The 144,179-nt window shown below is 38.4% G+C and overlaps 2 protein-coding genes and 1 long non-coding RNA gene across 13 annotated transcripts in view; 2 read left to right on the top strand and 1 right to left on the bottom strand.

The window, feature by feature from the left end:
• Window positions 1-14,598, top strand: part of INPP4A (inositol polyphosphate-4-phosphatase type I A) — a 122,157-nt gene extending 107,559 nt beyond the window's left edge. For 7 of the 11 annotated variants that reach the window (XM_027674874.1, XM_027674873.1, XM_027674865.1 and 4 more), the window contains 3 exons: window positions 1,761-1,873; window positions 2,227-2,381; window positions 7,548-9,294. In XM_027674874.1, coding sequence (XP_027530675.1) covers window positions 1,761-1,873; window positions 2,227-2,381; window positions 7,548-7,728 — 449 coding nt within the window. In that variant the 3' untranslated portion in view covers window positions 7,729-9,294. Of the gene's footprint in view, window positions 1-1,760; window positions 1,874-2,226; window positions 2,382-7,547; window positions 9,295-11,605 lie in introns of those variants that run through there. The other 4 variants (XM_027674876.1, XM_027674872.1, XM_027674875.1 and 1 more) reach the window with 1 other exon arrangement.
• Window positions 14,599-24,835: 10,237 nt separating this feature from the next.
• On the bottom strand, window positions 24,836-117,312 carry TMEM131 (transmembrane protein 131). The gene is made up of 41 exons (XM_027674861.1): window positions 117,110-117,312; window positions 97,706-97,767; window positions 86,727-86,767; window positions 79,993-80,061; window positions 72,302-72,425; window positions 71,291-71,407; window positions 70,336-70,458; window positions 69,578-69,658; window positions 66,745-66,895; window positions 66,562-66,618; window positions 65,564-65,625; window positions 60,265-60,373; window positions 58,356-58,464; window positions 57,400-57,553; window positions 57,128-57,298; window positions 56,708-56,818; window positions 56,486-56,620; window positions 55,921-56,025; window positions 54,491-54,577; window positions 50,507-50,659; window positions 50,279-50,354; window positions 50,059-50,176; window positions 48,789-48,927; window positions 48,588-48,697; window positions 48,142-48,208; window positions 47,103-47,254; window positions 46,009-46,151; window positions 44,693-44,879; window positions 43,382-43,567; window positions 41,302-41,460; window positions 40,108-40,703; window positions 36,546-36,721; window positions 35,250-35,377; window positions 33,774-33,898; window positions 33,466-33,624; window positions 32,559-32,730; window positions 32,099-32,220; window positions 31,898-31,994; window positions 30,697-30,794; window positions 29,197-29,360; window positions 24,836-25,865 (listed from the first exon to the last, which is right to left on the bottom strand). The coding sequence occupies exons 1-41, from the start codon at window positions 117,273-117,275 to the stop codon at window positions 25,569-25,571; spliced, it is 5,658 nt and encodes a 1,885-aa protein (XP_027530662.1). The 5' UTR covers window positions 117,276-117,312; the 3' UTR covers window positions 24,836-25,568.
• Window positions 117,313-117,576: 264 nt separating this feature from the next.
• LOC113963591 lies at window positions 117,577-142,841 on the top strand. Its single transcript, XR_003532870.1, has 5 exons — window positions 117,577-118,304; window positions 118,692-120,501; window positions 124,811-131,363; window positions 132,598-133,029; window positions 141,997-142,841. It is a non-coding gene; the product is annotated as an uncharacterized LOC113963591 (long non-coding RNA).
• Window positions 142,842-144,179: the final 1,338 nt, after the last annotated feature.

Here is a 144,179-nt window from a genome sequence, read left to right as displayed (position 1 = left end):
CCTCCCCTTGCATAACCTGAGGCCGTTTCCTTCTGTCCTGTTACTAGTTACCTGGGAGAAGAGGCCAAACCCCACCTCACTACAACCTCATTTCACATGGTTGTACAGAGTGGTAAGGTCACCCCTGAGCCTCCTTTTCTCCAGGCTAAACAACCTCAGCTCCCTCAGCCAGTCCTCATAAGTCTTGTGTTCCAGACCCTTCACCATCTCCATTCCCCTTCTCTGGACATGCTCCAGCACCTCAACATCTTTCTTGTAGTGAGGAGGCCAGAAATGGGCACAGGATTTGAGGTGGAGCCTCACCAGTGCCAAGTACAGAGGGACAATCACTGTCATCATCCTGCTGACCACACTATTGCTGATCCAAGCCATGATGCCATTGGCCTTCTTGGCCACCTGGGTATTGCTGGCTCATGTTCAGCTGCTGTCAACCCAGGTACTTTTCCAACAGACCACTTTCCAGAAACTCTTCCTCAGGTCTGTAGCGCTCCATTGGGGTTGTTGTGACCCAAGTGCAGGATGCAGCACTTGGTCTTTTTGAACCCCATAGAGTTGGCCTCAGCCTGTTGATCCAGCATATCCAGATCCCTCTGCAGAGCCTTCCTGCCCTCCAGCAGATAAATATGCCTCCCAGCTTGTCAGTCATCTGCGACCAAGGGTGTACTTTATCTCCTTGTCCAGATCACTGAAAATGGTATTAAACAGGACTGTCTCCAATACTGAGCCCTGGGGAACCCCAGGAGTGACCGGCCACCAGCTGGATGTAACTTCATTCACCAACACTTTCTGGCCCGGCCATCCAGCTGTTTTTTTTTACCCAGTAAACAATGTGCCCTGCCAAGCCTTGAGCAGCCAGTGAGTCCAGGAGAATGATGTGGAAAACAGTGTCAGAGGCTTTACTAAAGTCCAGGCAAATGACATCCACAGCCTTCCCTCATCCACTCACCAGGTCACCTTGTCAATAGAAGATCAGGTTAGTCTAACATATTGTTTGTTGTGAGAAGATAAGTAGTCCAAAAATAAAACTTCGTATGTTACCCATGTAGGGTTCTTTTTCTCACATAATCATTTCTAACAGTGAATACCTCTTATTTATTCAACCACAGCTTTACTTGGTGTTTTCTATGGTTACCCCTTCAAAAAAAAAACAAAACACAATAACAAAGACAATCTGTTTAATACTTGTAGTTGATTTTCTTGAGAATCTTGCTACATTTGTAAGAGATCATGTGTAACACTTGAACATAGAAGATGAGGTACTCTGAAAAATTTCAACTGCTTTATTTCTGCTTAGTGAAATAATAATAAACAGATCATGACAATGCAGTGTCCTGTCAGAGTGTTTCTTGTAACTGACAGCTGACCAGCTTGCAAATTTAAAATTGAAAATGTGAGCAGAATAGAAAATAGCTTCAGAGTTTCTGTCGAGACACACGACTCCTGTCACCTCTGTGACACACAAGCCAATCTATACTATACCAATCTTGTTCCCTTTGTTCATTCTGTTATTATATTGCTATTAGATTCTAAGTCCCTGAAGTTTTAAATAACCTGAATTTATATTTCCAGTTGAGTTTAATTAAACTTGAATGTGTTTTTTGATGGTACTAAGTAATTAAGAACTCAATTAATTGTTGTAAGCTCTGTAAGTTTGAAGGAAACACAATTATGTTTGCAAAAGGCAAATAGGAACACTTATCTTTGTAAATGATCTGTTGAATACAGATAAATAAGTGGAATTGGTTTTGTTTGTTTTATAGGTCTACCTCGATCTCGTAGTCAGACGTGCCTGCCTGAACTGTTAAGATTTCTGGGACAAAATGTACATGCAAGGAAAAACAAGAATGTTGATATCCTTTGGCAAGCTGCTGAGGTATTTATTCATCTAAGCATCTCTGTATAGTTCAGCTGATTTTCTGTATGCATAGATGTTTTCTCTTTTTTATTACTGGTATGTTTGTATTTCTTCGTTTGCTTGTGTGTAGCTTGGAAATGCTGCCAGGTTAAACTTCCTCTAGAATGAAACATGGGGAGATAAAATATATTTTCCACATCAGAATTTTCCCTACAACTCACGCAATTAAGTTCTGCTCTCTCAAAGATGACAAATTTTAACATCAAAGTCCTACACAGCATTTGTGTCTCTCTAAGGAGAAGTACAGATATGTTCTCTGACAGAAAGTTATGTATATAGACAAAATGATGGATTGTATATCCTGTTTCTAGATATGCCGCAGACTAAATGGTGTTCGATTTACAAGCTGTAAAAGTGCCAAGGATAGGACTGCCATGTCGGTCACCCTGGAGCAGTGTTTGATCCTACAGCATGAACATGGAATGGCCCCACAGGTTTTCACCCAGGCTCTGGAGTGTATGAGGAGGTAAGAGTTTGACTGCATCACTTATTCCTGAATGAGGAACCATGCAAACTGCAGAGGAGTAGTGGTCTCTGTTTCTGTCAAAAGAAAAAGCAAAGTAAACTAAAAGTCAGAAAACTGCAGAACTGACTGCTAAAATTCATCCCTTTAGCATATGCTAAAGCTGGTTCTTACCAGTTTTGTATCAGATGGGCTTGACTTTTCAGTAGTAAACGAGTTTTCAGAGAAGCATGTAGAAACGTGTTTTCAGTTAATGCTGAGCTTATAGAACAGGAAACTGGTGCTTCTTTGGAAATTGTTTAATGATAACCTGAACTGTCACAGCACTGGCTTTCTTAGTTCTAGATCAGGCAGATTACTCAGGGATGGCCTGTCTTTTGTTCTTTGAAACACAGACACCTGCAGTTTGCACTGGTTTGCCACATGTATTCTTTAGCAGTGAAACACTGCTCACTGGGTGAAATGTATGAGTGTTTCACACTACAACAACCAGATTTCATCACAACGTGTCAGTGTGCTGTTGTCTTATCAATATAATGATGTTCTGTATTCTGAAGCAGCAGAGATGTTTGCAGAATTAAATACTGTACTTAAAGAAAAAATAAAATCTGTTTACTGTTGTTCAATGCCTTGTTTCAAGCACTGCTGGAAAACTCCGTAAGTCACATACCCAAAGAAAGGATAAGAAATCTAGCTTTAGTCTTTATCAATGTAGTTCAACAATGCTGTTCAGTCCTGTTTTTCAACATTCACTCTTACCGAATGTACTGTACTGTGTGTCTTTTCACCAAATTCTCTAGAGTGTTCAATTCTCTTATCCTTTCTGTATGTTTTTGCTGTTTGACCCTTTCCTACTCTTCAATTGCCTAGAAGAAAAATGTCTCATACAATATAACACTTCCAGCCTCTTACACTAGTAATTTGAGGGGTTATATCTACATCTAATTGGATGTCACTGGACTTCTTTATTTTCACTTTTTTTGTTGCCCTTTTTGCCGCATTGCTACAGAGTTATTAAAGTACATGAAAACTGCACTCAGAGACTAATTAAACCTTGATGCTAGAAACAAAATTTGAAACAATTTCATGAGGGAGAAATTATTAACTTAAAAAGGAACTAAGTAGCTCTCAAACATCTTTAAATTATGCAACTTGTCGACTTAGACGTCTGAAGCAAAAATAGTTTTGTTTCACAGTTTTGTATTTAATAAGAACAAAAACAACTAGGAAAAATACTGGGAATCTTGTTACTTTCTTCAAATTCATTACTGGGTCAGTTAAGTTCTTTTAATGCAGTCGTGGGCACAGTAGAGAGAGAGGTTAATAATAACACTGTTTTGGTCCTACCCATTTAATATAACACAGGATCAGATACAATATTGACCCAAGAAAAATATTGCTTTGTGTTGACCTACACAGGGATATTGAAAGAGGGCCAATTTAATCAAAACCTTTGGGTTGAGTGTTCTATCAGCATCAGGGACTTGTTCTGGCAGGTGAAAGACGTGACTTTCTCTTCTGTTACATCTTTGACTAAGAGAGATTGTGCAGAACAAATACTGACTAGTCTTGAGGGAAAACCAAGATTAGACCATTCTTCAAGCTCATCACTCTTTCTTCCTCATCTCATTGCTCTTTGGGATACATAGCTGTGTTTTTAAAATTACTTGTTGATTCTGCTCAGGAACAATGGCACAGAATTAACAAAGTTTAATGAGACAGGTTGGACTATGGAATAAATATGGAAGAGTCTAACTCCACCAAATCCCATTTCAGCCTGGACAGGTTAGCCTGGCCTAAATGACATACATAGGACATGAAAGGGCAAATTACTTCCAGGGCATTCAGAAAACTTGGATATTTTTCTTTTAGCTTGGCTCTTTTATTTGTGCAACTGTACTGGAAAAGGAAGGTTTGGTTCATTCTTGGAGACTTCTGAAGTTTCTGGGGTAGTTGGAAAGACAGGGAAGAGGTACTAATAAGTTGTGAGACTCAGAGAAAGTATTTAATCTCTAATGGTAACTTCCCAGAGAAGAAAAGCATCCTTACTCCATTCTTGAAAAACTTAAGAAAGCATCTCTTCTTCCATGTGATGTTGGTCTTCAGAGGTGTTAGTTCCCACTTGTCCTCAAGGACTTCCCTTCCTTCCTGGTCTTGTGATAATTACATTCAGTGAGCATGGACATCAGGGAGCGAACGTAGAGTGCTCATTGTAGATTCTTGTAGAAATTCACAGATACAAGGTTGTGGTTTTCACCTTAGAAACAAATATCCTATTAGAATAAGCTCACTTTTCTGTAAATAAGTTACAGCTTTTCCAGTCCTAAATTAAATATATGGTAACTCACAGCCTACAAGTAGTAAAATCTTGATGATATGTCTGGAAGTCCAAGCTGCAGAGGAAGTGGCTACCTGGCCAGTAAAGGCAGATCAAGAGTCAAAGTCCAGATGGATCATGTAGTCTCTTCCATCTGCAGCCAACACTCCCCATTAGACCTGTGACTCCCTGCTGTCCCTTCCCCTACCAGATTTCTGTACCGTCAGAAATGCCAGTGGAGCTCTTTGTGTGAATATGATCCAAGGCAGTTTCAGTCAAAATCATTGTAGCAAAATCCTTTATGTGTTTCAGGTAGCCTAGCTCATTTTCATTAAAACAATTAGGAAGTTGCAACACAAGCAGTTTAGCCAGCAGAGGAGAGCTGTCTTTGATAGGGACTCTTGAAAAGCAGCTGGAAAGGGGGTGAGGGAAATAATCTCTTCTAGCTGCCATGATGCTGTCTAAAAGGAATTACATAATAAAGTCCTGAGAGTCATGTTTGGATATGACTGCTCACTGCAATAAAACAGCCATGAAAAACTTGCTTGGATTTCTTCACTTATTGATCACTTTAAGAATAAAATTGTGTTGAATTGACCTTGACCACCTGCCAGGTGCGTGCCCAACTGCTCACTCACTGCCTCCCCTCAACAGGATAGGGGGAGAGAATATGTGAAAAAGCTCATAAAGACAGGGAGATCCCTTGCCAATTACTGGTACAGGCAAAACAGACTCAGCTAATAGAAAATTAATTTATTGCAAGTGGATTTGGGGTGTTAAGAAACAAAGACAAAAATTAAAAAACCTTGCCTTCCACAACCTCTTTTGTCCTAGGCCGAAGTACTCTGGTCCTCCATTCTCAGCTTCTCTGCCTCCTCCTCATGCTGAGCAGTGCGCAGAGGATGTGGAATGGGGATTTGCAGTCAGTCCGTAACAGCTCTTCTCTGCTGCTCCTTCCTCCTTGCACTCTTCCTCCACTCCAGCGTGGGTCCTTTCCATGGGCTGCAGTGCGCATAGTCATCTCCATGGCTGCAGGGGAAACTCTGCTTCAGTATGATGCTCACAGGGATGTTTCTTACATCTTTTCCCATTGTCCTTCACTGCCATGCAGTGTTTTGCCTTTTCTTACACAGGCTTTCCCTGAGGCACCAGCGTGGCTGAGGGGCTCAGCTGTGCCTGCAGTGGGTCCACTGAAGCTGGGTGGAACCAGCAGTGTCCAGCATGGGGCAGCCATGGGTGGATTCCCATATGCAAGCTGAATTAGCAGGGAATTTGCTTTGTCTCTTTACCCTAGTCCTCTCCTAGAGGTAGTCTGCTGATTAATGTTTTATTTAAGACACTGCACAGTTTGGTATATTTGACATATCCAAAAGGTGACTTTTCACCCCTCGGTTAGAAGCATCTACATGGGCCAACAGTGACAAGGAAAGCACTTTCCAGCTCTTGCTGCCATTCCCACCATATGTGTCTGTGCATATGTCTTTGTGTAAAATTGAGTAGCTTGATACTAATTTTTAATGGTGGAGATGTAGCATGTGATTTTGATAATGCCATCTTGTCATTTTGATCCTTCCTTCTTTCCCTCTCTCACTGTTTTACTTTTTATCTATACTCTAAAACACTACTTCCTCCAGGCTATTTTACTGAGCCTTTATCCACCACTTTCCAGTCAGCATTAGCTTTCCACTGACTGATTCTTCTGATCACACACACACATCCTCCTCTCCACCACTACAAAAATAATTGGGATTTGTAGGCATCACAGATGCAGTCTGCCCTTGTCCAGTGTAGGCACCAGGAAAACATATTTTGATCACTGATTTGGATCTGTTAATTCAGATCAGAAATACAGTTGGTTTCGTTTCCTGCCCACCTAACTCCATTTGACTTGAAGTGTCACCAGCTTCTGAATGCTGTTTTTCTCTTTCACCGCCTCCAGGGTCTATCTGTTTTCTTTCAAGACATTGTCCATTGGTTACCTAACCTTGCTATGCAACCAGCAAGGTTATGGATCAGTTTTTATGGATGGAGCGAGTGCACTAGTTCTAACAGGATCAGGCTCACGGGTTGCACTTAGTTGTTGCTTTGCAAACTAAAAATAGAGTTGCACTGCACAAGGTATAAGAGTGATCCAGTATGAAAGGCCACACTACAAAGCCTCAGGTTACCCGAAGAGGTGTTTGCCACTGTAAATCCTCCAGTGCTCAATGTAGGAAGTGGGGGCACAATGAGATGGGCTTTGCAGCATGTCTTGCCTTCGTGTGCATATATTGAGGCACTTCAGAAACATGCATTTTGATATACCCTTGAATTCACATCAAAGCAGAAAAACAAATGGGTGATTTGGGTTTTTTTGTTTACATGTTGAACAGGTAGTTAAGAGGTTAAATTAATGCACTGCCACCCACATGGAAAGATGTTTGAAAGGGTCAAATACTACAATGGTTATTCATGTTCAGCTTGCTTTTCAGAGCTCCACTTCTTTGCAGCATGCCAAAGCATGGCAGACCAGCATGGGGTATTATTGCTTGGTAATCTGAAAGAGTGAACATGGAAAACCATTTATGTTCAACCTACATGTGTTTATTTTCACTGGACTACAGTACTTCTTTCTTATTTTTCTCTTTTATTCTCTTTCCCTCTCCTTATTTCTACAATTGTACTGATACATATTTTTGAGACCTTTTTCCACTCTTTTTTTACTTCCATCTTCTGATTTTGTTGTGCATTCTTCCACGTTTTTTCATTTTCTTGACCACCTTGTGTTGCCATCTCTTTTTATGCATTCATTTGCATGTCCGTCTTCCTTTCTGTTTTATTTTCCCTCTTCCCAACCTTCTTCCTTTTCACAGCATTGGAACACGGGAGATAGTCACGCAGAAGAACTTGAGTGGCTTGGTGCCCATCCGAGATTTCAGACTAGATCCCAGCCTCCTCTACTCTATTCCTTTATTAGCTCTCAGCCCCAATTTACTGATTGTGTGGCTGTTTCTGAGCATAGCATACCTGGTGGCCAGATTACGTTGCAAGTGAAGATTAAGTTAAAAACAAAAGCAAAAGTGCTTGAATGTGTATTGCCACTTGGTACCTGCTGGACAAAGGAATGTGTCATAGCATTGTCTGCCAAGAATTATTATTATGCCTTACAATTTTACGTTTCTATTGTACTAAACTGTAAATATACATCAAATTATTTTATCAAAAAGAATTGTATTGAAACTTTAAATTATTGTTCTGCTTTCAGTGCTTGTAACATAGTCTGACATTGGCCTGTTACCTCGTTACTTTAGCTGGCCTGAAGATCTCTTACCAAATATAGTTTTATGTTACTTGTTTCATGTATTCCAGAGAAAGGAACTCTATCTGAAAAGAATTTGTACCTTTTTGTATATTTAAGGGGTATGCTGATCTTGCCTTTCATTTTTACAAGGTATGAAGAGAAAAATAAAAACACGGGTGGGGTTTATAAGAAATTGTAAGAAATTTATTTAAACAAATTTCTACCTTAATTTCAAAGCATAATATCCAAATTACTGGACAGTTTGTAGAACCATAGTCTTGTTCCTTTCTCATGGTTAAGTATGTTCTAATAGACTAGTGTACCCACTCAAAAACCAACTTGCCGTGTGCTGCATGCAGAATTATGTAATTCTATTTGTAGATCTGCATTTTGCAATGTATTAAAGACATAAAGAGAATAACTTGTGGTTAGGAAGGGGATGTCATTGGCATTAGCCTGCTAATGATCCATTATCTGTTTCAGGTGCTCTGTTATAGAACTTATTCTGAAATAGTCATTATCATCCTAGAAGATAAAGATATTGGTCTTTAATATTTCAGGCAAGAAGAGGGAGGTATCAGTTAGCTCCTGTAGTGAGTGGGTTTGAAGTTTTCCATTGGGCTTTATTTTAATTACATTAGACTAAATATTACTGTTACTTCCATTTTTAAGTGTTGGACAGCTTTAATAAATTATGATGCTGATAGTGACTTAGTGATAAACGAATGATGGTAAGTTAACATGTATTTAGGTGGTGAAACTAAAGCGGCTTACCTAGTTTAGTGATGCAGATAAATTTGATCATCATTTATATATAACATCAAACTGGGGGAGGCCTGTTTAAACTGAAAGGTTTTGTTGGTTCATTGGTCTGGCAGAGCTTGTCAATAGCAATAGCTGATTAAAAAAAACTAACCTCATTTAATGTAGTTTGATAAATACATAAAGGGATTTACTTCGCTTGGTGCCTGAGATGATTTTGGGCTTCTGAGGAGAACTAGTACTGTGATTTGTATTTTCTACTGTTATTAACTTGCTCAAAAACTATAGGTAGCTATAGCTTTTATTATCATTTTTAATGGAATTTGAAAGCTGCTGGAAGAGGTATGCTAAAAAAAACCAAAAAAGCACAGTTAGAATAAAAATTAAAATTAAATCCTAAATTTGGATTTAATTATTCTAACTAAAAAAAAAAGTGTGTGTTATATTTGTGTCTTCATGAAATCAGACTGTACAGTACACTATCTCCTGTTATTTTTCCTCACTATTCTTCCAATTTTGTTTTTAAAAGGCAAAAAAAACAAAACAAAAACAAAACACCAGAAAGACATATCTGGGTTTTTATATATATATACATATATATATATTTAAGCATGTATCCTATTTATTTTTAGTTGCTATGAATTTAGGTACATCCTTACTGGTGATGAGATTTAAAATCATGGTATGATGGTATTGGACATACCCATGTCCTCTGCTGATACCTGGTACCACTCTGTCTCCATAGTAATCATCTCTTCTTTCTGATTAACACTGGTTCATTTGCTATGGGGTGCCCGAGTCTACCTTTTTACAAAGCAAACAGTTGTCAGGTTGGCCTGTGGCCTTGTTCTTGCAACGCGATCAGTGTCCTAGGCTCAGTCTAACAAGATGTGGAAGTAACTTTAGTAGAATCACAGCATATCCTGAAAGGGACCCACAAGGGTCATTGAAGTCCAGCTTTTGGCCCAGCACAGGACCATCCCCAAGGGTCACACCATGTGCCTGGGAGCATTGCCCAAATGCTGCTTGAGCTCTGTCAGGCTTGGGGCCATGACCCTGGGGATCCTGGTCCAGTGTCTGACCACTCTCTGATAGTAGAGTGGCAGGCATGTCCACTGAACTCCCTGAAACTATTAATCTGTTTAAAGTATGAAGGCACTGCTCATGACTATCACCTAGAATTGCAGTAAGACCATACCTAAATTCATCTAGGCTTTTTGAAAACAAGATAGGTTTTTTCTTTTCTTCTTAAACTTAGTGGGGACAAGTTTTGGTTTTTTTCCTTTTTGAGCTTGGTCTGTGCTTTCATTTGGGCATTGAGATTTAAGATGCTATATTACTTACTGCTTACAGCAGAAGAAAGATGGCACATGAAATGGTGTGTGTAAAATACATTTTTGTCACCATCTCTGTGCCATAGAGGGGCACGTGCAACAACCAGATGCAGTGGAATGCATTGTGAACAGAGTGATTCACTTTGGAGTTAAAATGCTCATCCAGCATCCCATATTTGCTAGTTAAACTTACTGTTTTTATTAGTGCTTTGAAGTATAATTTGTGCAATTTTTTGATGAATCTATTTAGCTGCAACAGCCATTGGGGGAGTTCTATAACACAAAAACCAATGCCAGGAAAACCGTGTTCTATGTCTCTTCTATAAAAGGCAAGCACAGAATGTGCTCTGGAGACAAATTTCAAACTTCCTGTTTCTTAAAGCAAACAGTATGTAATGAAGTTAAAGTAGATGTTACATATAGAACACAGTTACAGCCAGTTTCATTGACCAAAATTAGAAGAACAGTGAAGTCAGTGAGAGTACAAGAGCTTTCAAACTGAACCAGAATCCAAACCCTCCTTTTGAATCAGATCACCACAGCTTACCTGGTAGATGCTGCAGCCATCTCCAAGACAGGACTAATGTGACATTTCCACCGTAAGATGCTGTACTGTACACTTTGCCATGAAGGTCTAGTGTTAATTGTTTAGGTTTCAGTCCTCAGTCAGGGAAAGACATTCTCCTGCAAGCCTAAATTGATTTATAATATATATTTAAAAGATAGTGCTTCCTCTTTGTATGTCTGTTTTTTGGATATAAGCAAAGGAACTCTGAATTAGAGTTACGAACGTAAAGAAGCCTTATAACCAGAGTAGTTTTCTATTGTAGCACAGAACCTCTTTGTAACGTGGGGGCAGTTGCACCAAAACATTGGGTGAAAAGTAAATTCTGCACAGCTTTGTTTCGTTGGGGTGATGACTGTCAACAGTCTTTTTTTGCACCTAAGCAAAGCTGCTATTTCATGATTAAGATTTTTTTTAGACTCTGTTGGTTTTCAATTCAATTTATGCATGCAGAGATAACTGGAAAGTCATTATTTTTGTATCAACTCTAATCTTTTAAGTAAGTACTGATAATACTGACATACAGGGAACAATAAAATTACTTTAAAGGTCTTATAGAGAGATCAGCAGTTTTTCTTTTTCAGCTTAATGTATTAATAAATTAGCAGAACTGCTTTTAAGCAATCCCTTGGGATCCCTTGTGCAATGAAGCAGCATGTGAACTCCTCAGCAGTGTACCCTGAAATACATGAAACCGTTGCGAAAGAACTTTTTCAGTAGAAGTGCTGCTGCTTTCCAGAAATGCAAAACTAGCAATCAGACATAGCATGTGTCCATTCTGTGTGCTTCTTACTGGCATTGTATGATGAGTCATCATTTTTAATATTTGCAGTGGCAAATTAATTAAACGCTCATTAAATATAACCAACTTTTTTTTAATGCTGTAAGATAACCAGTTCATTTCATCTAAGTCTTTTTTTTTTTTCCTTTTTACTGCTGTCATTTTTTGTGCTTGTTTTTTTTCCCCAGTGAGGGTTGTCGCCGAGAAAATACAATGAAGAATGTTGGATGTCGCAAGTATGCATTTAATTCCCTGCAACTGAAGGCTTTCCCAAAGTATTACAGGCCTCCAGAAGGAACTTATGGAAAAGTTGAAACATAAGCATACCATGTCCTTTAATTGCTGTTTCATTAAAATATGTGGATACACTCTAGACTAATACATGAGTTTGTCATCCAGAAGAGATAAATAACCTTTTTGTACGTTTTGCTAGGTTATACAGAGCATGTTACTTACAGAATTGGAATCTATAGTAACAATTATTCTGACACCTTAGCTTGAGAATAGTGTGATGACTCTCTGCCCGTTTAAATAGCCTTCAGTGTATGTAAGATGAGCAGATATTGTGATACTTAATAATTACCTATATGCAAATAGCTAGGTACCTCCTGGATGGGAAAGGACTCTAGGAATGGCATTTAGGCAGCTGTTTCACATAACATCTTTTTATACTGAGTTGACTTGAGATTGAGCTTTTCATAAACTTTTTAAAACTGAGAGTAAAACTCAGAGGTTGTAAATAAAAAGGGACTGGATCCTAGACAGTCTCGTAACTGTAGAATGTGTTGTTACAGTCAAGAAATGGGAGTTTAACTTAAAAAAATCAGCACAATAAAAGGCAGGAGACTAAATTGTTTTACTGTATATAGGATGCCATCTTCATATATGAAATTAACAATATGTAAAAGGCCAGACATATGAGGTCTGGTTTATAGTTCTGTTCAAATAAAACAAATTCCTGTTGTCTTCAACAGATAAGCCCTTGGGCACACAACTGATTTTAAAAAATGTTTCAGAAACATAATGATGCTTAAAAATTAATACTAGCAACAGTTCCCCCTGTCCCTCCCCACTCTAAGGCAAGTGCAACAAGCACGTTGCTCATGTTGCACGACGTGATCTGTTCCATGGTGTTGTACATTAATTAACACATTTTTACCCACGGCTTTTTATATCACTTCTGGATTGTAAGCATTAGTGTGTCGGGGCATCACATTGCTTTGATCAGTGTTTGATTTTTTTTCTATATCAATTTTGTATGTCAATACAAAGAGTGCTCAAAGTGCCCAATGCATCCCTGCTACTCCATAACCAAAACTGGTTTCTGTTTGCCTCTGCATTTTACCTGTTCAGAATCCTGGTGGGGGGAAGTGACTGATGTCAGGGTATTTCTGAGGAAGGCAGTGATGCCCCGTGTTGATAGAAAGGAACTGCTCATGTGCTACTGCTTGTGCCTGAGAACTGCAGGTGGGTTCTAGCTTAGGACAAAGGTGATCAGTTTGGTAGCATTTGGTAAAAAATGTTCAACAGATCTCAGAAATAATCTCCCAGAGAATGCCTTCAAAGCTAAGATAGCATTTTAAAAAGCAGCTAAATGTTATTTTCCAAATTTTAACAGGATCAAATAATTTCTAGCTAACTTTGTTCAGCACACCGTGTCCTTTCCTTCTTGGTTTCTAAGGATCTTAATTTTAGAATAGAAAAAATCTGCCCATTTATTTTGTGAGAGTAGCAACAGCCAGGTAAGTATATGGCTGTTTCCTGATTTCTTTCTTCCTCTCACTGATGTTTGTCTGTGCTGTCACTGCTCTATCAATCAGCCATGTTCATTCTGCTCCCATGTAGGTTTAGGGGTTACAGGTCCAGCAGTTTTTGCATTTTGCTTTTTGCAGTCTAACACTGAGCAGCATGTCACAAAGCCAGGTCAGAGAGTTCTGCTGAACTAGGCTTTAGCATTATTTCAGACTCTCTAGGATAACAAAACACAGAATTCTGTGCAAAAGCAATGTATTGTAGTACCTACTCCAGGTCTGAACAAATCATCTCAGTAGAACAGTCCCTTGGAAATGCTACAGACCCTGTTCACCAGTTAATAAATGTTGATTTTGTTTAATTTTTTGCTAATAAGTAAACAAATATATGGTGAAAAACTTTTCAATGGGATCTCTTTAGACATGTTACTTCATTAGTTCTGCTCAACTTTCAGCTCCTGGCCCATTATTAAATGTTACATTTATTTTTGTATAAACTATACTCTTTATATCCCTTAGTTTTTATGAGTTGATAATTTTATTTTGTATATTTTAAGCACGGTTAATTTTGTTTTAAGTCCTGTATTGTTACACTAAAAATCTTCCAATGTTCAGCTTCAGAAGAAAATAACAAGAGGTCTCTTGTAGCATTTAGCAGCGCCACTCACTTAGACTGTGACCAACAATCGTTAGACCTGCTCTAGAGCTTAGTGATCCTTTATTTATTTTGTACACCAATGTAATCAGAAAAAGTTGCTGAATTTCATATGTGTGTGGTGAAACAGCTGTCCCAAGTACTGCATTGTTTTGTTTAAAATACTCTGATTTCAGTAAGCTTACCTGTAAAATGCTGTTGTCCAGCTCACTTGTTCTGTACAAGGCATGGTCAGCACATGCACATCCACGGGCTCGTTTAAAGGGCGTCACAAACAGCAAGATCTCAAGCAGTTCATCAGAAAAAGAAAAACTGTGAAACTTGAAATCCACATAGGACGCTTCACAAGGGTGAAGTAAGCTTTTCTGTTGCACAGGAGAGGTGAATCTAAGGATTACTGTAAAATGAAATTCTGTCTAATGTTCTTTTTTTGAGTACATTTTTTAAATTATAAAACATACAAAGGTAAAAAAAGAAAACTGTTGCCAAGTATGTTCTGTGTATGTTCTGTGAAAGTACCTACAGCACAGTTGCCTTTTGTTTCATTTATACGTGTAAAATTAATGTATAATACGACACAGTTTTGTCCCAACACAACTGTATTTGCCAAGCTTTGTGCATTGAAATATTTTTATTTATTTGGTTTTGGGCAGTATTAATATATCATAAACATATAGCTACTGTTTTATATATTCTAGTTCATCCAATCCATGTATGCTGTAAATGTGCTAGTCTTTAGGATGACAACCAATAAAGAACTGACAAGAATAACAAATGGTGTCTTACTTTTAATGTGTTTGTGGTAAGTGAAAATAAACACTTTCAGGTTCCTTGGCTTGATACTCTTTTATCTGTTGCAGAATATATTAAGCCAAGTTTTGTGGGGAGACATTTTGCACAGATGTTCAAGTCAGGAAGTAGTTACTTACAGTTGCTATCAGTTTTCTGTAGTTAAGTCAGGCGCCAGTTTGTCCCAAATGCTATACATTCAGCAGTAACAGCTAAATAAAAGAGCAATATGAGGTATTTTTCTTTCTTAATTTTATATACTTTCTCTGTTAATCTTCTAAAAGGCCTTCCCGAGCTTTGTTCTCTGTTTTTTCCCTCTTCCTTCCATTAATAGAATTCCTCCTCTGCTGCTGCTTCCCCTTCAGCCAATTCATCCTTCCAGCAGCTTTAGCAGTTGGGCTGTTTTTCAGCAGGTATAGGTTGTCATTGATTGTCATTTTGACTTCAAGTTAAGTAAAATTTATGTAATAGTGTAACAGAATAATTCAGAGCACTGTGATTTCTGTAAAATGTGAAGAATGGAACATAAAAATGTAATTCTGTTGTCTCTGGGTGTTTGAGAACTGCCAAATACATGAATTAGTTTTTCTAGTTACACAGAAAGAAAAACAGTAGAAGATAAAAACCAGTGCTGCTTTCATTCAAAATGCAGAAGGAGAAGATGCTTGACAGGTAGGAATTCCTAAATTGCAAATAAAAAATACATCTGCATGTGTCTTCGTGTGTGTGTGTGTGTGTGTGTGTATATATATATATTCATGGCTGGGCTTCGCGAACGAAGATTTGGGAAGGGCTCTACCCACATTTGCCACAAGCGCACTGGTGGCTAAAGAGGCCAATGCGAGATAGACAAGTCCGGTTGCAAAAGGCACAGCAGAAGGACTCCTTAGGTGGTATCGACAAGACACAATTCTTTCTACGTTGTCTTTTCTCCTCAAGGGTGATCCTGCGTGCTTTCTCAAAAGAAGCAGCAGCATTATAGATAGTGTGTCTCCAGACCTCCCGATTGGAGGCCAGAGTAGACCAGTGATGATGATCAATATGGCCAAGGCTGAGATGTTGTTTCAGTCCTTGTATCTCCTCTTCGGGGCTCCTCTCTTGCAGCAGCCGGTGGCAAGTTCACCATAGAGCACGGTCTTAGGGAGGCGGTGGTCCTTCATCCTGGAGACGTGCCCTGCCCAACGCAGCTGTGTTCTCAGCAACATGGCCTCAATACTCGTAACTGCTGCCTGTTCAACAGCAGACTAATTGGTCACATAATCTGACCAGTGGATGTTTAGGATTGTACGGAGGCAGCGCTGATGGAAGCGTTGATGTATATGCATTTCAGAATTTTTTAATTGGTGTCAAAAAAGTGTCTACCAGTGATCTTTTTTAATTTAAAAAGGAGAGATGTTTAAAAAATGGTAGAAAGTTTAACATCTTTAAAAGGCATTCTGAGCTATTAGAGAAAATGTCATTTCCTTGAAGCTGATGAACATGTCTTCATAAAGATTTTTCCATTCAAAACCCAGTGTGAGCCTGTGGAACTGTGGGTGTATGAAGGTCATGTGCATGTCCATGGGTTGCAAATGAGCCAGAGCTCCATCTCTTTCCTGTGACTTTTGATGTAGGACAGCCTTCAGGCAGGAGTTAAAGCCCTGGCACAATGATAGGACATTTGTGACATCAGGTAAGACTTTCTGAAGGGCTGTCTTAGACTTTGAAACACGGACTCTAACAGAGGAAATCTTAATAAACAAAACATAAAAAATGTATGAGAGAATAGAAACCAAAGAAGGGTACCACAAAAAATAGCAAAAAAAAGAAGGAGTCCTCATCAGAAAAAGCTGTAGGTAATTTTGGTGACCAAGGTTAAGCTTTTTCAGCCTTTTTCAGTTTGTGAATTCTTAAACGTGTCTAAGACCCACTTCAGAAATTTTGGATCTATGTATTGTTGCCAACTGGATCTAGGTTTGTTTAAAATAGCTCTTCCTAATGAATGACAAGACTTTAGGCTATGAAGGGGAGAGCACAACTCAACAGCAACCTCTTTCTCACATTAAGTGTCAGGCAAACTTTCTGCTCCCAGCTCATGAAACATTTTCCCCGTTGCAACTCAGGATGGATGCGGTTTGTCAGTTTATTTGCAGCGTGATTAACCAGCAATCGCGTAAGTAACAAGGGTAAGTAATGAGAGGGATTTACATTGACACAATTATGCAGGACTGGATCAACCTTTCAAGCCACACCCCGGCTGTGCCTGCAGGCAGGAGGCCTGGTGGGTATTCCATACCTACCCAACACTAGGAGTGGCTGTAACACTGTTCATTGTAGGAAACTCCCAAGGGCCCACATGTGAGCAGGCACATGCAGGGGGTTTGGGAGCACAGTGACCCAGCCAGGGGCCTTCTACTCACCCCCTTCTATCTGCATCCACCCACATATTCCCACCTACAACATCCCTGCCCGGCTGGCCAGGCCAGGGCATCCCTCCCATGCGTCCAGAGCGGTCCCACAGCGGTGCCAGCCATTTTTTTGAGGGAAGTGCAAGTTTGAGAAGTTCTGAAGAGCAAGATTGAAATAACTTTCTTTTTTAGGTGATTAAATTGCCACCAACTAATGTTGGTATTGGGCAGATGATGGCACTGGCATCTAACACTGAAATCCTGGAGACTATGTGCTGCTATAGAAATGCTCTGAAAATGTTGGTGAAATGCCCTTCATGTTGTAGGTTTGTAACAAACGTGAGGTGATCTAGCCTGGGTGTTTTGAGAGACATCCACCAGGTCTGGAATAGCATTCATTAGCTACAATAGGATACAGTCCTTCTGATGGGATTTTCTGTATTTTTTTTTCTGACATCAGAACTTTCTCATTCAGTGCTATTCCTGCCCCATTTTTTTTCCTCTAACCATGATATTTTATTCCACGTTCTTCACATTGTGTTTTGACCAAATTTCCCATAAGCTTATCAGGACTTTCAATTAAAGCACATGAACTTACATTTTCAATCAAACTTTAAGTTGTATGAGTGAGTGTGTTCCTAAAAATGCTGTGGCCCTATCCACAACTTCAAAGTCCATAAGCAAATGGCTGAAGAGGAGTTTCTTTGACTTTTCTCAGTTTCTTGTTAGAGTATTTTCATGAAACTTCTAGTTCTTCAAAAAAAGTGAATCTCTGTATGAAAAATAAGGCTTTACAATACCTATGTGGGAGTAGTCTCTGGAAGTGGATAACTTTGTTAATACCTGTGAGACATGGCTGATGGCAGGAACTAGAATAAAACTTACTGAAAAATATCAGCCAGTAGAATGCTTAATTATTGAGTGGAAACATGGCAGTGCTGCTAAAAATTCATCTGGCTTGTGTTCCTCAGTCCCAGCTCATTTCCTCTGAGAAGGTTCATCAGCTCAGCAGTAATTCAGGGAATGCAGGCTTACTCCTCATCTCCTGGTGGTGCAGTGGCCACTACTGTGCTTGTGAGAGGTCAGTGGGCAGGAACTGCCTGAGATCACCAGCTCCTCAACTATGAGGGAATCTTCCACAAGGCTCCCGATGCAACCTGGAAGAGAGCAGGGCTGCGGCAGGGCTGCGACAGGGCTTTGGGATTGAAAGTAGTTAGTGGGACAGCACAAACAATAAGAACTGAAATACTCTAAGGGGAGAGGATGCTGAACCCTGGAAAAAAGCTCAGCAAAGACCTTTCACATGGATAAAGTGGATGGAAAGAGAGCAGGGGAGAGCCAATACATGTGTTTGGAGATTTGAACAAAAATACAAAATAACCACATAAAATTTCTCAAGTACAGGTGTAGAAATGAGTTGTAAAAATGTCCTTTGTGAATGGGAAGAGCTGAGTATCTTGAACATGTACAGAATATCACAGGTAAAGAGATTCAATATTGGAGAAGTAATTTTGTTACGGGAGCAGATACAGAAAAGGAGATACTGAACACATGCAGAAGAGTGGTTCATTTTAGATAGTTTGATGAAAGAAATATTAAAATAAATACAGGAATACCTAGTTTTATTGCATTAGGCTTGTCTGGCATGTTGTGAAACTATGCTTGAAGAGAAGTAAAAGCCTGGTATGACTAACTGTTCCCTGATTTGTGGACTTTCCCTATTGAACTGCAAGAACTTTCCAGTTCCTCTTGGTTTAGGACTTTTAGCACATTCCTGTTGAGCAATGGTAGCTGTATAGTCTCGAGGTGGGGAAAGGAGTGTTAATTTTCCCAAAGCACAACTTATTAAAGGAAAATGTTACTACTATAGCTGAGATTTTATTTTCTAGGTGTCAGGAAAAGCCGTAGCGGAAATCGTAAGGCCAACAGGCACTGCTGTGATGGCCAGAATGCTGTTCATAGCCACAGAGGGGTGCTGTTTATCCAAATAGTAGGAGACTCATTCTTCACTCTGCAAAGGGAAGAAATGGCATTACTCAAATTTATTGAGTTGGGGGAAGTGTTTTCCAGTGTGCCAATTTAATCAGAGTTCCTGAAAGCCCCACGAGTTAATATTGCTGTATAGACCAAATCAGTGACTTTTCACAAGGAGGCTCTGTTAAAGTACAAACCCAGGACAAATAACATCTATTTTCTGATGCTTTCTGGTGCTGAACCTGCTGACTTAAGCAATATGCAGTTTTTATTGTTCTAATAACTGCACCATATGGACTTTTGCATACAGTTGATGGATGTAAGGGCACTAAGTCAGCACATATTACAGCTCATTCTCATTCCATGTACCTGGAACCATGGGTTCAATTCACAGCCAGTGGCCAGCTCCCATATTTGCACATCTGAAATTGAACTCTGCATGATCATTAGATATTCAGTTGTGCTGATTGTTGTAGCATGGATGTTTTAGCTGTGATGAGTTATCCTTTTGGAGCATTTCTTTAAACTGCTGCATTCAGCTGCTTCAGAGAAAGGAATCATCTTTTATAGGAACGTAGAATCATAGAACCATTTAGGCCAGAAAAGATCATCAAGTCCAACTGTTGACCTAACTCTGCCAAGTCCACCACTAAACCATGCCCCCCAAGTGCTACATCTACATGTATTTTAAATACCTCCAGAGGTGGTGACACCACCACCTCCCTGAGCACCCTGTTCCAATACTTGACAACCCTTCACCCCTTGTGAAGAAATTTTTTCTAATAGCCAATCTAAACCTCTTCTTTCCACCCTCCCTTCCTCATATGTACACAAAATCTGAATTTGTCACTAACTTTCTAAAAATAACTGAATTGTTTTATTCCTTGTGTGCCTCCCCTCCTCTCCCTGCCCTGACTATTTCAAAATATTAAGATAAACTAAGCAAAGGCCATGGCAGAATAGAGTAACTGAAGCTTTAAGACATTACTGATGTGTTCTTAAGCTCTTAATTTTTACATCCTGTCCCTCCCTTGAATTGGAGATCAAATCTTCAGCCACAGAAAAGAATTTGACAGGTAGGCAAATGTGGGCAAGGTTTGACAGTTAGACCTGCATCAGAAGCTCATAGGAATAAGCTTCTCTGTTTCTGGTTTGGGATGAGACATAAGTGACTATTCCTTAAAATTAGTGTTGTCTGAAAAGATTTCTAGTTTATATAGCACAACAGGAATTTTCCTGTGAGCTGTAAGCTGAGTCATACCCATTTTAAAGAAGAATGTTGCATAGGTTTTAGGGACCTACTTCATTCTTTGTTGCCAGTCTCTTGCAGGTTGGCAGGATTTGTCTGGTAATTAATGTGACTGATAAGGACAAGGTACAGCAGGAGGATGGCAATATAAAGCTGAAGGGGCTGAAAGTTCTTTCCCCTTCCAGAAAGCCAGTGATAGCCGGTGAAGGAGAATTATAGTCTCCTGATTCCAACTTCTCTGTATTTCCCTTGAGAGGCAACAAGCTGTCCTCCCGAGCTTCTGTTGTCTTCTACAGTGCCGTAAAGCAGGTTAATGTCCTCTCTCAGGGAGTCTTGTCTTCCGTGACAGTAACTCCAGAATGTGCCACTGAGTGATCCTGGGAGAGGCAGAAGCTGCTCCAGGTGCTCCTTTCCCAGTGCACTTGCCTCCCAGCCAGTTCCTTGGAACTAAGCTAAAACAAGTGATGTCGTCCTGCCATGGACCCGTACTAAAAACACTCAGGAAACTTATCAGAATAGGTAATTGGTTCTGGTGGTTTTTGGGGTGCTTGCTTTTTTTTGTTTTGTTGTTTTTTGGTTGGTTGGTTTGGATTGTTCCCCCTCCCCCCTTGGGAATATTTTATTAGCCCCAGAATTATAAAATGGGCAGTCCGTACCTCTTTTCTAGAATTATCTCTCCACCCACCTCACCCCCTTCATGCCCTTCCCAGCTAGTATCTTTTGTCTCTTGTAGGATGACAGGCTCCAGATCCCATCTTGTTTAGGGCAAGGAATTGAACTGTGATTTTTCACAGCTTGCAAGAGTCCCATGTGAATCCCATTACTGCAGTGTTAGAACATCCCACTCGCTGCTGCCACTCAAGGACTACTTGAGTGTTACCCTGTAAAATTTCAGGAGAGAGTGAGTGTAACCCTTGAAGATCCCACAGTATTAATGACACTGACTCAAATATTTGCTTCACAATGGGCACATAGAGAGCAAAATCCAGTCTCAGATACAGGTCCTTCCTGAAGGACCACTTTTTGGAGATTCCGGCTTGACAGAAACACCTCAAGGGGATTTTATTAGGGGGCCATAAAATCTTTATTGGCATTTCCTTCTGCTTTCTGCACTTTTCTTAGTTAAAAAAAAAAAAAGAAAAAAAAGTTTTGTTTATGACAGGCCTTGTTTTTCAGCAAATATAGTGATATTAGGGTTTTCATTGCTTCTTAAGATGCCCGATTTTTATTAGTTTCCCTCAGTTTAGGCTAGTATTTCATTATATTTTCTCTGGCTCCCGCAGATGCTTGGGGCTTTGCTTTCTGGATATTTGGTTTTTTTCTTATATATATATATATATATATATATATATGTATACACACATTAAAAAAGTCATGCTCTGCTTGCTGCTAGATAACACAGCACACTAGCAGCAGTAAGCATGGTTAGCTGTTGTATTTGGAGGGCTGCTGAAGAGTGTGCTGATCCAGTCATCTTGAAGACTCCTTTAGTATTTATGTGACTAAAACACCAGTTGAGCATAAAGTCCATCCTTCAGTGGTGTTAAATATAAACAAGCACTGGGCAAAAGACTGAGTTTTGAAGCAGAACCTGTTTAACATGAAGTGACTGGACACTCTTCCAGCTGCACCAATCATGCAGTAGAAGCTGGGTTATTTTCAATCCCAGCGTGTGGCTCTCTTCTAATGAACTGACTCAGCTGAAGTTGTCATTGTTTCATGAGGCCAAAACACTGGAGCTCAGAAAACTTCCTCATAATTACAGTTTGGGGAAACAGACAAGGCCCAGTAAAAGCTGTACTTAGTGTGAAAACATCACTCCAGGTGAAATGGTTTCAGTGCCAGAGAGCTTCTTACTTTGAGCACTCTTAATTTTACTTCTCATTTAGTCAGGCACAGTTCATTGTCAGCTAAAGTGCAGTGGACAACTTCAGTACAATTTGACCATGATGCTCCAGTGGTGAGAATCTGCTGTTTACTCACATTCTGCATCCTAGATCCTCCTACAGTTTTCCCCAGTTTGGTGTTTCTCTTACAGGGCAGTGGCCAAGCTACATTATGTACCACTGCTGACAGAGCTGTGGCCAGGGCTGGACCCAGACCTGCTCATTGGTATATTGCTTCATTCCAAGTGTCTGCATCTGTGAAACACTAACTTTTCTTTGACTGGAATTTTATATCCCATTCTGATATAGTCTTACACTTTAACAAAATCTCTAATCCCTTTCAAGAGCTTCTGGAAATACAGCTCATTATAATTAAACTGATTTCACATGTTAGGGCCATACTTACCTACCTCAGGCTTCCTGGTTTTAGTAACAGGCCAGAAACTTTTCAGGCTTTTAAAGTCTATTTCTTAATGTTAGCAGAATAGAATTGCCCTTTGGAAGCACCAAAATAATTACCAAAATTAACAGTAATTGCTTCTCTTCCTCGCTGGGAACTTTGCACTCTCAGTAGCTTCCAGGTCTAGAAGAGTAGAGCTGACTCACGGCAGTTTGGCCCTGATTCTACTCTGAAGAAATGTTTTAAATTATCCTAAGGGCTGTTAGCTCCCTGGTTTCCAAGACAGTCTGTCTTCTGAGCACTCTGAGATGTTTTTTCCTCTATTTTTTTTACTCCAGATGGAACTTCTCTCATGTCTGAGCTTCAGTCTCGTTCATTCTGCCTGTGAGAACAGTCACCTTTGCTTTCAAGCTTTCGACCTTAGATCTCCCTGTATTCAGGTTATCCTCCCAGGATGCTGCAATGTTTTCAACCCCATCTAGATTTTTATGTTAGACTGCATATGCTTTGTCAAAAATATAATTTTCTTTTATTTTTACCCCATCATACGAGCTCTGTCCTATTATTCTGATTGTGGATGCTTCTGTCTCATTACCACCTCACCCCCTCTTAATATGAGTTTTCAACGCATGTAAAGAGTGACTATACCATAAAAGCTGGCGAGCACATACCTCAGGAGAAGGCAGCAAAAGCCATCTTTGACACATACTTACCATCTCAGAGGTTTCTTTAGTTATACCAAACTTTTGCCCAGATTTTATTTCACCTAAATTCTGTCAATGACAATTGTGACTTTAAGGCAGCTCTTTTGCTTTCTGTGACTAGGCATAAGAAAGTGAAGGTGCTTTCCAAAATAACCCTGGAGAAGGAAAATAGGACACTCAGGAAGTTTTTAGGCCTTGGATATTTTCTTTGGGAAAAAGACATGCTTTTTCCTCTCTTAGGAAACTGAAAAATGTGTGTCAAAGATCTTGATAGTTCAGGTGGTTTCACCCCAGAACTTAATGTTTAATTGGTGCTCAAGGGAAAGCTCTTCCAAAACAAGAACCAAGAATATTCTAATGGTAGATGAGGTTACTTGCAATAGGCAATGTCTCACAGTTTTTTCAGGGGGGAAGTCTAAATGACTTGTGTTTTGCCTTGTCTTGTTCAAAAGGAAATGTTTTTAAACCAGAATTTTTGTTTCCTGTCCTCCCTAATTAAACCACTGCAGACTGTTAGTATCTCAGAATCCATTTCTGCTTCTATCCTCCATGGAATCAATTCCAATGCAAACACCTGCTGGGAAAGAGGTGGCACATGACCTTAAGCAGCTCTTTTCACCTTGAAGTTACTGCTAGTTATCTTCCCAAGTTCCATTTACAGAGAAGCAGGCCTTGGCATGTCAGGAGCTTAACTACTAATTCTTTATTTTCCCTTTATTTTCATGCAGTAGGAGACTCAGTTACTCAGAAGGAAACTGCATACAAATCCAAGCTGAACATTTCATGACCTTGCATGGCTCTAGAAATACCCAAATTTTAAGAACAAAGGAGTCCCACCAGGTTCTTATTTGAGAGATCTTTATCTTCAAGCTTCTGCTGGTAGCAGCAAGAAGCCAGCAGTCTGACAGTTGTAGAGATTTTGTTTACATAATGCAAACTGGAAAAGGGCTCACTTGGTTAAATAAATAAGACACTCATTTTATTGCATACAAAACCTTTATGCTACAAGCAATATTAATTAAAATATACTGTTCTTACTCTTTTGAAGGATGGATTCTGATAAAAATCTGCTGCTGTAAATTTTAAGCAGTGCCACTGAGTCATAAGTAATTTTATGTTGCTAGTCTCTTAATTCTTTCTGGTAATAGAAGGGTTCATTTTTACTTGGCTTTAGCTCAGAGGAATACATGCAGTCACTGGGGCTTGTCCTACTGTTAATGAAAGGAAACAGGCACCTTAAAGGGACAGATAAATTATATCTAAGAATAGCAATGTTCTTGTTCAGACCTATGCAAGAACAGCGTTACAAAGGTATGGGCGTAACATAAACAGTAGCAGCTGCTATTATGCCTCATAATTGGAAACTCAAACAGTGCAGACATTTTTCCAGGTTTTTGCTATCCAGTGGATTTTCAAGAGGGTGGCACTGTGTAACCCTGAAGAGTTTCTATTCTCTGCTGTGATACAAACCCACCCTGCTGAGAAGCCAGGTCCCCTCTGCAGGGAAGTTTCTGGAAACGCAGGCCCTGTGTACAGTAGATTTTGGCCTGAAGGCAATGCCAAGTAAAGTCATGCACGCACAAGTCCAGAAAATATGTGAGGAACAGAGCTATAGCACACAAATCTTGAAAAAAGCAGTATTTATTTTAAAGTACAACCCAAAGTTGTATCTGTAAGAAATGCACAAGGTATCTTGTTTCTTCCACAAGTCTTGGCTGTGTGCATTTCAGTTCAACTTAAAAATGCATTCAGGTTTACAAATGTACAAACAGCACAAAGTGTATTACAGTCTCAACAGAATGCTCTTACATTCAGCCACTTTGCTCTTAAGGTTTTGTGTTGGATTTGTTGGTATTTTTTGTTGATTTTTTTCCTTTTTACATTCTTACAACCTGTGTTAACAAAGCCTTATTTTAAAAAAATACTCTGCATTTTAGCACAAAGTGCTTTTTGATTTTAAATTAGAACTTGGAGGATAACACTGGAAAAAATTTAAAAAACCAAACCAGTACTTTTCATAAAAGTATTGCATGCCAGGACCATTTTATAGTTCAAATTGTTTCCTAAATAAGGATGGCGGATGGTAAAATATGAAACCAGTGAAACTGTTCATATTTACAGGCTTCAGCTGTAGTTGGGATTTGTGACCTAACCCAGACTTTTTCAAGCTTATCTGCAATCTCACACTACCATATTGCAGGACAGACTTTAGAAAGGAGCAAATGATGAAAGCATGACTGACAGGGGGAGTGGGGGGGGAAGCAACGACCAGCAACGGCCTGAAAATGATGTTTCAAAAATTTGCATTCAGAATTGTATCGTGACCTGTATAAGAGTTCTTTCCTTTTACTTAACTTTAGTTTTCATGAGGATAGTGTGAATTAGACCAAGGATCTGAACTTCTTCTTCCAATCGTTGGGCTCCAAATTCTCCAAGGATTGTAGGTCTGTCCCATGTCTTCAGCAGGATTGGCAACGGTGGCAGCAGCAGGTGGCGGAGGAGCAGCAGAGGAGTTTTCACTACCCATGAGATCGATGCCTGACAACGCGTTTGTTGGAGTGGTGAAAGGAAGGCCACTGTTGAGGTTACTTGACCAAATGGAACTGCTGAACGGAGTGCTGGACCACAGGCCACTGGGGTTGCCAAGGATTGACTGCAGTAAAGACAGAGGCAGGTAAGTAGCAGTTTGGTAACTTCTATTTTCACCTTGTTTACAGCCTCCCTGAAAGAAAAGTATCTGAGCAGCAGCAGCAGCAAGCCTGCTCTGGAACCCCTTCCGTCTTCCCTGCAACATGGAGTTCTGAACTCCCTTTAGGAGAGCTTTCCCCACAGGAACTGCACTATGATGTAACTGAACACATTTGGGAGCTTCCCTGCAGAGTGCAATCACATTATAGGCTTTTAGGCTGTTTTCATTTGAGCTTTTAGATCCCCATACCATTGCTAATTTAAGCACTATGAGTATTCAAGCTTTAAACACACAAGGGCCAGAACACTCAAGCTTAAACAACCTAGTCAGAATGCGGTAGATAAACATGGTTCAAGTCTTGAAAAACCAACAAATTCCAGTTGCAATGGAAGGTAAAAGCAAAGTCCTTTTATGATTTTTTTTTTCTTTTCCAGCTGTTTGCAAACTTATCTCCCTGTATTCAGACATTTGTGTTTTGTATGAATCTACCTGTGTTCAGCCCCACTGTACCTCCCCCATATTCCCAGTATATACTTTTTCCCCCCCATCCAAAACTTCTCTCCAGATGAGGGGAGAGGGGATAGGAGACCTAGCCATTTATCACTGAGTTCCAGTAAGTTTGTCCTGGCTCAAGACACTTGGAAGCCACTGATGTGGTCACGGTGCAGATGCAGGTGTGCTGCATCATGTCACAAATGCATTTGGGATGCATAGGACAGGTACAGCAAGCCTAGAGAACACATGCAGGAGTGAATAAGGCCCAGGTTCTGTAAACTGCTTTATTAAAGGCCAAACAGTAGCAAGCAACAAGCAGAGGAACCTAACCCGTGGTGTGGGGGAAAGTGATACCCAGAAGTAGCCAAAGACGGAGATGGGAAAGGCTAGCATAACTTTCATGCTAATATTAGCAGAGAACCTGCTACATGTAGGCTTAGCACACCACATACCTCAGTGTCAACAGATTTAATGTACATATGTTGTAAATTCAATTTGCAAATATACAGTAAACTTGACACATCCCAAAGGCAGTGGACTTGTTGAGTAACTGCTGTTAAGGTACAAACATCCCTATGTTTGGATTTACTGGTGGAGAGATAGGGCACCCCTTCTCTGCCCCTAGAAAACACACACTAAAGGTTAACCAGTATCAGTGTTCTCTGCATCTGGAGATTTAAATTAAAATCTCTTTAGGAAAGAAAACAAGGTAGACTCTGAAAATTTCTTCATTTCAGGTTTTTATTCTCTCCCCTGGAATGAAGAAGATAGGCTCAATCTAATCATACCTGATATGGGTTGGATGCTAACACAATATCAAAGGGTCCTCACAGAATTTGCTACCAAGGGCTGGACAGGAGCTTTGAGCATTACTTGGGGGTTTAACTCAGCCAATGTCATTAGGACTCTTCGATGTCACTGAGAAACTGAGCCAAACCAGGGTGACAGTGTACTACTGTCACATAAATAAATGGCTATATTTAAGCTATCCAAGCATTAGGCTACTAAGCCTACAGCAGGAAACACTCACTCTGCTGCACAGGAACAAACCCTAACACACTAAAGGTCCACCCTATTATGGGAAATAATAATAATAACCAGGAAAGGAGCAGAAAAGAAGAGTGCCTGATATGCCCTTTGAAGGCTGGTAGACGGAAGTAAAAAGTGGTTGGCAGGCAGAATTACACATGGGGAAATGGAGAAAAGGAGAGTAGGGGAACATGCTTAGAAAGAAACTTGGATAAAAGTACCAGCAATGCAGCCAAGGCTGAGGGGAGACAGCACCCAGAAGTCAAATGCTATTTAGTATAGAGGCACAGTTGTGCAGAAAAGGGGAAAGCAGGAGTCAGAACAAGGAAGGAGAACAATCAAAATCAACTCCCCCGAAACCTTCCTAGAAAAGAGGGTAACACAACAGCCACTGTCTAAGTGCTGTTTGCAACAATGGCTTTGGCTCTTGTGCCAGAACAGAGGAAAGGGCAGGGCCCTGGCCTGGTACCTGCTCTCTTATTGAGCACTTAGAGCAAGGAGGCCCAGTAACAGGAAAAGCCAAGCTTTCCTGTTCTGGCTTGCCATAAGCAATTGAAAAAAATCACTGTTATTAGAAAGGTTTTGAATGTTTCAGTCAGTTTGCTGCTTCTTGTTTATTAAGTGACCTTCTCCTTGAATAAGCTCCTAAAATGTCTCCTCCCTAAATCAAAGAATTTAAAGGGAGTAACTGACAATTCTTCTATACCATTTGCCTTGGCTTCTATCTCAATGCTTCCTGAAGCACACTTCCAAATATTTTTCAGAAGCAGACAGGAAATAGGAGTTAGGAGCTAGAGAGCTTGTTCTGGTTGTCCTCAAGCCCTCCTTCCATCAAATGCTGATGAAACCTGCCCTCCATGTGACCAAAAAGCAAAAAACTCTCCTTACATAGTTTTGGAGAGGTTCCAGCTCCAGTGTAACCACATGACAAGGGCACGATCAGTGAGTCTGTGTATGTAAGAAGCTGTGTGACCTTCTTCGGCTTCCCCTGCCCTCCCGCCCTCCCCCACTCCATCTGAACTGCTCCCAGGTGAAGTAAACACTGCCTATTACTCACTACAAAAACATTTTCAGAAGTCAACATGAAGAATGATTTCAGCTGGCAGTGGAGGCAGCTGTTGCAGTCTAAGTTTTAGTCTGACAGAAGGATGGCACAAGGATGACAGCGTACAACCTGTAAAAGGTGGGCTTTTTTCTTCTTTTTCTATACTCGATTTCCATCAAAATTAGTAGTCAGTTTAAAGACTTCACTTTATGCTCAGTTCTTTAGTGTTTTTTCTAAGCTGAAAAGAATATATTTAAGGTCTTTTAGATAAGCTTTTTGGGGACCTTTTGTTAATTTACAAGCAGGTGCAATGCTGGATTCAGAAAGCAGAATCAAAGTCTGAAAGTTATCATATTGGCTAATTTGCAACTGTCCATCAAACTAGAAGTGACCGAGGCAATGCCCAGCCACTGCACAGGAGCAGAACACCTCTTTCTAAAATCCTGAAATGGAATACACTTTAAGTGCTGCAAGATGCTCTCGTAAGAAGTATTTTTATGTGAACATAAATATCCAGTGTACATGGATTCATCACCTGCAAGCAGGCAGACTTTGTCCAACAGCCATATTAACTTAACTACACAAAGATGAGTATGTGTAAATTCCCTCTTCCTTTATTCTTCAGTTAATTTTTTTCACTCCCAAATCCTCTGAATTAAATTAGATGGCAGATACAGAACAAGTTGGTAACAGTAATAAAACACTGTATTTGGACTGAATACTTACTGCAGTTGTATGAGTTGGGGAACTCGAGCTCGTTGGCCAGGAGGGTACAGAATCTGTAGCTGAAGGATCCCAGATGGATGATGGAACATTATTGAATTCACTCCAATTTCTCTGAACATCCTGCCCATACGCAGATCGAGCTAAACCAAGTTTGCTAAAAACCTCTAAAAATAAAATGAAATAAAACCGAGTACATTACTCTTACTCTTTTTCCAAGAACAACACTCTTCACGGTCATTCTCCATACTTTTCTTGCAGGTCCTGCTGCAGTGAGATTAGAAGAGGTCACACAGTAATACAGATCTCGTCGCGTGGCTGACATCAGACAGTGGCTACAAAGTTAGTCATGGTTATGGCGGAAAAAGGGTTAAACACTTGCTGTGTATAATTCAGTACAAGCAAAAGGGATTGTGGACACACTCAATTGTGGACCCAGCAATACTGAGAGTCCTGGCAGTTCCTGGTAACAAGGTAACTACAGGTGGAGCAGGTGACTGGGCTGAAGGAGCCTCTGGTAGTGGCAGTACTCATTGGCCTCGCAGCACTCCCTTTCCAGGTGACTCCTGGTGGGAGGCAACACTGGTGGTGCCCCAGCCCCATCCCCATCTCTGCTATGAAAAGGAGAGGGCAGCACCAGCAGTCCCAGTTCGCCTCTTCCCTGCACATGGAACTGGTCCCAGGCTCTTACTGGTGTCCCTCAGGGTCACTGGTGCCACGGGTTGCTGATGAAGATGAAAAAACTCCACAGCAGCAGCAGCTGCCATTGTTTGCATTTTTCAGCAGACATACAACTTTTCCGGTAGATAGCATTTTTCAGTCGACATACTATCCATTTTGCAGATGCCACATCCAAAGTTTGCTTTGCTTATCATCTTTTGCAGCTGCCTTAAAACACATCATGCATCCCCAAATACCATACGGAAATCTTCCCAAGTACACAGAGCATCCATGCCCTGCAATGTAGCCTGCCTGCCCATCTCCGTGTCATTTGCTAAAGGTTTACCTAAATATTTAAATACAGGAATTGATTGCTGGGCTTAGTATGCATCAGTTCATTGTACAGCTATACAAATACTGGAGGAAAACACAAGAGGAAAGCAGCAGGTCACCTGGGGCCATTGCCTCACTTACAGAGCAATGGTTTTATGCAGGTCTTTATGCTCAGGAAACCACAGGCCTACTGGCACTCTTGTGAGACCTACAGTAAAGCTTTGGAGGAGGTGTGGAGGGAGGGGAAAAGACTAAGAAAAAACCCCAAATATCAGAAATTCCAAAACCAAGCATTTCCAGCCCATCAAACACTGAAAGAATTTCCACTAACACTTTCTCTGGACTGAAACACAGAATATACCACCAAATTCTTAACACACTTTCCTACATAGTCTTCCCTTTTAGGTGTGAGGATGGGAATGCTGTCTGCACTTAAGACTATGCAATGGAGATACACCATTTCTTTAACTGTATTTGAATATGGAACAGTATCTGAAAAGGAAAACTCACCTCCAGTTAAGTTAAAAGAATGTCCAAATGCAGAGAATGAGTTGAGAGGCGTGAAATCGGGACTGCTGGGATTGCTGATAGGACTCCACAAACCCGAACTACATGTTATGGAGTAACAGGAAAGCAATACACAACTTATTAACACAGTACTATTAACAACATTAAGTTACTGATCTATGTACAAATGTATATGTACAAGTGTGCGTATATACTTAACCATATATGCATTTAATGGTGATTGAGAGTTATGAAATCAGCTTATTTTTGTTTCATAAGGGATCTCAGTGAAATACCATTTTCCTGTGTATACACCCACCTTGGAGCAACACAGCAATACAGACGCAGTGCTCTTTAATCTGTCGACTGAGCATAAATACAAACTCGAGAGCAGCTCTTTTGAACAGTTTTTCAGCAAACTCACAAGGTCCAAGCCATAGCGCAGTTTTTTTGGCAAGTGGGTAAAATTTAGAGCCACTCAGAAGGGATACAAATGCTCACGCTCTGGCTTGTGGGCAAGCTTCTTGAAACTAACATGAGTTAACTGGAATCAGTGATAAACATTCACAAAAACAAACACTTCCTCTTCCCCACCCAACTTCATTCAGAAAACCGATTCCTTTGCATATTGAAGCTTGAATTCAAGTCTCTTACCTATTCCACAAAGGTTATCAGACACTGCTTTTTACAAGCGAGACCAGGATTCACTGCCAAAATATGCCAGAAAATACACGTGCCTTGGGGAACGTGACTGAGTGCAGCTGTATTCTGCTCCTGCTCAGAACACAAGGCCCACTGATAGTTCTGATCTTGGTGTTAAAACTGGGAGTGAAAGGTATTGCTGTACAGCAAGATATTCTGCCTGTGAACTATTTCAAGAGACTTTGGTACACACTCCTCAGTACTGAGAGAGCCAAGCTGATTTCTCATTGTTCAAATGCCTGAGAACGCAAGACTGTTGAGTTACTTGCAATGTGTAAGGGGAAGTTCCTATCACATCCAGAACATCCTTCTTTCTAGTTTTGAGTCATTTGCAATTTCTAAACTTTTACGCGAGGTGAGAGATGCTGTGCCCAGGCTTTAAAAAATAGCTTAAAAAAAAGTAACCAGAATGAATTCTGTCGCTCCCTTCAAATTGCCGTTAACAGCTCACAATCTTCTTTTCTCGGTGCTCAGGTATTTGCCTAGAGAACATAAAAATTACCTGTCAGAGCCATCACTGTCAACAACTGTGTGGGAAATGCTGATATTGCTGGAAACATCCATCTTGCTTGGAGAAGCCTTTGGTAAACCACTGCCACCTACAAGAATATGTATGTAAAAAATGAGTAAATAAACCCTAGCAAAATAACAGAATATTCAGGAAATATTCAGAAATATTTACAACTCCAGACTGGTTCTGTACCTGGGCTCTTGTCATAACCTGCAGCTACAGCAGCAAAAGTGGGGTTACCATTCCTGCCTGGAAGAGAAGCTGCCTTTGACAGCTTATGTTTGGTACCATTAGGCTGCTTGCTTTTCGTTTCACTAAAAAGAAGAAGAAAAAGAAAAAAAAAAAGAGTAAAGTTCTGGACTTCAGCAGTTTGATAAAAAACCCAGCAATTTAAGCTAGAATTCATGAAAACTTTCACAACAGCTCAACAGTTCCTGTAATTGCACCTTTTTCCAATCTACCAAGTTGTAAGAAACACCAGAAAAATATAAATAGCGTGGCAAGATATGCACAGTGGTGTATCTGCAAAAAAGCAGTTTCCACAGGAAGAAGAAACAGGTCTGAGAAAAGGAAGATGCACCCTGTGAAACAGGCAGGTTCCACAACTGCTCAGCGTCTGTGAAATCAGTAGGAGGCACCGATCTGGACTCACTTGCTGCAGCTGCTGTTCACAATGCTGCTGTAAGTGCCTCCTCGTGGCCCAAAAGCAAATGATGTGGGAGGAGGAGGAGATGGAGAGGCGGGTGTCGGTGAGGGCTGTCGCTGTTTCAGGAAAGCATCTGCATTCAGGGTTTGTAGAGAGAGCTTATAAAGGTTGTCTGTAGCTATAAAGAGAAACACAAAACATCTTTCATAGTATTTATATTACAACAAAGGCTTCTCGAACTTCTGCTATCCTTTCTGTTCAAATGGAGGAATTATGACAAAGGCTGTTTGCTCCCAGCGATGGAAGTAGCAGTTTCTTCTCTATGTTCACCTCTGGTTATTCAGGTTTACTGTCTATTTTCAGAGAGACTGTATTGCAACAAAAGTGCCAAGACAAACAGATCTGTACAGAAGAAGGAATCTTTCCAAGTGAGTGCTGTGGAGAGGGACGATTTAAGTTCACAAGCAACCAAGAGGAAGGTGATTTGGTTCCCACACAAGGGAACATATAACGCAACCAAAATGCTTGTAAGAGTGTCCCCTGCCAACCACTGCATTAAAGTGTTCTCAGTGTTCCCTCTCAAGGACAAATCATCTAATTAGTTTCAACTTTGGCTGCAGCAGACTTGACCAACCAAAACCCCATCTGCTGTAGAAAATGCATATTTTTTTGAGCAGTAATTCTCATTTCCTCAATTCCCCCAGCAGCTTCTAAATCCTGTTCATCACTGAAGAATTACAGAATGGCCCATGTTCTGCCCGCACCATTTTCAAACCTCCCATATCAGATACTATCAATAAGGGGTCTACAGCAGAAAAACACAGCATAGCTATGCAGTGAAAAGGAGACAGGTTTCTATCTACAGATATTAATTGCAGAAGACTCATTCTGCTATTGTCTAATGATTACTTACAGCTGCCAGCTTTGTGGAGAGGCACAGAGTCCCACTCTGGTGGTGGAGAATCCTTTTCCCCTTCTGAGCTGCTTGTGTTTCCTAGCTCTGGCCCAGAACCACTGGGGAGAAATTTGGCTAATACTGATGGCCTGCTCTCCATTAATTTACTGCTTGGACCTATTAAAACAACAGAAGAAAAGCAAGTGTATGGATAATAAACTGAACAGCTTTCTTCACACACCAGACTTAGAATTAAGCACTCAAGAGGGGTTACAAACAACCAAATAAAAGTCTTGATGTATTTATAAAAAACAGCCTCACACTACCTCTTGTTTTGGGGAGGTTTCTTGATTTAGACCCACTCGTCAAAAGGTGCTGTGTAGAGATCTTGGATGGAAAGGGTTTGCGCTGCTTGTTTTCCAGTGGGGGAGTATAAGACAATTCCAAGGGACTAAATGAAAACAGAAATTCATTTATTTTAAAGTGCTGAAAAGGACTTTATACACGTACATACATACATATTATATATATGGGCCATACAAGCTTTCTCACAAAACAGTGGTCTCTTGTGGCTTTCTTATGAATAAGCAGAACTATGTTTTTCTCCTATATGCAACTCCACCCTTCATAGCCCTAGCTCATTTTCTACCCACACTGCTCCACATATGTATTAGGGCTCACTCATCTTCCAGGAGCAGCTTTCATCCTGGAGCTCCAGGATTACAAAACCTGTTTGATTATACAGAGGCAACAAGAGATGGCAACTGCCCTTTTTCTACTCTGCCCCCACACAACCCTGTTAGATCATGTGCTCCTAATACGCTATTCCCCTAAATGTACAGGATTGTTTTTTAGTCAATGATATAAAATTATTCAAATGCACCACTAAATTCATCTGGCTGTATATTGCTCTTTTTCTGTAGGTATTTGATTCCGTCTCACGCTTTCTAGTAGAAGGATCCTTCTTGTAGAAGGATTCCAAACCAGCTCTCGTTGTGGTCTTTGAAAACTGTCACATGTAATGACCTTTTGAGTTATATGATAAAGGAAAGTACATAATGATAAGAATAAATAAGATAAGGAGGAGACTTTGCCAAGCAAGGTTTTGAGAAATATTTTGAAGAAAATTAATTTCTTCTAACTACTGAACTCAGTCTACTATTAAATACAGCAACAGGGAAAACATAGCTGATATACTACCCCTCAGTTCAGTAAAGTTTACTTTTGTGGCACATGGATAGTGACCTGGTTTCAGAATACTATTTTGGAATTAATTAGCTATAGTAAGACTAAGATTCTTCATTTTCCCCCTTTCTATCCTCTGCAATCAACCACCTGACACTAAGGGACAGGGGCTGGCAGCAGCAGCAGCCTCCTTTCATAATATATCCAAGACTCTGACCTTACTCTGTGATATCAAAATGGAAACTGCACGGCTGCAGTTTCACCAATGGCAACTAAAGGCACTCATGTTGGCGCTGCCTCACTGTGCAGGCACTAGAAACATTAACCCCACTTCGTGTATGCAATGCCTATTATAAAAATCTTAACATTGCTTTGCCTGATTTTCATGTCTGGATTTAGCTTTCACTTATGTGCTATATTCCCCTTTAACTAATTTATTATTTACAAGCTCCAGATATTCCCTGATATCAGGAAGGAAGAAGAAACTGCTTCAAGGTACCTGCTGTTGGCATTTGCCAAACTGGCAGCCACAACAGTCAAATACAGAGATTTTTATCAATACATCTTCTCTTCATGCACAACATTTTCCCTACTAAAAAAGCCTTTATTATGCTTACCTGGTTTTCACATCTACAGGGATTTCTTTCTTGATACCTGTAAGCACTTTTTTAGTTTTCTGTTTTACTGGGACTATTTCATTTTCAGGTTTTTCTGCTATAACTTTTCCCTTTTGTTTTTCAGGTTCCTATAAAAGACATAACACATTAATATTAATGAAAAGCAAAGTTCTTCTTGCATCACAACAAACATAGTATAAACAGGACTGAGGAAAGAATGCTATTGGAAAACAAGAGCATTTTTGTAGCACTGAAGTTCTCTTTTTATTACTTAGTGAGTTTACCTATAAAATGTGGTATCTATTTTTTCCTATTTGGAGAAGTAGAAATCGAAATAGCAAATTAATGTACTTCAAGTAGATCTGGTGTTTGCAAATACACAGCTCCTCCAGCCACGGCCTCTGAGTCTACTTAATAACATGCTAGCTCTGTACTGAGACGTTTACTGCATCTGCTGTAACGCAGTCCAGGCCACCTAAAACAGACTCTTCAACAAAGCAAAGAATATGAGACACTTTACCATTCAATTTATTATTTTCTTTAACTGCACTTCTAATACTTTCTAAATATAAGTATACTCTCAAATAGCCATCTTGAAAAAAAATCAATGGTGATTTTCAAGTGACAACTTACTAAACCATAACCTTTAAAATGTATCACGTGGATTTCTTCCCCCCCCCCTCCAGTCCTTTCCAAAGTTCAGACTTAAGATGTCAAAATTTAGGCTTTGTTTTCTTCCTTTTGCAATTACCTCTGCTCTGTTTAGTCCCACTACACAAACTGGGGATTTAGTTTATTACCTAGAAACAAGTGAGCCAAATGAGTCAAATAAAGGTAGGGGTATTGTATGAGGTAATTAAGTTAACTACTTGCTGACAAGTTACTACCATTGATCTGACCCTTTGTAATTGACAAAAGACATGGATTTAGCATACACCTTAATTATGGACTGAAATTAGTGTCCATACTGTGGCATTTTATTCTGCAAATAGAATAGGCCAGGAGGGTGCAGAGAAGCAATTCCCACAATGCTGCTGGCAGCTGGTGGCTTATTCAAGCCACAGTCACCCAGGCATTTTCAGTCCTGTGACTACATGATTCAAGAATGTTTGCACTCATAGAGGAGCAAATTTGATAGAGGCAAGGATTGGGAAAGATGTTTTTTAATTAATGTTCTTCCTTTGTTAGGGTATTATATGAAAGCTGAGGGTGGCGTGGCAGAAAGAGACTGTGTTCCTACTACAATGGGTGACACACCAGCTACACAAGGGCCTCCTTTCCTGAGCAGTGCTGTACCTCTTTGAGCAGTGGTTCTGTATCTGGGTTTGAGGTTTCTGTTGTGGTTGAAGAACTGTCATCATCTGCCAAGGAATCCTTCAGTTCATCCTCTTGTTGCTTTCCTTTCCCTCTTCTGTCCTTTTCTTCCCGCTTTTTCTGTGGCTTAGCCTTGCGCTGAATTGTTTTCCCTTTTCCTAGGAAGATAAGGATGCTTCAGATTCTCAACAGCAATACTCAGAGACGGGCTAGCTCCCTTCATTTCAGAGGCTAACCCACATGATTAAGCCTCTGAAATTTGTTGCCTGTTAGGACACACCAACCACTTAACTGCCCCTTCACTGTGAGCAAAAGCATCAGACCTGAAGAACTCTGTTTTCCACCATCTCATTTATGCTCCTGAGCTGTATCCCCAGTGCCTCTCTGTGGATGTGGGCACTTGACTCCCTATAATTCTTCTCTGTTCTGTTCCTGGGATTGCTTTTAAACAACATAGAATTCAATTTGACAGTTTAACCATGTAAGATTATATTTAAACATAAACTTCAGAAGTTGACACAAGCTTTATCATCCGAACAAAGAAAGAATGGAAATTATTAGCATGCTTGTCATTTAGAAAAACCACAAAACAACTTGAAATAAGACTAGTGTGAATGAGAAAAATCACTAATAGTATTTGTCTAGCAAAGAGCTAAAAAAACCAAACACCCCAAACCTGAAAATCTTACACCCAAGTATGCTTTCTCCTCTTGACATAGTTTATTCTTTTAGAGTGGACTATTCTAAGACGTCTGACTAGGTTGACTGTAAAAAAGTTTAGCTTGACACATTAAAATGTTACTATATCTCAAAGCAGGGAAAACAATGCATTAAACACTCCAAGGGATGTCTGATCAATTTTCTTGAAGCAATACACATACAAATAAATAATGCTTACTTTTCCAGCAATTTAAGGTTAACTGAGGTGCAGCACAGTAGAAGGTCAAAATGCAGAGGTTTAAGAGCCTTCAAAATCAAGCCAAAGGTCCTGGCTTGCAAGACAGGCAGGATTAGGCTCCCAAGGAATAAAAATGTAATCAAAAAAAAAAGCATCAATACAGAGCAACTGTGCATGTGCATGTGTGGAGTCTTCATCAGCTTACCATTGCCTGTTGCTGTTCTCTTAGAGGATGTAAGCTTTCACAACATTCTTATGTCTTTTATTAGATGTAATATGCCTTTACTCATAGGATCTTTCTAATATACTGCCCTTCAGAACAAGCATTCTCATTTATGAGCCACACAGTGCCTGCATACAGCCTCCTGGACAGACTTAACAGCTCACTCAAGCCTCAGTTAACCTGTGCTGAATAACTGGATTCAGCCTCTTCTTGGTTTGTACCAGCACAAGTTGGAACTGAGACTGGAAGCACCATGACAGCTGTTATATTTCATCTGGCAAAATGGTAAAGTTTGTACCAAACCAGAAATTTGCCAGTATTTTGGCAAATACCAAACCAAATACATATCAAGAAGCAGTGTCCTTAAACTTTGTTTTTTTAACACATAAATATCAGTGGTTGTATCAAGAAAACAAGAGTACTGGAATTACAAATTTTAACATGAATGCAAACAGATGCATAAATACAAGCACATCTTTCTACAGAAATTTTCTAAAGGTCTGCTTCTGGTATACTGGGGGCATTTTGGATGTGCCTCAGGCAGCCTTGCTCCAAGATCTGCTTCAAATGCAGTCTAAATTCAGGATTGCTAAGCAGTTTAGTGTTCATCATTAGAAAATCTATGTAAAGTGTTATAATGACATTAAAATATAATGTAAAGCAGCTTTTTAACAAAAATCTAATGCAGCCTCTGCAGCGGTGAGCTAACACACAAGTATTAGGAAGCTGAAAAAATAGACTATAAAAACAGGAATCCCGCACAGGATCTTATGACAGACAGTTTAGTTCAGAAGCTTGTGCTTCTGCAAGTGTTTGTGACTAGTTCTAACTACTTAAAGACAAATATCAGTGTGTGTATGTACATCCAGATAGAACTTCCTCTGTAGTTTTACATTTTTAGAGAGGGCAAATGGAAATGGGTACACTACATTATCTGGATCGGGAATATGCTTTTGAAACCGAACTCAGTGGTCCCCACAAAGCGTGTGCAGCTGCATCACAAAATCACACTCGAGTGAAAGAGATGGTTCCTTCTTAGGTTGAACTAGAAATGGAAGATGTGCTCCAGAAGCACTCCTAGCTCTTTAAGGCATTCAGTACGCAGACTGGATCAGTCCACTGCACATCTGCTCACATGGGCCCCATGAGGACACTGCATCCTCACTGCCAGACACTTTGCTTTCCAGAGCTCCAGCACTGCACTGTTTGCCAACACAGACACTGTCCATGAAACCTACTGACTGTCACACCACCTTCGGGAAATCTATTTAGCCTTTATGGAATGAGTACCTGGTTGCAATTCTCTTAATTCCCCAAACTACATCCCCTTGCCAAAACCAAAATAGCATAAGTAGCATATTTCAGCAGGATCCCAAAGCCTCTCATCACTTCAGAGTCTTCATTTTGAAAGTCCACATGCATCGTAACAGCCACTCTGAACTAATTAGGAACTTTCTGCTTATTACCACTTAACAGAGTGAAGCTTTCCTCTTTGGTGGTCCATGATCACACAGATGCTGTGGTGTTTATATGCCTTCCTATGACTCATTTTCTTAACTTGATTTCTAATAAGCAACACAGTAGCAGTACCATTTCTGTACAACAGTGTTGGTAGCAAAAGTGAAAACATGTTTAGAAATAAACACATTAAGATTAAATAATCACATAACTCTGGGACACAAAAGAAATTGCTCATGCAAAAATCATGATTAGAAGTTCTACTCTAACAAAGTGTTCATAAGAAGGAAATAACTGATGTATAATTTCAGAAGTCTAAACACATCTAATGTATAAAATTAATTTTAAACTCTAGGCAACTGAAAAGAGGGATAAATAGCTCCAACTCAACTCTAACCTCATGCAAAAATGAATGTAATGTGTAGATACAGCTGCCATATGTTAATTTGCTGACCACCTGACATCAAGGATTTTTTACAACTGCAAGTCTGGGCATGAAGAATTCCATTCCCAAACAGTACCACAGGGGCTTACTCATCTTTCTCTCTTCCCCTCCTCCCTGCCTCACTTTTCACAATACACTAGGACAACTTCCTTTTCCTTTCCTCAACCCTGAGCCTCAAGTACAAATCATGGAGGTGGGAGGCATGGATGCTAACCCAAAGGCAAAGGAGTAGCAACCAAAAGCATATTTCTTCTCCAGGGGATCAGATGTTTAAATATTCACACTTTGTTTCATCAAAACATTCCAGCATTTTTGCAGGACGAATGACAAGCTAGCACAGCACAAACTTCACTGCCATAAAGTAACAGAAGTGTTCAAGACACAGGCACATACTGCAGGACAGGGAACCCCAGAAGCTATTGCTTTTCACACTGTGAAAACATGACCTTTACAGCTGATTAAATCTTGTCCTGTGCCTTACATAATGAATCATCCTGTTAAAGCACAATTGTATTATTACCTTTGCTTTTTGCTAGTGGAGATGGGGGCTGCTCTGTAAACACATCAGGGGAAGGGGATTCTGGGTGGTCAAAGTCTTTTTCCATAGTTTCTATGAGCCCAGTGAGATCTGAATCCTCCGAGCTGTGTCTTCTGCTGCTGGCACATTCGCCATGAGATGGGCTGAGAAGCGGGAGCTGTGGCAAAGCACTTTCAGTCTGTTGCTCTTGCTGCTGGGACCCAGATGCTGGGGGTTGCTGGAGGGGTTGCTCTGCCAAAGCTGGTGCCTGCTGCTGCATTGGCTGCTGGTTCTGCCTCGTCCCCTTGGCTCTTTTGCCTGCGGCATGAGTCTGAGCTGTGGCACCTGAATCCAAGGTAAAGGGGCCTGTTCTGTTCACTGACTGCATGGAAGCTGCTTGTGCTGAAGTCCTGTTAGGTATGCTTGAACTGGTTTTGGATTTGATGTTTTCAACATCAGGTGCGTTTCTATTGCTGTGAAGGTGTGCTGTTGCATTGCATTGTTTATGATTCCCTGCACCGGATCGTGAAGATGAACTGCCTGCTCCATAGATCCCTCTGGTTGAACTGTGATTAGAATCCGATCCAAGCATATTCAAGCTGGAAGAATAACACGTGTTTAAAACACACTTACAATGTTTCCATTCTTCACCATGAAAAAAGACTCACCACGTCCAAAGAAGCCTTGAACTACACTGTTGTTGGCATACAACCAGCAAAAATGTCTACAGCTTGTCTGACAAGTCAGTAGCCTTCAACATTTCCTGTTCACTTGCTTGCTCTACATAGGAACCGAACTACAGTAAAATGACAGTCTATATATATATATATATATGTCAGAGGGAACACTGAAAGGAGAAGTTCTTTAGTTAACTTAAGACACCAAAAGGTAGGAACTTCTGGCCTGCAATTTTTCTGCAGTCTATACCTTTCATTTTTGAGAGCATTAACAGGAATCTTGGTACAGTTTGGTTTTGGTGGGATTTTTTTCTTTCCTTTTTTTTTTTTTTTTCAAAAAAAGGATATTCCTCACAATCACAAAAGTCATCTTTTAATCCAAGCCATCTTTTTATAAGTAACTGAGAAGATCTTTATTCATTCACCTGTTCTATAGAGTAGTATTACTTTTTTACTGGCTTGATAATTAAAAAGGAAATAAATGGGAAAAATACCACAAGAACCCCAAACATTTACTTACTTTCCATCAGATGAAATTCCAACTATTCTCCTGAGATCAAGTGGTCTTCCCATATCAAAGGGAGGGTTTGAGGCCTCAAAGGACAAGCGTCTTCTAAATGGCTCCCAAATTCCTTGAGCTTCTAGATAGGCTGTTCCAATCACCAAGAGAAAGAGTACACTGCAGACAAGAGAGGCAGTCATCTAAGGATTTATTTCTTAGTTTTGAGCATTTTAAGGCTAATGAGTTTAATCACACAGGACAAAAAGTTTGTAACTTGTACTGAAAACGCTAAAAATTGCACCGAAATCACAATTTTGTCTGATAGAAACATAACACACAATAGCGTAGTGTGATATATGCAGATCACTAGCACTGAGAATGGAAACTAGATGCAAGTCTGACATGCAGTTGCCAAGAATAATAATCCAAAAGAAAAAAAGTTGGACTTCAAAACCTGGAGCCACAGGCATGGTAAGAATCCGAACCAACAGTGATTTAGGGAAGGCTACAATAAACACCACCTTATCAAATTAAAAAACATGAACTATACAAACTCCTAGTGTTCATTCCTAGAAATTAAGGATAGCTTTGCAATGATATGGAAGAGTTATTTTAGTGACAACTATCAAACCCATACATGATGGCACCCTAAATGTTAGTGGCTGCCCATGCACAGGAACCTTGGAACATTATGAAATATGTTAGGACTCTTCTCTAGTTTGCTGCTAAGAAGGATGTTTGTACTTATTAAAAAAGACACAGTAAGGCATTAGTATTCTCTATTCTTTTGTAAAGTCTAATTAACAAGTACAGCACATATTAATTATCCATGCAAACTACACTTATGAGCTGGCAAGCATTATTCACTGTCAAAGAACAAAATAGAAACTCAGCCTATACATATCTAACAAATATACAGAAGAAAACCATGTAAGTACTTACTCAGCACTTTAAGTAATGCAGTGTTAGTGACTGCATTACTTAGGAAAGTGCTGAAGAGTTAAAAAAGAAAATGAAATGGGCTGTAACTATCTTCTCTATTTCTTTTGTCAATCCCTAGAAGGAAAGACACCCTAAGTGAACATTTGTGTAACACAGTACAGCAAAATGGAAAAGCCAGTAACTTACTTTGAAGAAAAAAAAAAGCACAGGAAATTACATGTGTGTGATAGTGTGATAATGCTTTGGATTTGCAGCACACAGAAAGACCACATTTTCATTACAGGCATCTACAGCACCAACTCCTTTCACGCTTAGATATAAGCTTAACGCTAATGAACAGAAAAACAGCATTGTTGTTATTGGTAAGTGAAAACTCATACTGGTAAGTTTCCATGGTAGGGTTTTCCCTGGACAAAAGCAGTGGGGGTAAGTGTCTCACATCCAAGAGGTAAGCAGGGACACAGGGTTTATAACCTCAGATTTCAAATAAATAAAAATAGGTACATGTTAGACTATGTAAATGGTGGAATTTTCATCTCATAATTCAACCAGACATAATGAACACGTCTGTTTGCTGAGGAAAAAAATGCATTAATATGCTGCTACGTAACCTGTGAGTCTGCAATGTTGCAAACAATGTCCTTCAGGTTCTCAGAAATCTCATTATTAGTATCACCAGTTGTCTGTCACACAGCAGTGGCAGCAAAGTTAAATTCATCCAAGGCATCTGCTAAGCTCATTACAGTCACTGCCTCATATCTCTCTGAAGCACAATACTCCAGAAGGATGCTTACATTTCTATAGGAATTCACAGCTAGCAGTGCTTTAATACCTAATCTGATTCAAGTTTGGCTTATTTATCAAAAACCCTACAAATTACTAGGGCTAACAGGAGTATGTATCTCATTTAAGGAAACAGGCTCAAGAGAGAAGTATATTTTTTTCTCCTTGCTTTGAGCACAAAGTCAGTACTCCTCAGCCTTAAAAACTGTTCACACCCCATCTAGAGAAGTGTTTATTAATTTGTTCTCCTTTTTGACCTCACCCTATTTTACTTTACATCAATTACAGCATGTATGGAATACATATGTGCTTCTCTGTAACCTGTATTCAAGCAGCAGTAGTTTGTGCCTGTAAGAACAAACACACACACTACCTCATTATTCCTGAGATGATTATGTACAGTGCCAGTTCCCAATTGGGCCTGGGGAGAGCCTCTGCACATGTTGCCAACATGTGATATGGAAGCGATGCATTCAAGATAAATACAAATTCAGAGCCTCCTGCAGTGATGAATTTCAATTCACGTATGACTCTGGAAGCAGTGAAATCTGGTGTAAACCTGAAAACAAAGTAAAGCATGTTAGAACTTTCCATGTGAACAGCACGAAAGTTTGAGGCAATTTTTATGACTCATAAATTAAAAAAAAAACAAAAACATAAAACCCACAAAACCCCCGCAAAAACCCCCACGAAAACAAACAAACAAAAAAATCAAACCTTACAACTCAACTCCATCAATTACCACACAGCCTAAAAACACTTAAGAGTATCTTTCAAATACCTCAAGGAGTGTTTGACTACATTCATTAATACCTATGCTTAACACATCTGATACTAGATTACTCCTGAGATACCATATTAAGTTATAATAACCAAAAATAAATTTTGACCAGATCTGTTTAAAAAAGCTATGAATACAGTAAAAATTTAACAGCAGCTCTAAGTAAGCAATGCAACCAACTATTATGTGAGCTACAAAGTTTTTAAACATTTCACCTTTAAGTCACTAACATGTGCCTTTTCAAAAACATCCCCACTACGTCATGGTCTCATCACAAACTAAGATTGTGCAGAAATACTAGTGAAGTTTCACTGCCTGCAATATTTTGTACATCCACTTGCAGAACAGAAGTATCTTCTGAACTTGTTAGATATCATATTCTGAGTAGTTAACTTTAAATCAAAGCACTGTTAAATGATCAGTGTTTGGTGCAGAGATCTTTTACAATAAAAACTGACAGAATGACACAATCACTATCATTAAGGCAACAGACAAAATATTCAAGACTAAAATACTGTTCATTACAATAACAATCCTTAGACTAAGGCTCTTTTCTACATACTGCAATGCACCAAAACCATACGTAAATCTAGATTCCATGCACATTCACAACTAAACCAAAGGAAATGTATAAAATCCCATACAGTACCATTATTCTGACTCAGTAAGTTATATTTACTGAATAGTAAGAGAAGTAATACTATATCCAGTCACGAAAACACAATATAATGAAAAATCAAATACTGTTTCCAAGTATCATGATTGTATAAAGTTATATAAAACCCCCAAACACTCAAAGGTTCAGTAAAAAGCCCTTAGAATTTAACCAAGAGAGTTTTCCTCTGAAACAAAATTAAAAATCCAAATGTAAGACATGATTTAGATGTAAGAAAAAATACTTACAATATGACAATGTCTTTAGAGGCATTGGCACTTAGTGCAAATTCCTGACAGTTAACTACTTTAAATCCGTATCCTTCACATGTATAGCCACTGATTTCCATTGTTTTCACATTAATCTGCAGCTGTCCTGTATTTTCCACTTTAAATGTTCTTCTCAGTGTGAAATTTGGTTCTTTGTATTTCATTTCTAGAAAAAAACAGCAGAAAAGTGGTTAGTGCTATGCTAAACAGATATCCTTCACTACATTCATATTCTACAGCAGAATAGAGTGCTGTCAGTACTATAGCATAAGAGAGACTAGTGAGGCCCATGGAAATAAACTAAGTAACCTGTAGGAACATATCTCTGCAGCCAGATTCTCATCATTGTCAAGGTAGGGCATTTGTACAATTCCAGACCCCTCCAACTCATCAGGGAAGAAATACCCTGAACCTCTGATAGCACTGCTGCCTCACAAAAAAAATCATCTAAGCTTTAAAGTTCTTTGATGTACTGCCTAATACCTTTGTGGTATTCTGTGAATGGTCCCATCAAACGAAGAATTAAAACTGTTGGTTTTTTTTTCTTTCGGTGTCTTAAAAATAAAAATCCATGGCTAGCTACACATATCTTATTAGCAAAAAAATACCTAAACCACAACATGTAAGAGGCAATGAGTAAACTTGACTTAAAGTTTTCTTATTCCTCCATCAAAAAAAGCAGAATAATCTCAGATAATAATTAACATGGCACCTTAGAAATATGTCCGGAAAACTGCAAAGTAGCAGAGCAGATTTTGACACCAGATACAACTAAACCTCTTCTACCAGTTCCTTTGGTTAATACAGGTACTCCTAGCTCTCCTCGCAGAAGCAAGCCTGGGGCTACAGGGCAGAAAAACCTCTGATCCTACAGTAGAATCTGGTTGCAATTTAATTTTCATCAAGGAGCATACCCGAACTTTTTCCCTGTTGCCTACATGCTTAAAGATTCTGAAGGTGTGAGAAGAAACAAATACACAGAAGTTGTGCCTGTGATCCAATTTGTCTTAAATTTAGGAATTACAGATTATGCCAATAAATATATCAGGATCTTCATCTCCTCTGTCTTGCATTTTAATGGACAAAGGGCTTCTGTTTTATCTCTCCTAGTTTTCAAGTTAAAATAAAAGACATATTTAATATTCTTCCTAAATAAAGTAGCAATTTTAACATACCTAAAAGAAGGAAATTTCTGGGGCACTAGAACAGGGGGAAAGTATTTCCACACATTTAAAGTTTTACATGTAAAATATCATTTCTTTTCTGTTCTGCATACTACCTCAAGAAGTACTCACTTTCTGAACAGTCTTTTAATAATGCTTCTGTGATTTTAAAGCGTAAAGAACTTCCTGGACCAGGAGGTTTGCCTGCAATCTTCAAGCTCTCAGTTGTTCCTTGTCCTTGTACCATTATGGCATCTATTACAGTCAAATTATTTCTGTGTACAAAAAAAGGGGGAAACATTCATAAAAGCTTCTCTACAGACTATGAAGTTATATCCCAAATCTAGAGAACAAAAATATAAGCAGTTCCACAGATAATTCCCCACAACATGGAAGTAAATACTGGGGGTCTCAACCATAGTGTTTGCAAGACAAAAGGCCTAAGAAATTACAGCATATACAAATACAAACCCCAATGAAATACTAGTTAAAATTTGCATCTCTTATTAATGCATCACACCTGATACAAAAGTGGAATAGTTATTCAGAGCTCTTTAATAAAGACTGAAGTTGCATTGTAGCTCGATCTTGCAAATGGCATCTATAACTGGTGTCTCTACTTTCAAGACGGTGTAGTATGTATTTAAGAAATCAAGTCTCCAGGTATTGGTGGATGAAAAACTGGACATGAGCTGGCAATATGTGCTTGAAGCCCCCAAAGTCAACCGTGTCCTGGGCTGCATCAAAAGCACTATGACCGGCAGGTCGAGGGAGGTAATTCTGCCTCTCTACTCTGCTTTTGTGAGACCCCAACCTGGAGTACTGCATCCAGCTCTGCGGTGCCAGGACAGGAAGGATATTGACCTTCTGGAGTGAGTCCAGAGGACTCAGGTCTGACAGGGCTTTGAGCAAGCTGAAGATGTCCCTGCTCACTGCAGGGGCATTGGACTAATGACCTTGAAAGGTCCCTTTCAACCCAAACCCTTCTGCGATTCTCTGATAACAGTGGATTATATATTTATATTACTGAATATGTACTGAATACAATTTAACAACTGTATAACGTCACAATTACATTTAAATTAAATCTTTCTGCAGACACATAGGATTCTACAATTATTCTTGTAAAAGTAATAGTTTCTTGACAGCTGATCATAAGTATGACCTTATATATAAACAAAAAACATCAGAAAAACTCATACTCATTATGGAAATATCTGTCTTACCTGATAACAATCAATGATGAAACAGTTTTATTAAGAACTGGAGTAAACTTTACTTTGACAGACTTTCTCTCACCAGGTTTTAATATTAGGCTTAAAACGGAATGACGAGTCAAGCCCTTTGTAAGTCCCATGGCGGTCTGCAGTGGCTGGACCTTAAGAGAGTAGAGAAAACAAAGCAACACTTTACATATATTTGCTAGGAATGGTATTATTTCAGCTAAAAAAATTGGTCTTGTCATAAATAAGTGTACTACCCAATGACATTTCTGTTTTCTTAACCAGAAACTCTGATGGCACATGGATTTCCCTACTTACTAGTAAATTGTTTTTGTTTATGGAGAAATAGAACAACATCACAGAACAGAACTGACCTAAACTACACCCATGTAGATTCATAAAGTTCTAGTAGAAGAAAGAGTTCAAAAGTTCTTACATATGTATTTTAAATACTAAATTAGCTTTAAGTCATTATGGAATATTTTCTCTCCTCAAAATTTTCCATTGTTTATATATTCTAAAAATGTTTAAAGGGGAAAAAGCAAACAAAATAGAACTACCCAAAAAAGCGTATTTTGCTAAGTTTGCCGTTTGACTTTAGACACTGAACAAATTACAAATGGATGGGAAAAGCCAGAGAAGAAAAGAAGTGCTTAGGATGTGCATGCTCTATGTGAAAAGGCACATGAGGGTCCACAAAACTTAAATCACTTAAAAGAACTAACAAACCAATACTTTGCTAATTTTTAGGACTAGTAACCACTATACTGAAGAAAATAATCCTCCGTCAGTAAGAGAACAAGTAAATGCAGTTTTCCTATAACTTCTACAGTTGTATTATAATGTAAGCACATAGAAAAAGTGACACTTTAATTGTTATATTTGAAGAAATATTACTTTTCTCAATTTCCTGAAAATATCCAAGAGAGGCATCACATTTTACACAGTAAAAATGAAACCTGAAGACATGTATGGCTGAACTCTTATGAAAACATTAAAATAACTAAATTTAAAATTATGAAGAAGGTATTGAAATACTTACACAATTTCTGAAGACCTGGAACTCTAGAGTCCTCTGATTGAAATTAGTTGGTTTACTCAAATTAAACCTGAAAAAAAATCGTAATTTTTTATTCCTCCCGGATAAGGGAAGATGGTGACATACTTGCATTTAGAGATTTTAGCATAAATCAAGAATCCATGGTAAAATTCAATATGCAGCTGAAAGAATAATTTGTTTTTATTTTTCCATTTCCCCCCTTGTACATCAAGTTAAGAAAGAAACGTAAACACAATTTAGCTCAACAAAAAATACAGATGTGTGCTCAATAGCAAGAGATTCAGCTCTCAACTGGCCTAATGATTCAAATTCTAGAAGTGGCCAACACTGTAACTACCAACAAAACTGCCAAATCATGCATGCATTTTTTGTAAAATGCATTTTGCTGCAGAGTGAGAGCACCCCAAGGACTCCACAACAATACTTACCGTTCTAACAGCTTATCAACAAAAGTGGATGGGTTAGAATACAGAGCTACAGGAAGAAACTGAACATACACAGGAACATCTGCTGGATTTTCTAGAAAAATTTCTTCTTCCTATTCAGAAACACAATTTTTAAAAGTTTATTTTAGAATTAATGTAATTAGAAATACCTATTAAAATAATACTATCACCAAAATAACTTACTGATGAGCTGTTTGTGTTGGTGAGAGGGAAGTTTAGACGGCGTGGTGAAATAAGGATGGAAGGCCAGGCCATTTCTGCTGTAATTTTCAACCGGACATCCTTCTGAAGATCTGTGTCTACTTCAAATACAGCATTCAGTCTGGAGAAACAGTTGTAAAACTTACTTTAAAGGACTAAAACATAGAAGCCTGGAAAAACCAGAGGGCTTAAAAGCACCTCCAATACAGCATCCAGACATCCACTACCCAGAAAATGTATTCTGCCTGCACATGTGTGATGTACAGTAAATCTGTATGTGTACTTTAGATGCAATGGATACACAGTCTCTGTGCCTATATTCCTAATAAATCTAAAAGAAATTTGAACTAGTCACACTGTGAGTCACTATTTCTATTGCTGAATGAAGTTCTTTGCTATTAGGATACATTAATATATCTTATTATATGATTTGTTATAATGCTATAACTACCCTCCACAACAGATTTGAGTCCCATTCTCCTATAAGGTCTCCACATTATATAACAAAGAAGTGATAAGAGAGGGTATGCTTTTGTTGCTCTATTTTGTTGTATACAGACATTTTGCTTCTTCACATACCTTTTTTGAAATGGCAGTCTGGATGCTATCATCACAAAAGACACGCACTTGCTGTTAAGATTAACTTGTGTCTTTTGGAGATTAACTTTATGTATGAGAAGGCACACGTTTAAAAGGTATGTAGCAGTCTATGGAGTTTTACTTTTTTTAAATATTAAGTAGCAACCATTGATCATCTTCCATTCAGCAAATCTCAAGATAAAGTACAAGACAATTTGCTAATTCACTGAAATGCAATAACCTCAGTACAGACAGAGGAATATTGAGGTTACTATTTTGAAGAAGTTTAAGCAGGGATACTGCACAAACAACAAAATCTGGTTTTGGAAGTTTTTGCAGAGTAGAGATTGCTTTGCTGTTGCCATCTTTTCAAAAACTGCAGCAAACTCCAGTGAATAGCAACTTTCCGTGTTGTGTTTGACTTGAAGAAATTATTACTTTATAGTAGAAGTTATTTTTTAACTTCTAAAATGCTCTCTTCAGAAGTTTTGCAGAGAAGGCCAAGCAATTCCTTTCTTGGTTCCCTCTCAAAAGGCACAAAGAAAGAGAAACCTTGTATTAATGTTTTTCAGAAATATAAGGTATTAAGAAACCTTGTATTTTATAAGAGCACACATAACAGAGTTATCCAGTGATTTAAGGCCTGAGAAAATAACAGGGATAAAATACTTACCTATGGCTTGAGTTCTCTTTTATTTCTGTCCATTCTTTGAATAAGTTCTCATGCAAATCCCAGTCAGAATCCCATGCATCTTCTTGCATTGCTATGCTGTGCTGAACTTTAGATTCCGCTTTAAGAAATAATGTGTTTTTTTAACTCCTCAAGTAACATCATTGCTTAAGGATAAAACTTATTTTAAATCATTTTAATTATGAAGTTGAACATTACTTACATTTAGTTAGAAAAGGCAATCCTACATAACAACGATCTCCACATTGTGCACCAGGATCAAAATAAATATTTGCAATCTGCAAAACAGATAAGAGAAGATCAATAAACAGCACAGTAAATCTAATGACCAAAGAAAAAAGAAATAAGATTTCTGATGACCACAGAAATTTAACATATGTTATATAGAAGAGAGAACTTACAAACATTTAGAAATAAGGCATAAACAAACCTTTGATTTTTTCCCTGGTTCTAAATCTTCTTTATTACTTCTTAGCCTCTTATAAGAAAACCTTATATCTTCCGACAGGGACCGTATTTGTTGTATTTTCACTTTCTGAGAAAAGGAGTTCATAATATTCAGGCTCTGGTGAACTACTTTCCCCTAAAGAAAACAAAAGAGGAGAAAAGTGTAGGATATGCATTTTCCCTAGCATATGTATTTATTTATGCAGGCTGGCAAGGACCACAGCAGTGCTGAAATGTTAAATCGAGATTTTTAACTATGCTATCTTAAAAAAATGCCACTTGCAACACTTCAAGGTAATAACTTTCTGTGAAATTGTATTCTTTTCTCCATCTGCTTCCAAACACAGTTCATCCCTTTCTTTTAGAAAGGGTAATCCCTTTAAGATTACCTTAAGAATCTTGAGGAGCTAGGAAAACAGTTCTCCTTAATCACATCATGTTAAAAAAAGTACCAGAAAAGGAAAGGCAAGAGAAAACTTGCTAGTAATTAGAAATAATAATTAGAAATAACCTGAAAGGAATATTAAGGGGAAGCTATGGATTACAAACACTACAGGTGACAGAGGGCATTTAAAACACAGATACAACCCTTCTTCTTTCTCCCAATATGATTAAGATATCAGTCACCAACATTTAAGAAGAAAACAGTGCAAGTTTTTTTCTCCACACCTTTACACCCTGCCTCCTTTACTGAGCCAAATGTTATTTTACCTCTTAAGCACAGAACATGTAGTTCAATCATTTGTCATGATCAGAATCATTGCAATGCTCAAGCTCTCCCCCTGCCCTCAATTGTAAACCAACTGTTCTGTGGTCAAGTTTTACCCTTTATTTCAACACCTGGCCCTGACAAGTACAGAGTAAACAACTAATAAAAAACAAAACAAATGGAAGAAATGTGCAACTCAGGACTGGTGATGAGACTTCAGATTATATAAAATAATACGAGCAAATATGAATACCCAAGACTATCTTCTAATGAACATGACTTGAGGTTTTAATATTCCCCTTAAATCGATACTTTCAGCTTTTAAAAAATTTCTCTATCATAAGGACTGAAGTGGAGACATGAGAGAGATGGAACTTTTGCAGGCTCAATAGGAACTGGAAATAGTCACATACTGTAACACTTGCAATAGTAAAAACTGCAGAGGGAAGGAAACTACAAATCCCTAAACAGTACAGTCCTGTTAAACTGAATAGGAGGTACATCTTCATCTGTAGAATCCTATGAGTAACAAACTGCCATCAACTGGGCAAGATATAGGTTTGTTAAACTCTGTAGAACAAATAAACAAAATTTTACTAAGACCTTTATGTAGCATTTAGACATGAAACAACAGACGAGGGAAGACAGCTTTACCCATTAGCAGTAAGAAAAACAGAACAAGGCCTTTTAGCATACAGGCCCTCAAAGATGAGCTTTGATCAGGGAAGAGCTGAGAGGTGGCACTGTGACTAAAGATGAGACTATGAAGCAGAAGTCAACACAGCTAAGATTTGCTTAAATCAAGAAACTGATCTTTACAAGGTCTATATACACTGCCTGTGTATTGCTGACGAACTTCGATGGAACACCACAAATCAGACTTAGGTGCAAATACAGTAAAATTATAAACAGAGACAGACAGTACTGGCAACCAGACAGCTGCAGAAGAACTACATCCTAGGTATGAACTGAAAAGCAAGTGTTACTAAAATAGTAGTTATTCCTGGATGGTGTAGATGTCAAATTTCTCTACCAAACACTGAAATGAGACAAACGGATGCTATTTTAGGCTTATTTTCATAAGTAACGGAGGCATTACAGAATAACTAGATGCCAGAGTAGCATGAATTCAGTTTAGTTTGAAATGAATCCAAGAAAAAATACAAGTAAGCCTGGTGTCAATGCTCTCAAATATCAAAAGAGCTAAGTGATCAACTAATGGAAGTAGTAAGTAAAGTTGACTACTCTGAAAAGCTTGGGGCTTGAACACAGGAAACAGTCTAGAATCTTGTCAAAGATCATTATATCTGAATCTATACTTCCAAACAAGAAGCAGGAGGCCAAATGTCACCTGAATGAATTATCATGTGAAAACATCACTAGAAAAAGCATGAAGGCAATAAAAATCACACCAATCTGGGGAAGAGAAAAAATGACGACAGCAAGGAAGCTATGCCTTAGAGGCTGAGAAACATAGGAACTATAAGACGTAGCATCTGCCAAAACAAAACAAAGCAAAAGCAAATAAACAAGGGAAAAAAAAAAAAATCAAGCTGACCAAGCCTTCTTTATGGCCCAAAATGGAAAAAAATACTTTCATGTGGCATTCAAGAGGGACAATGAACTTGACAGGAATTCATCATTACAATAATTCCTAATAATCCTAATAAATTAGGACACAGAATATAGAAATTGCCTTATCTGTGGTGAAGGGGAAATGGACCTTTAAGTTAATTCAGTTTATCAAAAGCTTATGCAGCAGTTCATAGACCAAGTTAAAAATACGGCACTCAGAGTAATAAATACTCATATAATGGTGAGGCCATATAGTCAAATAGAAAATATGCATCCTAAAGATAAAAAATAACCAGTGATTTTTGCAACTGTAGGCATGAATGCTTCATCTCAAGAGTAGCAAAAGACTTCAGAACAATTTGTGACATAGGAGATCAGAAGGGAAATGGAATGAATAATGACACAAATGTAGCAAACATTCACTGAAGTCCTGCTGACTCATTTAAATCTGACCATTTAAATCGTTATTCCTGAAAGTCAGATGAAAATCGTAATGAAAGCATACTGTTGTATGACGCAGGGTTAACTTCCTATCTTCCTCTGATGAGACCTATTCCATTACTTTTCAAAAAAGTTATCATTTATTTGACATGCAGTAAAACATTTGATAAACTGCCAGTGAAAAATTACTAAGTAAAAGTATACAAATTGCAAGATAAGCAGGAAATACTAAGGAGCTATCAGAAGAACAACACACATTGCTCTACAACAGATTGACTCTATGCAGGACACACAAGAAAACAAAACCCCCCAAAAATTTACACACAACATGCATGGAGTTAGTTTTATCCTTTCAGAAAATTGCCATCTCTATCTCCTTTTGCTCCTTCCCAGTCCCCCTGAGTTTTAAAACTCTATCCCTATGATTTTTCCATCATATTACATTCTCCACTTATCAGGAAGTCACATCAAGTTCAGACTTCATCAGAATACTAATTGCAAATTCCATATGCCTTGACTGCCCATGCTTCTATGGTTATTCTGAATGCCAAGTGAGAAGAAAGTATTACATGGTTCGTATCTTGCTGCTTGAGTCTGCCCTGAGCAAAGAAACTGCTTTCAGCACTCACTGAATAAACACTACTGCAGGAGCAGGGATAAAAACAGCCATTACATATTTCTGCAGAGACCTGTAGACCCACACAGCTTTCTTGCTTTCCTGTTCACGTACTCGACCATGCACCCTTCAGATCTACTTTCAGTGTGGAAACAGTACAATAGCGCTCCCACAGAGATCAAGGGCTCCTTATACTAAAGTATCAGTTGGTTGACTTTGTTGCCTTTGGTATAATACTTTCGGGATTTGGAGAAAGCATTTGCACAATTTCATCTCTCTTACTCTTGGTGCCAACATGCATGAATTGGTAATAACCAAGTGACCACAGCTACAGCAGAATGAAGCTGCAAAGAATCAGGTCTGGGACCATATCAGTATTCCAAGATGCAGTTCAAGCGGGCTGTAGAGGAGATGTAGGGGTAACTCATGCTTGAAACACGTGGGGGAAAGGAAAAAACCAAAACCAAACTCCAAAATAATGCCAAACTAAATCCTAACAGTTCAGTAGCACAATCTCTCCAGCAATTTGACATACAACAATTCAGGACAATGGTCTTCCTTGAAAAGGACAGATAAAGAAAAAACACAGCAAGAAAACATTTAATGATATGATCCAGCTCTCTTACCGGAAAAGAAGGTGGAAGAAAAATATGTTTTGGGGAGCAGGTCAGTGAGCCTACAGCAATCACTGCCTTCACTGGTATAGTTAAAATCTGGACAAAAAAAAAAGAACATAAAAAGTTTAGAAATTAATACTTACATTCCAGGCTTTAAACATCTTTTCCACTTTTAAATTGCATAGAATAAAAAACCCCTGAAATTCTGCAATTAATGTAGTCTAAGATTATATAAACATTTAAAATACAGAGACATGAATTAAGATTTCAACACATTGTCACATTCCAAACAGTCACTCCATACTGTCACCCATACATCTTAGCACCATTCTACATGGAACACAAAGCATACTTAAAATATAAGCTCTCTAGTAGGGTATTATGTAGGTCTCACTTTGTTGGAAAACAGGAGGGTAACATCTTTAAAGTAAATGAGTATAAGGGAAGAGGATACACACCCAACTTCTCAAAAAACATTAGGAAGTCATGGTAAGACCCTGACATACATAGAAAAAATAATGTGGAAGGGATGGCAATGATATTCTTTCTGCTTATTATTAAAGTACCAATACAAGTAGAATAACTTTTAAGAACAAGAAAGAAAATGAAATGCTTCAGACTCTATAATTGAAGGGTCACATACATGTACAGACACATTAAAAAAAGCTTAAAACCTCAGATAACTGGCAAAAATTAGGATTTTCCCATGTCCTGTAGCATCATCAGAACCACACAATAAGTAATATAATTCCCTGACTTCAAAAGCACAGAGTCACATTTGGGTTTTCTTCTACATATATCACAGAAAGATATTAAATTCACACTCCATTATCTAGTAGAATCTCTCTCCTGAAAAAATAAGGCACATGAAGTTGAGAATTAACTGATTGTTCTCTCCTGTACTAATCTTAGCGTAAGAACTGCTTGATCAATTGCCAGGAAACTGCAATATGATTTAGTGGGCATGGTGGTATTTGGTCAAAGGACAGACTTGATCATCTTGGAGGTCTTTTCCAACCTTAATGATTCTACTGTTCTACAAAACAGCTTTCACATTGGGTTTTGACCAAAAAAAGTCTGAAATTAGTGCTCAATTTCAGTAACTGACAACGTACTGAAAAGAACATTGTCAGCGCGTGTTATGCCCACAGATCCGTGCATTGATGCTTTGAGGATGTCATGTCATTGAAAAACCCATACTGCAAAGCAGTAGGTCAGATTTAAATGGTTATTCCTGAAAGTCAGAGGAAAATCGTAATGAAAGCATACTGTTGTATGACGCAGGGTTAACTTGCAAAGCTAACCTGACCTCCAGAGTTCCCTTCCAACCTCAACTTCTCCCAGACCGTATAACCTGTCCACTAATTCAACTCTTAAAACTTCACACTTAAAGACTAAACGTACTTTTGGCAACACCCATGAATATACAATAAATATACCTCATAATCTGTTGTGATTTGTACAGCTCCATCATGAATTCCTTCAAGTTCTTTTGCTATTAGATTTACTCTGAACACTGCATAATAGCCCGATGCTAGGATCACCTGTAAATGGTAGGAAAAGGGTCATCCATTGCATTCCTTTAAATGGAAAGAAGTTTCACTAAAAAACATACCCAATATCCTCTGATTTCTTTAAATTGACTCAAAATCCATTTAAAAGCACTGTCACTGGTACACAAAAAATTCACACACATAAGTGACTAACACAAAAATTATCTATTCCTTGTGGTGATAAATTTCCACTCTTCTCTGATGAATGATGAGCATTATCTGAGGGCATGGAGATTGCTGTTTCTGCAGTTTACCCTTTCAAAATCTAACCAATTTGAATACAATATTGCTTCCTAAAATAAATTTAGAAAATCTACATGCTTTATCATACTCACATTCAGACAAAAATTAAGAATTCTTACCTCTGCCCTGCCTAAAGTGAAACTGCAAGAAGTAGCAGAGGTTCTCTCTTAAATCTAGCTTTAAGCAATGGATTCAAAGGATTACTTACTGAGGACTGATCAGATGCAGTAGCATTTTGTAGTTCATGGTGGTTTGCAATTATCGTTGTTCTGTTTCCCTTTTCGGTTGTTAGAAGTTCTACGGCCAAACCATCCCCTATAATATGCCAACTTTTTATAGCCAGCTTAAAAAGAACAAAAGGTATTCTTTTCAGTAACAACACTGATGTAAACTTTTTAAAAAGATAAAATAAAAATAAATCCACCCTTACCTCTATTGGATTGCTGTTGATGACTGCAAATAAAATGCTGGTAGCTTCTGTTGCACTCAATATGCCAAAATCTATAAATCGTTCCTCAGTTTTTGAAGGCAGTACAAAGTACTAGAAAGATTGATAAAAGTATTTTAGCATAAGTTAAACATAAAGTGTGCTCAAACTCTAAGCTCATTAAACAATGCATTAATAAGTCTAGTCCCAAATCTTCATTCATGAAGCCTAGCCATGATGATGAATAAGTCTAATACAACAGTACCATGACAAGCTCAAAATTCTACACATTTTCTATGCAAAACTGAAGGGAACAAAAAAGAATTTTTCATCAGTAACTGAAATAGAAAAAAGAATTAAAGAGTCCTAGGAAGTCTGCCTCCAATTAGATTGAAGTAGCTAGAAAAAAAGAAAAATACTTACATCTAGAAATCCTGTGTATGCTCGGACAGGTAGGTGAAATTTAGAAGCATTGGTGATAAGTAGAATATTGTTATCTATGTGAACGGATGATGTGGAAGGCATAAAATGAAGTGTAAAAATATATCTGGATTCATTAGGTGGAATTAAGACTGGTTTACTGAAGTTCTGGACCTAGATCAGTGAACAATGAAGATCAATGTTATAATTGAACAAAGTGCATCACATTTAAGCATCTACTATTATGTAAAAGTACTCACTGAAATGAGACTTACTTTAAACATTGGTTTTGCTTCTTCTGGTAACACAACATCATGTATAAGGACTGCAAAACTGAACGTGTTTGTTAGATAGATCAGTCTTTCCACAGAATCAGCAGCACTGTCACGGATGTGAAAGAGTGTGGCAGCATGATCAAATCCTAAATATCTATTAGAAGAAAACAGTGTAAGGAAATAAAGATTTTTTTCAACATAAAGTGTTTTCCTTGCACAAAGATGAGAATTCATCAATTCAAACAGCAAAAAAGGTACATATCCCAATGCATGTTGAAGCTATGTTATTAGCATTACTGATAATTAAGTAATTCAAATGAGGTAAGAAACCACGTAAAACAGCATAACAGGAGGACAAGTATTAAGATAGCTTGCAAGTCATGCATATTTCTTATTAATGAAATCAGGTGTCTGCAGCACAAGAATTCTGATAGGTAAGGTTTAGCTTGTTTGCCTTTAAAATACTCTCTCAGTTTTGTTGATAGAGTAGCATCTCATTTCAAAAATGTTTTTAAAGTCGACATAGCCATACTGTGTAAATAAATAACAAAAACCAAGAAAACACTGACAGTTCTTTCAAAATTTTGCTTAAAACCAAAAATATTTTCTCTACCCTTACTCATATTGCAAGAGAACAGCAAATGCAAAACCAGAAAAATTTCCAATACTGCATTTTTAAAATGTCTCATCTGCAGTCTTCAGCTGCTCTGAAAAACAACTCCCTTCAAATAATTTGAACTCAAGCCTTGAAAACAGTTTATGAATTGCTAAGACTACCTCATCTACTTATTTAAAACCAGAAAAATTCAAACAAGTAATTGTAGTTCTAAATGAGCTCCAGATTCAGAAAGTTTGGGTATCACCTCTTTATATCCCACTCCCCCTCAAAAAGTCTAAATTCTCTGTTAATTTACAGCATTTAGCTTTTGAACTATGTTCAGTTACTGTAAGCTTACCCATCCAACACTTCTGCTTGATATGGTATTTCAAGTTTGGAGTAGCTCTTCTCTTTCGCTTTAACAGTTATTTTCCCAGAAGACTGTGATGCTTTTTTTGCTTTCGATGCTGTACACACAAGAACGTAAGAAGTTTGTTAAAGCAGACAAAAAAATGATCTATTAGGTTAGACTAGAATGAGTGGAAGAATAAAAGCACAGAGCTAGCTCAGAAATGTAGTATAATGGAAGGAAAAAAATGGATCTTAAGGAAATTTCAATAAGCAACTGGCATGGTGTAAAGCCTATGAAGCAAGGGATCTGAGTTCTGAATTTTTCCCATTTAAGACCAGTTAGACGACCTGCCTGATTTAGTAAGCTTATCTACGATAGGGAAGCCTGGTTGTTCCTGTCATATAACTAACTTGAACATTTCCAGAGGATAATTTGGATCCCAGATGATCTGAACTCCCCAGTAGGGAGTATGGAATACATCTATCCCTCCACTAACAGAACAGAAGCTTGAGATTGTTGGGCTCCCCATTTAGAGCTACCAATTGAGAGGAACTTCGGGCCAGAAACACAACAACATCTTAGTAACAAAGAAATGAAAGACAAGCAAAACTTTACAGAAATAGAAGCAGAATCCATGTAAGAACCCAAACCACACAAGAACCAAGAATGATGCTCACAGGTCGCTCCAAGATCACAGGTCAAATAATGTCAGCCTGGTAGCAAACAGTGCCAGAAAAGTCAAGGGATTCAAATATTAGTTAAGAGAAACCACCAAGCCCCTGAAGCCCCCTATGTATTTGGACAGCTGAAATTGTAAATATTTAGGGTTGGCTGCTTCACTGATAAGAATTCATCAAGTCAATTCCTTAAACACATTAAGCAGCTTGACTAGGTATTTTTCCCAGGAACTTCCTTCCGAGACATACCATATGTTAGCCAGGAGGTCCTCATATAACAAATCCTACCAGTTTCAAAACCTGAACATATTATGACCTCAGGTTGACAGAGTTCAGCTATTTCAGGATTTATTTATAGGCTAAAACATACTTGACTCATCTTAAAAAGTGTAAGTTTTTAAATATCTAAAGTACTAATCACTAGATGATAATAAAAAAAGAAAAAATCGATCCTTTCCTCTTTATCCATACAACTTCTAAAATTATGTCTGTCACAAGTATTGCATCTATAAGGTTCCATTTTTAAGCAATCCAGGAAGAAAGACTTACAGCACCAATTAGTATTTTAAAGCAGTAACATAGGAGTAGTTACCACCATTCTGACAGTTGATTAAAATCTCTATAAAAATTGAGGTGCCTTTCTACAAAATGTCAGTATAGTATTTACAGTCACACTATGGAATACCAGGTTGGAGGGGGCCTCAAGGATCATCTGGTCTATCCTTTCCTGGCAGAAGCACAGTCTAAGCAAGATGGCTGAGCACGCTGGCCAGATGGATCTTAAGTGTCCAATACTGAGGAATCCACCTCTTCCTAGGGAGATTATTTCAATGGCTGACTGTTCTCATTGTGAAATTTTTTCTCTTCTGCCTAACTGGAATATCTCCAGGAATAACCTGTACCTGGTTTATTAGGATTTCTCAAAAACAATTGCCTGTTAAGACTAAAAATACATTTAAATCATCAGTGTCTTCACATAAGAATACTGTTATGTTTATTAGAAATATTAAGAATACCTTCTCATCAGTCTAAGTTACTTGCCAATCATGAACAGAGACAATCCTTTCAGAAATAATTGAAGTTTAAAAGAACCATAAGCCTTTTCCAGGTAGGAAAATTCCATTTCCTTCTCAAAATTACAAATAGCATTTTGTTAAAAGAGTGAAAATAATTAATGAAGCTTCAGTAAGTTTTCAGAAGCACTTAAAAAGTTCTAAGAAGAGAGGAGTACTACTTACCATCAAAGCTAATACTTGCAACTTTGGTATATTTACTTTCAGAGGCTTTTAACGTAACTGGCTTGAAATGTACTGTTATAGCTTCGTTCTGTGGTGTAGGTCTAACACTCTGCAAACAATCAAAATATGAAGCACCTGTAAATTCATGATTGCTAACAAGCGGTGCAGCTTTCACAGATCTTTCACAATGATACAAGTGCAACTAGTTCTGCCCAAGTTTTTGCAGGTCTGTCTTCTCTATAACAAAGCATCCTATAAAGCTGTTTTAGAATTTTTTTCAGATACTGTAAATTACTCGGTCAGTATTCAGGAAAATGGGCAATAGAGAGTTCTCCTTGGGGATGTTGAATGAAGTGACAGTATGGCCAGAAACATGTTAATAGAGTAGAAAATAAGCTTTATTTAAATTAAAATTTATTTTTTATTCTTAATGCTGCAAGGTTACAATAGCTAGACTATTTGTTTCTGGGGCACTCACTAAGAAAGCTGTCAATCGACTTATGCAACTACCAGTGATGATACAGACATCTACATTGTCTCTGATACCATTTAAGTCTTCAGAGCTGCCACAGAGAAAAAAAATAACTAACTATATAGAGAACAGTTTTGCAAATCTGAGATGACACTCGTTCTACTCTAACATTTTACAAAGTTACCTTTTATATCTGAGGATTACTGGTTTAAACTAAATGGAAAAGGTAAATTGGGCATTAGAGGAATATCTGTTATGTCAGTTATTAGCCAGAGCTGATTTGTAGAGGTACTCTTTGCTATGCAGCAGGATTAGGGATTCCATGTCATCATCTGGAGACTTTATAAAAGGTTGCTAGCAAACTCTCTGTTCTAGATTCCATAGAGAGAAACTGGGCATGGAGCATTTAAATGCTCTTATTCTTGTTTTGCTTAAAATTAGGATGGCTGCCATGATTCTTCCTCCCCAGCTGTCTTCTGCTTTAAGAACAGCTCAGCTGCTCACATAGCAGCTGTTAAGCCACAGCAAATTACAGGATGCTGTATTAAGGAAACTGAAATGAGTGCTGGTTTACCTTATGCTGGGCTGCAGTGGTTTAGCACCTGCTTCACAAGCAGCTGAGCCTTTCTTGGCCAGAGAGGAGCAAGGCAGACAGCTAGTGGTACAAACCAATTACAGTTCTTCCAAGCTAAGCTATCCTTGATTGTAAATTAAAGTCACAAAATTGTGCATACGTAACTAAGTTCTGCAGACCACATGATCCTTAGAGGAAACAAGCAGCACTACTCTAGCAGCTAATGAATAATCTCTGCTAACTCAACCGAAGTTTTGTATTTTAGATTTATTGTACTGACCTTTGTCCACCACCTAAACACACATGGTGCAGATATTTGCTATTTCTCCTCATGAATCAATTAATAATTATCTCAATTTTCTTCTAACGAAATCCACACTACAAAACTGAAATCTTGACGTGTCTTTAAAAAAAAGAACTCTCTTCAAGCAGATGAAACCAAAGAAGTAATGAAATTCACAACTTTTGCATGACAGAAATGTTAACCATTTCTAGAAGCTAGCTTCATGCAAAATGCTTTCTTTAATTACTGGTTTGAAATAATGTTGATTTCATTTAGTAAATCAAAAGGACAGTCTGTTGTCAGAAAAACAGCATCTCTTAAACCATGACTGTAACAAATCTAGATGTATTTACTCAAAATGTCTACAGCTAATTAGTAAAGGAAGTAATTTACACTGTTTTGTTGAAAATTTCTGAACTACATAATGTATTTCTCACTTGTTGCTTGATTACATGCTATAAAGGGAAATACAGAATTAAGACAACTAAAGGAAAAACAAACATGCTTAGGAATCCTTTCAACTTCATGTTCTGCAAATTTCAACCTATTTCAATTAAGGCTCAAGCAAAACTTGTCCTGAATTAAAATTCATCAGATAGGGACATGAAAATACATGCAAAACAAGTTTCATCAAGAATCTAATACCACCAATTTTCTCTGAAAATTTCCTAACAGCAACTTCTGTGGGAAAGAATAATTCTAAACAGATATGCTTCAGTAACACATGGCTCTCCTACAGAATGCCCCATTCAAGATTCCTGACCCTGCTCTATGAAGACACATTCAATATTTAGCATAAGAGCAGAAAATTAAGACCTTAAATTTCTAAAGGACACAGAAGGGGGAGAAAACTTTGTGCTGTTGAGCAGTTCTTGAGAAAGACTTTGAAGGTTTAAGTACTCTCAGATTACATGTATTCTGATAAACTAAAGAGTATGGATTAAAAGACTGGCACATGTTCTTCCATGCTGTTTACCTGTCAGAAGCTCCAGAACTCAGTTTTATCTTATCCACCCATCTAGTATATTGATCTAAAGACTGAGCGGACTGTAGACTTTTGATTACAGATAGTAAAGACACAGCTACCCTGCTCCAAGACAAAAAAGCTCTGTGGCTACAGGTAGCAGACCAAGGCTAGTTCCACTAGTGCAGAACCACCTCTCTACTGTTTTATTCACTTTTACAGACACAATTGTCAATAACTACTTGGCCTTCTGTTAAAACAGGGAAACACCTAACTAACTGAAGTTCACTATCTCCATAAGCACCATCCAGAACATCCATCGAATAAACTACTACTAGATTTTAATCCTCAGCTTTGAGATGCATGCACTCAAATGTGCAGACTGAAAACATAATGCAAGCTACTTCTTGTAGGTTGATAAGAGAAATTAACCCCTAAAGTATATGAGTGTATGCGTTGTGACAGAACTAAGTACTTGCTTATACAAATACATTTGTTTTCAAACTGACAGAACTCAGCTTCACTATGGCTGTCCTGAAGTTCCTGGTTCTTTATGCATCAAACATGATGAGGAACTCAAGTTTTGAAGTGTGTCTTTACTTTTGGCAACCAGATGGGCTTGAACTGCCTTAAGGAAACAAAATTTTCATTCTAGAGAAGGGATAAAAGGAAGTGTTCAATAATCTACATTTACTAGGTTTTTGACAGCATGGCTTAATTGTTGCAGCAATGCAATAGTTTATCCACTCATGAAATAAACATTATATTCCCCAGTAATGGAGCAAATCCTACAACATGAGGAAGATTTTATAAGGAGTTTTAAAACTTAAAAAACAAAGTCAAGTGACTTGCTGTTATTTTCCTCAACCAATTTTCTGGACTACAGCATGACTAAGTACTCAAAGGCAGAACAACTATAACTCTGGTAACAGTATTAGCAGTCTCACACACTGATGACCTGAAGATATTTAGTTCCTCCAACACCCAGCTTAAACATATGCTAAATATAGCCTTGGCCTTTTCTTCTGACATTAAGATGAAATTTGTCACACAGCTCTGCCTCACTGCTTTTAAACTCTAACTCTAAAGGGTCAGAACTCCATTTCTCAAGCTTTCCTAGAAGTAAGCTATTCTCTGAGTTCCTTCCAAAAATTCTTTACTCTTGCTTACCACTTTGAAATCCCTTAATCGGCACAGGAGCAGAAATTCATACAGGGCTTCAAAAGGTAGAAAGGTTACAAACTTTCCAACAAAGCTGTGCCTTAATGAGAAGAACAATTGACTTGATGTGCCATATGTGACACACTGAAAAATACATCAGATCTGGATTGATGTGGTAACTTTTTCATTGCAAAAGTGAGTCCCAAAGGCTTTAAGAATACCAAATTTACTGCTTTGATACACTGTAAAAGAATAATTTATCTGAAAAAGTTTTGTCATGACATGTCTAATGGTTATCAAATGACAGCCTTCCATTAGACCAACATCTTTGGTTTATAGCCCATGGTGTAAAGACCACAGATTTAAAAAAAACTGATAGGCTTGGTTTTTTTTAAATAGTGGAGTATGAATTAGGCACTACGCTATCAGATATTAGAAGTGATACTGATGGTGTGAATACATGGTTACTTGCATTGTACTCAGGAAATATATTACATACTTAAAAAACCCCTCCAACCTTGAAAAAGTGTCCCTATGCCAAAATCCCGTCAAATCTAAGAAGATGGACACTCAGATCTAGCTGGAAAAATAATAAATCTACCAACCTTCTGATTGTAAAAATCATATATAGTTTTTTTTAAAAAAAACTCTCCATGGAAGCTGGGTCATAGCTTACAATGCCAGGAGAGACCTTGTAGGATCACCTGACCTCATAAATGCAATAAAGCATTAGGAAGTCAGTGAATTAAATTCTGTTTGCACTATACTGCAAGTTTCTGTTGACTTGAAAATCATTAGTGAATAACAACTTAGCAAGCACTGCAATGGACTACTGTCACAGTGAAAAGTTACCTTCATTACTAAAAATGTGTCCTGTTTCTACATTAAATTCATTAAGCCTCAGTTTCCAGTATTCTAAGGTTTTGCTAGATCTGTACTATGAAAACACTGTTCCTTATAGTTACAACTATAACCTTTACAAACACACAAATTGTCTCCAAGAGCTCAGTAAGAAACCTCTGCCAATCCTTCAGTCATTCTTCTGGCTCCTCTGGTTTCCTTTCAACACTTCAACACTTTTTGAAGTGTACTGGGACAAGGTATAGCTAGCTAGCTACACAACTAAATCTGGAAAACAAGGAAGACAGGAAGGGGAGAAAGAAGAAGTGAGAAAAATAGTGGGCAATGAGAAAAATCACACAGGAAAAAGGTATGAATGAACAAAGGCGGACTACCAGACTAGAGCCAAAATTCTGTAATAAAAACAGAAAACAGAAAATCCAAACTGTAGAATTCTGAAGCTGGTTGCACTTCACACCCAGCTTCAGTGATCTTACTGAAAAGGGCTCTAGAGTGTTTGAGGTTTTTTCTTATTTCAAACTACAAAGCAGATAAGCTCAAGAAAACAAGGGTCATTTTACAGTCAGTTCTTGAAAGCTACTCATTTCTTATCTTAAAAGATTATGTTGGGCAACTACTTTTTACACTGATGTGTAAATGTGATCTGTGTGTGATGAGGACAAAGAATCTCACAGACTCTGCATTAATCTCATTCAATGAACATGAGTTACTGCTCTCAAGTATAAAAGCTTTCAGAAGTTCGGATACTGCAGGCACAGCCTATAAATGCTGTTCAAAGCATCCGAGCATTCAAAGAAGGCTATGAACCAAATTAATTTTACCATGCACAAAAATTATTTGCCTTCCTATTAAGCTACATTTTCAGTCACACATCACCTAACTTCTAATTCTGAACACTGCATGGTGAACCTGTGAATGATCAATTTTTATGAGAGAAAGTAAATCTGTATAGAAAGTTTCAAATTGAAAGGAAATAAAACTTACTGTAATTGGCACATCTTTTGTTCCTGAATTTAATAAATGCAGATTTAAAATTTTTGGCAGATCTGTTAAAGAAAAAAAACCACACTTGGTTATTAGGCTATTTTAACATAAGAAACATATAAAAAGTCATCTGCACTAGCTGGTTCCTCAAATAAATCCACTGTTCAGTGTTAAAAAGTTAAGATTAACACGACAGAACAGCCAGTCTAAATAGCTAGTCCCAAGAAATTGACACACTTAAAAACTACATTTTTGTGTATTAGTAGGTATTACATGTTTCAGCTAACTACTCGTATTTGTAACACATTAAGAAACAAACAGGATAAAAATACTACAATGACTGATTTTGCCAGATGCATCAGCAGAAACTAATCTTACATGTAAAATCTTTGCACGTTAAGGAAGTTGCAAGGAAAAGTACCTCAGAAGCTATCTCTTCTTACTTGAAAAAAGATACGATCCTGTTTTTCTTCAGTAACAAATCCCTTTTACAGTTTCAAAAGATACCTTCAGTTTTACAACTTTCCAATGTATATATTTTATTTCACCAAGCAATATTAATTTAATTAATGTTAAGCATAAATGTGTAAGTGGTACTTGAAAAAGATCTTATCGTAAATAACAGATTTTATTAAGTTTGCACACCTTCACCATTCCCTGTGTCTGGAAACATTAAAACTTATGCAGATGTAAGGCAGTATTTCAAAACAAGTTCACAAACTAAGTAAACTGAAACGGTTTTCGGACTAAGTCATATACAACTGTGTGAGACTAATGTTATTACTAGACCTAGAACCAGGTGTGCAAACTACTGTTTGTTTGTACACATCTCAAGTATACTTGCAGGCAAATATATCTGTGTACTGTTGTAACATGCTATTATCAGTCTTTTAAGACGTATCATTCCACAAGCAACCCTGAACAATACAAAGATAAGTGGGCTTTCCTCTTCCCACCCTACTCCTTATAAATACTTAGAGACCTGAAGAATACTTTACCTTGTGTTCGTAGTGTACCAAAATCTAGCATTTCTGTTGATGAATAGATTCCTGGTGCTTTAAGGAAAAAAAAAGTTACTAAGAGTTAATTAATTTGAATAACTGAAAAAAACAACAACCCAACCAAACAACCAAATCCATAAAACAAAACAAAATCAACCAAACAACCACTCTTCTACAAACCTGTTGTAACTTCTACTTCAACAGGGAGAATGATAAATTCTGTGTTGTCTGAGGCATTTGTTTTTATTCTAATGAAGGCTGTATGATTATCTGCTTCCCTTGAAGAAAAGCTGGCTCTCATCACTCCTTTTGTTTCATAGGGAGGTATTTCCTGATAAATAATCAAAGCACATTTATGAGAGTCCAGTAATTACAAAAAAAGCTGTCATACCAAATAATTACAATAGAAGCATTGAGTATAATTGTATTAAGAGAAAAACTTGCAAAAGCAGAAAGAGGTAGACTCCATATTATTAAAATTATACTTTAATTTATCAATTAAATTAATATAGTTGTAAACATGTAATATGACACTGATTAAAAACAGGTATATGCAAGAGAACTTCCACATTCCAATTCTAAGTTTTACGTATTAATTTGTGGTAAAAGACAGTAGAATAAATTAACACAATTCTACCAATAAACAAAAGTTGTTAATAAAAATGTTGTTGAGTACTGTAACATCAAACATTGGGTTTGCATATCCTAATTGTTTTTTCTCCAAAGCAGACACAAACCATACAGTTTCAGTCCTAAACACAAACTGAAATAGTGCAGAACTCCAAGTAGCCAGAAGCTTGTGGGGCCATCATGTAACTTACAGCAAAAAGTCAAAATGCATTTTAGTTTCTGTACCATGCCTATTCCATCAGTTCCAATCTGCATTCAGGATTTGAAAGACAACTCTTTCTGTATTTGGTGGACACAGCAGCACAAGACTAACTTCAGCTCCATAACTGAAATACCAAGATCAGACAGCCTTCCCAATCACTTTACAGAAGGTCTGAGGATTGGAATTTTTATTTTGTTTTTAATAGAAGATGAAAGCTTTGATTTGAAATTTGGAACTTCCTACACTTTAAGTGCAAATAAATACAACAAAAAGTAGAAATTTTGGATGAGTAGTCCTTGCAATGATTGGTATTGTTTCAGTTGGCAGCTTATGTCGTGTTTTTGAGGTAGGAAACTGGACAGGAAGTAACTCATTGTTTTATACACCTCTCCTGTGCTCTCTGTACTCTGGTGTGAAACTCACACCAATGCATGCTGGAGGTCAAGCTGTATTTTCTATGGCACGTCTGCAGATGTATTCTTTGAAAACTGCTGAATATCAAACCAAGAAGCTTTCAAGTTCTGTTTACACACTCTTTCACAAATCCAACATAATGCAGCCATTCATTAATGTTTCAAAGGATGTGATCTGACTCTTCCATATGTGTAACCAGAGATCCAAAGTTGGTCGGATCCCTGAAGTAACTTTGAAGAGTGATTACAAAAATACTCCTGCATATGCAGACTGCTTCATCCAATCATCCAAGCATTTGGTATCAGAATAATTTTAGACAATTATGTAAATCCATATGTCAAAGTATCATCACCATATTTCAAATAATTTCTTCTACTTTGCAGCTTTTTCTAACTGCAGTGAAGCTCTTGACATAGCCAATATAATGATGTATCTGGGTGTTTCCTCCTACTGGTTTGATTTCTTCTATTTACCTTATTGTTTTGAAATACCAATGGCTGATACCAGAAACAAGAGGAATAGTCTGTGCAAGACACTGAAAGCTATCACATGCAAGTCACCAGTGCTTTAACTGGCAACCTGGCCTAGAGAAGCTGAAAAGCTACATGCTCTGAAAAACATTCCTCTTGAGTTCTTTTGACAACAAGGAAGGGGCTATCTTTAGAAGCAACACAATTTGACTAAAACAGTGTCAAGACATTAGGACCTTCATCTTTTAAAATCCATTTTCATGTTTACATCTAACCCTCAGCATCTGTTAACTCTTTCTACTGCATTTTTTAAAATGCTTGTGATCTGTGTTAATACAATTGCAATTTTTGTATCTAACACTAAAACACTGCCATTCTAATGGACTTTCTCCAGAAAAGATAAGAATTAAGTATTGTGACTGTCCTTCATAGTTCACTTGGCAATATCCTGGCTTTACTCTTACAACAAATTAAACTGTCACATGACAGCTGGACATCACCAACAGTGTGATATACAGCATAAAGCCAAAACTTTACCATCAGAATTCTTCTAAATTTTATTTCACTTAAAGATATCGGTAGGTGTTACTTCAAAACTATATTAAGTGAAGAACACAACAAAACAGATTTAACGGGCCAGACCATGAGTCCATTCAACCCACTACCTTGTCTCTAGCACCAGAGAGTAAAGAGTAACTGCAGGGCATGCATGTAGGAATATTTTCCAGAACAGTTTCCAGCCACTCTCGACTCACGATCTAGGGATTTACTGCAGCTAGACAAGCTGCTCTTTTATGTAGTAGTCCTTAATAGGACTTTCTTTCCTAAGTTTGTTCAGCTGCATTTTCAACCTATCTGTGCATTCACAGTAATTTGCAAGAAGGACTGTCTGAGTTAAAAAACACCACTAACAACAAAAAAGCTAACACAAAACCGCCATAACCAACAAATCAAACAAAATATGTATTTTTTTTCCTGTGGGTTAGATCCAGCTCACAGGCCTTTGGGACATTGTCCTGAAAGCTCAGGTAGGTGTACTTTATTCTACTGGGAATCATTTTGTTCTTTGCATTTCAAAAATGCACAGCTCAATACATATGGCTTACTGTAATTAAATGTTTCATTTGATTCCTACTCCCATTACAGTAACAGACCATTATTATTTCCATTTTTATGGGATATTTTAATGATCACAAAACAAGAAATGAAGTTAGTAAAAAAACCCCAAAGCCTGAACTCATCAAAACAAAACCTTCCCGAGCAAGTGCAATGAGTGCTGCAAGACATGGCTACTCACCCATAGCTTCCTCGTACCTCCCTGCTGACCTGTTGGAAGCTCTAAATGGAGATCACCTCCACTGGAATACATTTCTACCACCTGAGGCGGATAACAGAAAATCGTTAGCACTCAGCTTTAAAGGGATCCTGTTCTAGTTATCAGGTATTATCATGTGCCATGGCATAGCTTAGTGACTATTCGACTACTTGAGTATCTTATTAATTCACTTTAGTGACGATATAGCCATTTGCTAGTGCTACCTTTATGTCTTCCTATAGCATTTCATAGTTTGTGGATCACTTACTTAACAGAATCAGAATTTGGTTAGGTAAAGACATCAATCCTGCCTTAACATAAGAACGCTTGCCAACATTACATACTACGCTACACCTTAACAACACCTTACGCTGTGCAAAACAGGCAAAAGGAAGCTAAGAGGCATCACCAAATTAAAAGTACAAGATCTATTTAACTTTGTTTGCTTCAGTATTCCTCCTAATTACCAGTGAAGTTTAAATCTTTATTTTGCAGTAATTATAACCATGTTAAAAATTGAAATTTTACCGTAAAACCTCAATTAGCAAATTAAGAGATCTGTGATTATAATCTACAATTTCTAGAACTGACTTGCATTTGAATAGAAAAAACTTCACACAAAACGAAAGACTTGACCTCAAACAGCTTTAAAATTCAAACAGAATTTTAAGAAGTTTCAAAATAAAAATTTCAGTTTAATATCATAAATGAGCATTTAATGATTTTCCTCTTAGGCTTACCTGCAACGGTTCACTGTGGGGGTTATGTATATTTATTATAGGAGAAAAACTGCTATTTACAGGAACTCGTGCCCCAATAAATGGGCGCAATCGATAGGGGTTCGGAACTCCAATGCCAAACACCTGGTTCAGAAAAAGAAACACAAGCTTAAGTAGCTGTATGTAACTGTTGCAGAGCCTAAAATACACTCACCAGTTTTAGTAATCCACCATGTACTCTTTTGATTAATTTTATAGTATACTTCTAACCAAGTATTTTAAACCAGTATCATTTGCAACTGAAGGCCATTTCTCATAGCTACTACTTACTTACACTGACATATTGAGAAAACAGGAAGTCAAAATACCGCCTTTTTTCTGACATTCTGAAACACTCAATACCAGCTATAGGTTAAAGAGATGCGAAATGTTCCTTTAATCATACTGTTATGAAACTATCCATATGGGAAGCGTTTCTGTTGTTGTTTGCAAAACGTTGTCATGGTAAGAGTCATATTCTTTCAACAAGAGTATTTATCTTTTTTTTTTTCATTTTCCATTCTCTCTCATCTGTCTGGTTTATCTTTCTGAATCTCAAGTAATGCGAGTGACTTTTTGCCAGCCTAATGAATAGCAGTGTCTTGTCACAGGAGCAGATGAATACAGAGCTACAGAATGAGCCAGATCACTACAATAAGCCACAAAAATAACACACAAAAAAGGTGTTGGAAGGGTTTTAAATCCTACATAATTTCATTGATCTGGCTTACAGTACTGCCCTATGATATTTACAATGGTGTATTTTTGTTTTACAACAGGCAGCAGGGATGGAAATTTCTTCAGCTGGGTTGATGGAAAAAAAACCCAAACCAACAACCCATCATTATTGTGCAAATATCCTTGGATGGTTAAGTGTCCCATAATAGATACTGCTTTGATTCATGCAACTTTTTCTGAAACAGTGTAATTCTCTTACCTGATAAGTAAATACCCCATGATTAGACGTGTTAATAAATAAAGTGTTCTCTACATTTCCCACTACTCTTGCGAGGAAAACTACATCAAAGGATGTATTCCCTCCTGGAAGAATTTTCTGGAAAAAAAAAAAGAAAGCAAGCAGAGGGATAAGCAAAATTGTTTACTGAAGACATTACACTACGCAGATGAACAATGGGTTTTGTGCTACAGAAGATCTCTTATGTTCTTTATAGAAATACTTAAGTTACAAAGTCTACTGCAGATTTAGAAAAAAAGGAGTAGAAGTTTCAGACAAATAAAATGCGTAAAAAAAAAATAAAAATACCAATAGTTTACAACTATTATCTAGTGCAGGATCATATTTAATTGAATTTTTATGTTAAATTCTGAATTCAGCTTATCACAGAAATATTTTAGTCTGACAGTTCACAGATCACTGGAGAAAAGCAATTACTTCAAGACTTCCATAAATGAGAAAGGTTGTTTACAGATGGGTTTTATGACGTTTTTAATGTTTATATGGCCCCTGCTAAGCCACAGGCCCTGCAGACAAAACCGAAACTAGAGGACTATATCTGACAACAAGGTGGTTAAGAGTTAACCCTGCTGAAACTAGGCTCTTGAACATGTAAGTTCCTGTAACATGATTACTTACAGCCGTTAGCACATTGGAGCGACTACTTCACACTAACACTACTTCACATGACTTAGAATTTTCAGAAAAATTATAGGAACACTTTGTTCCTGTAAGTGCTCTAAGGCAATGAATGGAGTCACTTCAGTAGCAAAGAGATCTGCTGTTAAACCTTCAATTACAATATACATTTCCAACATAGTCAGAAGTCCCAGTGTTTCTGTGCTCAGTTCAAATTTGCTCTGAGACCAAGAACTGCAACACCTTAATACTTTTAGGTATGCCATTATTGCAGCAAGTTACTCTTTAAAGAAGCTCTCATTCAGACTGGAGAGGGGGAAGAAAAGTTCATTTTGAGAAAGCAAAATAACTTACCCTATTTTGGAAAAACGATGCATGAAAATGTGATGTGGTAGCAGATATTGATACTAATGTAATTGTTTCTTCTGAGCTAGGGTTGTGTAGGTAAACTTTTTCCATTTTTGGCATTCCAACTGGCCTGTCAAAACACAGAAAATATTTTCAAAGTGTCAGAAATCTAGACAGTAGAGCATTGGGCTTTTTCCCCATTAACCAGAAAGGAGCATAAAAGTGATGCATACTGACAATAGAACTTTGCGTTTAATGCTTTTTTCAAGTACTGTGTAAATTGTACTTAGATGAATTACTTAGTTAACATCTTTTCCATTATTCTATTGCTTTTAACGCTGCTGATGCTTTTGAGAAAGCACGCAGGATCACCCTTGAGGAGAAAAGACAACGCAGAAAGAATCGAGCCTTGCAGAATATACCATCTAAGGAGTCTTTCTGCTGTGTCTTTTGCAACCGGACTTGCCTTTCTCATATTGGCCTTTTTAGCCACCAACGCGCTTGCAAGAAACGTGGGTAGAGCCCTTCCCAAATCTTCGTTCGCGAAGCCTAGCCATGACGACTTTTCCTGAAGGCTTACCTAATGTTGCATCATCTTCATGAAATTCTATTGTCAGGTTTTTACTTCAGAATCACAACAGGCCAAGTTTTCTATTCCTGTGCTAGAATCTCTAAATAACTATCTTAAGACAGGGTGTACACAGCAACTTAAAATAAACAGAATAAACCCTAGAAAAAATTTGAAACGCCAATTTTTTCCATGATAGGTTTTAAGCAGTTTTACCCAGAATCCAAAATTTCTCTGGCATCATATTTTATAACATGCTCTACAGAATTAAGTAGGCAGATGTGTGCAGCAACAACATTTTTATATGCATAGTATTTGAACTCATACCTTAAGGAAAAAAAAATGCTTGAAATAAATGTCAGAATTTAAGAACCCTAAAACATGGTAGTCACATAGTTAAACAACAGCACAATTTCACTAACAAAACACGCTAACAATTTATTCGACACAAGATTTGGGCTTGTTTTTGCTTACAACAGCTGAGGTGACAATAGATGCTCCAGTTTCACTGACTATTTTTCAGACTTTATTGTCTTTTCAGAATTTTTTTCATGCCTTTTAACATATACATGTTAAGCATCAGCACCAAAGCACTAATCGAGGTGCGGATTACAAATTGCTCAATTTTGAATTCTGGAATCGAAAATAGTTAACTCAACTTTCATGCTACATGTACTCCATGTAGCACTCTCTCCCATGTCACTTGCTCCAAACATTGCAAGGACACCAAAACAATTGGTAAGAATTACTACCTGTAGTACCTGATGATGACCAGCAACAGGCAGCTGTTCTACCCTCCTCAATTCACTTTAACAGGTCAAATTAGTAAGTGCTATTGCATTCACAGTTTTTCAACCTGGAGGGGGTGTGAAGTATGTCCCAACACACAAAGGAACATAAGTTCGCTGTAAATTAAAGGCTCCATTGAATGAAGAATTTAGTAACAATAATCAAACTACACTACAAGTTACAAAATGTTTGCGATGACAGAACCTCCTACTTATGAAACATGGGCTAAAGAGTTAGATGCTAAAAACCATGCCATTAATTCAAAGACATAATTACTAACCATCAATAAACAGCATCCTCACTAACAGAAAAATATATCCGCACTCTACTACTGTAAATTTCTTTGCTACTTACCACTACAACACCAAACACACGCAAAACCACACCAGAAAAAAGTGTCTGCTGATAGGGAGTTACCCAGCACTCCCCAAATTCTGAACCCACTGCTTCAAACTGACATCAGTACAGATGGCCTTAAGGATTTTATCTGCTTGGTAACTATGAAAGGCATAAGCAAGCTTGTATAACAGTCAGCACTTTTGCAGCAAATTCCTTGTTTAGACAAAGTGGTCAAGCCTTAAAGTACTCTCTGATTTTACCAACATCAGAGTAAAAAAAAGGGAAGAAATAAAATAGTCAACCTCTCCTAACACTGAAGAAAGCTCTGTGAGTCTCTCCTGGGGATCAACTGTCTGTACCCTAGCTCTCATTGCAATTTCTGATTCTCCTTAGTGGAAGACCAAGTGCTCCCAACATCTTGGTACAACTCTTTTGCTTGCCACTGCAGTTTCTGGATACTTCACTTTCCCACAGCATGTTCAGCAGCTCCCCAAGAAGGGGAAATCATCCTTCTCCTCTATTACAAAACACTCCAAGCTTCATAAGAGGAGCTAAGAGCTAAAAACAAGAATTAAGTAGAACAGTTCCTTACAACCACAACAGCAGTAAGTGAGAGATGAGGTAGATTTTAAGCACTGTGAGCAAATGACGTGATTACTATATTACCTGTGGCCTCTACAGAAAACCAGCTATGTACTGAAAACCTAAAATCAGGGTTGACTTCAGTGACACTTTTTATGATGCATCATGCGTGAAACACCACAGAGCCAAGAAAATTATGTTGAATGAACTGGCAATACTGAAGCACCAGTATGTTCCTGTCAGAAAGGAAGTAAAACTCATTATCTAGGAAATATTCCAAATATTAACAATCTTTTAAGGCCTTCATGCTTTTCTAGTTCTGAAGAGAAGGCACTATAAGACAGTCTATTTGAGAGGCTAAATTCATGAAAATAAACAGTCATGACTGACACCACAGCTCACTAACTTCATATTACAGACTAAACTACCACGGTATTATTATAAGTGATAAAGGCAGAAGGAACTTAAAAGGAATTCTGTTGTTAGGACTGTGTTTTATTTTACTATTTTGCTGGTCATTCTGATTTTGAAACAATGAGTCCAGTACTATGTTTGGCTGAGATACACCTTCCCTTATATTCTTTAAGTTTGATGTTAGCCAAATCTACAGAAATAGGACTTCATAAACCCCACCTGTTTTTCTGCCCAGACATGGTAAAATCCAGGTAGAGCAGTGGACACCAGACACCCTTAATGAACATACATTCAAAGCAATAATCTCATCAGGGATGCTCTCCAAGCTGTAGATTATCAGACTACAATGATCTGCACAAGTATAGTGTTACCCGATGCCAAATTTCACAGCAGAATTTCCTGGAGCGGTCACAGCAAGTACTTTTCATTGCGAGAAGCTGGTACAGACACACACCTTCAGGCAAATATGAACTGTCAAGGCATGTAAGATTTTGCTCCTGATCCTTTGTCCCTGCATAATGCTAGGTCCACCTACACTGATAAAAAACCTGATACCACAAACTAGATGAGATGATGGTAATTAACAAGGGGGAGGTGCCTGTTCAAATGAGTAAAGATGCCTGTGTTCTGGTTCTTTACTGCTGCAACTCAACTCTTTCCGAAGTCTGAGTTGGTATCTGCAGTTATAGTAAGCATGTCCTTGTAATGGAATTAACTGCTACTCCAGGGATCAAGAGGTAGATTCTTTTAACAATGGAAATCAGCTGTTGCAAATTTTGGGGAGATGAGTCCTTGAGTTATTGGCTCAAAGCTGACTTGCAAAAATATCTAGCTACTCACTGTGAAGCAAACATGGATTGAGAAAATGCCTTTTTAAAAGAGTAATTAATTTTTTCATACTGTACATGCTTTAAACACCTCTGTAAAATGCTCTTTATGATACAAATCTATTACTGAAAAGCAAAAGGATAAGAATTCAGCAGATACATTCTTCCTGTTTCATCTCCTATTCTTTGTAATGAGACTGGAAAGAAAACTGAAGTCAACCAAAAGCTTCACAGTTATATTTTGAAATGCTGGGAATATACGTAAACACACTCAAGATTCAATTCTGGTAAATTTCTAATGAATTTGAGAGTTTTACATATGTTTTCCCCCAAGAATTTTTTTCATTTAGCATCTTTGGCCATTGTGGAAACATATGTAAGACTAGTTGTTGTCCAACGTATCAGAAGTGGGTTAAATCATGGGTTAAATCAGTATCCTGTCATACAGTGTCCTATCAGACAGGTGTGAATAGCATAGACGCCTAGAAGGCGAAAGTGTAATGTGAAAAGCATACAAAGTCAGGTGCCCAGAACACTCTCCTAGCCTCTAAATATATGTGGCTTGGGAACTTCCTTAACCAACCAAGACAGTTCTCCAGTCAGAAGATCAGAGTGAGCAAGCTTCAACAGTAAGAACTTGGGTGTTGACTTGTAATGTATCCACCTACTTTTAATTAAAAGAAACAAAATGAGCTGGTTGTACAAGGTTACATCTAGAGACTGAAAGAGAATGCCTTTTGTGCCCATTCTGAAGAAAATGGTGGTTCCTTACACAAAGGAAGCCTGCACGATGTACAAAACCAGAGAATTAGTGATTAGAGCATTCTCCCTATTTCACGTGAAACCATATGCATCGCTGGTTGAGTGACGCAGGCAAGTGGCTTCTTTAACTGAAGTCAGAGTAACTGGAGCACATATGCTGGAAAAAGCAAACGCATCTCCAACTCAGAAAAGCAAATACAAGGAACAGAATGCAGGTAAGAATGAAGTCAGCTAGTTGTGGAGCTGGTTTTAGGTGGAGAGGGTTTTGCTCGTTTTTTTTTAAAGCCCTGAATCTCAAATATCGAAGATGTTGCAGAATTCGTTCTAGAAAAAGACTGGTGTTGCTTCAGAAACACAAGCAAGAGGTTTACACATTAAATAACCAAATGAGTGTTCCACACTTAATCCAAGCAGTCCCTTGGCACAGTGATACGGGATAACCTGCCACAGTTCTATCCCATTCCCAGAGGCTTAATATATACAGAGAACATTTGGGATTTCTTCAAGTGAGCTAGATTTCCATATCCTAACCTACAGCATACACTTCCTTTGATAAATGTGAGATTACCTGGACTGTCTTCAAAGTAGTAGAATATGGCAGTGTTTGTTTCATATTAAAATAGCATTAAAAACCCCCAACTGTTATAAACTAGAAGTATAAGACCATTGTAACCTCAACTCCAGGGGAACACAGGAAGTGTGTCTACAGCACCTATTTATCAACTTAATACAGATTTTGATTTTCTGAGATCTCTAGATAAAGTAACTTTTATTAAATATTATTCCTGCTCAAATTGGCATGTTTTTGAAACATCTGATTAAACCCACACACTCTCAGCCGACCAAAAATGTCACAGGAAGAATGACTTAGCTTCCAACTGAAATTAAATATTAAAACTTTCTTTAGCTTGGGCATGATATGTGTTGATAGCTCAGCACAAACACAAACTTTGAACAATTTTGCTCCATTAAGTGCTACTAACAAAACACCCTTTAGGTATAGTACTTATTCAGAAACTAAATATGCATTTTATGCCTTTCCTAAAACCCATAAATAACAAAGACAAAAAAGCCAGATTTTGAATGTGAACCCCTCGTCTGTTTTAGAAGGCAGAAAACCTCAAAAGCTTAAATATGCATTATTTGACTTCCAAGGTACTTGGCACTTGCAGTTTTTTCTCACCATAAGGCTGAGTTACTCAGGATTTCTTAGAGCTAGCTCACAGATTTTAAACTGAACTTTGGGCCTCCATATCTAAACCTTTTCTAAAACTGCCTTTGACATCTTAGTGAAGTTTTAATAAATCAGAAGAGGATTTCTGCCTGAGACTATGATCTAAATGACAACAGATAAATTAATTATCATATGTCCTTAAAAAAAATAGAACACATAATGAATCAAGATCTAACATAGAGGTTTCCTATTTTAATTTACAGTGCAGTTCTGCATTTACTGTACAGAGCCGTTCCCAAGTAAGATTTGTTGCTACTTTAACACTGTACTAGATTGACACCATTTTTTCAGTGCTTTTAGCTCTGACACAAACAGCTTACATAAAAAGCCAAAATATAATGAACAACAACTTAAAGTATTTATGATACTGTCTTGGATCTACTTTTAGCAAGGGGAAAAAAATAGTCTTTGGAAATCCACAAAGTAAAGAAGCACATGTAGCTTTTTTCAGATAAGCATGCAAACTCTAGATAACCTTTAAAAGTAAGGTATTTCAGAGCACATCACACTTTATTCATGGTAGAAAAAAGTCCATAAAATACATTTCAAATGTCAAATTCTGGATTTACTATGAACTAGAAAGTTCTACAATTTTGAAGAGAAAATAATTTAAAACCAAATCAGTAGGTAAGTTTAGAGTATTTCTAACAAAAAGCACACTGCTCTACAAGTTTGAATTTGTACTGCAGTCACCAGTATGATTTGTTAACTATAACCTCATTTTGTTATAGCAGAAATGCAGTAGAACAGGGCTTACCACAAGGCCATTTGCTATTCAGTTTAGAAACTCAATATCCTCTTACCTAGGACCAGTTACTAACATTAGAAAAAAAACAACAAAAATACACAACATCAAAAGCTAGAAGAAATTCTGAAAGAAAAAGGATGAGGGGACAGAGTGACTTATTCTGTCTTTAATCCGAAGTAGGATTACAATTTGGTTAGACTGAGCACAAATAAATTCTGCAAAATAAGTCATTTTCATAATAGCTTTGTTATTTAGTGACACTATATTGGATTGGGTTTTTTCGTATAGAGGTTATTTCTGAAAAGCTACTCTGTGCAAACAAAGTTACAGGTTCTCTTCTTTCAGAAAGACAGGAGTATACACCATGTCAATACACAGGAGCTTCCTTGCACATCTCTGTAGTCACACCGTACAACAGTCTTTCCAACAGAAAAGGGGTACTATATTTTTATTAATAATCTGTGGTTTATCTGTAAATAAAGCAGCCTTTCATCCAGCAGCTGCACTGGCTGAGGATGGGGAAGCAATGCTGTGTTTAGGCATACCTGGGCTGTTTTCATTCTTCCAGGCTGAACTGTTAACAAAATATTTGAAATGCCCTCACTGCAGTTTACATTGATCAAAGTATCAATCATGCACAGAGGCTGCATCCATGAACACCAACTCCAGAACCAATTCCGACTGCTAAGAAGAGGGATTGTAGCTACCTATACACAGTAACCAATCACTGGCAGGAAAAGTTAAGACTGAAATACTTCTCAGACAAACTGATTACAAACAGGTACACTGATGACATTGTTAAATTTTCTTCCTCCTCCCTTTACGTTTTAGAGAAGTCAGAACCAAAACAGCAACCAGCTGCAAGGTAGAGAGCACAGAGCTAGGTTCCTGGAGGCTGTTTGTTTTCCTTGAGGCTGTATTTTCACAACTTGACATTTCTGTTCTAGTAAGTGCAGATCCACTGCCACGTTTTTGCCACCAAAGCAATAGTAAAATGGATGTGCTAGAGTAGATGCTCACTGATGTGGGTTACAAACACACAGAAAGGTAATCTCACCTCAGTATAAGTTCTAGATTTAAAACTGTCTGCGCCACAGTGCAGCTGTACAAGTACCTAAAAAGTAAGTACAAGTACCTACACCACCAAAACCATGGCAGCTGACAAGTCACAGTACAATGTTTAAAACTGAGTACACCAGCTTTCTGGAACATGCAGGTCAATTACATTTACAATCTATTAATGCAAATTATGTATACAACCTTCTCCACCAGCTCCATCTGCTTTAAATGCTCTTGTTGCTTGTTCGGGTTTTTTGGTTGGTTTGTTTGTTTAGAGGTCCCATCCACCCACCCCAGTTGGGTTTGTTTTCAGTTTGATTCTTTTAAATTTTTTATTTGTCTAACTAAACAGATCAGAAGACCTTTTCAACTTACTGTTCATGGAAATCCAGCATTGGTGGCTCAAACCGGAGGGGTCGGCAATTTCCCCGATACAGGGATACACTGCAAGAAAAATTGAAATGCTGTAAAAGATACTACTAACTGATACATTTTTGCTCCCTTTGCATTTCAAATAGCCCTTCCTTAGCAAAACATTCATTAATACTAATAGAGTAACTAATTCAAAAGAAGAAACAAACAAAACAAACTCATCCAGTCAGAATACCGTAATTTTACCAGCCACTTACATGATTATGTGGTGTCTCCAAAGAAGATTACGCAAGAGCACATATCTTTAAAATGGACCTCATTGAAGTGTAAACTTTGCCTCATACAAGGATGGCTAAGTGAAACAGTATGCTAAATAGGTTTACATCACCTTGCACAGAAATGTTCAAACATTGCTATGAAAGATGTTTTGGATATTGTCCAATGTCTAACAGTAATTTACATACACCTAATGAGTTTCTCTAGCTACATCTATATTAGTACGTAAACAATCTCAGACCCATCTGATGGTACTGAGGCCACACAGGAGAAAACAGCCCATATACATACTGTTCAAAATTCGCAGTATCCTGAAGATGATGAGACTGCTCTGGAAACATTCTTTAGCTTTACCTATACTAATGTCCCACTGGGAACTCTTCAGGAGACTTCTAGTAGATGAAGACCAAAACTTAAATAGCACTCAAACAATTCAGAAGGGAAGATGACAAAGTACCTGGAAGCAACTACTACCACTTATTTTACCAGTACAGTTATACAGAGCACAATCAAGAACCCACGACAGAAATTGTAAGAAAAAAATACAAAGCAGTTTCATTGACTGAAACATTCTTTTTATTCAGAATGATGTGACTGTGACCACAATTAAGTATCTCTGTAATTCTGTAACACTTTATTTTGGGCTGAGTAAAAATTGTATTCATATAACAAAACAAAATAGGGAAATAAAAACATAAAAAAAAAAAATAGGAAAGGTTAAAGAATAGCTCAAAGTCAATGGCTCCTGAATGGTTCAAGACCAACAGCTTTCTTTTTTCTTCAAATGCTTATGTTACTGATATTAAAATAGCATTCTTGTTTTAGATCCTTGACTTTGAATCAATCCCAAATGCCCAAAGATCAAGCTGCAGCCACTTGTCCTGGGTAAGCAAAGATGCTCCACAAACCCACTCAGGGCAGCAGAACCACCAAGATCTGCCTCAACGGAGGGAGCAGCCAGGAAATGGAAGGGGCAAGGACATGCGGCTCACCTTAGGAAAGCTGAGGCCTTGAACTCAATCAATCCAATTTCATTGAGTGTAATTCCAGGAAAACTAATTATTGATCAAATTCACATGTCTTTCCATATTTCAGAACCACTTCAACAAGAAAGCTATTTACAGGAGTAAAAATTTAAGAACAGAGCATGACAACTGTATCCTCTCTTAGGGCAGATCTGGGCAACAACAACAGTGTAACAAGTCAGGAGCTCTGTAAATAAAAATACAATGTCTCAATGATACACTCAAACTACACTCAAACTACACAACTGAATCTATGCATGCTGATCAATTTACAGGTCTGTAAATTTGCATGTCGAATCATCCTTAATCCTACTTAGAGATTAGTCATTAAAAATAGCTTTATCCACACAAAAGAAGTAAAACACTCTCAGGCCAAGAACAGGCACAGTCAGTCAGCTTTAGTATACAGTTCCCTATGTGTGTGTGGGCGCACACACATGCCACGCGTATGCAGATCACAATATAACAGACGTGAAGGTTTAAGACGTAAATAGGAACAACTGTTCAGATCTACAAAAAAATTAAAATTCTTGCTACTATTAAGTGCTGCTGTGACTCATTACAGTTGCCAAACAATATAGTTTAGCCTTCTCAGGCTAAAATCTAACCTCACAGAACAAACATTCAACAAAATGAAGTTTACAAAGACATTGGACATAAAAGAATATAATTGGAAAATTACATAGGCAGTGATGTTTTGAAAGAACAAAACAAATGGACAGTATGACTTCAAAGTTTAGGGCCCCATTTTGAAAACCATTTAGAGTGTGTTTTTAAATGAAAATGGACATAAAAAGCTCACGTACCTCCATTGTCAAGATAACACAAAACAGAAATCATTCTTCAACAGTGATTTTTAAAATAATTCTGTCAATTTCTTCCAAATTGAAAACTCTGAATGATCAGACAGTACCTCCTTTTTATTCATTATTATTGGTAAAAGGACACAAACTCCTTTTATGGACAAGTTATTAGAAAAATTTACAATATTTACAAAAGCAATAATTAATATCTTTATTTCAAATGCATTGAAATTACTGTCAAGAGTAACGTGACCTAACTTGAACAATCAGACCATATACAATTCTCCACATACATGAAAAGCTTAGGTAACATTTTCTCAGACCACAGAGCTATATTATCCTGGACAGCCAGTCAGAAAGCATAGAATGTTTAAATGGTTAAAGTTCGGTTAAGGCAGCAACATCATCGTGAATGCCAACTATTGTAATAGAAGTAACAATTGTAATAAGATTCAAATGGGAAAAAGCAATATTGGAATTCCCAAACTTTGCATACTGAAAGGCCCAACATGAGTCAACTTGCAGCAGACTAGAAAAATGATGTTAATGTCTGCTCTGCTAGGCACTTGCTCACCGAAGGCGGGATACACCCATGGGTAGGGCAACTTTACAGCATAATGACGTTCAGTTAATTACTACTGTATGCATGTAGAACTATGGTTCCCGGTCTTATATCACAATTTAAACATTTTCCTTCCCTACCCCTGGAAGTTCTCTAACTTTTGAACTCAAGGACAACAACATGAAAAGGAAAAGATGCATGTGGAAGAGAGGACTACTGGTATCTGCCAACAAGCTGCAGTAGACTAAGATCTAGCCAGGAGTCATCTGAAACTATAACTTAAATGGTCTCAATACCTTTTTCCTTCTGCAAGAATTTTGATTTTAAGAATGAGACTTGAGAGTGAACTACACACAGTTCCCAACATGATCATTATCCTCACTGTTCCATCCACGCTGTCATCCAAGTGAGTGGGCATTCACCTCAACTACCAACTACAGTATTGCTATTACCCAGAAGCAATCTACTATCAGATGCAATTCACTGAAGTGCAGCTTCATGTCTCAATAAGGTTAGTTACAGATGCAGTTATAAAAATGGTAAAAAACAATGCCTGAAAAGACTGCGAGTGATACGGGTGTCCATCTCTGCTGAATCACAACATTCATCCGTCTTAAGGACATTCTGCAGCATTTCTGTAACGCTTTGCTGTTTATCACAAAGTACTAGGCACTGATAATTTTAGATAATCCATGCACATCTTTGCATTTGGAGACCAAGAAAATGCTGCCAAATACAGTATTTAAAGATTTCTGCAAAGTTGGGCAGCAACTGTTGCTCTGTATCCTCACATTACCTTTCTAGCTGCTCTGGGATTTTCTGGAGGAGGTCTGTGGAATCTTATCTGTAACATCTTTAATTGCTACTGTAGAAAATTCAAATCTCAGCATATTCTACATATATTTTTCCCACATTACTTTACCAGTTGTTTAAAGGGTTTTATTTCCTCTCCTGTGCCACAAATTGTGAAGGAATATAGACACCAGCATTAAACCATGAAACATAAAGAGATCTTATGTTTTTATTTAGCAACACAATCTCTTAAAAAGCTGATACTTTATTTCTATTACCTTGAAGTCAAATAAAAGTGTTTCTAAAAATAACAATTTGACCTTTTAAAATGAATAATAGGCAAATACCTCACAGTGGGTGCTTTTTGTGCCAGAATATCTTCAAAAGAGCCACTGCAAGGACTCTTTTAGTTAAAAATGTTCTGTAAGTAACCAGAATGCAGCCACAACTTGTTAATATTAAAAAATAAGGCTGAGCTGCATATATCAGAAAATGTATTTTGAATTTTATAGTTAAAATTATTTTAGAAATGGGGTATTAATTACCGGCTCAGTGAGGCACTGGACTCCCATCAAACAATTGACCACTTCAGTATCTGACAGCAGCCAATGCTACAAATGCACATGAATAAAGACTAGCAAAAATTTTTTTCCATAACTACCCAGATAGTGATTGGCTCAGTTATGTCAACATTAATCCTGTATCAGGAAAACATACTCATGATATCAGGGACTAAACTTCAAGCTAACAATTCCCGAGGGGGGGCTGTCTGGGGAAAGGGTGGGGAAAGAGAAGGGAGAAGCTTGAATAGATGCACTGTAACCTGACCATGGGCAAGAACAAAAATTGAATTGCTAGTTCATTCCCCTCCTTCCAATTAGTGCTAAAAAAGCAGATCAAAGAACTGAATAAACTGTCTAAATAGGAAAGAAACATCTGCAAGCTATATCAAGAAAAACATATTATAATCTCTAATAAGGACAAAGAAAGAGAGGTCATCTAGAAAAGTACTGGTTTTAGCAATGACATCAAAAAAAGTCACCTAGAAAAATGCATAAAGGAAAGGTTCATGCAAAACCACTAACAGCCAGACAGCAAATTGTGTATTTACTATGTAACACGGCACAGAAGAGCTTGCAATGCAGATCACTTATCACATTGTGACTGAATCCCAAATAGACCAGTACTCTGAAGTGGAATGGACTACTTTCCTGGCAGACCTGGAGATTTTTCAAATATCTAAACCAGTGTTTTAATAGAACACATTCTAGAACACTGAAATTTCCAACACAGAAAGCAATCTTCTTAGTTGAGAAATTAAAATAAAATATCCTGGAGACAAATCTAATCCATGGTCTCAAATTCAAGAACCACCAAATTCAGTTGTTTTCTGGGAGACAAAAATATCACACATATTGCACTAGATGCCAATATATGCACTCTCTGCCATTGAGACTTGATTTAAACAAGATAGTATTTAATTTTAAAAGTATCTACATAAAGTATGGCTCTATCCAAGACAAAATACACTAATCACGGTTATCTTAAGTTCAATTGCCATTCCTATAAATTCATGTTCTCATACCTGCAATCTGACTGACATACTGCAGCACATAGCTACAGTCGTTTATGTTCCTGTCCACAGCTGGAGATGTCAGAGACTTTTCAAAACTTGCAAAAAGAAGGAACTTAAGCCCACATTTAAGCAACTATACACATAACAAAATAAGAATCAATCCAAAATGAAAAAAAGAATAGTTCTTTTACTAGATTTCCTGAGAAGGAACAGGAAACAGCCTTATGCAAAAATCATAGCTGTATCTACTGAAAGTACACTGTTTTGTACAATTTGTTTAATGCTATTGTACAAGAAACAAGCTTCATTATTACTGTTCAATGCACTCACTAATAAACAAGAATATCTGATAATTAGAGAAAAATTAGGGAACAGGGAAAAAAGAGGCCACTTATTTTTCCTTCTCAGATATTATACATGCCAAGTTCTTTGATAACAGATTATGTCTTTGGGATGGAAGAGGATGGGACAGGGTCATGGGTTGTTCAGCCTGGAGAAGAGGAGACTCAGGGGTGAGTTTATCACTCTCTATAACAACCAGAAAGGAGATTGCAGCAAGGTGGGGGTTGGCCCTCTTCTCCCAGGCAACCAGTGAAAGAACGAGGGGGATATGGCTTCAAGTTGCACCAGGGGAGATTCAAGTTGAATATTACGAAAAAAATCTTTACTGAAAGAGGGATTAAGCATTGGAACAGGCTCTCCAGGGAAGAGGTGAAGTCACCATCAAAAAAAGAGTAGATGTGGAAGTCTCTGATGAGGTTTAGTTGGCATGGTGGTACTCGGTTCGAGGTTGGACTTGATCTTGGAGGTCTTTTCCAACCTTAAGGATTCTATGATGAGACAGAGGGGTATGGACAAGAATCTATCAAAAGTAACATAATCGAGTTTTTCTTCAAAAGGACACTAACAACTTTTGAAGCGGGCAAACAAACCCACTGCTTTCTCAATACAAGTAACTTCAGTAAAATGATTTTAAAAAGTCTAATTACACAGAATTACTCTGTGGTATCCATTACAAAGTGAATTAAAGAATTCTTCAAGTTTTTATTCCATATGTTAAATTTCTTCTTCATGAAGGGCCACAAAGATGATCAGAGGGAGAAAGCATCTCTCCTATGAAGACAAGCTGGGAGAGTTGGGGCTGTTCAGCCTGGAGAAGGCTACAGGAAGACCTTTCAGAAACTTCCAGTACCTAAAATGGGCTACAAGAGAGCGAGGGAGGGAATTTTCACAAGAGCATTTAGTGACAGGACAAGGGCGAATGACCTTAAACTGAAGAAGGGAAGGTTTAGATTAGATATTAAGAAGAAATTCTTTACTGTGAGGGTGGTGAGACACTGAAACAGGTTGCCCACAGAAGTTGTGGATGTCCCATCCCTGGAAATGTTCAAGGCCAGGGTGGATAAGGCTTTGAGACATCTGGTCTAGTAGAAGGTATCCCTGCCCAGTGCAGGGGATGTGGAACTAGATGGTCTTTAAGGTTCCTTCCAACCCAAACTGTTCTACAATTCTGTGATTTAGCTGTCCAATATTAAAAACTGTTTTACATTTTAGTTTCGTTTCCTTTGTATGAGAAAAATAATTAAAAACAAAAATCACGATTTGTATTTGACATTTTTTACACTAAAACTTTATTATTCTTATGAAAAGTATCACAAATCTTGCAACTAAAGTCTGTATCAAACTTTTAGAAATATGCTTACCTTTTCTGTTGATATGAACTGAGGTCTAAAGTTGTCTCAGTCTGTAAAAGAAAAAAAAAATTAAATTTAAGACTGACAGCACTATACTTCCTGTGGGGAAAAAAAAAAAAAACAAACCAACTGCCACAAGTTGGTCAGACCCTGACAGACAAAAGGAGAAGTTCTGATCTGGAGCAGAAAATGGAAATTGGCTTTTTCCAATTAAAGAAATCAAGCCTCCACTGAAAGATTGTGTGGTCCAGGACAAGAACTGTGGTGAGTTCCAGTGGCAAGAATTCCTACAAACTGTAAAACAACCAGCAATTTAACAACTTAAAAACTGAGAGAAGGAAAAAAGTCCAGGAAATCATAACACTGTATAGAACAAAAGAAAAACCTAGCACAGATGTAAGAAGGAAATTAAAAAGAAAAGCATATAAACCAAGTAACAGTCAAGCAATTATCTCATTGATGTAACTTAACACCTAGAAAACAAAGAAGGCTATAATCTCCACTTGACTAGGAAACTTCATCTCCTCTCCTAATGATCTTCTAGCCTCTATTATTCATACCTTTCCTTCCACTCTGTTGGACATTACGGTTAATTACCTGAAAACAAGGAGGTTAGGTTGTCCAGGGATTTCCAATTAGTTTACCCTTGTATAAGAAATACCAACTGGCTTAGAAGGCTGCATATGGAATGTCCTCCTGATACAGCTAATGTTAAAACATACTTGCCTTTGAAAACTTCTGTCTTCTCACAGGATTTGGAGATCAAATTGAGGATTTTAGTCCTCCTCTTAAAGATTTCATGGCCAAGCTGAATATTTATCTCCTGAGAGTAGGAAGAAAGCTTACAGGTCTGATAAAGTCTATGGTGCACCTTGGCTCTTCTGAGTTCACCTCTAGTATAAGGATGTTGCTTGTTTGCAAGGGGAATGCAAACTGGTCACATCTCATTTCAGAACTAAAAGTCAAGTCCCTTGGCTGGACACTTCATTGATTTCTATTTCACCTACAAATTATAGTTTCTTTTTTTGTTTTTCCTAAGATAAAAGTATTTTTAAATAGGTTTTTTTTAAATAATCTTTATTTAAAATATATTTTATTAGAGGAATTTTTATTTTTCTTTTTGGAGACACTTTTTGGAAATATTATTACTACTATGAAATCACAGTCTACCAACATTAGTGTTTGATTCATGTCAAGGATCAATTCTGGACTGTAAATCTAAGTAGTGTTTCAAATTTAAAATTAAATTAGTTGGTTTATTCACCCTCCAATTTGCATCAAACTGAAGAAAGCTGGAAGTATATTATTTACATTGTAAAATAAAGCTAATCTGTTTGTAACTTGAGGATTTATTTGCAATTTTGAAAGTCTAAGCAGAGCATCAATTATATTTTTTTGGTTTAAAACCTCTGAAATAGAGGTTTTAAAGAAAGACTGCCTTGCTAAAGGGACACTGCAAGAAGGGGTTCACATGAAATTACGTTTTGCAGTACGGTGCAGTTTTTCCTCCCTGAAGAGAACACTAAGAGACAAGATAAGTTGTTTTATGCTGTCTATTTTATTGTAATTTAAAAGTCGTCAAGCTTTCATTTAAACTTACCTATTGCATTTGTACTGTAATCAAGCAAACAGGCCATTCCTTATTCTTCATTAAAAATACACTGGTTTGCAAAAGTTTCCATGTTTTCATAGCTAAGGTATACTACTCACATACTGATAAGCTTTCAGTTCAGCTTCTTAATTTCTGATGTCACACTTCATTTTCTATTTCCACTAAGATATAAGTAAATATTTATTATTCTGAAACAGTTTACAACAGTTGTAAGAGAAATTCAACAAAAACACAGAAAGCAGAAAAATGCTTTTGTGAATTCTTTATTTTCCTTTATCTATTAAACTGTCTTTATCTCAACCCAAGAGTTTTGTCACTTTTACTCTTCACATTCTCTCTCCCATCCCACTGGGGAAAGTGAGCAAGCATCTGTGTGGGGCTTAGCTGCTGGCTGGGGTTAGACCACAACAGCCACACTTACTCTATGAAGTTAACAGATATATAAAACACCCCGTAACCTTTATCAATGCCCTTGAAAGTGCATTATTCACTACAAATAAATAAAAGCTTCCTTTCAATAATTGTTTTTTCTTTTCCTGTTTGAAAACATAACCAAAGCACATAATTAAGTTACCAGCAATTACCTGACAGTCAGATGATAGAGCTAACAGGTTCAGATCCTATGACAGGGCAACTAAAATAGCCATTACCAACACTGTCCCATCCTTGACAATTAGCTTTGGCTCTAAGAAGACAGCATTTTCTATTATGTTTTAAATTATTTCATACAGAAAGTTGTTCATTATCTATGTTCTTAAGCATCATAATTTGCAGTCAATACTCCTAATATTAGTCTCAGTCTAAGACTCCACCCAGGCCAACTTTTAGACAGAGGGCAGTGGAGATCACATTAAACTCCAGATAACTACAGAGACAAATGGAAATACATATACTGGACAAAAATGCAACTACTAAATAGCCATGGCTGTCATTAACTGTTGGGAGTTAAATTATCTGACTGAACACTCAAGGTTTTCCCCTCTAGTTCTGAAATTCAAATTTGCTATGAAAATATTAAGTCTAATATCTGTAGATCAAGTTTAAAATCACAAATCACTGGTAAGACTCATAAACCTCAAATATACTTAAGAGCAAAAATCTATCAAAGGTTCACTTACAAGGAAATGCCTGGGTTTTGCTTTCAGATGTCTATTAAACAAGAAAAATTACTAATTAATTTTAATGACATTTTCTGTATTTTGAGCAGAAGCTGTTTGCTTTCTGGTTTGTTTGATATTTTTTGTGGGTAATTTGTTGTGTGGAATTTGTTGGGGTTTTTTAAGTTTGTTTGGACTTTGGATCAGGGTCAATCAAAAGCAAAGAAATAGCATACCAACTTCAGCAGCCATAGCATCATGGAACTGAACCAAAAATAAATCTCATGTGGCAGTTTCTATAATTATCACTCATTTTTATTACACGTCAATCTTTTGAGTTGTGCAGTAAACAAAAACATACAACTGTGTTCAGTTACAAGTCCCAAATACTTTTTTTTTTAAATTTGATCTTCAAGTATAATTGTGGGCCTATTGTACTGCTGTCTAGCATGCTATTTTTCCTGTGTGACTGCACAAAAGTGTGAAACATAAATGCCAGGAAGTAAAACCATGTGTCTGATCAATCCACTATTTAAACTGTAGGTTTTGTTTAATACTGTCTGTTTATCAGGAAAAGACAAATAACATTATGCTCTGTAATTAATACAGCTTAGTCTTTTCATCTGAAAGGATAAATTGTAAAAGAGCAGCACTGGCGAAATACAATTTATATGAAACATTTATTAAATCTTATCTGTACTGGAGGAACATTGCAAATAACAAAATATTGCAATGTACAGATCAGGACATAGGCTGCATATGCACACTATTAATGTTTCAAGATACATAATAAGCTAAGTTACAGGGGGAAAACTTTCAATTGGATTAATTTCCCAATCCAAATGCCTAACAACAAAAACTAAGGTCAGCACAAAAGAAACAGAAGAAATTCACAACTGAGTGGAAAAAATAAGCAGGAGAGAGAAAAATCACCCCTCTTATCAGTACTGGGCATTTATAATCATAGAATTATAGAATCAACTGGGTTGGAAAAGACCTCTGAGATCATCAAGTCCAACCCTTGATCCAACACCGCCGTGGTTACTAGACCACGGCACTAAGTGCCACATCCAGTCTCATCTTAAAAACCTCCAGGGACAGTGAATCCACCACCTCCCTGGGCAGCCCATTCTAATGTCTGATTATTCTCTCTGTAAAAAATTTTTTCCTAAGATCCACCTTAATCCTTCCATCCAAAAGGCTGTGTTAAAGCCTTGAAGATAGATTATTTTTTTTTAATTTAAAGATAGCATATAACATTTAGGCTGTTGCTACTAACAGTTTCATGCTTTAGTTTTCTAAGTTTATCTCTTATATAACCCTAGAAAGATTAAACTATAAATCAAAGGGCTTTCAGAATAAAGATCTTGAGAAAACTTGTACAGTGAGTTAGAAAACTTGAAGGCAGTCAGCCAGCACCAGTTTAAAGACTCGGAACAGTTTCTCTCCAGAGGCTCATATCCTCAAGAAAGATTTCACAGAGAATCTGTACCTCAAAGCACATTCTACAGATTCAGTACAGTTGTGGAAGACAGCAGATATCTTGCACACATGGAGAATTAAAACACACACCTTATAGTCCGAATTTGTCTCTAAAGAAGTTGTTAGCTTTAGCCAGAACACAAAAACCAAAAAATACCACCAAAAACCCAATCACAACCACCAAGTTAATTTTAACGTCTCACAAATTTGTTATAATAGCTATCCTTCACTTATTGGTAAGAGGTCATATTACCTGTCACTACACTCGGTTATCTAAACATAGGCATCTGCTGCCACTTTAGATAAATGTCCTAGGGCAACTCGCCTGATCTCAGACTGACGTCCAGGACAGTTTCTCCTATGCCCTGTGTCATATCTGCCAGGTCCATGTAGATCTCCAGGACAGCCCAGGACATCTCAAATAGCACTGGTTACTTGCATTTAGACAACTAAATTAGAGCTCAAAAGTCTTATACAAGGACTGTGGGGGAAAAGCAGGGAAGCTTTCTTAATCAAGACCTGGGGTTTCTGGACACCAAATATTTGTCTTTAATGTTAACAAAATTCTCAATAACCAAAGTTTTCTGTATTCCTACACAAGAGTATCCACACTAAATTAAAAGACTGTTACAGTCTGAAACACTCACTTAGAACACTTTACATCTTGCTATTTTATAGTAAGGCTGCTTCCTTCTTGTAGAAAAGCTATGTACTGCTTGCAACTAAAAGTTGAGAGACAGCTACAAAACCAATAAGTAGATGGCAGCTTAAATCTTCATTGTTGCACTCATGAGCTCTGTACTAGTAAGTAGTATAATTAAAAGAAACATAATTAATGATGAATATCTTGCTTAAGGTAATGAAAAAAATTAATGCTGTAGTCTGAAAGGTAGCTGAAAGCGGACTGAACTGAGTCACTTTTGCCATTCTCTTTCATGACCCAAACTCACACAAGGAAACAAAAACATCACTTGACTTTAGCTGATGCAACACACGCTATTGACATCAGCTTTGCAACAGTCATTTGGGCACCAGTTAATTATTTTTAAAGCCTGGGGATGGCAATTCCTCTGAAGGATTTCAGCTGCTCACAAGCAATGAAAACGAATAAGATAGCTTTTATTCTTTTATAAAATCATACACATGTGAAAGAAAGCTCCAGAGGCCATTGAGTCAACCCTTGCTTAGGGGAGGTCTAGTGCAGGTTGCTCATAGCTTTGGGACATCATGTTTTGGGTATCTCAAAAGACAGAAATTCTACAACTTTAAGTAACCTGGTCCAGTGTTTGATCACCCTCAAGCATAAAAGGTTTTTTCTCACACGGGTTTGGAGTGCCCCATGCTGAAATCTGTGTCCAAAGCCTCTCATCCTTCCACTGAGCAAAATAAAAAATCTGGCTTCAGTCAATTCTACACTGCCCACAGCAATCAGTTTTCCTTTTGGTCTTCTCTTCTAAAGGCTGAAGAAATTTATCCTAACATGAGAAGCCTTCCAGCCCCCTGACATTCTGGTATCCCTCTGCTGTGCCTCCTCTAGAGGCCTGTCTGTGCCTCCCTTGTACTGGGTAGCCCAGACTGGCCACAGTACTCCAGCTGCAGCCCCACAGGTGGTGGTGTGGGGGGGAAATCACACTCCTTATCTTCCAGTTCAGTAAGTGGGCAGTTGTCTTTGCTATAACAGCACATGTACAAGTTATGTTCAAACTGTTGTCTTTCCTGCTGCTGCTACTACTGCCAGCCTGTGGCAGTAGCCTCTGGCACTGTGCTGGCAGTGGTGCTGCTGCTACTGCCCAGCCTGTGCTGTCACACAGGGTTGTTCTCTCCCAGGTGCAGGCCTTGCACTTGCCTTAGCTGAATGTCATGAGGTTCTTGTCAGCCTGCCAAAGTCCCTCTGAACAGCAGTCTTGCCTTCCAGTGCAACAACCAATTTGTTACCATCTCCAAACTCACCGAGAATACTCTCCATCATCCAGGCTGCTAATGAAGACATTAGGCAGTACTGTCCTCAGTTCAGCTCCATCACGGGTAACCAACCGCCAGCTGAACTTTGTACTGTACAATACATCCATCGAGGTCAATGGCCCAGCCATGTTACTGTCCACTTACACAGTCTGTATCTCAGCAGTTTGGCTATACAGATATCAATGGAGATCATATCACAACCCTTTAAAAAGTTCATACACAATATAAAAATTTGAGTTAATTAAAAAATGCACGTAGACTTTACTCCCCGAAAACACTATTGTTGATACACCAGAACTGAATGGTTGCCACTTAATGTTAAGATACTTCTTTACCACAGCTAATGAAGTATAAGTCATGCAGAAAATACTAAAATTCCTCCAATCAACACTGCCAATTCCCACACATATAACTCGATTCGACAGCTTCTGTGTTACAAAGCCACCGCAAGTCATATTAAGGTCCTGTCTATTTGACATTTAGGACCATTTTTATTCTCATTACCAGTTTTTGTGACTAGCAGTTAACAGCGTTTATGAATAATGACAACAAATATGTATTAAGTATATATAATGACACAGGTTTTCTTTTTTCCCCTATTTCAGTTACTCTGCCAAGCAGTACGTATCAGTAAAATATTTTCTAAGAGTTCATCTGTAAAAAATCATTTCATACACTTAAGATTATTGCAGCAGATTCACGTTAGAAGAATTTGACTGAAAAGTCTTACCACTTTCTCATTTTAGGAATTCAAAAATACTATTACATACACATAAGTCTGAATAAAAGATTGCTCGCTCTAGAAAATAGTAACCCCAAAAACATTGTGCAGAAGAACATTAGATACCCAAGGTAAAAGCTCTAACAATAAATGGAATGACGTGAGAAACAGCACTTTATGAACTAAAAACAAATGAAAATTTTGTTCTGAAAAAAATAAGTTTCCCTTCAGTGTTTGTTCACTTTTCAAAATAAAGTCCCCAAAAAGTGAGACAGTATACTGGCTTAACACGAAAGGATAAATTATTAAAAGCAACAGTTGTGCTTTATTTCAGCCCTCCTATATTTGCAGATGACATCATCAGCAGGAGCTTGAAGCATCTGTCAGATCTGGACAAGAGTTCAAATAATCAGGACACAGAGGAGATGGCCAGACACTGACAAAGAGAAGTTCAGCTGAAGGAGAGCTCAAATCTAAAACTGGAAACGGAATAAGTGACTAACTGGTAGCACACTAAAGAAAACAATGTGCCTGGAGAGCACAGTGAAATACAAACTATACAAGCATATAAAATGCTGTCAAAACCTTACAACTCATTTTGGAATTACTAAAACAAGTGCTACCACATGGGGAAAGAACTACTCTGTCATCTCTCAGAGCACTAATGTCCCAATTAAATGCTATACTTTAAATAGCATATAGAGAAAAATCTAGTAAAGAAACTTAGAGTGTTTTTATAAACTTGTATGAAGAAGCTGTAGGTGGATTTTAGTACAAAATTATCACTATGAAGAGGAAAAAAAAAGACCAAAAAAACCCCCAACTTAATACGTATTTGAGAAAAAAGCAGCAGCAAAATTAGTTTAGGAAAGAAACAAACCTGTACTTTAGGAAACATATGAAAGTTACTTCTCTAGAGGTTGTAATAATGAAAGTATCAATCACCTGCCAAGGGTAGTCAATCTACACACAACACTACCTGAAAAAAGTACTAGATGAACTCCCAGGGTTCGTTCCAATCAAGCAAATCTGTGACTCAAGTGCCAACCAATTATACAGACACCTGTAAATCACTTGCTACTGAAGAAAAAAGCCAAACCCTACACTGCACTTACATTATACTTTTCTTACCCTATGTTCAGGATCTAAATAAATTATCTGAAGAATTCAAAAATTTGTTGAGTCCTTATCCTTAAAGGGTCTCATTCACGTGAAGAATAGAAAGAGTAAGAAAATTCTCTCATTCCTGTAACTTAACCCATGGACAGAAGTAGAGCAAATTTATTTAGATATAAACCTTTAATCTGAATATGTATGCTAAAAAATAGAATTTTCATTTTTGCTCTGGCAAGATGGAAAGTAAAACTACATGGTATAGCACTTTCTAAACCACAAACTGTAAGTCCACACCCAAAAAGTATTCTGCTCATGTTAACCACTAATACGAACTAATCAAATTTCCATAGTCAGCTTATTTTTACCAAATGTGATGCTTTTCTACTTCAATATTTAAAGATTTCCGCTCTTTCACAAATAATTGTTCTCAGTCTGGTAAAACCCAATCTTTCAAGACATTTAATTTATATTTTTACAACAAAAATCCTAAAATATGATTGAAAAACGTAAGAAGTATTTCACCAACAGTATGCATTCCAAATAAGTACAAAAAAACAGTATCAAGAGGGATGACACTAACTGGAAGGAGGTGGCAAGAATCCCTAACAATAAAATTATTCAAGGCTTGGCATTTGATTTGCCTTACTTGAAAAGCAATTCTTTCAAACAAGAAAAAAGTTTGCTTCCACTGTAAAAATACCAAATTCTCAGGGGAGTGGGGATAAACCAAGGCTGGAGATGGTTTTGACACTTCAATGATTAGTCACTTTATGCATTGACTTGGTTATTTTTCATATTAAAAAAAAAAAATCACCTGAAAGTGACAAAACATTAGGCAATACTGACTTACTCCTGCATCATGGTACTTGTGCTGTAATAATGGATGATCTACAATCAACAAACATTTGTGAAAACTTACAGAAAACCCAAGTAACTGCTGCTGTTCACAAGACATAAGTCTGTTTTTACAAGTGTATTTGTTTTGATTTTTTTAATTGCAGTAAGTAGTCACAAGAGGTCATCATATTAAAAATCTCTGTGAAAAAGAAACAAATAATTTGTAAGCTAGAGAAAACAGTATATGCTGTCATTCTGATTAAAAGAAACTGGTTTCACTTACACAGGTATTTTTGGCTCAAGAGCCACAACCATAATGTAAACCATACAAACTACTCACTAAAAATTTTGTCTTACTAAAAATTTGGTTTTGCAACATATTAAGGTAAGTGGTAGCCAAATTCAATCCAAAGAACTGGAAATTTTACAGCGCAACAGGCAGAATTGCTTGGCTTTGTCGCAAGTCCTCTTGCCTCTGCTGCATCTTCCAAAAAAGTTAGAGTGACTGATGATCCATTTTACTTTCCCATCTTTATATGACTTACTGAGTGGCTCACAGCAGTACCATTACTTTCTAGTTTAAGAACTACAGTGGTTAATAGAGTGCTAAAATAAGCAAGATAATTACAGATTTGTAACATTCGTTTGAATTAGTTAAAATATAGGTAAGTGAATTTGAGTACACCATCTTTATCTTAAAACACTAGGCCAATGACGTGTCATGTCATTTTTATTAAACCACTTGTTTTGAAGAATATATATTCTAATAGAGCACATAAAAGAAAAGAAACTAAGCCATGCGTTTTTTTCCTTATATTTACAGTGATACGTGGTATCTCCATTCAAGTTAAAGAAATATTCAAAGAGTCAAAAGCTTCAATAATTGAGAGTGTAACCAGTATATGGAAAACTTCCACCACTCTACATGTCCAAACATAAGCCTACATTAGATATCTATTATGAGAATGCGTTTAGTACATGACAGCTAAACAACTGTTTCATGAGGAACCCAGGGCTTTTTTGTTTGCTTGTTTGGTAGAGGGGTTTTTTGGTTTGGGTTTTTTTTGCGGGGGGTGGTTTTTTGGTTTGTTTTTAATTGCAATCTTTTCTGTCACCAGTTTACATCACTTGGAAGGATCTTATTCTTCTAAATTATAATCTTAATATGTATAGTGGGATATTTTTGACTTACATTAAGGACCAAGAAGAGAAGAAGGAAAAGCAACCCTAAACAACTGAACAAAAAACCCAAACAACTTAGGTACGTGGGGGGGGGGAAAAAAAGACACCTTCATCGCTCTGAAGCAAAAAATATTATCACAAGCCCAGAACTACACAGCTTTGACATGTGTTGATTCTTCTGGAAACACAGTCACATGCCAAGTGTTCTTAATCATTTAAACAATTAACTGATTTCTTCTTTCTCCTCTCCTCCCTTTCAACCATTAGGACTAACACCATTAAGGAATTTTAACAAAGGTATTCTCAACATAAGTACAATCTACAAAATGCATGCATATGAAACTCTAGTCAACAGAACTTCAGAATTACGTAGCTCTAGAGTCAAGCCACATTGCTATGTATTTCATCCCAACTACTACCACCATCTCAATATCAGCACATATACTTTAAAGTTAACTTTTTGCCTGTTTTGACTCACATCAAAAGAAAGCTGACAGAAATGGCAACACTATACCTGAAAAATACATATCTGCAATTACTTCACTGCAGTAATTAGAATGTGTTTAAATCCAACTTGATCAAGTTGGATCCCAAGTACTGACTTTAGGTTTGGGAATCTTGCAACACTTGCAGTTCCTCCAAATGAGTTGTCCAATTGCATCCCAACTCTACATCAAGATAAGTCTTAAACACAACGAATCCTTATGTTTTTCTAAGAAAAAAGAACTGGACAAACTGGCCAGAGAGAACCTGTAGTAAACTCCACCAGTTTCCCAACACAAAAGAATCAGGGAACCAGAACCTCAGGACACACCAAAGAATACCGCTGAAAATAACTCTAGAAGGTCCAAAGGTTTTATGGAGTAAAGTTTGATGCTTGTTTATTTTCAAAAATCCATTTACCCAGGAGTTTCAAAAAGCAGCTATCACAAAGAAGATGAAACATTGCTAGATCAGATGGTTTACTCAGACTACATACCTGCAATAGGTCTCCTTCATCAAAACGTAGCATTTCTATTATGCCATCCGACTGGATGAAAGCTGCAAAGAAAAACAAAAAACTAAGTAACTTAACAAAAAAACATTTAATTATTAAATAAAAAGAGCGACTTAAAACATCCAAAATCTGCTATACCTCATTCTATACATAGACCTATGACAAACCAAAATAACAATGCAGAGTCTAACAAACACCAAAAAAAAAAAAAATCTATGACACTTAATTTTCCTTGGAGAAAAAGATTGGTGGTACCAAGGTTACTCCATACTTCAATAAAACAACTGAATTTAATAAATCTAAGCCCACAAAGAGTTCAGACATTTACAAACAGAATTTCTGTTTCATTTATACACCAAATATCTTAACGGTACATCTGGAAAGCCTTGTTCACATTGTTCCCTAATCCTTGCATGGCAACAACTCTCTCCATCTTGATAGTAACATATTAAAATATGAAAACGTTCAGAAGTATTTGCACCATAAAACTAAATTCTATGAAAATTCAAGCCTCAGTCACATACAGGATCCTCAAATCCTCTACTTATTTCCTCTAAATGTTTGGACAGGCAAATTTTTTTTCAATTCCTCTCAAAATGCAGGGAATGCTACTTTCTTTTAAAGACAAAGAAATAAGGGCAATGCCCTTCCCATAAAATATAATAATGTGTACAAGAATGAATATGATTTAAAGAGGAAAGAAAAGTTCAAATTGTTCTACATCTTACTCCTCAAAAGTCTACCAAGACACACAAAAAAGCAAGTCTTTAGAATAAAATACAGGAACAACCTCAGATCAGAAAACTGTATTTAAAAAAAACCCAACAAAACCAAAACCCTATAAATAACTCTTTCTCTACCTTACGTTCTTTTTCCATGACTGTCTTTACCATTCAGCTAGATGAAGCTGAGTGAGTGGTAATATGCCTCTCTTTCCGAAAGAGGAACAACTTCAACAGGAAGAAGTTAGATTTCCCAGCACACAGAAGCACAGTGTGCGCTTCTGGAAGATGGATTTTGAATCCCAGTCTGAAAAAGGATCTTTAAACCTTCAAAAGCAGCCCAGCTCAGGTGGAGTGTGAAAATCACCACAGAGGGGAAAGGGGGCATTCAGATTATAAACAATATGCATGTCCTGCTATATTAATAGTGGCATGAGCAGTCCTAGTCAGTCATGTCAGCAATAATGTAGAGGGTTTTTTTGTGTATCTATTGTCATTTCCTTAATGCTTTCCAAAACAAAGAAAACCCATCCTTGATCCAAGAATCGGGAGTTTGGTCAATCATTTATACTGAAGAACTATACGGAACATAGGGCAAGAGATTAAAAAAACAAACAAAACAAACAAACCAAAACATTTAAACAGCTGTTACAAAATCAAGTCCTACAGTTCATGAAAATTTGGGCTTTTAAAACTTAAATTACTGGAATAGGTCTTCCAGTTTAAAGTTTAATGCGAGAAACAAAGAACAAGTGAATTCTTCTCAATTTAACTGGCAATACATATGATGTGAGACATTCAAATCAATGTTTAATTTTGGTTTTAAAACCACTCAGAAAAATCTGTAAGCGAACTGCAGTGCAAGACATAAGAAAACAAAGCTTTGACACATTAGGTTAAAACACGGAATATGATAGTTAATCACAATTTCAGAGAAATGTCATGCTTATCCTCTGTGCAAAAAAACAAATCACAGATTAGCTGATATGGAGGGAAAATTCTCAATTTTTAACTTGGGGACAAATACAGAATGAAACTATGTTTTCTCATGTATTTGATTTATTGCAAGTTTAACAATTACAATTTAAAAAATAAAAAAAAAAAAGACTTTCTCAATACAAGCACACCTTCCTAAGAGGCAAAATGAATTGCACTTCTGAGGTTAGGCTTTCTGTCAGTCTCTTGTTTTCTAGATCTCTGCTTTGGAAACAAAGAACACATAGCACTTGACAGTGGCATCAGGCACAAGCAAAAAAATTATCAGAAAACAGCTTTTTGTATTAATGATCTATCAAAAACTAGCAAAGCATAAAAGGGTATTTTATCTAATCACAAATTCTTAATATTTTTCTGAGGCTTTTTTCTCTGTTTTAAATATGATATACTGTTGGTACAAAGAGCAGAAAATAGCAACAATTCTTCCACAAGGATAACATACACAGAAGCTCACAGAAATTAGCCCAAGCTTTCTACCCAAGCAGCTTGAATTCAGGCAGCCCTTCAGTAAACTAAAAAGGGGCTGAGAAAGTGTTTGGAGTTATTTCATCTTTGTGACAACTTATGAACAAAGCAACAGATGTTACAGAACATTTTGAGTGGATGACACTGTTAAATAGAAGTGCCATTCATCATTACATCATTTAAGAAATGTTTACAGAGAGCAGGTGACAGTTAGTGTCAGGTGAAGTCAGAGGCACTGCAAAGTTTGGCTGCTGGCCATTTCATGGCAGTCGCATCTCAACTGAGATGCTGATGAAGTTGCTGTAGTTATACCTCTTATTTTGGTTTAGACTAACTTTCAAGCCTATATTTCTACTTTATTGGTTATTTCATCAAAGCAAGGAAATGGCAAGTAAATACTTACACCTTCCTGAGATGAAAGCTTTTTTTTGGAACTGGCTTCTCAGACTCTCAATTTGGGATGAAGCAACGAGTCACCTCATTCAAATGAGGCAAAGCCAATTACATTTTAAAAAAGCTCCACTGACAAGTCATAAAGAATCACCCAAATCCCTGTAAGAGCAGCTCTCAGACTGTCTAATATGGACCACAGAGAGAACAAAGTCTTCTTCAAAGTGAAATGCTGACAGTGCCCTTCTGAGTATTTATTTGCCCATTCCAAAATTAGCAGCAGTTGCTCACCTTTTGCACTTGTGCTATCTAACCTAAGCAAGTTTACAAACCTCTACAGTGCAAGTCCAAAAATAGTCTTTTCTGTCCTTTTACACAAAATATATATGTCACCGATAGAGAATAGGTTATTACCAATGCTCAAAGACTCTGCAAGCAATTAAATATGATGTCACTTGGGCATGCTTTATTAGGTGAACTATTCCTCATGCTGCAGAGGAAGATGACTGTTTTCTGCTAAGTCCTTAACAATTTCTCCTGGAAAAACTTCTTCCCAAAGCTTGAGCTGATACCATCATGGTCCATTACCAGACTAATACTGTAGCCAATACTTCGATACCCTGGAAGAGTAAACTGCAGTAAATTAAGAACCATTACAGTCACCCCTGCCACATGACTGGCAACTGTTTCAAGAGGGACATAACACAACATTTGGGGTAGGAAGCATTTTAGCTGTCATAGTATTATCTGCCACTGTACAAATCAGCAGCCAGGAAGGCAAATTACACATTACGAAAATTATTTCTTCCTGACCCTACAGGCAATTGAAGCCCTGAAGGCTGATTACAATAGCTGTTAGTCAAACTTTAAATGTTACTAGCATGTTCATGGACCAAAGAAGGAAAAGGATAAGTATTTATATCCACAGATTTCAATGCCAGAACAATCATAGTCTCTTTTCCTCTTCACCTGTGCTGAACAGAATACTTTCTTCTAAGAGGTAAATACAAATCCCCCTCAGCAGAAAACCCCTATCCTTTCAAGCTCCCACAAAAAGCAAATGTAACAGATTCATGAAAATCTGTAAGAATTTCAGTTATTCTCACTACTAGGGTAGTAAATGATTTCAGGGTTAAATTTTTCCAGCTATAGCTTGTGTATTCCTGGTTTCCTCTTTTCAGGCAGTAGGTCACTATTAACAGAAGACAGACAAACAAGTTTCATTTTCTGTTTGTTTTCAATTTACAGCCTTTAAAATGCAACTTCTTTGATTAAGTCAGCTTTACTATGAAAAGACCACAAAAGATATCAGAAAGAGACCATGAATGCAGGTCTTTCCACTTGCTCCAGAACACCTTGTTCTGCTGAGAGCACTTTCCAAGCTTGGTAAAACAAAACCCACCACCACAGCCATGGCCCCTAGTCCCCAAACCACAGCTTTCTAGAACAGTAAATGCACTATCTAGTCATTATTACCGGTAGATTCTTAAATGCTTTCCCCTGCTCTTCCTGACATCATCACAGTGCTGGATGGTAAACACCTAACATAACAAAAATTAAACCAACAGTGGCCCAAAGAGATACTGAATTCACTTAAATTTCTCAAAGCTTAAGCAGCATCTTCTCACAAGTTTATACAGCTAGTAGACAAATCTTGCTCAAACACATCCCTAATTTGATTGTCCAAGCCTTTCACATTTGAGGTAAAAAAAGAAAAGCACAGGCCTATAATCCATCAAGTAACAAGAAGAAAATTTTAAAATCCTACACATATCCAAAGTAAATGGGAACTTAGTACCAAAACCACCATAGCCAATACCAGTCTTTAGATGTGACTGAATTACACATAACAGAATAAATTTGCATTAATGCGAGACCAATGTGAACACGAACTCTTGGTGCGCAACAATAAAAAAAAATTCTCCCTGGCTCACAGGTTATGAGGCCGTCTCTGACTGAGATCAGATTTTTAAGGTGGCTTTGTAAACTTTTCATTCATTTAGCCACTGTCCATTCCTTTACTTTAACAGGAATGTATATTCTGGCATATATGCTTATAAAAACACTATCCTGAAATACAACTTAGCTCTGGAACAGCTACTCAACAGCAGTGCATTCATTTATTTTTATGTTAATCATAATATATTCTCTTACAGGCTTGTAAGAACTCTTTTCTTCCTTAACTCTTGTCTAAACAAGTTTTCTAACTTTCTTGTAAGCTGTATTTATAAAAGTCAGTACCATCCAGTCTCTGAATTTTTTCGAAATTCTGAACATAATATCCTAGCTTACTAAAATGGGGCCAGAACCATTATTTAAATAATTCCTAATTTACACTAAGGTTTTTTTTTAAAGTCCAGTTTCTAACCCTTTGTCTTAGTGACTAAGCTCACTTCAAGGTAACTATAACCACATGAGCCAATTACAATGTGCTAAATGCCACTCGCTTTTGTCTGTGTAATTGTAATTACTGCCTTTGTATCACTATTGGTTAAACAGCACATCTGAACCTGGAGGAGTTATTTTTAAAGCTCTGACTATGAATTAACTGCTTATGCACTATCACACAATTTCAATCATCCTGAACAGTGGAAAACTGAGCAGCATGTGAAATACAGGCAGGTGGATACAGAATGATAAAATAACATTATTATGGAAGAGAAAATTACATTGTAAAAAACAAAATACTCCACAGATTAAGAAAAATAGAATTACACTGTAATGCAAGCAACCACTTTAATCAGCTTCAGGAATACAGAAGTCTGGTCAGCCTCAAGAAACACATCCCAGTTCAGTGTTCAACACAATAAATTTGTTTAAAGAAAGGCCTGTTCTCCAAGATGGAAGAGTCAGTGCAGCTATCTGCCTGAATTTCTGCCTACATCCCAACAGGTTCACTGGAAATGTAAAAGGTCATTCTCTTATAAGCCAGTGAATGTCAGGCAATAGAGAATCACCAACCAGCAGGCCTGGTTTCCAGCTAAATCCTCTTGCACTCACATAGACTTTCGCTTGTTTATTTTCCAGTACTCCATAACAAAGGGAAATTAGTAATTTTCCCAAGAGACTTCACAAAGAGCCATCACAACAAAGACAGAAAATACACACAAAATAGTAAAGATCACATGCAAAAATGTCTCACTTTGAAGTCTTTTTACATAGAAACATATGCTTTATTCTTTATTAAAAACTCTAATGACCACCCCTCAAAAGCCAACTAGCCAAATTTTTATTTTCTGTTTATGTATTACAGATTTGAAATAGAACCATTCCTAGATAATGCACTTTAATCATCACATGAAAAGAAAAAGCAATACGTTAAGCCAAAAAACAAAAATACAGAATTTTCATCGAAACCCTCCTTTTGTACTACTGATTTAAAAAAAAGAAATTAAGACTTCACACAACATGTACTCAAGTAAGTTCATATGCACCAACCTAGGCCCAAGTTAATACAAGCTCAACAGATAGCTCACTTGCACTGCAATACCTGAGCGCACTATTTCACAGTGAGGCCAAGCTTTGCAGTGCCTCCGACTTCACCTGGCACTGTCACCTGCTCTCTGTAAACATTTCTTAAATGATATAATAATGAATGTGACAGTAATAAAAATGTCAAATAATTTGTATTTTACTGCACACAACAGTACAAATTGAGTGCATTAACTGATAGCCAACTAATTCTGCATATAATATTTGGCTAAGTTATTTGTGTGTCATTTCTAACTTCAGATAAAAGACAAGCTCCTTTACACAGCAAGGGCCTTCCCTAGTAAGAAGAGTTGTTACATTGTTTTCAGCCACTCGTCTCTTTTCCCCTTAGTTAAGACTGATGCAGATTTTTCGGAATTCAGTCACCAATTCAGTTCTTAAAGCCAGCTCCGAAACAGAAAGTCACAGCGTGATTCTGATTCAGAACACAGGCTCCAGACAGACAATGAAACCACCGCTTAGTGTAAGAAAGGAAGAAAGGGAGTCTCCATCCTGAAGCCACTGCTCCCACATCTGGCTCACAGCATTTGTTTCTCACTTCAGAAGACAGTGCAACCGCTTGAAGGTTTCTTTCACAGAGTTATAACTGACCGGATGTGTCCGGTGAGAGATATATCCCTGCAATAAAACTATACAAACATATGTAGAAACAGAAAAGCTCACTGAAAGTAACATGTACTATCAATCTGCTTTTACTTTGTTATTTTCCTAACAAAACTATGTTAGGTGATTTTAGATTGATACACACACCAAAAAAAAAAAAAATCACACATTATTCAAATACCTTTATTCTCAGATGCTTATTCTGTATTCAGCTTGTATTTACACCCTACAGAATTTGCATTTTCATCCACTTCAGCTAAAGTGACTTTTATTTTCATCTGATTTTTTTGTAATAAGAGTTTAAAAAATTATCTGCCATTGACCAAAATGGTCTATTTCAGATGGTAGCAATAAAGATCATAAAACTTCACTTGAAAATAAACCAAAATACTACTTTAAAAGTTGCCAGATGCTCTAAAATACCCGTGAAAAAAAAATTTGCTTTAAGTTGGTCCTTTACTTTTAAACATTTCAATAATTTCATTTATTCCTCCAAAGACATTATTTGCTGGCTCAAAAATGCTTCTCAGGAAATAATACTCAATTCCATTCACATGGGTTATGAATGAGAAAACTTATTTTAAAATAAATAAAAAAAATATAATTAAATAGGAAAGGAAAAATAATTCATCTGGAGAAAAACTTTAGTGCATGTTATTTTTAAGCCAAAGAGAACAATACTTCTGACACTCATGGAAACTTCTCATAAAACATTTAAAGAGAGAAAAAAATTTAAAAAGAAGTTAAAGAGAAAAAAAACATCTGCAAATAGCATCCTTTTTTCTGGCTTTGGGTCATACAAAGTAAAGCTTTTTATTCTTTCTAATGATGGCAGTTGTTAATATTTTAAAATTTCAATATGTTAAATTAGGTTCTACTCCTATAAATTAATTGTTATTGAGCTGGTACAGGCATAAAATTAATGGGAACTATCCTCAAAACCAAGACACCCTATCCTGCAATGAGAAGAGGAAAACAGCAGCTACTTTAAACTACTCTTAAAGCTTTATCTCACTTTAGATTTTAGATTCAAATTTTAGATCAGAAACTTTTCATTGTAGCAGTAAGTTTTACCACTCACGCAGCACTGCAAACTGATGTGTGCAAAAATAACATGGACTTACTGGAATTCTAACCTTTTTGGTATATAGAAACATTTAATACGTAGCTTGCAAGAAATGGAAGTCATTTCATAGCTTCTGCAGCCTCAGGAGAACAATGCATTAAAAGACAATAATTTTAACTACTGCCATTAATGTCAGCCTTCCAAACTTACACTCTTATCAAATGAAGCACTGAACAGACCCCCACTTACTCAAAAAAATGGACTGTGCCAACACCATGAAAAGACCTACCTAAAAGGTACATCCAGGATGATAAATGACCTTAATAAACATATACTGAGAGCAAGCATTGTTCTCCACCACACTGTAGAAAAGAGGAAGGAAGAAGGGATTTTCAGAGTTCCCAAAAAAACCCCGCAGAACAGGAAGATGACAGAGCCAGGCAGATACCTCCTAACACATAAATGTCTTGCTGGCAATGTGAATGCAATCAGGTAAGAGCTACAGCTTATGCTCCGTGGACACTCCTCAGTTTTCAATCCTTACTCCTACCTTGCTACCCACTGCAGAGGATGCTTTGTATCACTCATGGCATAGAAACTGTGAACTAAGTGACAGAGTTCTGCTCTCCTCCCTGCCCTGATTTTGCTTCTCTCCCCTTTTTTCTTTGGTCACTTACTAGGGTGGAACTGCAGGAATTTAAAGAACAAGAAGGGTACTTGGACAACACATTAATTTAGATTTTGTTGCATAACACTTGCCACTAAATTAATACTAAATCACTGGAGAGAAGAATCATTGGGAGGGAAGAGCACAGTATCTCCACCCTCCCTATGCTCACATGGCAACACTAAAATGTCCACTGGAAACAGCTATTAAGCCTGGAGGACAAGTAAAAACAGTGGCAAGATAACGCTTATTCATCTACCATACGAAGTCTATAAATACAACAATCGAAGGCCTGGAAAAGATAGAAAAAGCCTGATGTTAAAGCCCTGGTGTTAATGATGTGGCAGTAACGCTACTTATTGATTGCTTAGCAAAGCACTCTGTTGACTTGCCATGTGGGAACACAGATCGGCAGGAAAAAGCTGGCTGCAATGCCTGATAAAGCCAGAGGAGAAATGGGTGGAGAAGAACAACTGCAGAAAGTTTTGAAAGAAGATAAAACATAGGGCAAAAAAAATGAAACAAAACAGGGGAATTCCAGTTTGGGGGAAAAACTACTAAAACATTAAAAAGAAATTAAAGGTGCAAGTAGAGATAGGGAAATTAAATGCTTGCAGAAATTCAATTTAGCCACCTTGAGGGCAGTTACCCCTCAAAAGTAAATATACAGTCTCTTCTGGTCAGACTCTTTTCCAAGCAGCTGTGATGATCTAGTTTAACACCCTGTGCAACAGAGATCATGATTTCACCCAAAAGTTTCAAACCCTTAGGCTTAGTTACAGAATATGTTTTGGAAAGACATCTAATTCTACTTTGAAGATTTCAACCACCCCACATGACTAAGTTGCCCCCTAACTAAGACAACAGTCATTTACCTTCACTCAAAATACCTCTCGCTTCTACTTTGACATGCCTAGTATCAAGTCTCAACTTAAACAGGCATAGCTTTGCTAGATTAAAAGGCCCTTCAGCATCAGAATTTTTCCCACAATATAGATATTTTTATATCTATAATAAATATCTAAATAAATAAATCTTACATTCAATCTCCAAGTTCCTTATTCTGCTATCTTTTTACCTAGAGAAATTAAATTTAATCAGAGGAAGACTTCATTGGACTCATCAAGTACCAAGACTCCAATCAAATTTTCCCTGATGAACTGGAAGTTCATTTCAGTCTTTTCTCCATCAGATACTGACATTCAGTAGTACTGATTGGCAGAGTGGCTTTACATGCGAAGATTCAGTCTGTCAATGACAATGATCTCTCTCAGCATCAGATATAAACAGGTTTCCCCAAAAACAAGGAATCTATTAATCTTTTTATTTTGGAAGATACAGTTCAGTGAAAGCTATCTGGGCACATCATGACCTAGTTAAGCTACATGAAAGGCAACTGACAAGGTATGTGCTAATATAAAAGCAGCTATATCATAATATAAAAGTTCCACACATACACACCTTCCTTATCTTTTTATACTTAGGAAAGACAACTTAGATGGCAATAGTAGTCTCAGTGCTTTCTATTATATGCTTGATAACGATAATTTCTGGTACCCCTAGACTGCCCATTGCTGGCTCCACAGACTGAAGTTACACACAGGTCCAGAACACCAAAACAAACACACAAAGGAAGGAAATGGTTTCCAGTAAGGACCAAGTACTCCATGTCACCTGCTGCAAGAAAGGAATGGCCAAATTTTGCAACATTTAATATCCATATCTCTCAGTATTTCCACAGACATATGAGTTGCATAGATTGTTAAGTGTTACTTTAATACATCTTGTATATTAACATGTCAACCACAATTCAATTTGCTATCATATTACCAGCAGCCAGCAAAGATGGAAACTAATAGCTGTATTACTCTTTGCATGGAAGATCAGATATAAGTAATCCTGTTGAAACAAATTTTTCAAGAGAAAGAATAAAAACTAGGGAACAAATAAAGCCTGTGTGATCCACGACCATAGCAATAAGGAATGGTTGACAGGGTCTTGTTTTTATTCTATGATTACATTTTTTTAGTGATGCAGCAACGCATGAAGCTTTCTGGATCCAATTACAACTCCGCTCCTACCTAAACTATATCTAAATTACTATTACCATAGCACCAACTTCACCATGGAGTTAGACAGAAACTCAGATTTCTCCTGTCTTACAGATATTCCCATCAGTTGTGACAAAGTTATTGCAACCTCCAAGTTTTAAGATCACAAGGGAGACAAAAAATACAGAGACAGAGCAATTGAGGATGGAATGGACCTTAAGACGTCACCCAGCTCAACCTTCTGCAGAAGTACAGTGAATGCTGAATTTGAACAATGTTGCTTAGGCTGTTGTTTAGCTTGGCCTTGAAAACCTCCAAGGTCAGATATTCCACAACCTCTCCAGAGAACCTGCTTCAATGCCTGACTGTCCTCATCGTGAAATGCAGTCTCATTACGTCAAGCCAGAACATCACAGTGATCCTGACCGGAAGGCCAAAACAGATGGAGGAGTCAGTGATCCATGTGAGAGCCAAGCAGAGCGGACCCACGCCTGTGCTGTGCTGCATGTCCAGGCTGGCTGTCAGGCCTGTGCTGCACATAGCCCCTGGCTGCAGGGCGAGCTCAGACAGCTCTCTGGAACAGAGGAGCCTGCGGGCAGCTCCCACTCCATACTGGCAATGCCACCTGGGTGGCCTTGCCTTTACCTAAAGTAGGGATGGAAATTCCCAGGTGAACATCCTTTCTTCTTGACAGTAAAATTATGAATAGAGTTGTTTTCTTGCAAGGAAATCCAGCAATAGCTCTACGGACCAGCATGGAGTAACCCTTTCTATGGGCAGGGTATGCACAGTACGTTGCATATGGACTGACGGGCTGTTTGATGCTCCATAACTCAGGGTTCCCAGCATCAAAACAGATCTATTATCTATGCTATTCTCTCTTTACAGCACTAGTTCTAATAAATAGAATTTTCAATGCTATTTTACAGTGTCTGAGTGCCTTTCTTGGATCATCACAGAGCAGCATCTCCTGGTACAAAACAAACTTTCCCTGTTTCACTTTATGGCCACTGTCTCTCAGGCTCCTGATCTGTGTCTCTGTGAGGAGTCGGGCTCCATTTTCTCCATAAACTACTTCAATATTGGCAGGCTGCCACAAGATCTTCCAAAGCCTCACTTCCATGGGTCCCTCAGCCTCTATTCATAGGTCATGCACCCACTGATCATCTTTGTATCCTTCCAGTGGGATGGCAGAGCAAAACTGGACACAGTGGTTTAGGTGTGGTCTATTAAGTGCTGAGTAAACAGGAATAATCACTTTGTTCAGGGCAGTGGCTACACTCCTGTATGTTGCCAGGTACATTGCTGACTCATTTCCAGGTTGTATCCCTCACAGGTGGTTATTCTGTCCCATAGGAAGGGCTTTAAATTTGTCCTTTTTGGATTTAATGAAGGTCCTGTCAGCTCATTGTTCTGTCCTGCTTACATCCCTCTGAAATGCAGACCTGCCCTTGAGTATTAGTACATTCCAACTCCAGATCGGTGACAAAGCTACAAAGCAGGACAGGTCCCAGAATAGAGCCCGGAGATGCTCCTTGCAGCCAGACTCTGAGGTAGAGCACAAACCACTGCTGGGAATAAACCAAAACCAAACACTTCGCAGTTTATGTAGTTGCCTGGATAGTTTTTATCATTATCTACAAATTCTACCTGTAAATATTTGTACAGTATTGTGGTGTAAACCACTGATTCTTTAAGACTTCTTCTATATTTCTAGATTAGTTTATATTTATTTAGAAGCTTCAGATAACCAGTTTTTAAATTCATTTAACATTCATAACATTCATTTAACATACCATTTCAAACAGGGGACCCAAAAATGCCCCAGTGGAAGCAGATGTCATGAAAAAGTAGCTGATTTCTTTACTCTATCTCAACATCATTATCTTCTATCATCTTCAACCCGAGCCAGACATTTTCAGTCTACAGCTTATCTATTACAAAAATAAAGAAATTTCATAAGCTAGTCACATCAAACTATGCTGAAGCCATTCTGTTTCACACTCAGGAAACTACCTTGACATATTCCCAACAAAGTATGCCTGTAAGGAAACAAGAAAGCTTTCAGTTTTCAAAAGTTAGAATTATCTCTTTAAAAAACCTTCTTTCTGAGAACTTCTCAGCCATTTTTTCTTCACTACCACTCTCCTCTATAAGGACTTCCTTCTATCAAGTTGATGAACAACAAGTATATAAGAGGTTTAGTGGAAATAAGTGTTTCAAATTATTTAAATCTGTACCATGCTTGTTTACAATTTTGTCTCCTACCATCACTCCCTCAAAGGGTAATGTAATCTGTTTAATATCAGTATTAGCTGTGCTTCCTCATTTAAACAACCTTAAAAAAACCCAACCCTATCACCGAGGGTTGTCTGGGATTTTTTTAAGTAACTTCAAAAAGTTTAAAAAGTACACATTCTATTACACTAAATCTGTACAGTCCAACATATATCTAGGTATTCAATTGAAAAAGCCCTCAGATACCCCTTAAGACATTGCTAAGACAAACAGCTTTACGAAGAATAGTTAATGGATCCGTTTATCAACTAACTTAAAAAACACCAAGCATGTTGCATTACAGTCAGCTGAACAGTTCTATTAAATAACATTTTGTAACTTCACACAGTACACAGACAGAAGGAGTTGTTATGCATATAATTTCATTTCCTGTACACCTCCTTCCACTAAATTTCACTCGGGTATCTCTAAAACCAGTTTGATAAGGACAGCAAAACTCCCATTCTCAGATTGTTCTCTGTTGCGGTGCATGCCAGGCAGTAAGAGAAGAGGTATTAAAAATGCATCTGTGACAGTCTTAGTGAGAAGGCAAATCTGATAAGTGTAGCAGGAAAATCTCAAACTAGTGTAAAACTCCTCTTTTTTTCTTTTTCAGGAATTGGAATTACATTGCAATACTTCAGCTCTTTGCTATTTCCCCATTATATCCAAGGTTTTCAAAAAGAGAGAGAGAGCACACACACAGTCCTAATTTAGTCGCTTTAATACTCCAGAGTAAAAGTTATCAAGGCTGCTTATCAGAAAATGTTAAAAACATATTTTAAAAATGCTAAATGCAAATGCTGCATCACATCCTTGTTGCAGTCAGTAAATCAGTAATTACTCCATGTAGACAGCTGAGAAAACAGAAATACACAACAATCCTGCATCACGTTAAAATTTTACCGGTTGCCTCTAACAAACGCTATCTGACACAGGATTATTCTTTGCCTGTATTTATGACTAAAAAGACAAATACCTTCTGTTTAATTCTAATGGTCATTGGTTCCTTTGGTTTCTCCCTATGCAAGAAGAAATTCTTGGTATTAATAAATAACAAATAATTAAAATGCTGAAATACTAACACAATTTTTTCAAAAAACAAATTATTTTTTAAATTACTGTAGTTTCAACTCACAGGGACAATGGATCAAATCAGTTGCTTCCATTGTGAGGACCCATTGTGCTCAACTTTTAGAACTACAGGATAATGCAGGCTGGAAGTGACCCCAGAGGCTCCAGCCCAGTCCCCTGGTCAGAGAGTGTCCAGTTAGAGCAGGATGCTCAAGGTATTACCCACTCCAGTTCTGAGTACACCCATGTATCACCAGGAAGAGTTCAAATTTAATTCAAATGCTGTCTTTAGAGAAAAAAAAGATATTTTCTTGAGCTCCTGTTATACCTAGGTAATCTTCATGCTGTAGACTGACAAAGTCAGAGGCACTACACTGAATAGAAGGTACTAGCAAGAGAAATAAAATAGATTATTACAGACTTCTATTCTTGCTGAACCCACAAACACAGGAACAAACCAAACTGGTTCTAGCCTATGCTTCAGTCACACAACTTTTACTGCTAGTTATGCATGTACCACAACATCGACCATTCACAGTCAGACTCCCAGGTCATTTAAAAAGTTTACTGTTTGAAAAGACACCTTGAACTCACAAGCTTCATAAATCACACCATGGAACCATAACATGTATCACTTTAAGAAGAGCAAAACTGGGTAAGTTCTGAAATAAAGCGACACACAGCAAGTGTCCAAACTGTACTGCAAACAGGTGAATTTTTAACATGCACAAATGCATCTAAATGACTCAGAGCAATCCATATTGCAATACTAGCAATTGTTGACAAAAATCACAGCTGAAAGGTTTAAAGAATGCAAAGCTTATAGACCTCTGCAAACCCCGGAGGGGCTTCATCATGTTCAGCACTACACAAATACATAGCAAGTCCCTTCAAGAGATGACACTCCAAGGCCCTGAACTGAGCACACTATCCTTAAATTGACCTCTACAGGTGAGGGCACCCCAGTCTGCTTCACATGTGCAGTATAACTAGACACCGGTGAGGGAGAAGGAGGTCCAGAGGAGGGAATAGCACTCACTTTGAGATTACACTGAAGGTCACGGAGAATATGTCTCAACTTCCTGTCCATTGCATGACAATTTTTCCTTTTATTTAGTCCAAAGATTTTGCAAACAAGTATGAGACTGTTCAATTCGAGCACATAGTTAATATTTTTCATTCACAAGAGCAAAGTCACAGTGCAAACCTAATTAGCCTTTCCACATTCAAGTTTCAAAACCCCAGTGTGATAGCATGGTCAGTTTTTATTCACTGTGTTTTTCTCACACTGTTTGTGATTTTCATGTGCTACTTCAGCTACTAGAGTGTTTTCAGTTTGATTGAGGTCATTCTTTTTGCATCATATTTTGATTTAAGTCAGGGTCAAAACACAAGCATTAAAGTAAATGGGGGCACGCTATAGATTAGTTCTGACAGCAGGATACAACAAACAAACTGTATACGTGAAGATATTCTTTATAACATTATTTTAAACTTGTAATCTTTCTCCCATATCACCTTCCAGCACTAGTCTGCTTTTCATACTCATGTGAAGTATCCTGGATTGCTATTTTAGATATTAGTAAAAACCAAAAAGGAAGTTACTTGACTGAGATTAGAAAGAATGACAAAAATGGAACCAGAACTCCAGCATCCCAGTACACTGTTCTAATGACATCTCCCTTCAACTCTGTGATTATTTTACCCATTACTTACACTCCATAACTACCTTAGTTTCTAGGATGCTAGCAGAGAATACATCAAGCTTTACGGAAAAAAAAATCCTATTTTCACTGACCTATCTGGTATCATAACTTTGATGTTTAAATAGAAATTTTTGCCAGATCCAGCACTAAGACATAACTTCAAATATTACAGCCAGGGATTGAACCTAGCCTAAATATTAACCTTACTCTATTTCCACGTATCTTGTGAGCAGAGGGGTAGGTAAGAGAGCTATCAAAATAGTCTCAGCAGGCTTTCAGTCAGCTGGCCAAATAAAAAGGGATTTAAAAAAAAATTGGTTGTAAAAAAAGCATCCTCATGTTAGACATTTGTCTTCAAAACATTTTACTGACCGCGGGGTTATGGGGTTACGGCATTACTATGGCTTCCTTCAACCTAAAACCCAGAAGGCTGTTGTGTGTATGTTGTGTGTCCCGTCCCTCCCCAAACCAACACCAACCAAACCAAACAAACAAAACCCCAAACAAAAACCACACATGCTCAAATATAAACTGAAAGCTGTCCTCAATCCATGTGTCAATACAGAATGTGATAATTACACTAGGAAATGATAAGCCTGAAAATCATACATATTTGCAAAAGAAACTCCTAAGTTATCTTTGCCCCTCCTAAATAGCAAGATCCTCTTTGAGACTGAATGCAGAAATTTTTCCCTATCATGTTATTCTTTTGCTATGGTTCACAGATTTCCTAAGTGAAAAAAAACAAACAAAAAATTTTACAACCCTCTCAGTCTTACTCATTCCTCAGCAATACATGGGCACTGAGGATCCAGTTAGGCACAAAAAAAGAAAAGTCACACATCAGTGTTTAGTCTGAAAATGATGTTTAAGGTTTTTTGACTGGTCCATATGCAGTTTTCTCTGCTCTCATATCTATTCAGACACCAGATAGTTTTCAGAAGTTCTATTTCTATAGAACAGAGAGTGTACAGCAATGTCACTGTTCCTCAAGACTTTGATTTACAGCTTGAACACTCAAAGGACTTCAGTTTTCCTTTTTGCTGTTAGTCAAAACTGTTTATGTTACATTTTTCCCCTCAAACTTCTTAACTAAGACTGGGTACAAAAGCAGTCATGTCTACCTGGAATACTCCAGCATCAATCTTGTTTCTACTCATGACAGCTCCATGAAAAACTGCTTGCTGCTCCTTCTCCATAGAAGCACAAAGCCAGCATACTCTTCAGTCCATCAGCTCCTTCCTTCCTCCAGTTCCCCCTCATGTACATGCAAGGTAAGAGGAAAACAGTGTCCTCCACCCTAATTTTTCACTTTACTTTGTCATATACTGATCTGTTCTTCTCACACAACTGTCATTCATCTGACACCTGCTTCTTATCAGCTTTTTTTCTGCAGCAAATCCTCTGGAATACATACTGCATTGTCTTACTACAGCCACCTTCAACTCAGCAGTCCTCAGGAGCACTCAGCTCTAATCCCCCTCCACAGCTTCCTTCCTGCAGCTGTAGTGAAACATGTATGTCCACATCTGGGAGATGGAAAGGATATTCCTAGCTACTTCCCTGCTTCCTGATTATTATTTTCAAACTCTATCTTACTACGTTTAACTTGACACTAACTGGTAAAAGCTAAGGCACTGAAGGACAGAGCCTGAAACACCCTCCCCTCCTTTTTTCTCAACCGCTGTTTAATTTTGAGCTCCCATCTTGGTCTAAAGGCCCACTGTCCAAGCTGATCCTTCCTCTTCTGTGCTCAGTTACTGTCTCTTGCAGACTGGTACTTAGTTTGTAGCTTAAGAACAGTGGGACTGGATCTCAAGTCCCTTTTATCTTTGTCTTACTTTAAAACTGTTGTTTGGTTTTTGTTTTTTTGTTTTGTTTTTTTTTAATCCAGGGTTTAAACAGGCATTGCACTCAGCAAAAGGAAGACTGCAAGACAACACTTTCTAACATGCCATCCACAAACACAGCTTGTGAATGAACTCTAAGAAGTCAATAAAAGATGAATTAAAAAAAACAAAACAAAACACAAAAACCCAAAACACCAAAGCAAGACTTACTAGTGACCCTAAATGCAGCAGAACAGATGGGAAGAAAAATGAGTGTCAGAAATCTGAAAAGACTAAAAGAAAAACGTGTTTTATTTGAGAAACAAATTCACTTTTTGAAAATGACAGAACTATTGCTGGGATAAGTTTTAAGTAATAGACTGTATCAACAAAAGGAAATGGTATCAGTACAAACTATTCACTTCTCTTGAAGGGCGTCAATCATATCTGTTCAAACTCTGTGAATCTAAAACTGTTTTTGTTTATTAAGGAATGATAAAGAAGTCCATAGAGAAAAAAACCCTGTATCTTCTTCACAAATGAACCAAACTAGACCATGGCCCCAGCCATCACAACTTTTAGGGTATGAATCAATTCCATCATACCAGTATATGACATCACTGACAAAGCTTATAAACTCATATAACCTATTACCTGTGAAGGAATGCAATCACAAACAGAGTTAAAAATAGGAATTCCTCAAGCATTTGAACTCTTTTAGTACCTCAAGACACTACAGGCCACACTGACAAACTCACACATTCTCATCACTCTAAAGACACGGTATCATATTCATGCTGTTATCTAAACGTTACATTCTCGAAGACAAAGTCAAGTTAATAACAGTGGATGTGCAACAATCAAAATTGGGGAGTTTTAAACACTTTCTAAGCAACATCATCCTATTTGTAAAAACAAGCTACTAGGAAATTACTGAAATTGAGTCCTTCACTAGAAATGCGTATCTACATTTATTCTTATACATGCATTATTAGAATGCATTTCTTCCCTCAAGTCTGCTCTAGACAAATAACTAATCTCCTCACTGAACTCCTATTCCATACTCTTCTTATTCTTTTTGTTTCTTCCTCTCAGTCCTCAAACTCCTCCCTCCTCCAGTGCAGCAACTTGCCTGAAAAGCAAATTCTCTTGTCCAAAGTAAATATGTTTCACCTACTTCTGCAATACATTATATTTACCTGCTGCTTTTTAATGCTACCAAACAGCAATGCTTTTAAGCAGACCACGAGTCCACACCTTGGAAATGCTTGAAAGCCGTTCTCAGCAATGCTACAGAATATGCTTAGGTGTTTCGCTCGGGGCTTTTTTTCCTTGCTAAACCACAATGAAAAGACAGCGTGCCAAAATCACAGACACTGCGAGTTAGGGAAAGTCAGACGGGGACTTTATAAAGTTTGGAGAAAACGCCATCGATCCCGCGAAGGCGCCGGACACCTCTCAAAAGTTCAGGGAAGCGAAGGGGGGTCCCGCTGTCATTTGGTGAGGGATCAAAATCCAACCCATGCAAAAGCGCACATTTCTGCGCTTTCTCATGCAGCTTCGCCCGTCTGTTTGGCTTGGCTCGGTCTCCCGCTGGAAGCCTGCCGCAGGGAAACCAGCTCAGTGCGAGAAAACCTCCTATTTTTTCTTTTTTTAAACTTCTTTCTTTCTCTTTTCCCTTGTTTAAAGGGCAGCTCCAGCTCCATCCCCACCGCTGTCAGGGGAGGAGAAACCCCTGCCAAACGTCAGCGACACACACACACACAGACGGACACACAGAGACACAGACACACACACCCGCACCCTGGCAGCCGGGCGGGGGACGCAGCGATGCAACTCCCCGCACACCCTGGGCAGCGAGAGCCGGCAGGATGCGGGACAAGGGGCGGCGACCCCGGGGCGCCTTCCCGGCCGCCTCCCCCCACCCCGCCGCCGTCGCCCGGAGCGGGCGCGGGTCACGGCCGCCAACGGCCCCACCGCCACCGGAGGGAGGGGAGGAGAAGCGGGGGGAAGGGGGACAAGAAAGGGAAGGGAAATCTAGGTCTCACCTTCCTTCTCGGCCCGCGCCGTGTGGAGGAGCAGCGCCAGCGCGAAGCGCAGCGCCGCGCCCTGCCAGGCGGCCGTCCAGCCGCCGGTGCGGGGGAAGGGGCAGCCGCCGGGGGAGCAGTGGAGGCAGCGCAGGGAGCAGCGGGGGCAGCCGGGCGCCGCCGTCATCGCGCTGCCGCCGGCGCTGCGGGTGCGCCGGGTGTCCGTGTCCGCGTCTGCTCCGGCCGGGCCGCGGCGCGCGCGCGGAGGAGCTCGGGGAGGGGCGGAGCGGGGCCGGGCGGGGGCGGGGCCAGGCGAGCACCCCCGCGAGCGCGCGCGCTGCGGCTCCTGACGCGCGTGTCCCGGGCGGGGGAGGGAGAGGCGGCCGCCCCGCCCCCCGGGGAGGCCCCGCCCCCAGCCAGGCGAGGGCGCAGAACAGGTGCCATTTTAAGTGCGGGCAAGGTGGCCTCACTTTCCTCCCGGTCTAGGCAGAGCGCTGGCGACCGGGTTGTTTTGGCTTAATTTTTTTTATTTTTTTTATTTTATTTTTTGTTTCTTATACGCGACATTAGGTCTTCTGTAAACGCCGTCTGTTCGCGGCGGGGTCACCCCACCTCCTTAGCGCTCTCTCCCTGTCGCCGGGAGGGCTGTGGTGACGCTGTTGTTGTTTCCCTGCGGAGGCTGTTGGCGTTTCTCCTGCCCGCGTCCAAGATGGTGGCGGGCGGGCGCCGAGCCGTTACCTCTGTGCGCGGCGGCCTCGCTGGGGGCGGGGGCGCTTCTCTCCGGTGTTTCTGCCCATTTCCCGGGTCCTGTCTTCCCTGCTGGAAGCCTAGGGTGTTGTGGAGCGGGGGTGTCGGCAGCCCTCCCCGTGAGGAGATCGGCTCCCTTCCCCCGCTGCTGGGCCGGGCCTGTCGGTGCAGCACCCTCGGCAGCAATAGAACTGGAGGAGAGGGAGGTTTTGCCCGCCTGAGGCGCGGTGTGAGGCCTGTGCTGGAGCCAGGGCGTGATAGCGCGCCTCTGCCGTTGCTGAGGGAAGACGTGTACCCCCTATGCCTTTGAGGGACACGAGTGGCCATAAGGCCTTTGTGAATGCATGGAGCAAATTTGCGAAGGGGGAGAAGGCAAGTTGTTAAACGTGTGAGATTGGTGTCTGTCAAGAGGATGTTGCGCTGGGAAATGGGTCCATGGAATCAGTCCTGAGAGGACCTGTGATACCAGGTGTGCCATGGCTCCCAGTGAGAGATACGAATTGGGTATTGCCTGTCCAAGATCAGGACTTACAGTGCCAAAGGCATCTTGGATGAAGCGTTAAAAGGAAAAGTCTGTAGCACAAATAGTTTAGTGAAGAAAAGCCTTAGATTTTTAGAATAAAAAACCAGTATGCACCCATGTGCTATTCCTTAGCTCATTTCCCTACCTGATTAACATGTCACATTTGGTTTGAAGTGGTTGAACATGTCATTGAGTTTCAGCTGTCACAATAGCATAAAAGACTTGGGTAGTGTAATCAACCCAGAGTCTCTAAAGGCCTGACTAACAATCTAACTAAAATAGTATTGCTATGGCTTTTGCACAAACTTAACACACACTGTTCTTTTTTCTTAGAACTCCCCAAAGACACCTTGAAAGTCTGGATACAGCTGTTTTGTTGAACTATGGCCACAGCATCAAGGAGGTTTATTTTTAAGAGTGAAATGGAAAGTTGGAAACACTGGGTCGAAACCTTTCCCAGGAGCAGTGGTCACTTCCTGAAGACATGGGAGGAGAAATCAAGTTAAGTACTTCTCTGTAATTACTAATCTTTCAAAGTTGCATAGTCTTTTAAATACTGCATAGAAAATGGGTATACACAAATCAGTGACTTATGAGCATGAATCTCTGTCCACAGTTATCAGAACCACCCAAACCACAGTAGATAAAAAGCCTGATCACTGCTGTGAGCAGAAGCCCACACGTTGACTTCTGTGGGGGATAGGTATGTACATCAAAGAGCACGATCAAACCCAAGAACTGAGAAAGACAAACAGCAATTAATGCTGCATCTTTATTACAGTGGACCCTGTATGATCTTGATTTTACATCTGAACTAGGCTTCTGCTGTACATGCATTACTCTTCTGGAAAAAGAAGTCAGCTCCTTCCTATTTCTCGTCTTTCAAATCCAGTGTTGCACAACCAAGCATCCAGACATTGTAATTCACGCTGTAGAGCATTCTACCCACTGAAATGAATGGGAACTCTAATGAAACTAAGATGTAAGGATGGCAACATCTACCTTAGAGTAAAAATGGAAATGCCAACTATGCTATTAAAAAAGGCCATAATATACATGAGAGAAGAACCATGAGTCCTACCATTATGGTATCTATTAATCTTAAACTTTACAGCATTAAAATATGGGAAGTTTTTATTTGTTTGAAACACAGACCGTCTTTTGAAAAAGATATGAGTAGAAAACAAACAGGTTGCAGTATATATTCTCCTTTTCATCTTTGTCCAGAACTCCCACTGTTTTCTGTGCAGGAAAAAACAATACAATATGGTCCAATGTCTGTAAATGATAAAGCAAAAAGCATTCCATTAATTTATTTCTGATTTAGTCTGGGTTATATTGTTTTATACATGTTTGAGACTCTTCAAGTTGCTTGGTTTATGCATGCAGCGCATATAAATATTAACATTTGGATATTAGAGTATTGCTTGAGCCTATTGAACCATTTTTAAAATATAATTTCTATACTGAAAAAAAGCTTCTTACAATTAACTATGACAAGGTGTAGAATATAGTTCTTATAGAAATCTAGTTGTGTTGATAAACAGAAATTGCATAAATACTGAGACACTAAAGTTCAACAGCCAACTTTTTAGATGAAGAAATGCCCAGTTCCACTGGAGAACACATCGGAAAGACTTTCAAATAGGGAGCTGTACTCTGATTCCTGCAGCCATTGTCAGCTTTGTCAGCATGAACAGAGTAAATTTAACACCAGAAGAGCTATGGTCAGTCCACCTTCAGCCTTGCCTACCTTCAGTGAAAAGGTGTGTACCTGATGACTGCTACATTTACTGAGGTGTAGTAGTTTAAAACATTCCTCCTAAGCACACCAAAGTGCCAGCTTTCAATTATCATGCAAGTTACCTTTGTGGATAGTTTATACTCTTTTTTTTTTTTTTCTGGGCAAGGAACCAGAACTACTAAAATATGGATTTGTGGTTTCTGCCACCTTTGATATGGAGGCAGAAATTCCTGGGAGAGTGTCAGTGTGGTTAGTTAGGACCTGTAACCTCTTCAACTGCTGGTACTTAGTAGAGGTGATCTGCCTGACCAACTCCAAAAGCAATAATCCATCATTTGAACCACCTTGTCTCTCTCCTGCACGGAGTTACCTGTTCTGTGGGACACCGATCAAATCCAGGTGATGTTGCACTTGAATAAATGAGAAATTTTTGTGAGGTCCATTTTTCCTGTTCTGCTGGGATGGCATGAACTCACAGTGGGAAATAGAGTCTCTTAAATCAACATTGAGAGTGAGGTCATGAATGTACCTCAGGTTACTTTCTCTTTGCTTTTACCAAATGTTGTACATGATTGCTTGGTAGAAAATAAACTAAGCAAAGAAAGAAATGGGGAGAGATAAGGCTGTTAGGTAATACAATCAACTTTCCTGCTAGTCCAGACTTACTTAGCTTGTTTATTGGTATGTTTCAAATTATTTTTTAAATAACTAAAAGAATTCCTCTGAAAAATTTGCACAAGCTCTGCTCTTCACTGCCAATAAGATTTTCTGACAGTCGGTCTTTCCCCACCCTCTTTTCATTTACTCCTACTTGTTCCCATATGTAGAAGCCCAAGTATTTCCTCTCCATCCTTAAGGTTTGCATTACTTAAGTATTTGCTGGCTGGAGACATGTTTCCATGTACCTCTGCTTTAACAAAACTGGATGTATTAAGCTCTTTTAACCCTTCTCTATAAAACCACTCTTCCAGATAATTCTTTCTGCTGCTCCTTAAATTGCTTCATTTGCCTCAATGTTATGATGGATGACACAGAAACAATGCACATACCAGCACTGAGTCTGCTAGGGAAAAGTTGTCCTTTTGGAAAAGTTTCAATAAGCTTGAGCTGCCAAAATGACCTTGCATCACATCAGTGCTCTGCATCACTTGGCTGTGTTTTTGAGCACCCTAAAACAGGGTTTACTACCCAGTGGATCTGTGGTGTGTCTTTTACTTGGTGATACTGGACCTGTGTGCTGAAGGCAACCCTGCATTGAGCACTAGTGGCTCAGGACTCCCCTGCTGTTTCATTTTCTGTGCCAGCTTCAAGTCATTGGAGGGCTTTGTTTCCAACATTTGTAGCATTGCAAAACTTTTGCATGAAGAAAACAGGGGAGATATGATATATTGGGATTTTAATATTTCAGGATTTTCTACAAGATTTATTTTCAGCAAACCCTTGTTATGTTTTACTCAATGAATATTTTCAAGATAAACAGGGGTAAATTTGGGGGGTTTTATTATTTGTTTTACTTTGATTTTCTGTTTGCTTAACCACTCATCATCATATGCTTTTTGTTAACCCAGTAGGAAAAGATGTCCTCAATTTCTGTAAGAATTTTACATTTTAGAATTAAATGTAACAATCCAGAAGTTACTTTCTCAGAGAAAGGGATGATGACTTTTTGATTGGGCTTGTAATTTAGGATACACACTTGCCCAGTGAGAGCCTGCTTTCAGCTTTGCCATGATAAAAATCATGGCAGTCTGTGTGATTTTGGTTTACCAGTTCCCTCTAATAAAAGGAAGGATTTTGCTGGCAATAGTGCTATCTGTAGTATCACTACTGTGAGCTGCAGTGTGAACTTTTGCTGTGGATACATGCCTGGAAAGATGCATGAAATAAGTACTGGCCTCATTCATTTGACCACCACTTTGGGTTTCCCTACTGCTACATCAGTGTCATGCAATTGCCATATAATTGTCCCTCTCTCCTACTGTGATCCTGGCACCAGGCCGAGTAGACTGATCTGATCTTGGGTGACCTAATTAGTTGTGATCAGCATACATGTGAAACCATGGAGGAGACTGGCTAGAAATGGGTGTTGTGTGGCTGTAGTATAGTGATATGAGGTGTTACTTGTGTGGTGTGACAGACCAGTGTTACTTGACCTAATGCATTTGCAGTATCCTCGTGCCCTGTCCTATGCAGTGCTGTGCGCTGGGTCATAGAGAACTTGGGGGATAGGGCACAAAGGTCTCAATCCCACCACAACCACCAAGTTAGCTTTGTGCATAAGAGTACTGTCAGTGAAGGGAACTGCTCCTGTTCGCCCATATGTTGTTTAGATTCCTTGCTAGTATGCTCCAGACTTTCCAGATTCATTCCCCGAGGGTGCAGCAATTCAACCCTATTTTGCTGTCAGCACAGTATTACTGCCTCCTCCAATGTTTGGCAACCTGGCAGTTTCTGGTGTAGTGGATAGATATTTTGGTGTGACAGCAAGGTGTGTGATATTTATTCCACCCATACTCCACATTGATTCAGCAAAGCTGGAACTTCCTAATACGGCACTTCTTTCAACCATAGTCTGGTAGAAATCCAAGACTGCTGATGTGGTGTAGTGTGGTATGGTATACCCACAGAATCATGCTGGATATCTGTGTATCTGCTCATTTTGTGGTAAATCCCATGTGTTAAATTTTCTGCTTTTAGAGGAGGCATCCCATGCTGAAGCATCCATGCCTGCAGAATGAATCCACTGATTGATTAGAAAGACAGAGAAAGGAGGAAGAAATAGAAAAGGAATGGGCCTGAACAGATAATAGATGAACCAATACCTTATTCTTCCCAAAGATACACAGAACTGTATCCTTATGTTCCTAAAGGTTTTCTGAGTGTTGAAACTTCATTGAAAACCTGTTCTTTCAGTTAAATGGGATTCTACTAAAAATGGTGATAAACTCAGCCAAGTGTATCTTTTCTGATGAGAACATTCAACCGCATTGCAATGATGTGCCAGTGCCAAAGTGTTTCTGTGTGTGGGTGAAAAGATGTTAATTAATACTCAGACTGGTGAGGTGCAACTGATTTTCATGGCAATTTTAGAATCATCAGTATGCTTGATCGTTTATCCAGTTGCCTCCATGCAGATTCAGCAGCTCAGCCACAGACACCTCCATCTGAAATTCTTGGCCAGAGTTTATTCAGTCCCAGATTACCTGCCAATGCATGTGGAACCTATGTCACAAGAAGGCATTTTTTATGAGGTGCTGTTAATTTCAATGCACAAGCTGAACAGAACAATAGAAGAAGCACGCAAAGGGGGCACACATCAGCCACTGTGGTTTCTGGTTCATGCCTGGGCCCCTGATCCTCAAAGGAGACCAATGTCAGAGACATCTGCACATGGAGATCAACTTGCAGGATGAGGCAGGGTGAAATTCTGGTGGTAGAATTTGATTAATTGCCTTACGATTTGAAAACAGTTCCATCTGTTTCTTCCTGCTTTCTGTGCATGTGGTGTGTCTTCTCTGTCTTTAAAATCTCTCTTCTGGAAGAGCTTGAGGAGTTTGATGATTAGCTTCTTCTCATTGTCCTTCAGACAACTCTAGATATTTTTCTCCATCTTAACTCAGTTATATGCGCTATGATATGAAGTATGAGTAAGGGGATGTCTGGATTTTCCTGTCCTTTCAGGTAGCCTATGTTAACATTAGTACTGTCGTTCTGTGTACAGCCTCTCGGATATGCACTTCTCTTTTGCTCTTTGGTTTTCTCTTTCATTTCTATTTCTGGGTTGGATTGTATAAATGATGGCTCTTCACTGTTGTAACTTCCCCTTTGCTGCTGTGGGTAAGCATCTCTTTCAGTTCTGCATGCAAAAGAGAAAAAAAAAGATGAGACCAAAGGCTCTTATGGTGCAGCTTTGTAGGTTTAGAAAGATCTTCCCTGATATTTTATTGCTGTGGACTGATTGACATCACTTTAGCATGCCTCCAAGTGCCTATTAGCTCATCTCTCACACTGAAAAGGCTCCAAAGAAGCACTACAGATATATTTATCAGTGAGGGTTAGCCCCAGTATAGACTGTACTAGTGTGATCATTCAAGGCTGTATTCCCTCAGCTTCCGTGTTTGTTCGTGATTGCTTCATTTTCTTTTAAAATGTGCTGTGCAGTACTTTTTTGTGCTATAAGACTCTGGGGGAAACAGTGAAGTCTGAGGAGACGAGGTACAGAGCTCGTAAGTGTTGTCTCCTCTCTTTCGCTCTTCAGAGGAGATACCAGATCTGTCAGGGCAGAAAAAAAAGAGAAGTGGCACCAGCTGAGCAGGACAGGAGTAACACAGCTCCTGCCAGATGCTTAAGTAACAGCATGGGGCTGAGCAGTTCTGCAAATGGGATATAGCCAGTACTTTAGGAATTTGCTGCAGTTCCTGGTGCCAGCTCATTCTAACTGGGCTAGCATGTTGTACTGTCCCGTAAAATTGTATCTAGTGTCTATCAAATCCCAGTCTGCATAAGCTGAAATATGGCTGAGTATGAGATATCGCTGTCTTTTATTATACACCAGAGTACAAAAAGATTCAAAAGATGAAGTGCTGCCTTGGATGAGGAGCTGTGGTAGGTTGGAGGGCCAAGGAAGCCGGAGTTGAGGCTCCTGAGTAACTAGTTGATTTTCTTGAAGAAATTTGTTTTTAATAAGAACCTGCTGCTCTCCTTCCAGGTGCTGCTTTCCCATCAGCAACACAAGAGCTGTCAGCATTGCCTGTCCAAACTCAGGTATAGGCGTCTGGGCACACATCAGGGTGGAGGTGGAATTTTGTTAACAGAGAGAACTAAGAATCCAGAGAAGACAGAGCACTTGGGAACTGATGCCCTATCTGGAATATTAAAAGACCTTCTACATACCTCAGGGATTATATCTAGATGGATGAGTGTGGAGAGTTGCTTGCCTGCTCTTATACTTTCAGCTACCAGGCTGCAGGCCAGCTCTGATATGAAAACTGAAACCACAGCACTGTGACACTGTGCTTGTATTTACCATAACTGTTCTCTCTGCAGGACTTATCAACACAGCTCTGAGCTTTTGGTAAGTGCAGTTACCTGATACACAGACCAGTCTGGATAACATCCATCTGGCTCAGACTGTAAGCAGCTGCATGCACCACCCTGCACGGGCACTTTTCGTGAGTTGCAGTAGTAAGCTCCCACACAGCTACTACAGCAGTTGTACACAGATACAGTGAGTTGCCAGTCACTGTGCAATGGAAGCAAACTGTTCCTGTGACAACAACACTCTTAGCATATAATTTCATGTTTCATAGTATATAATCCCTTTGGATTCTTCAAGTAAAATGTAAAAATGACAATATATTGAGACCAAATGAAGAAAAAATTAAAACCAGAGCAGGTCTAAACTGACATATTTAAAATTACTTTGAAATGAAATTAAGCTTTTCAATGACAAATGGGTTTCTTGTGGCTCCAAAACAAACAGTAAGGAATGAAATACAGACTTATATGTGCATAAATGATTTAGGCGGTGAATGGGGAGGAGATGGTCATAGAGGGCTGAGCTGAAGAAAGTACATTTGCAAGTTCCTGAAAAACCCATGTAGGAGAGAGTTCCACAGAAAAACTGAATACTATGACTCAGCTTGATCCAGATAAGGTTTTCATAGGGGAATAAAAGGCAAAAACCTTTGATCTTGGTTGCTGTGATAGAAAATTGAGTAATAAATAATGGTTCTGTTAATGTCTTAATCATAGCTTATACATAATTTTCTCTTGCCAACATTCCTTTGCTTGTCATTGTACTTTGACACAGCATGATTGCATGAGTGTCTCAAGTAAACTCAATAGCTCTTCCAGGAGGAGGCCTGACTCCTTGTAGCCCACCAAAGCTGGATGTGTCAGAAGAAAGGGACTGGATGAAAAGCAGCCAAGGGGACTTCCTGGCTGGGGATTTTGTAGCTAGCCATCAGCCTGTTTTCGTGGAAACAGTAGTAAGAGAAACATCCCAGGGAACCATGTGGGCAAATGACACCAGATGGATCTAGGGAGTTCAGCTTCTTCCTTAAGCAACATCTGCTGATATTGGAAGTATCCAGAAAGCCACACCACACTTTAAATTAAACAAAACAAAAAACGATCTGCAACAGGAAGAAGAACAACCCAAGATAAATTATCTGCAAAAACCTGCATTTTAACATAAAAGCTTCATGAAAATGTTGCATAGCAGCAGTCATGCCAGATAGAGGTGATTCAGTATCATAATTGAGTCTGAGCCAAACGAGATCTAGTCATGTCCAGAACTTTCAAGTATTAAACTCTTGATCCTGCTCAAAACATGGTTATTTGCTTTGCCTTCTGGTTTACCTGCACATCACTCCTAAAGTATGGGGAAATGAAATCACTTAAAAATTTTGGTAAGTGAGGCTTTCTTAGATTCTTGCGTTTTAGAGTCTTGTGAACTGGTTAAAGGCAGAAAACAGATACAAGATTGGTACATTGAACGGCAGGAAGAGGGAATACCAAGGCTTTGAATAGAAAACCTATAAATTTATAAGAAAATATATGAGAAAGTATATTTTTGAAACTATTATCCCTAATAAACAAACAAACAAAAAAATGTAGTGCTACAGTGACATTCTGTGAAATTCTCAATTTTGTGATTGAATTACTACATTTTGTGATTGATAAATAAGTTGGTGCCATAGTGACTACCTGTATAGAAAGTTTCTGGAGCCCAAGTGAAAACTGAGTTATTTATAGTTTAACATTTAATTTCTTTTTATGCTCCATATCTTTGAAACCAGTGTCATTTTTAGCTCGTCAAAGTACAGAGGCACCAGTTTTGTTTTTCCAAACCTATGTATTTAAGGAAGGGTGTTTAAACAGTGCTGGCAACCTTGTATTTCTAAATGTTAGTGTTCTGGTTTTCATCTAAATAAAGAAAGCAGGATTTGCAGTTGAAAAATAAGTTTGTAGGCTCAAAAAGTACAATCGGAAAAAATATGTGGAGAAACAAAAATGCCAATCAAAAATATCTGTATTAAAATTGGACCATAACACCTGCTGCAATGTTACTGTTACCAGTGCAGTTGCTGTAGAAAGCAGAGTACCAGGGCCAAGTACAGAAGCAAGAGGAATTAACTTTTAGCTACTCCAGCAAGGCAGAGCCCTGTGAATCACACTAGGAAGCATAGATCAAATCCTCTTATGTAAACATCATACGAGGCTGGCACTAATCCTCCGCACACCCGAGGAGGACTGCTGATGTGGCATTCTCCAAATGCACATTTGCTTTGCGTAATTGTGGGCAGTCGTTCTTGGGCACAGGAGGCCTAAGTGTGAGCCTTCATATTGTCTTCTCAGGGTGAGCAAAACTAGATGGGGAAAAGCAAACCCTGGACATGGCCATGGTCTGCTAGGGCCACCTCAGACACCTCTTGTCATCGCTGCCTTGCCCAGAGACAGGACATCCTCCCCCCAGCACACCAATCTCTCATGCCTGGGTCCAAGCCCATGAAGAGCTGGGTGGCCCATCTCAGTCCCAGGTCCTGCTGCATCTCTGGAGTCATGTCATTGGTCTCCTCCTGGGTTTCCCATCAGTTGTCTGCTTCAGTGCAGAATGCTGAGGACTCATCTCCTGTTTCTCACCCATGTTTAACTTGCTGAATCAGAACTCCATGAAATGATTCAGACCTGGTTTCTGGTGACTAATACTGGGCACTCCCTTCCTCTTAGGCAGTGGCAGCTCCTTAGTGCTCCCAAGCCCTGTTCAGCCAGGCAGCTACAGGATTGGAGACCAGATGTGTTTCTGTCCCACTGAACAAGTGGTGGCTGGTTTTTGTTTATACAGCAATGTGAATTTTTAGTCTGAACTTATTTTTTTTCTTTTCAGTCTATGCAGTTATGTGATCAAAAAGTATAATCCCTGCACACACAGATCCTATAGTTTATAGAACTGGTCTTGAAGAAAGTCTGGGTGGGTACTGTGAAATTCCTGTTGTTGCTTTTTTCATTCATCTGGGATCAGATGTGGAATAAAGTAAATATCTTAGGATGAAGACTTTATTACAGGCATAGTTTTATCTATGTAAAGCTTTCTTCTACCACATTATTTTTTCATTCACACAAAGAAGTCTAAAACTTAGAGGAGCACTTTGAGTAAGAGCTCTGGCCCAACTTCATTTTGCCTCTCCTCACCCATCAAACACAAAAAAGTGCAATATAATACAAACACAGCAATTTTCCACACAGAGAACCATACAGCATCACTGCCAGGTGCTCTCTGCAACTTTTCCCTATTTTGTTCAGCAAGAATTTGAAAGCATTAGCAGTTTGATCACAGTTGTAATTTTCATGGTTGCAGGAAGCCCAGCAGTCCTTGCAGGCTCCAGCATGAGACTGCCTGCTCAAGTCTGGGAGATACCCCACATTCTTCATTCTAAATTATCAGTGAGATAGAAATGTTTGTTCTGCTGTCCAGGTCTATCTATTGTGTGCAATTTGTCTCTTTAAAGTTTCCATGCAGAAGCCACTGACATCCCCAGAGAGTTAAACCTTCTTAGCTAATCTTCTAAAAAAGCTTCAGAGACCTTTTGGCCTAGGCTGGATCTTCCTCCTATGGGTTTTCTTGGGTATCTTCAGGTTTTGTCTCTTAAATTAGGTAATTTCTCATCCTCTGAAATATCTCTGGTGTATGCATGAATATGAAAAGTACTCTGCAGACCTTGCCGTGGTTTGTGCTCTGTCTTAATCTGTCAGTGTCAGTGTAACTGGATGATGCAGACTCCCGGTCAAAACCAATAACACATTCAGCTCTTGACTGCAGAAAAGTTTGCTGCTATTTGGAATTACATTTCTTACAATTATTGCAAAGCTTTGGCTCAGTTGTTCAGGAAGCCGCTGAGTAAGATTTTTTTAATAGTTCCAGTATGGGAAGTTAAAGATGATGGAGCTGTGGTCAGGCCATTTTCCACCACCCAATGTAATACCTCAGTTATCCACTGTGACACAAAAGGGCACATTGTGGTATGTCACCTGATAGTACACGCAGCTGCATTGCTCAAATCCTTGCAAATTTAAGGTAAATGGGTTGTATTAGAGCAATAGCTTCCATTCTTTGTCTTCTGTGAATATTTCCCTAATACCTGGGCAAAGCGGGATATTTCACACTTCTTTGCCATGACATGCTGTGAAATGTTTGGCTGTTGTCCTTAGAGTCTGGTAATGTCAATCTCTTCTTTTGTTCTTACTTAGAGCTCAACTTTTGATGCCACATGAGGCAGCATCCTGACAAAGAGGAAACCCGATGGCACAGCTGTAGTTTCAAATACTCCAACAGGTTTACGAAGGCAAACTATTGCACAGTGACCTAGTTTAGAACTGTCACAGGGAGCAATTAATCTTTGTCACTCCATACTCATTCTAGAAGCACTTGAAGCCCAAAGAACTCCCTGGAGCCACATTTCTTCCTGCCAGCTCTCTGTAGAGGGGCTCAGTTCTGCTCCAGAGCACATTTACTCACTTAAATAGCCCAGAACCCCTCCAGGGTCCCTACATGAAGGCAATTCCCAGTACAATAGCAATAGAAATACCGATCATACAACATAATCCACTGAGTTTTCACACACCCCGAAGCTGATGGGTGATGAATTTCTTTTGGCCTTTGCATTAGCCCATCCTTAGTAGCTCCTGGTGTTATTCATGCAGTACATTTCCTTCCCCTTCAGCCTCCTAAGTATTTTCCATGGATCATATTTTCACCAAATCACAACTCTTCAGCTGTTAAGTTCTGCAGAGAGCTCTTCACACGTGTCGCTCCAGTTGTTGGGTGCTGTTGAGCTCTGTAGCTCCTGCTTTCCTGGATGAGGCTTCCCTCTATTTGGGCAACTCCATCTCTACATCATCTGTGAATACCACCTGGCTCAGGTGTCCCTAAGAAACAGATTCTTTCACCTGACCCATGGGATGCCTATGAATGCATTGCAGTTGGGCCTTTTCCAACTATTTAGTCACTTCACTAGAAATGTTTCCTTGAAATGCTGCATCTGGTCTAAATGACTCACCCTGAGGCTGGGAATTCACAGCTGATACCTTTAAAAAAATCCTAAATTTCTGTCTCAGTGTTTATAGCTCTGTCAGAAGCCTGTTCATGGCATTATCAGTGATGTTATTTTCCACAGCTGACAAAGCATGAGTTACCTTTCTGCAAATTCTTTTCAAAGTAAATGTTAATACAAAAGTTTCTAATCTCCCACTGGGCACACAATCTGCCTGTATTACTCATTCCAAATTCAATACGCAAAGTTCAGCCGCATTAAAACTGTCTTCTGACCAGAAGCAAAGGGAAACCCCCAGAAAAAGCTTCCTCAATGCAAATAACCACTCCTGTGGAGGTTGCCCTTTTGCTGCTTTTTTGTTTGCTGTTTAGTCGGCATTTCCAAGGAGCCAAATTTCTGCTTTTTTCCTTCCTGCAAGAAACAGAAAAGATTTATAAGGCTCTGCTTTGCAAGATGTATGGCCTACATATTAAATATTGTGACAAAAGATTTTGGCCTTGACATCCAGAAGCACTGTTAAGATGCTGTCCTGCTTTACCTTTCCCTTCAGAGAGTATTAGCTTAGTGACTGGAAAGCCCTCCTACTCAAGGCCAACGAACTTCTTTTTAGAAGTGCTTTTTCTGTTTTGTGCCCACTGCCTTAAGTGCAAAGTACACAATGGCTACCAGGGAAAGGCCCAGCATGGAGAGCAGCATTGCCCTCCTTTACTGCTTCTGGCTCAGAGGCAGCAATTAGGGTATAAAGCTGGATAATGTGTTATTAATAAGATACAGCACCATCACTTGGAGGAAGTGCCGTCTGCCCTAATAAATTCAAACTACTTATTCCCTCAGCTGCCTAGGCACTGGGTGTTGCAACTTAGAGGCAACTGAGTTGCTAGGAAGTTAATGGTTGAGTTAAAGACCTGCTCAGGTTTTTGCAGAGGAAGGCCTCTGCAAAAGTCAAGTCAAGGCAATGATGGGACACTCAGAAGACTCTTCTGAACCTGAATCTGGCCCTTGAACTGGGAGCTATCCCTGCAGAGTCCTACTTTTAGGTGACCAGACTTGCTGCTAATATACTTTTCTTGGTAAATGAACGGCAACCAAGGCAATTTGCCAAACTGTCTTGTCCTCTTGCTTGGAGTGAAAGAATCACTCATACCTCTGCCAGTTTGTTTACTGTGTGGTCAAAGATTTTTAGCATGATCGAAGGCACTGATCCAGGTGGGTTACCAATACTTTTGCAATAAAACATTTGTTTAAGTTTTTGTCTTAAATAAAATAGGTGTTCTTATGAAGATTAACATTAGAATTGTATTTAATGGGTTTTTTTGTTCTCTTTTACTTCTTCGCAGAAAATAAAGGCCTAGAATAATTTCTTACTGTGGCAGTAAAATCTCACTTAACTTTATAAGCTCTTTAATGTAGAATGACTTTCATATAATACAACAGCTGACGTGTAAAGATAAACAGCATTATTTTATTTTTTCTGTGACTCATTTGACATCAGTCCACATTTATTCGTACTTTGTGGAGCATAATGATAGGTAGAAAATTTATTTTAGTTACCAAGCAAATGAATATTTTAGTTCATTTAATTTATAATGTATATCTGTCTTTATAGTAAAATGTAGACATTTGAGGCCAAAGTCTTGTCTGAGGCCCATGGCTTGTGATCTCAGATTTGTAGGCAGCAGATAGCTGTTTTATTCCTTTTTTGTCTATGGGAGAACTAGAGTTAGTAATGCTGGTAAAATAACAGCTGCTGAACTTTATTTCCATATGATCTAGTAATTATAGCACATACCATCACCTGATAACTTAGTTGTTATTTTTTACAGTCCTCACTCTGGTGGTTTCAGATATTTGAATTCTTTCTCCTTCTCCCAGTGTATCAGATGGCTCTAAACAGTTAGTGTGGTCCAAGAGACCCAATACAGAAAACTCTGCTTTTTTTCTTTTCTTCATGGGGAAATTGCTTAGTAAGCAGTGCCTTCGGGGCTCATGAATAGAAATACTGGCTGCATGTCCAAGACTCCTGTCTCTGTGCCTGTCTCCTTGCTGAAGGAAGGCCAATTTTCCTAATTTTTTCCCATCATTCTGAGTGTGAGCGTTATTGATCCCTTGTTGCCAAAGATATCCGAGATCTGTCCAGCCATCTGCTATACCCCTAAGACTGTGATGCTGCACCTCCCATCCCTGTGGTATGACTCCAGTGCTTTCCTTTTGCAGAGGAGGGAGATGGACCTTTGGCAGCCTCTGGTCCCATCACACATGGTAATCCTACTGCCTTCAACTTACCTAGCATACTGTAAACATTTTATTATCAGTAAAGACTCTGACAAAAGAGGAACCCAGGAAGTTATACAGGTTAAAAATTACTCAATTATAAAAGCGCTTATCTCCTAAAGTGATCAAGAGATCAGTCGTGGACTATTCCTCTTACTCTTTCTTCCAGCTACTAGACACTTCCGCAAATACTATAAAAAACCAATAAGCAGCTAAATGCTGTATGATGCTGAAGAATTGATATATGCCTGTTTCAGTTCTGCAACGTGTTCCATTCCTATGAATCCAGGCATGAAGAGCAAAACCACCTGTATTTTAAAAATGCTAAAAGAAATACAGCTATTGGAAGTGGAACAAAGGATGCCAGCTACAACAGGAAATCGACTTTTCTGGGTGTTCACAAAGTTGTGCTTTCTGCTCATCTTACTTTGTTGATTTTCTGTATCTCCATGGTCCCACCACTTTTTGTGCTTGACTGCCGAACAGCTTTTGGTCATGGGCTTCTTTTGACTAAATAGACAGTTTTCATGCTGCCCGAATTCTTTAATTGGAAAAGACTCAAGACAAATATGAGAGGCCACCAGATTCCTTCCTGTCATCTGTAAGTAATTTTCAAAGACTACAGAGAATGTTGTAGGCAAGTCAAGTTTTCAGTAATCTCAGAAGGAGAGAGGGAATATCCTAAAGAAATTACCAAGTAGTATATGTTGTCTGTCCTGGGAGGCCAACATGCCAATCTAACTGAAAATATGCTCTTCACTAGAAAACTGCTTGCAGCTTTAATCAGCTTTAGCTGATTTTTTTTCAGAGTAACATATTTACCAAGGTGAAGGGTAACCTTGAGTATAAGGTGACCTCTCACTCTCTGTTTTAGTAGGAAAAAAATCAAATATCATTGTGTGCTGAAAATTCCCTTAAATTATCATTGCAACACACAACAATCTACTTCTGACAAGCCATCCCTAGTGCCTTATGGAATTAGGAGAATTAATGTGGAACAGGAAGTATGCTGGTTGTAAGGGCTGGGCTTGTTCTCAGACAAGACAGTTGGTGGTTCCATGTGAAGTCAAGAAAAAATCAACACATAAAAGTTGTACCTCTTTAAATCTTGAAGGGTACTTACAGGAGAATTTCTGGAGAGAAGTGTACAGAAATGACAGTAAAGACTTCTTCAGTAAAGAGCATGTGGTTTTGTGCCCATGTTATATGGATAATGACATGAATGCTACCTGTAGGCAAAAATGTAATTTATCTACAACATAACCCATACATTGGTGGAAATAATTATATTAGTAATTAAAAGTATACCTTACACATGGATTCTAGGATCAACAACTGTGGGAAACCACAGCAGGTTCAGTATTGGGTTTGGTGACCAGATTGTGAAAGAAGGAGTCCTGAGCTGCAGATACTCCTTGTTAGCAGCAGTGCCTTCAGATGGCATTTCAGGATGTTGTTATAAGCAGTACTACCCCTAGAGATCCTTTTGAAACATTTTATAAAATCACAAAATAATTACATTTTTGTCCAACTTATTCAGGAAATAGGCACCTGGAGACAGTCATGACTTTTCTATATGCAGCCAGCCAGATCCCATGCAGAAGAGCTGTCTTCTGTTTCTGAGCACTGTGTTGCTCTCTGGGCAACTTGTGAATGCAACAGTGAGACTGATTTTGTGGTGTAACAGCTCCAGTGGAAAAAGCGCACATGAATTCCAGAGGTTGGATAAAAGTCTTAAACATGACACATTCATCCCAAACTCTATGTAGACTGGATATTTCAGCACTGGATTCTGTTATGAAAATTACTTCATTTCATTTAGTTGATTTATGATTTAGCATACAATTTCTTTGGGAATCAGATTAATGCTGATAAAAGTCCAAATGTCCAAGTTTTCAAGGAGAAGTTCTCTCTCTTCCTTTTTCCCCCACCTCTGGTTCCAAAATCTAGAAGAAAAGCCCCCAGATCATTAAAGGTTTGTAGAATCATGGAATTATTAAGGTTGGGAAAGACTTCTAAGATCATCAGGTCCAATCATATTTAGCTAGCAACAATACTACTGTATGTAATAACAGGTCTGAACAGAAAGAATACTCAGTTTTTAAAAATTTTGTAGTTCTTGTGACAGATCCCAACTTTCTGGAAAAGTCTAAAGACATCCTTCAGATATATGGTCCTGATTACACTCATCATCATGTGATTGCCTGGATTTAGCTGTAGCTTTCAGACTTTCAGCTTACAAGAAGATGTTTGGAGGCCATTCCCAAACATTTCTGTTCACTCATCCAAGCAGGACATAAGCTGTCCTCTAAAAATAGGGAAGCCAATATAAAATTATTTTGTTTGGACCTGTATCCCAACATTGCACATAGTTAAAGCACCCAGAGCCACATGAAAACACAGCTTCGAACCACAGGAGAAAAGTCATGGCTCAAGGATGTATTACACATACATGAGGACTACACGGATGACTTGACAGCTTACAGATGCTGGGGAGGAATACATTTCAGGAAGGCCAGGGCTGTAGATCATTGCCTGGCATCCCTTCAGCTTTGTAAGCTGTTCTCTCTGGGATCCGGTTTCAGAAAGGAATGCCGTCACGGGAGATTTTACCCGATGACTAAAACTGCTGACTTTCCAGCATGATGTTTAACCTCCCATTCCAGGCTCCACACTTGCTTTATTTACTAATCCAGCCTGTAGCTGTTACATGGAGGAAGAATGGGGATAAATACTATGCCTTGGGAGCATATGTGTGAGTGGAGAAAGTACCATTCATCATCGCAGCATTGTAGTTGTAGAGGCCCAAAGAACTTGATTTTAGTCACAGCGTGGATTGTGATTTGGGTTTTCACAGTAGTCTCTCCTATGAAACAGTGGGAAGATCCCTCATTTGTGGTCAGGGAGCTATTACAAGGAGAGAGCGTGAAATGGAATAGGAGTTCTCTCTCAGCTTTGATCCCAGAAGAAAAATTACCTATAGAATAGAGCATCCCAGGCTGCAATATATCTTCTGTTATGTTCTCTGTGCTGTGAGGGAGGATCTGGACAGGGTCCACTGCAAAGGCAACAGCTGCAAGGAGGTTTTATGACCACATGGTTTTACTAGACGTGGCTTTTTGGTATCAGGAGATTGATTTGTGACGACTTCTACGAAGTATATCTTTTGCTGTATTTCAACAAACCACTAGCCAAGGGTAAAACCTTTAACTGCTTGGAAAGATCAATAATACTTAAAGGATAACAGTTTCTTAATGTCACAGAAATACCAAGTTTCTTATTACCTGTTCTTTTGTAGCAGCAAAAATATATCTCAAAATACAAAAGTTCAAAATGGGAAATCATTGCTAACTTGTGCTGTGGACTTGGTTCAGTCGCTGTCAGTGTTCACATGTTCTTTATGAGTGACAAGGTTTTATTTTGAATCCCAGCTGAGTCATGGGATTTTATGAGTTTATTACCTCTTGTCCTTCCCCTCCTGTCAAAGAATGATGTTGGCAGCCATCGTGGAAGAATTTGAGACTGTAGGCTTCCTGAAGCCTAAAAAAGAGGAAGCAAACAAACCCACTTTTAATGTGTATATACACACAGAGGTATACGCCCTTATACCCATAGGTGCATGTATAGACAGTGTGTATGGGTGTCTGTCTGTGTGGAGGGAGGGTGGCAGAGAGAGAGAGAAACATTTCATGATCTGTGTGAAGGCAAGGATTTCAGGTTTTGTAAGGCAGTTCCTGGCAATGCGAACCCTCTAAAAAAAAACATTAATGAAAGTTTGGAGGTACATAGCCAGTTTGGAGAAGACTCAGCGTGTTGCCAGTCTAGGCCCTTTAGGAGTCGGAACACTTATGGCTGGATCTTGCAAGCATTTGATTCACTTGAGCTTCTTTGCACATGGATAGAGGTGATAGTAGACAGAGGGAGCTACCCATGAAGTAGCATAAAAGCTTCATCTCTTCCAGCAAGAGATTCCAGCACCCTGCCACTGTGCTTAGTTTTCTCACTTGTGGTGGTAAAGTTTGCATCATACTTTGTGAGGTCAGATGTTAAGGGCCCAAAAATTACATTCCTCCTCATGAGTAAGCTTTAGCATGATCTGGAATGACTCATCAGGTTAAAGGGTTGTAAGGCCAAGCCATGTATGAAAATACTCTTTTAAATATTGTCTGGGTTTTCTGAGAAGGAAATTTTGTATGAAAAGCATGAAAAAATGCATCCGGTAGCTATTAAATATTTAAATATTTTTCAAGATTTGTAATGCTATATGCTGTAGACTTTCTTAGTTGTTTCTTATTTTTTCTATATGTCAAAAAAAATTTTAAAACAAAAAAAAATATATAAATGCCAGCAAATATTCCTACTATCCAATATATTCAGACTTAATTAACTTGTCAGGCTTGGTTTTTACCAAGCCCTTTCTGTGGCTATGACAAATTATATCTCCAGATCTGATTATTCATTAAATGTCTACTGTGAATTTCAGGCTCCCTAATGCTTAAAATACAGTGCAGGTATAATGGGATTAAAAATTAAAGTATGTTTCTTAATTTTATTTAATTTATTACTTTCAATTGCAGAATTCAAATTCTAAGGATGCTGCAGAACACATCAATTAACTATACTGAGCTAATTAACAATTATAATAGTTTTTTTTTACTGCAGCACATATATTTTCAGACCTGAAAGAGATGACTGGATGGTTTATTACTGAGATTAGCTTAAAAGCTTTGTTTTTATTTCAGTGATCGGCACATTTTAATCCACTTTTGGGGTAGATAATGAATGATTGAATCTCATTGTATTTATTGGAAAGATTCAATGATGAAATTAAACATTATTTTAGAGTATTGTTTACCATGGTTTCTTGAGTCACATAATAAGGTCTTGGGATGAACATCTCACTGATGTGCTATAGTAAACTACAAAAACTGTGTTTAGGGAGCAGGATAGTTGAGGTTCTTAGTAGCTGATGCTCAGAAAATCCTGAGCCTGGCCCAGTGCACACCGATGCCTGCGGAGAAGTTCCTTGAGATTCCAACAGATTCTGGCTTAGATGGGTTAGAGCTGTGTTGCAGTTGTATATTATTTTCATACGTCTGTTTCTCTGGAGAAAGTTATTTTATGGTTTTTGTTATGAAGATGACATATCACATATTTATTTATTTATTTATAAATAATGAACTATTGCACCATATGGTTGACTTTATTTTCTCCATTCAAGGCTATAAGCGAACCATAAGCACAGACTTGGGTAAAATTTGCATGAGAAATTATTTGTAGCATGCAGCCAAGCACCACTTCATTATGCTCACAGGAAACCCCCTCCCTTCTCAACAAAACAGAAATTTAAAAATAGGACTCTGTATGCAGGACCTGATGTTACCACTGCTGCCTTCAGCTGCACTCCTATAATTTATGACAGTTGTGTAGTTCGCGCAGGTCTTCACAGGCTGAGAATACACAGAAAGAAATGCGATGCTTATGAAGGTGCCATTAGAGTAACGAGCAAGAAGGAGAATGCAGTGTGAAAAACAAGTTTTAAGGATAACACAAGCTTCCCAGTGTTGTCCTGGTAAATCTTTTAAGCTGGGAAGGAAAATAACACCTGGACAAGTTGCTAAAGATTGCTTCTTATTCACAAGTAACTTCAAAATCCAAAGGAAATACTTTTCCAAGAGATTTTTCTGCTTCAGCTACTGCTACGGGGCTGGGAAATGCATTAATTCAAGCAAGTGCTACAGCTTGTGTTAAAATCACAGATCGCAGAATATTCTGAGTTGGAAGGGACCCACAAGGATCATTGAGTCCAACTCTTAAGTGAATGGCCCATACAGGGATCAAACCTACAACCTTGGTGAAGACCTCACTAACTCTAAACTGAACTGAAAATCCACAACTCCTTGTGTCTTATTAAGCCAACACCTGTCAGGAAGATTAAGATTTGATAACAATAGGTTACATGTCTCGCTGCCCTTTTAAATGTGATATCTGTGATGATACTTTATTATCTCCTTTCCCTTCGTAACAACTTCCTCTGCATGAAAGAAGCCCCTGAGGTCATCTCATCTATTTGTAATGTGTTTTCAAGTCTCTTTTCTGCTGTGGTGCCTGTAAGAAAACAGCTGCTGTTTAACAGTTAGAGGGAGGCACTCATAAAACAGGAGCTACAATAAATGTATAAGAAACTGTGATACAGGGGTTTTTTTACATTCGTCAGTCCCCCCCTCTACAAAACGGTTATGGGGCTGTTCTCTTACAGTCTTATCTACGAAAGGCAACTCAAATGCAACACGGAGCACTAAGAACCCGTGGGAGGTTCTTATAAACATTAATTAAATATTTTAAACTAATCATATGAACACCCAGCCCCAGTTAACTGAAGCTGATTATGTAAGCAGACATTTTGCTGCTGGTGGACTTTCTTCACTGCTCGGCAAAAATAGCTGGAATAGCTGGAAAATAGTTTTTTTCTGATTTGTAAAACTAGTTTGTGCCACTGCCAGTTTTGGATAGTAACATGAATCCAGTTTTACAATCCGAGATGGAAAGCCTGGTTGAAGCCATAGTAGGCAACAAGCGATAAAATAATCCTTTAATGCTAGATGTTCCTCAGTGGTGGATTGAAGCAGCTGCATTTAAGGCACTATCTGGCAAATTATATCATTCAGTTTTTGAGGAAAGAAAACAAGTTCTGCAGTTAATGATGGTTTCAGTAGGGAGCAATTAGGATAAGACAGAAGAAAACCCCAACAACATTCTGTATTCTCTTTCTGGCCCTTCCCTGGAGACTCCATGTGTGCATCTACACAAGTCATTTGACTTTGGGCAGAAGGAGATAACACCTACCTCCTCATGGTGCCATGAGATTAGCCGCATATTTGTAAAGCACTCTGGCAAGATTAAGTGTTACTTGGGAGCCCTACGCTCCTGTTTGTGACACCACTCCAATACCCAGGCCTTAAAAAAAGGCAGACATTCCTCCTGCAAGCCGATGGCAGAGTATGCAAACAGCCTCCACCATAGTCATTCTTCTAATGAAGCCACCTTTGTCAGGCTATGCTGTGTTTTAATTACAGCTTAATTGGCTTAGCCTGTCATTGTTAATGTGCAGCTGTTAATATTTTGCTGTCCTTGATCCTGTGGTTATACTTATACTGAGCAGGTTTATGTTTTGAGAAGCAGTGCAGATCAGTGGGAATAAGAAAACAGAAGTAGAAGGGCAGGATTGTTTTACACTTAGCATCATTTCTTAGATGTTTTACTTGCCTGTCTCTGCTTCTTTGGGAAATGGGAAGTATCCTTCCTCTCTTTTTCTAAGCATCTATGCATTTTCCTGTGCTTGTGGGAAAAGCAACTAGGCAATGACCTAATTCAATGCAAATGAAAGGGATTTCGTCACAAAGGATGGTAATTGGTGCAGTACTGCAGGTATGTGCAGGCACTGGGTCTACTGAGAGAGGAAGACATCTGCCGTAACAGGGCTGTAATCACCTTGTACTTTCACTAATTGCTGAGAGCTGGAGCTCTTAAGTGCCATGCTATATTTTTATATAAAATCTATTAAATTGCTACATCCTGGCCATTTTCTCCACCTGTTCCTATCAGACCTCATTATCACTGTCCCTCAGCAACCAGTCTCAAAAATGAATGCAGTTCCTGTAGCCTTCCATTCATGAAACTGGTGTGGTAGAGGACACTGTAAAGAATAAAAAGGATACAACTGCTCAGTACAATAAAATGAAATGGGCTTAGACTTGGCTTCCCCTCTCAAAATTAAACCAGGAATCGTCTTTCAAACACAATGCCTTGCATCAAAGCAGACTCTTACCTATTTTATCACTGTTATTCTGTGTCACGGGGATGCTGACAGTCACTCATGCTTACATTTTCACATATTTTTCAGCATAGTGATCAACTGAGAAGATTTTCAGGAATAGGTAATATACATTGTGATTTTGTAATAGTTGGATTCTTCATTCTCAGATGTGAACATCTTCTCAAGCTTTCTTTTATCTCTTATTAATTTTATCAATCTCTTCCCCAAAAATCCTGATTATATAGTTGTGTGTTCCAAATATGAATTTCTCCAGAGTGATAGAAATCACAGGACAAAGTAAAGCAAATAATTGAAAGAGAAGACTCTGTTGGAGCACTGCAAAATAATTCTATTTTTCTTGCTACATGTGCAGATCCATCCAAATATGTCCTCTTCAGAGAGGGTGAAGCATGTTTCTGTCTTGCTGTGGGCTCATGATCTGTTCTCATTCAGCCCATCATTTCCCTCAGTTCAGTGTATTTAACCAAGGCTAAAGACTGGCTCATTCTGGCTTCTGGTTTCCAGGATGCTGATAATATTTTTCAAAACCGGATACTTTTTGGCACGATTTTTGTGCTGCTTGTTTATAGTTTGTGTCCAAAGGTTTTACAGCAGTGAGATTTGTTCTAGTTCTTTGAGACTGCTCTGGGAAGACCTGAAAGGGGAAGACTAATGGAGTCTCTGAGAGGACTCTACCAAGAAGTCAAAAGAGGGAGAGCACGACTTTCTGTAGCAGTTTACTAAAGAGCTCCTTGTTTGCCGTTGGAGGCAACAGCATTTTCTATGCTTACCATAGTGACACGATAACAATACTAGAAACACAAAGGTACTCAGTAGTTGTTGTGTACCTGTCATCATGTGCTTGTTTAAATACTTGTCAAAATAAGTGATTTCACAAAAAGCATATGAACTGTAAGGGCCAGCACCCTTTTGCTAGCTACCTACATCTTAGAGTGTATTTGTGCTTGCTTTATGGCTAAACTGAAAAACCTTCTTTGGTGTTGAGACCCTTTATTTTTCTGGCACAGATCACAAAGTGTGGACACAATTGAAATCACAGCTTTATAAATATTCATTGCAAGACAACTTGAAGACAGCAGAACTTAAGTGCATCTGAAGGCAATGAAGGGAGCTTCAGGAAATGGAGTCTGATGTGATTATTGCTTGCAAATGTCATGGGCACACTGGGGATCATTTGATGGCAGAGGTTTTCTTATTGAAGTGGATCTTTGGTATAGGATTCAGAGCTTTTAGGTGCAAAATGGTGGAAAGGCTTGCTACAGTGTTTTCTTAAGCAAAGTAGAATAAAAAGCAAAATACAGTAGCTCTCTGTAGAAAAATAAACATCCTGGGCTTCAGCAGAGTCTTTCAGATAGACTGTCTCCTTATTTCCCTATTGAATAGTGCTTTGGCTAGTATTTGAGAAAGAGTGAAGAAAGGTAATGATAAATTAATGATAAACTTCTAAGAATTAAGAAACAGGACATAAAGTTATTCATTTTATGGATGAGTAACAGCTGAATCACAACTGAGACTTGAATTGGCAGACTCTTTGGATCTCTAATCCAAGTGAAATTCCAAAATAAGAAGTAATTTCAAAACAAAAAAATAAACTTTGAGGTTACCCATGAAAGGAAATTTTTGGATTTTTTTTCCCCAGGACACCATTCTGAATGATGTATTTCTTTGTCCTTTATAAATTTTTCCTCAAGTTTTTTGAAAAGACAGTAATTTTGGCTCTTTACCATGCAGTGACATGGGAAGCTCAAGAGAAGGACACTGAAAAAGCATAATTTCCTCAGATTTTTGGACTGTTGAGAAGCCCAGCTCTTGGAAGTCCTGGAAAAACCTTCACATGACCATCTATTTTGGAACCTGGAGCTGGGTTACTGTGGGATAATTCATACAACCACACAGACTAATCACAAGGGCCTTGTTATTTAAATGCACCGATTACTTTTTTTCTGCAATAGCTCCTGCTCTTCTCCACATCCCACAATGCATTCCAGAGCTACTATGTTAATTGGAAGTATATTCCTGTATGTGAAGTGGACTTTAATTAGCACCTAAGGGGTACATTCTGGTATCCTGACTCATGTGGCATGCGGGTGTACCTCTGTTGCTCCATCACAGCCTGTGGGACTTGTCATGAAGAAAGGTACTTCCTGGCCCAGATGAAGGCTGGCTTGGAAGCCCTGAGCCACCCAGATGGGATAAGAGACTCCACTGAATCTCCAGCATGCAACGCCATGGCCCGGGGCCCTAAATAACAATAGTTACACTAACACTTCTAATTATTTTGCTCAACTAATAAGCAACATGAGCGGCTCCAGATTTTAAGTCTGTGAACAAAGTAGGAACACTGTAAAATCTTGGATTGCAGGCAGTCTTGTAACAAATTAATAACTTCGACTACTACATGAGTCATCTGTAAAATGGGCCCTGAGTTACGAAGACACACACCAACTGTGGGGGGTGTCACAGAAAATTAAAATTAATGTGACATATTACTGTTTCAATTACAATAAAAGTACTGCATCTGGAAGTGCTGAGAAAAGTGGGAGGGGCAAAAGTCCACTGATTAGCATAATTACATCCATGCATCTGCTTCCCAAAAGCAGGTTGCGAATTGGTTTCAGCTCAGCGTCAGCACCTCCTGCCAGCCATGCAGTGAGACAGCTGTGAACAGACATCCCAGCTCCTGCTCCGTGGGATGAAGCTGGCAGCCAGGGTGGAAAGAAACAAAAGGCACTGATTAAAACAAAAAGCCCAGTCTACAGGTTCTTCAATCATGACATAAAAAGTCTTTTTTGTTGTTGTTGTTGTCTTAATGCTATTAATCGCCTTGCAAAATGCACTTCCCTGATGATAATAAAACATTCCCTCCAAAATCAGTTCTCTGGCTCCTTCCTCATTCTAAACCCACATGCACTCAAAATCCTCACCTGCAGGACCATAGGTGCAGATGTCACTAAATACAGCTTCTTTGATGGTTACTACAGAACAATGCATGTTACTGTCCTTTTCATGGACATCCTATGACAATCCAGCAGGAGGAACCAGGGCCAAATTATAAATCACCTGAGCAGTGTCTCAATTATGCTATCTCTGTGAGGCATCTCCTGCCCCATGACAGCTGGAGATTAAAATGTCAGCAAGTACTTCATGAAAATTGTTATCTATTAATTATTTTGTAACTCTGTAGAATATCTATGAAACTATGCTGTAAAGAGTTATCCAGACTTGAGAATTATTATCTTAATTGTGCTTTGACTGGAATTACAATGCACTGAGGTTACTAATCTCTTCTGAATGAGCTCAATGGTAGTAAAATATTTTAAAATCCTTTAAGGTGAGGAGAGAGATGAAGTTATTTAAACACAAAGTCCTGCCTAAAAGTAATCTAGGCAATATATCCATCACAAATATAGTAAGGAAATATATGAAAACTAAGAGCTGAAAAGTAGGTTTTAATTGTTTAATGTATTTCTTTTCTTGTTTTATCAAAATGTTGTGCCAGATTTTATTAACGCCAAATCTATTTTATATTGTTAGAATACAATAAAATGTTTTAAAATATAGCATTATAGGTTTAATGTCTCCTGTTGAATCTAATGTAACTCATACAATGTGAAAAACTGTTTATCTGCCAATGAAGAGAAAGCCAATCCTTAAATATTCTACATTTTGAAAATTACACAGTAGGTATTTTTTGAAAATGAAGTAACTGTCCAGTGTGCATCTCTCTGGGTAAAGAACTGTCATCTCTGATATATTTCTTTTGGCCAAATAACCCTTAGAATGAATGAAGGTAGTAATTCACTTATTGTTCAAAACACGGGTCTCAGTATAAACACAGTGACTGGGTATAAATGTTGCTTTCAGGATCAATATTTATAAATCAGTGATTATTGTTGGCTGATGCTGCATTTATG

Source organism: Neopelma chrysocephalum, unplaced genomic scaffold (assembly GCF_003984885.1).
Source record: "Neopelma chrysocephalum unplaced genomic scaffold, ASM398488v2 Primary Assembly neopelma1_25, whole genome shotgun sequence".
NCBI lineage: Eukaryota > Metazoa > Chordata > Aves > Passeriformes > Pipridae > Neopelma > Neopelma chrysocephalum.
Note: the sequence above shows the minus strand (reverse complement) of the source record. Positions and strands in the feature narration are given on the sequence as shown.

Excerpts from the sequence above, each read along its gene's own strand:
- TMEM131 (XM_027674861.1), bottom strand. The coding sequence starts at position 117,275 with ATGACGGCGGCGCCCGGCTGCCCCCGCTGCTCCCTGCGCTGCCTCCAC. Across the intron at positions 80,062-86,726 it reads AGTTCATATCAACAGAAAAG|TGTATCCCTGTATCGGGGAA; the intron begins GTAAGCATATTT and ends TTTTTCTTGCAG. Across the intron at positions 40,704-41,301 it reads GGAATTTCATCTGATGGAAA|CTTGAATATGCTTGGATCGG; the intron begins GTAAGTAAATGT and ends TTATTCTTCCAG.